Source organism: Oenanthe melanoleuca, chromosome 9, assembly GCF_029582105.1.
Source record: "Oenanthe melanoleuca isolate GR-GAL-2019-014 chromosome 9, OMel1.0, whole genome shotgun sequence".
Classification (NCBI taxonomy): Eukaryota; Metazoa; Chordata; class Aves; order Passeriformes; family Muscicapidae; genus Oenanthe; species Oenanthe melanoleuca.
Genome location: NC_079343.1, coordinates 9,870,781 through 10,000,241, shown reverse-complemented (window position 1 = coordinate 10,000,241; position 129,461 = coordinate 9,870,781). Strand labels below are relative to the sequence as shown.

The following is a 129,461-nucleotide window of genomic DNA, read 5'->3' as shown; positions in this document are numbered from 1 at the left end:
TAGTTAAATATTGTCTTCATTCAAAAGCAACTCAGCCTTGAGATTTCTGGGAATTCATTGTCTCTCTTTTTTGTTTGTGTTGTCTCTGACTTACATCCCTCTTCTTCAAACTCTAGTGTCAAGAGTGATTTATGAGTGCAATTTTCTGTGCAATATTATGTAGCAATAGTTGGCAAATCCCTTCCCTCAGCAAGGGGATGTATTCCTCTTTGTCAGACACCAAAGAGGCACACAACCCTTAAATTTCTTTAAAAATATAATTCTTTTTGAAAGAACAAATGAAAATCCCATGTCATAATAATTAATCTCATAATTACTTATAGCTATGTTACATGTACAAAAACTGCTCTGGCCACTGGCATTGGCATTTTCATGTGATGGATCCACTGGGAATCCCTCTGACTGTCTCAGGTCCAGTTCTGTGCCGAATCTCCTGCTTTTTGCTTGAAACAAGCTCTGCACAGTGCTGAGCAAAGCCTGGGAGTCCAGCTGCATTGCTGTGCTGGGCACTGTTTGGGACGGAATTTAAGCATTTAAATTAAGTTGCAAGACTTGGTAAAATCTTGTGTGAAATGTTGATGGCATCAGCCTTATATTTTCTGTGAGGGCCCTATATTCACTCTAGTTCCCAAAAAGTTAGAAAGGATTCAAGTCCACTAAATTATTGTACACAAGAGGGTGATTCTTGTGCTTTTCTAGATGATTTGTAAATCTCTATTTACAATCTTTATGGGCATTTGCCAGAAAATCAGTTCACATCCACCCAGTGATATGTTAAAATTCTTCCTGATAATGACTGCAGTGCCCAGGTTAGGGACAAATAAGATGGCCCTTTCCAGCTTACCTGTCTGCCTTTTCTTGGTTGGGACTGGGGTGAATTGAAGTATAGTTTAATCCTCGAACTCTGTTTCCTGTTTCACACATTTTACAGTCTATGACCACTGCAGAACAGGGGATATGTGTCCCTTGTCCTACAGTGGGTTTCTGCACCTTTGTGTGCTTGGCCATACTCAGCCATTAGGGTTTTACTGGTACCAGCTGTTGGCTGTGGGGGACAGTGAGTGCATTAAACAAATGACACCACTGCTCTTGCACACTCTGCCATGAGCATCTCAGCAGTGTAATTTGAAAATTACCTGTGTTTAGCTCTTACACAATGCTTGTGTGCACAGTCACTTCCAAGAGAATTTGGATTGTTACAGCAGGACTCTACGTTCCCTTGCTCAAGCAGGGGAAGGAGAAACATCTCCTGTATTGCCACACAGCTGACCAGTCTCCCTAAGCCTATGAATAACTGCTGGGATGTGTCACTGAAATAGGAAGTGTGGCTTCTAGTAACTTCCTATTTGAATGGGTTAAATTGGGTAGCTTGAATGGTGAAATCTAGATTACAGATTGCCAAATCTCCTTCTTGCTATAATGATGTTCTGCAAACAAAAAAAAACCTTTTGATTTGAGACAGTCAAAAGTGTCTTTTCTTGGTAAGTTTTCTTACTCTGAGGGAACATCCAGTGCATGCAAAATTGCACACAGTATTATTTATCATTTAGCATTCTTCATTCATTTTTATAATTTCAGTTTCTTCAGTGCTCACTTTAAAAACAGCTTATCTATATAGACATGATTATTCTCTCGCTTATTTTGTTAAAAATCAGAAGTAATTTGAATTAAATTCCAGAATCACATCTGTGCAACTCAGAAAAGTGTCATGACCAGGAACTATTCAGATGCCATGGATTTGACTTAGTGCAAAATTGGTGTAAGGGTCATCAGGATCTCTGTACAGATTTGTGAAGGTATGTATTTCTCTCCATCACAGACACATAAGTACTCATTAGGGGTAATTATCAAATAAAGACAACACAGTCAAAGGTGCACAAGGTTGACAGGGGTCTTAACAGGTCTTGTTTCAAGTTTTTCTGGACTAGGAGAGAACAAATGTGTAAGCATCTGGCATATGTCAACCCAAAGATTTTCTGGCATTCATTTTCTGCTGCTTACAAGATTAATTGGTGCATTAAGAGCTGGACTTGAGCTTCTTTAGATTGTTACTGCAAGATTTGCTGTTGTAGGCTGCCTGGGAAACATCAGCGCTCCTGCACGGAGGTGTCTGGCCAGCAGCTGTGCCAGCGGTGACGCGTGAGAGCATTCCCTGCGGAGGAATGACTAAATCCTCCTGTCCCGTGTCCCTCCTCTCCTCCGCCCTGCATGTCACCGCTGCCCCGCACCGCGGGTACTTGGCTTCTGCAGGCTCTGAGCCTCGGGGTTTTGCCCTTGTTCATCCTTCTGCCTCCCTGCTCGGGGCCCGCTCCTCTCTGGGGCCCTGCCCCGGTCCCGCTGTGCCCGCCGCGCTCCCCTCAGCCGGCCCCACGCTGCGCTGTGGGCACTGCCCGCCTTACTGCCCTGCCTCTCCCCATCCCACGGCTGCCCTGCCTCTCCTGGCTGTTCACATCCCGCTCCTGCTCTCTCCAGACGCTTTTCTCGCCGCCTGCGCGGCCCAGATTCGCTGGCCTCAATTCCCCCGGGCCGGCTCTCGCTGCCCGCTGGCGCGGGGCCGCCAGGCGCGGGGCCCAGAGGCCGCAGCCGGGCAGCGCGGCCGCTGCCAGCGCCCTCAGCCTCGGCCTTTCGTCCCCGAGCTGCCCGGGGAAAAACAGCCTTGGTGGTACCGACACGAGGGGCTCGGCATCCCCAGAGATCCGCCCTGTGTTTGCTGGGAGGCTGAGAGCCCTTCCTTCTTCCCTCCTCACCCGGGCTCCTGCAGGGATGGTAGAGGGGCTGCCTGGCAGAGGCAGAATAAAACTTCTTCCTCCTTTCAGTATCCTATATTTTCTCCTTTCAGAAGTGTTATGCCCTTTTAAATGTACACAAAGCCTTTGCAGCAACCTTCCTTCTGCACTTGCTGACCTGCTGTGGCTTTGGTGCTTTATTTTCAGTGCTGTGTGAGCAGGACCAGTACAGTGCCAACATGAAGGAAGAGCAAGACCAAATATCTGCCTTTCTAAAGACGAGACCTCTAGAGGTGAGAAGAAAAAGGGGATATCACATAAACATGGCCAAACACATCACTACTTATGCATTTCACACTTCTATTTAGTGCATCCACCTCCAAAATTTAACTTACTTTCAGAAGAGGAAAAAAAGCAGCTGTCCTGGTACTTGGGGAAGGTGGTGGGGTAGCTCCAGCTGAAGAGGGAATCAGAAACACAACCTCTTCTGGCAGCAGGACAGGTAATTAAAGACACCTGGTTGCTATGGGAACCCAGCAAGAGCTTCCCTGACAAACTGGAAATCAGGACCTCATTATCCCTGGCACACACAACGTGGATGGGTGGTAGAATATGGCTTACCCAAACCTGAATTATCACCCTTGACTTGAAAACTGACTGCTGCCCCAATTTCACAAATCATTAACACCACACTGCTTCAGGTTATAGCGTCTCCTGGTGCCATTTTAAAATACCTGTGAAGGGGATATGAGGCAGATGCATTGTGAGCAGAAGTTCCCTTGGCTGAGCTACCTTTGGTGGACCTGCACTCCCATGTCTGCATAATCATCTCCATGCACCTACACGATCAGGTGCTGAATTTCAGTACTGAAAAATACTGAAAACAAGTCAAGGGTCTGTACTTTCCCAGTACTTTAATGAAACATTCTTACTGTTGAGTTGCTGCTGGTTTAACAGTGACCACGCCTGAAGAGATCCCAGGCCAGACATTTATATGCTGCTGCTCCCAGCAAAGGGTGTGTATCTCTCACTATGTGTATATTGAAGTTGCTTCTCAATAGCCTCTGAACTCTGCAAATGATTGAGACCCCTCAAACCCCAGTTTTCTGCTGTCAGTGTTTGCAAACTGCCTGTGATCTGGTGCTGTCCCTAGCTACCCTTGCCCACATCCCATGGCTGGCTGTGGTGCTGGAGTCCCAGCCTGACTGTGCCCTCCCCAGGTGATGCCCTCATTGCAGCTCCCCCATGCCAGACTCCAAAGTGTGCACCCTGCCATGGGAACTGGAAATCTCCAACTTGGGTATTCCCTCTCTCATATTTATAAGACATAAAGTTGAGGTCATGCCATCCCAGCCAGCTTTGTCGTCTATATGAGATAACTTCTACATAAAAATACATTTATTGTTACTTTGAATGTTAAAATGTAATAGTTGTCAAAGAAAACAGTTTGGATTATTTGGATATTGTGTTTTGGGCTGCTTAGGCACTAAACATTTTTTTCAGAGAGATATTGGAAAGCTCAGATGATGTGTCTGGTGCCATCTATGCAGGGTAGCTGCATTTTCTTCGAGAGGTTTGACAAAATGTTTAAGAGTAACAAGCGTATTTAGGTTTTGGAAGTATGCTATTAGTTACAGCACTTTACAGAACATTAAATTTGTTAATTAGGCAAACTTACTCTACAAAAGCAAACACAAGGTAAACGGAATTAGTAATTAAAAAAGAGATGTATTTAAAGACTTCTGTGTGCTTTGTAAACTTGCATAATCAAAAAGAGGATCTTGGAAGCAGGACTTGTAAAGTCTGCAAAATATTTGGGGAAGCACCATTTAGATAACTGAATGACTCTTCTAGTTGTGTTTCAGTGAGAAATAATAGTGGTCCTAAAGCTAAATGGAGCTTTTGAAGCCAAATAATTCAAAGGGATCTGCAATTGGACAAGTTGAGTTAATTAAAAAGGCAATGCTACAGTTAAAACAAAAAACTATTTTCCTTTTCAAATGCAGAGAAGCCGTGTTGCTATAAAGACCTTAAATAAAATAATCCTCATTAGGGGATGAGATGGTTCAAAAGGAAGACAAACTCAATAACTAGAAGCCATTAAAATACACAAAATAACCTGGAATCACAGGAAATGCTTCAGATTTACTATCTGAATAAAAGTGCAATTGGTCCTATTGCATCCAATACTCCCTTTTGAAATGCAAGATCTCCCCTGGCTCCTGTATTTCTGTCCTGTGAGCACTGAAATTATGGAGACTGAGAGAAGTGGAACCAACCTGTGTAATGTATTGCAATCTTTGGAAAGAATTGTCTTAACTCATTCTAAGAAGAGAAACTCCACAATTTGGCACAGTAAAAGGAAAATCAGTAGGAAAAAAAATCTGTATCTTCTTACAGGCACAGGAACACAGTACATCCTGGAAATAGGAATTCACACTATTTATTTAAGTGAAAGATCTCTGACTGCCTTGGAGCAGGACCTTACCTAATGGAGAACAGCTTAAATACCAAATAAAAAATGATGCTTGGATTAAAATATTAGAAAGTCAAGGTAGAAATTACCTCATCTTAGTGAGATTGTGACATGAACTCACCCAAGTTTAATGAATAATTTCCTGAGCTGGGCTCTGGCTGGTGCCTGACCACCCCAGCAGCACCTGGCCCAGCTGAAAACCAAGTTTCCTGCAGATGTGCCATGGGGCACATCCAAAAAGGCAAACCAGCTGAATTTCCTGAGGCAGCCCATAGTACAGAGCATACCTGGAGACTAAACCAACATGAGTAGAAGGGCTCAGTAGCTCTCTCGTCCCCACAGAGCCACTTGCTGCCTTGGTGAAGTGTAAGGCTTGGGGAGCATGCTGGTGGGGCTTGGGCTCACTAATCAACCAGCTGGATTTCAAAAATTTGCAGCTGAGCTGCTCCTCCTCATGTGTGGGCATATTTCTACCTTCCTCTCACACAACTAAAGCCTGAAGCTTACAGCATTTTCTCTTGTTTTCATATCCTTTTTTAAAATTAAGTGATTCATTTGTCCTCATAACGTGCCACCCATTTCGTAGCAAATGCAGATTTCCCTCCCCAATTGTTTTAGTTTGTATAAAAGTCATGTAAACTAAGAGAGAAGTAGACTTCAGCCCCAGGGTTGGTCTCCTCCTGCTAATTGCAGATCCTGAACTTCCTTTGTGTGCCCTGCTGCTGACAGGCTGGGCTGTGCCAGCTCCTAGCTGGTTCAGGAAATAGTGGTGGGTGGATTTACCCATACGGGAAGGATCAATGAAACTGCTCCAGAGTTTGCTCGAGGAAGAAGGAGGCTTTTAGAAAAGGCCCTCATGCAGGAATAGGCACCTTTTGAAGAGGCAATGGGACATGGTGTTTGGAAAGAGCTCTAGTGGGCATCTCAGCCAAGAGCTGGTGCAGAATGGGTGCTTCCCTTCCTGGAGGGAGGTGGGTAATGCATCAGTAAATGGAACTGCAACAACTGAATTGCTTCAATTAGGCTATCACTGCCCAGGGACATACTGGTTGAGTCTTTCCAGAAACAATCTTAAAGTTCATGTTCATTGAGTCTTGTTCTGATCATATCCAGCCTGCAGTGTGTCTCAAGGTGTTGGTCATCAAGACGGATCTTGTGGCAGGGCTGCCCTACCAAAGGCCATGGTTTATCCATAGGTGAGCCTGATGCCTGTTTTCTAAAGAAGGTTCCCTTCAGTACTGCTTTTCCTTGCTGTTTAAAACACTGGCACTGAAGAGATACCCTGTGTCCCACAATACATTGGAGCCTGGCTTGCAGCCTGTGGGATGTAGTGGTCAATGCTTGCAACAAGTATTACACAGGCTCCTCTGGGTTTTTAACAAATCCTCCTGCATCCAAGCATGAGGCATTACCCAGGCAGCCTCAGGTGAGCAGGGAGAGCCAGAGGCAGCTTTTATGTCTGGAAAAAAACGTTCCTTGGCATAGCTTTGGAACCTGCAGAGACTTTGCTTTTCTGTGGCATTTCTTCCACAAGGAAGAGCAGTGCTTGCAGACCTCTACAGTGTTTGTGTCTTTTTGTGGGTGCTGGGGTGCTCCTGGCATGCTGGGCACAGCTGGGATGCCCAACGCTGTGAAACAGCTGAACGTGGCCTTGATGCTGGTTTGGTGCTGGCCCCTCGGGGAACCCTCCCGGCACTGACTGAGCCGGGAGATCCTGCCCCAGCTGGTGGCTCCTTACAGAGCCGTGACACGTCCTACGTGCTTGGCAGCGGCTTGAACCACCTGCAGAATCGAAGGAAAAAAGTTTCAGTTGCGGTGAGGCAAAAGTCCCTTGGGGAAAGCTGCTCTGCGGGGAGGGCCGACCCTCCCAGGCAGTGAACAGCGAACGCCAGTGGGGAGGAAGACCGGCACCGCTGCCCGAGAGCGCCATGCGGGACCGGGACACACTGGGCTGGGGAAAGGCGCTGTCCCGGTCACCGCAGGTGTCCAGGTGGGATGTTTGCCGTGCCCGGGGGATGGATGCCGTGCCCGGGGGGGCGGATGCTGTTCACGGAGGATGGATGCCGTACCCAGGTGGGATATTTGCCGTGCCCAGGTGGGACGGATGCTGTGCCCGGAGGATGGATGCTGTGCCTGGAGGATGGATGCCGTGCCTGGGGGATGGATGCTGTGCCCAGGTGGGGCGGATGCCGTGCCCGGGGGATGGATGCCGTGCCCGGGGGATGGTTGCCGAGCCCGGGGGATGGATGCTGTGCCCAGGTGGGGCGGATGCCGTGCCCGGGGGATGGATGCCGTGCCCGGGGGATGGATGCCGTGCCCGGGGGATGGTTGCCGAGCCCGGGGGATGGCTGCTGTGCCCAGGTGGGGCGGATGCCGCGCCCGGGGGATGGATGCCATGCCCGGGGGATGGTTGCCGAGCCCGGGGGATGGTTGCCGAGCCCGGGGGATGGATGCCGAGCCCGGGGGATGGATGCTGTGCCCAGGTGGGGCGGATGCCGCGCCCGGGGGATGGATGCCGTGCCCGGGGGATGGTTGCCGAGCCCGGGGGATGGATGCCGAGCCCGGGGGATGGATGCCGAGCCCGGGGGGTGCCGTGCCCGGGGACCCGCGCTGCCGGGCGGGTCCGCGCGTGGCCCCCCACGCGTGGGCGGGACGGGGCGGGGCGGGGCGGGGCGCGCGCCCGCAGAGAGCCGCGCGCGGCCCCGCTCGGCAGCGCCTCCCGCCGCCGCGGCACCATGTGGCAGCCGGCCACGGAGCGGCTGCAGGTAGGGGGGTGGCCGGGGTCCGAGCCGAGGGGGCGGCGGGGCCGCGCGGCTCTGGGGTGGCAGCGGGACCGGCGGAGCATCATCCCCGTACCGGGAGTTTGCGGCAACTTCTCCCTCCGGCGGCGCGGAGGGTGGGTGTGCAGGGATACGGGACACGCACACGCACACACGCACACACACGGTGCGGGGGCCGCTGCCCCGGCTGCGTCCCGAGTGTCGCTGCCCGGCGGCCCCGGCAGCATCCCGGGTGTCGCTGCCCGGCGGCCCCGGCGCTCCCGGCGGCGTTGGTGCCGGCCCTGGCGGCTCGGGGGGGACGCGCTGCTCGGGGGCTTCTCCAGCGCCCCTCGGGTGAGGGGCACCCCCGGCCGGCCCTGCCTGACCCGCGGCAGCTCCGGGAGTCCCTCGGGCGATGCGGAATCCCGTGGGAGCCCTTTGCCACCCGCACGCCCGGAGGTCGAGATGTGTCAGGTCACCGGGGTACCCCCTTGCCGCACCCTCCGGCGGCGCTCGGCTGTGCGCTGCCGGCTCCGCCGTTGTTCGTGTGGCTTGTGTGCATGGTCCGGGGAAATCCGAGACAGACAGAGAGCGAGATGAAATAAAACTCACTTTGTAGTTTCACTGCGTCGGTTTCTTGTAGTTTTCCAGAGCAAGTGTCGACTGAGAGAGAATTCGACATCTTAAATAAGAATCAATGGGCACAGCATTTGACAAGAAAAGGTTATTGCTACTTTTGCAATTCAAATTGAGAATTTGCTTTGATATCATCAAGCAGAAAATTCAGCAGTTTGATTGGAGTTGATAGTTGAGCCAAGCTGAGAGACCCATGAGCTTTAATTTTCACCAGCCAGTAATGGGAATAATTCCTGGTCTGAAAAAGCTGTACTTTTCTTTACAATAAAAAGCTTGATTTTTAGTGGATAGGAATGATGTACCACATACAAAGTTGATTCCGGGGTAAAACTATGTGAGCGTATTATTAGTTATTTCTTTCCCTGTGTTAGTTAGAAACCTCTCTGCTAAACACAAGTGGCTGGATGTCCTGAGTGAAGGAGTTAATGGGCTTGGGCGCTGTGGAGGCAGGGCTGCTCCCTGGGGAGATGCTGATGCAGGGGACAGACCTCAGGTGAGGCTGCACCCATCGCTGACAAAGGAGAAGGTGAGGGAAGGGAAGGAGAAAGGGAAAGCCGAGGTTAGTGGTGTTGTGCTGATCTGGATTGTGACTCTGTGTCCCCTTTGTGGAATTAGGGAGGTGTTAAAATAACAAGGTACTATTATGACAAATACCTAATACTGCCTACAAGAGCTTGCAAAGCTAAAGAGAACCAAATGCTTGTGTTTTGCAGAATAAGCTTGTGAGTGTAACCTTGTTTAGCCTTGTTTAGCTGTGTCCTGGGCACTGTTAGGGGTCTGGCCCTAGGGAGTGGGTGGGAATGGCTGTGTGCTGTGGGGAACCAGGGCTCTCTGGAGTGGGGATGATTGATTACTGGGCCTCTCACTTACCTGTTGCAGCAGAACCCAAACTTGGAGCAAGGGCAGCCTGTGTTCCTCCCTGTTCTTGACAGGAAGCCACAAGCACCAAAGTTCTCAGCAGTGGCCACTTTGTGCAAATCTACTTTAGTTGCCTCTGACTGGAGTGTTCAGGCGTCCTGAGCTGATCAAAATGCTGAGTGCCTGTAAATGCACTTTTTGCCAACAAAAGTTTTTGAGGAAGTACATGAATAACTGTAGGTGCTCTGAAAAATAAGAGAATCAGGGGGCTGAAAATTGCAGATTTAAAGGATACTTTGGACTTGTGCCAACTCCTGAAATGGGGAGAAAGCATTGGAAAAGTTATAGGAAACCCATAATAATTCTGTGTTCACACAAGGAGCTAAATAACAATGTAGTGAATTGTGGACAAAATGAATGCAGTGAGGGGAAGAATGCTGGGGTAACTAGGATGAGATCCTGTAACTGAAAGGTTAATCCTAATCCATATACATATGAGCTAGAGTTACAAGGGCAATAAACTATCTAATAATCCCAACCCCTCTGAATTTTTTTTTCTCCTAAAAAATTCTTGAATCCTGATTCTTTCAAGTAGTCTGATCTCTTCTTGACGTGTTGTGAATCATCAGCCTGGCTAGAACTGCTGGCAGTTCTGCCTGGCCCCCTGAGGAGAGCTTGTGCAAGGTATAAATGCATCTTTTTTCCCTTCTTCCTCCCCCTCAACATCTTAATTTAGTTTCAGGTGTCCCATGTTTCTCTCTTTGTCCCTGGCTCCCTCTCTCCTGGCATGTAACTGCTGTGAAACAAATGTTGGTGCAATGGGGGGGCCCATTGAAGGGGGGCCCTCTGCTTGTCCCTGGCATCACAAGCTCTCTCCCTGGCTGACAAGCAAGTGTTGTGAGGCTCTGGGTGTGGGATTTTGGTTGTAGCAGGGTGGTATGTGGTCACTGGGTAGAGTAGATGATGTCTTATGGTCTCTATTAATGTATTCTGGGATTACAGTTATGCCAAGTCACTACTGTAGGATATTTAGGGCATGTATAATGGCAGATACAGCCCTGTCTTTTACCTCAGGCTGATGTATGGGTGCAGGAAATGTGGAGCTGGCCCAGCTCTCTTGATGTTCTGATGTGTGCATGGTATGTGGCTTAGTTTTGACCCAGATGTATCTTGTGTCAATACCCAGCTGTGGGGAAGTGCAGGTCTGTTGTTAGTCTGTGGTGTAGCTCTGTACTAAGTAAAATGGCAAAGAAAATATTTTCATCTCTCAGAATATTTCTTTTGGCCTGGTTCAGTAAGGGAAAGTATGAACTGCCTTTGGAAGCAGATGCCTGTTGGTATGGGTCAGTCCTGCCCTCAGTGCTAAGGCAAGCTGCGGATGTTGAACTTAAATGGCAGCAGCTATCACAGTGTGAGGGCTCCTGCCATGTCCTGACAAACTGTGCCATGGCTCTCTCTTGCTCACGGGCCTCCTTTCCCAGTCCCACACAATGGGTAGCAGGACTGCACATTCCTGCGCTGTTGCCGTTCACGCAGAATCTGCTTCTGTTCCAAATGTGCTCAGTCCTGTCAAGTTTGATAGTTTGTGCTGAAGTTTCTGGCATGGAGTGGATGGGTACAATTCCAGTAGTGAGGTCAGCAGCAAGGCTCACGCACACGCAATAGGAATGAAGTGTCATCAGCAGCTGGGCTACAGAGCGCAGTGAGCTGGGGCATCAGCTGGGCTTGTCCCCACTGCTGTTGTGGCCATTTGCTGCTGAAAGCTTCATCTGCTGCTAAAATGTGCCCCTCTTCCCACAGCCTTGGATTCTGGCTTTGCTGGAATAAGCTGTGGCTGCTTGTTTTTTGATTTGGGTTTGTTTTTTGTTTTGTTTTTGTCAGTCTCTTCTCTACTTCCCTCTGATGGAAGCTTTTCCTATTATGCTGCTGTTTAATGAAGAAGCCTTTCTGTTTCTGGAAGATATGTAGAATTGAATTAAATGGATTAGAGGAATAAGCTAGAAAAATGTAGATATTGAGGTTTCTTGAAAACATAATACAGCGAAGCCTGTCTTTTCTTTTGCTGTTTCTTCCCTTTTACTTTTTATGATTCTTTCACCTATAGCAACATTGAAGTTTCTTCTGTTTTCTCCAAAGTTAGTGGGATAGGCAGTTACACGTGAAATCATACATCTGGGATGTTGCAGGAATATACCACACGATCAGCAAGTCTCTGATGTGGTAAGAAGATCATGATTTTGCAGGTAATACAGGATTATCGTTATTAACACTTACTGTAAGAGAGATGATCTGGGACTGTGTCTGTTTGGATGACTTGTTCACTTCTAATTTCTGTGGTGGCGTTCCTGGCTTGTGTTAAGTAAAGTGCAGGTGAGCATGTGGAACATGTGTGTACCTCCCAGTCATCTCTGGAGCAGCAGCCAAGGCTGCTTCAGGTATTTAAAGGTTGTTCCCCCCATTGGGAATGTGGAGACTCCAGTCAGGAGTCACTGTACCTGCCTGATCTGGTTTGCATTGCCATGTTTGCAGCAGACATTATCAATGATTATAAGCAGAGGGCACTGATTTGTGGCTTGACATTTGTGGCAGTGGCACTTGTTGAAATGATGCCAAAATATTGTGAAATCTTTCTTTAAAACTATTTCCAAATGTACCCTCTGTGCCTGGCTCAGCAGCCCTTGGCAGCACAGCTGGGATTTTGGAGCTGATGGTCTCAGTGATGCTCCTGTGAGGACTCTGAAGTGGTGTTTGAACACAAGCAGGGTGTTCTCACAGCCTGAGAGGTGGCTGCTATTTGCTTTGTAACCTAAATTTTCCTGGAAGCTTGATGCCAGACATTGTTTCTAGATAATAAATCCCAATGTGTGCATAGTTTCTGAGGTTGTGCTATTCATAGGCCCTGTTTGTAAGTTTCCCTGCTTCTCTTGACACATGTAGGTAATAGGGATCACCATGCCCAAAGAGCTTTTCCCCCAGAGCAGCAGAGCTGGTGCTGCCCAGCCTCGTGCTGTGTTGCTGGCATCCCTGAGCTGAGCCATGCTCATCAGCCCTCCTTTTGGAGAAGGTCTCACTCTGCTTCTGTGGGTGTACAGGGGGTGGGCTTACATGGGTGAGGGGAACAGAGGGGGTGCCATGTCATGGAGCTTTGTGCTGGACACTGCTTGGCTTCATACAGGCATGCAGATAGCCAAGTGTTCACAGTAGGACTTCAGTGCTCTCTGTCTGCTCATCTGGAAGTTCAGTATTCTTATTGAAACCTACAGTTTGGGGCCATTTTTGGGCAAGGATTTAATAATGGATGGCTGTAGTGTATTCTGATATTGTTAGAATTTATTTCTTTCATAAAGTAAAGTTCCACATCTCTCCTTGTGTGCTGTGAAATACTGTGCAGGACAGCTGCGGGTGGGCAAGATGAGATGAAGTGAAGCGGGTGATGAAGAGCAGGAAGCTTCAAGTCCTTTACTGGGGCAAGTTTGATTTCCTGAACCCCAGGGCTTAATTCTGCCATCATGTAACTTGTGCAGCTCTTCTGAAGTCCGTGAGAAATAAGATTGTGTAAGGTTGCTGTACCAGTCAGTTGTTGGTGTAATGTACTTCCACATCATTACCATACAGCAGTAAAACAGTGTAGCTATTAATGGAAGTGAAAAAAGTGAAAGCAGCAGTATTGGGGTGTTGCTGCTCACCTTCAGGCTGGGCTGTGAACAGTTTTCTAAGGCTTCATAAACATATTGCTTGTTTTACAGGAATTTGTTAATGTACCTCTAGCCTTGCATTTTTAATCTACTTTTATACTTTTAGATTTTGTGATTGTAGACTCTTGTTAAGTTCATGTATATTACATGCAGCCACTACCACTAGTATACACATCAAATGCCTTTCCCGTATCAGGAGCATTGGAAAGTTCTTTTACTAAAAAGAAGTTGGCTCTGGGTAGGCTTACATGTGTGATGGCTTTGAGGTGATCACAGCCACTGTGGTTTGGTGGCAAATGTTTGCATGTGTTCAGATGTAATGTGGTTTTAGGTGCTATTGGTGCTTTCAAAATGAGCTTCTAATCCTTTTCAGTGTTCACATGTATATGTGTGTTAAAAATACAGCATACAACATACATTTCAAGTCAGTTGAAGCAATAGCTTTCCAATTTTTAAGGCATATGGAAACCCTTTCTAAACCAAACAGGCGAGTTGTAAGGACACAAACAGCTGTCTAGGTAGAAAATGCTGCAAGGCATGTATTGCAGGAATGATTCTACTACTGAACTCTGGTTTCATTAAATATTATGTCAGGAGGAAAAAATGAAAAGTATTTGAAATTTAAGCCTTAGTCATGTGGCTGCAGATGTCTGAAGTCTTACAGCCCGGTGTTTTGGCACTGTATAAATTCGGGATATCTTTCAAGGCATCAGAGTTTTTGCACTCCCTTGCTGCTATGACTTTACAGCAGTCAGGAATCTTTAAAACAAAGCCCTGTGATTCCTGGAGGCTCATCTGGCACCACTTAGCTCAGGCAGTTCCTTTTTTTTTTCTATGCTGTTTATTCTTTGTAGAAAATGAATGGCTCTGGAAAAATGTTAATTTTGGGAAGCATTCTATGACCAAAAGAAAATCAAAATCAGTGAGCGCCTTGTGGAAAGCCCCCTGGGAAATGATCTTCAGGGTTCATTTATAGTATACTACTAGTTTCTGTTTATGAAACTGCCAGCCTGTTTGATGACCAAGAAAAAAGAAATTAAGCAGTGATTTCATTGAAGAAGGGCAAACTAAAGCATTCAGTCTAAGTAATTCAGAATTTTAAGTGCCTGTTTCAGATTCTGTGTGTTGCTGGTGTCATCCAGCAGGACAGGGCAGTCAGCAGTGCTGTGCCCAGATGTTACTCTTTCCTTCCAGGCATGGCTGCCTTCTCAGCAGACGTGCCTCGGGTTGGTGCTGAGGTGTTGGGCTGTGTCCTCACCCTTACAGCACTAGTGTGTTTTTGATGTGGCTCTGTGCAGGCAAGAGGAGAGGCTGATTACCCAGAGACAGGTAAATGTGTAGCTGAGAAGTACCTTTAAGCAATGTTTAGTCCTTACAATATTTTTTCCTCCATAGTGCTTTGATGTCTGGTAATTGAACTTATTTGCACTTCATATAATAGCTGGAAAAGTTACAGGTGACAGTGTTAAGTCTTCTGAGCTGTTTTTGTCATCTTTGATCAAAGATGTTAAGTGTGGGTGATTGTACAAGTGTCCTGAGAAGACCTAATATAACATTTCATGATTTGTTTTTCTTGCTGAAATACTGAAAATATGGAGTGGCAAATATAAATCTTTGGATAGAATCTGAAGGGAAAATAAAAAGTTGTGTATTGCCAGTATTTAATATTCTTTTAATGATATTGCTTGAACAAAATTACACATAGCCTCAGAATGACTAAGGTGGCCTCATTGCACTGACACCTTGGCAGTTTGGTGATGATTCCTGGAGCGTTGGTCTTTGAAAAACCTCCATAAGTGTTTTCACTGGGACCATTTAAATAAGCATCCCTTTCAAAGATTAATGGCTGGTTTTGCTTCCAGGCAATGTGAGCAGGGACATTTCTAACTGGGTTGCTGCTGGTGAGTTTTACTGATGGAGCTGTGCTGAGTACAGTGCTGCTGGGTTTGGGATCTCACCATGGCTGTCAGTCCTTGCACCAACCCCTTTTGTAGCCTTGGGTCTGGTTATGCTAGACAATTTTCAAATGTCTCTTCATATGAAAACATTTTCTCCACATACATTTGATGGGAGCTGCCAAGAAAACTGAGAGCAGATAGAAATCTAAGTGTCCTGGAGCTCAGATTTGTGGCCACCTCTTTCTTCCCATGCCAAGCTCCCTCTGGGTTTGAGAGATGGTTGTTCCATACATCTCATGAGAAGCTTGCAGAATGATGCTGGAGTAAGTTTACAGTATTCAGCTTTGTTCAGGGCCAGTTTTTTTCAGAGAGTGTTTTACCTGGTGGACTGTGCTCTTGTGAACACTCACCCACTCACTGTGTCTGGACAGGAGAACTGATGTTCAGTCTGGTCCCACTGGTGAAGAAGCTGCTCTGAAGATCTTGCATAGGATCTGATCCAGACTTCACTGGGTCAGTCTGATGACTCAAGAGCAGAGCAGGAAACCCATCCATTGGTCTGTTACAGGAGATCCAGAGGGTTTGTATAGTCTCATTTAAAATGAGCAGCTCTCTCTCCTGTGGAGCTTTCTGAGTAATTCTGCTGGCTGGAAGGCAAGATAAGGGGAGTTTGGGGTCTGTGTGGGGCCAAGGCATGCTGATGGTGGCAACATCAAATATATCATCTGAACCTGCAAATTTCTAGCTCTCCTTTCCCTCCCTGAGTCTGGGTGTTGAGCAACAGGAGGGAGGGTTGGGTGCAACATTCCTTCTCTGAATGGCTACAGGGAGAGGCTCTCCAGAGCGAGTCTCAGCTGCTCTGCAGCTTTCCTGTAGCTGGGGACCAGCTTTCCTGCTGTCAGGATTAATCTGTGCTTTCTGAACTGATCACAGTGACACTGACCTGAAAATGGTAGTTTCTTGGGCGGAGAAATCACCCTTCCCTCCTTCCCTGTCATTCTGCTTAAGGAAAAGAGGCATAACCAAATCCCTGTTATTATTCATCAAAACTGCCCCATCCAGCTTAGTATGCTGAACTTGGTTTCTAATGTAGTGTTAAGGAATTTTGTCCTTGGCTTTCTAGTATTCCCTTCTGCTGGGGAGAGGAGTACTGGGAGTTGTGCTATGGTGTGCTGGTTGTTCTGGCTTTGGCTCTGAGCTGGAGAGTGAAAAGACAAGCAGCAAAATTGTTAGAAAGAAAATACATCAGACTTCAAAAACAGGGTTTTAATCCTTTTTCCCCTCATTTGAGGCTATTTATTTAACCGAACCTTTTGCCCAATTTTAGCTTTTCCATATGTCATTTATTATATTTTTTCTGGTTTTTGACCAGAAAAGTATCTTTTGAAACTTAAGCAAACACCAGTTGGCAGCTCCCTGAGCTGCCTGCTTGTCAGGGCACAGTGTGGTCCTCTGTCCCAGCTCACTGCACAGTGTGTCAGCAGAAGATAGCAGTGAGTTTTTTCATCTTTCAGAAAATTGTCAGCTTAAGCATTTTTCTTTTTTTCCTGGTCCATGGGAATTTTCTGTGCCTGACTATAAATTTGAATCAGAAAATGTAGAAGCTTGAATCCTGTCCCAGTGCTTTTAAGAAGGAGCCTGTACAGAGCAGATCTGTACAGGCTTCAGTTTTCACAGCTGTGCTCTGTTGTTTGGATTAGAATTAGAAGGAAGGATATTTTGAAAATTTTATGTCTGCCCTCTTGATAGTGTGGCTGAAAGGGCCTATTGAGCTTGGTTCTGTGTGTTTGAGAAAATCCTGATAGTAAAGACAGCTTTGGTGCCTCCTGCTAGAATGAACTGCTGGAGGGATGTGCAGCGATGCTGAAGAGTGCTGGGTGCTTGTTTTTTTTGGTAGGTAACAAAGAAAAAAACCCATCAGTGATTTCTGAGACACCCAAAGCCCCTTGTCCAGCCAAGGACAAGGCATAGGGACTGAGCTGGGTTCAGGTTCATCCTTTGGAATCTGTGGATCTGTGGCCCTGGCTCCCCTCAGGCTGTGCTGTGCTGCCATGGGCGGTGCTGCTGTTGGGATACATGGGTGGGATGATGGGGGAGGTGGAACCCTCCCTGAACCATTCTTGTTGATGGAGCATCTGTGCTGAAGGCTGTAGAAGAGATGTTACTGTCTATGAGATTGGACAGTTCACTTTGATAAACGAGTGTTAAATCACTCAGATTTATGCATGCAGCCTTATCCTGGTGTGTAGAGATAGGCCTTTGAATCTGTTCACTTTTATCTTGCCATGGCTATGTAACTTTTCTGTGGTTTATAAGGAATGCTAGGAAGCATTTGTTTGTGACTGACTTTTGTTTTGATCTGGTGTTTAGAGGCTCTTTTTTCATTAAAGAGCCTGAAGCTTGGTGCTGGGACATGTAACATTTTCAAAGGGCAATTTTTTAATCTTGTTCCTCTACAATACAGAGCTGCTGTGGAAGGAGGAGTTGAACAATTTGAAAGGTTACAGAAGAACAGGTAGGTTCTGCCTTTTCCCACAGATGGGTGTTGCAATAGTCAGTTTTTTTCTCACATCTTTTGAGGTCATGTGTGACTCCTTGCACCTGCCCTTCACAGTCCTGCAGCTTCTGGCTTGGGACACAGAGTTCCCAGGATTTAACCTGCTGTGAAGACTTGAGGTTTTTTCCTCAATGACCATCATGCACAGAGTTCAGATCATTTCCTTGGGGGTGTCCAGTGGGAAGTGGGACTGCCAGGTGTGGGAAGTAGCCCTGTCAGAAATACCAGCCTTGCTGCAGGGTCTGCCAAGGCACAGGGGAGCCTGTCTGGGCATTATGGCCAGCCTGAAACCCATCTCTAAATGAATGAGATGACTGCCTTTTGTAACCAAGGGTAGTGAAAAGCCCTGGAACTTGAAGACAGTGAAAAATATTCACTTATTCTAGTCATAAATTCTAGATAGTGCTTAATAATTCCTTTGCTGAAGCCATTCTCCCCCATCCTGCTCACATTTAAGATGCTGACAAAGTTTCAGGCTGTAGAAGTGATGGAGCTCGTCTCCCCTAAGGAAAAGTCACATTTGGAGAGATGCTGAGCTGCAAGCATGAACTGAAATGAGTCATGGACAGATCTTCAACTGGAAAGAGACATTCAGAGCTGCAGCTCAGGGTTTTCACCCCTGTGTCTGAACAAGCTTGAGAGTTTTTCTGAGCCTAGGGCTTGTGCTCCAGCAGGGCAGAGCAGGGTCCAGCCATGTGGAGCACTGTGGTCTGTATAGATTAAGGTATCTACATGGGTTTGTCAGAAAGACAGAATCTAAGGAGGCTTTGGATGAGGTGCTATATAGAGCTGTAGGAAGTAAGTGGTGTGGAGCTTCTGAGTGCAGGAGGAGCAGGTCATCAGCTGGGGACTTGAGAGGCTCATGAGTAACCTGGCATGGCCCAGGAGCCATGTCTGCAGAAACCTTGCACTGAAGTAACTCATTTCTGGTTGGTTTAAAATACTTCCAGAGTGTATTTATATTGCTTTTTTCAAGCTGAGTTTTTATTTCTCTGGATCAGAAGTTATTCATGTTGTTTACATGATATTTGATGAATAGCCAGCTGCAGTGGGTGGCATTGAGCAGGGAAATGCCCATACCTTGTTCAAGTTTACAAGTTTACTGCACTGGTTCTGAAAGCAGCAGCCTGACCTTTCATTCCTCTGTTATGGTCTGAGGGTGTTCTTACATGGATGTGGAGCTTCCCAAGACAAACAGAGCGAATGTGGTTTGGCATTTAAATCACTAATGTCATATCAAGCTAGAGAGTTTCAGAAGCCATTAATGTCTGCAAGAGATGTTCTTTTGTTCACTTGGGGATAAACTTCGCCCCTGTCTATATGTGGGTTTTGGTTTTGGTCCAAATTCAGGTTTGGAGAGTGTTGGTATAAATCTAAGTGCCAATACTAATGCCAGTGGAGTTACCCTATGTTTCTTTTATTATGACTGAGAAGAAACTTCATTTGTTTTTTTAGAAGTCCAAATTTTACTTGCCTTTTTTTTGTTTTTTTGGGAGTAGCTATATGAGACAAGACTTAATGTCTAAGAGAGCTGAATTAAATGTTTCTGTATGTCTCTTTTTGGAAAGTGTGTGCTGTTGAGGTCATCCTGGCCCAGGCCCTAATGCTGTTTGGATCAGGGGCTGCTCTGTATCTGCCAGAGGAACGTCTGTCACGCAGCGAGTGCACCGCCCACTCACTTGGGGCTGGGGGAAAACTGCTTTACAGAATACTTATGGAGGTGTTAATAAGCCTCACAGTCACCCAGTTCCTCCTCTCTGTGGGGGGAAAAAGGGAGTGTGGGTCCCTCAGAAGGGAGGGAGCAGAGCACTGCCTGGCAGTGGGCTCAGAGCATCACCAGCCCTGGTGCTCCATGGTCAGCCAGAGCCTGACACACCTCCAGAGCCTCAGGAGATATTTTGTGTTTTCAGCCAAAACCTGTATTTCTTATTTGTGAATCCTGTCTGTTTCTGAGATCTTTTCTTACTTTCACATTTTCTTGTGAAAACGTAATGTATTTGTTTCTTCAAAGGGTGAAAAATGTCCACTTCGCTTTTTAATTTTTCCAGCATTTCTCAGGAACAAGCAAATGTTTCTTATCCAGCAGCCATCATTACAAAACTGAAGTTAAAGAGCAGTCTTTCTCATCCTGGGAAAAGGAAAAATTGTTTCCAACATGTTCTTACTCTCAAATCCATACATGTGCAGTCATATTCTTCCTCACTTCCCAAAAATCTGTCCGTTTTAATTTTTTTATTTCTTAATTTTTAAACACTTGTCTGGGAGGTTTTTAAATCTGGTCTCCACTGAGCTCTGTAACTTGGTTTTTGCTTTTAAATGACCTTATACTGCCATGCCGGTGCCATTTGTGACTTCCCATGCTGGATGTAAAGTGATGTAAATTTGAGGAGTTCTAGATAACAGTGTGAGTCACTGCTCACGATTGCAGCTGTGCTGCAGAGCCTCAGTTCAGGGTGGTTTTGGCTGTGCAACAGTTTCCACAAAAGTTAGTCTTTGTAGTATCCAGTTAGTAGGTCTCATCAGGCAGCGGTAGTTTTATTTAAGATAGAGTTTTATTAAAGCTCTTGAATTGGATGGACTGGCTGAGGGGGAACAGAGCTGTTGGGAGCTCTCCAGGGGAACTGGGGACTATTTTGTAACAGGAACAAACTGACGCAGCACAATTTGTCTGTCTATTGGAGGTGGGGAGAAATGACTTTCAAGCATATCATCACCTCCTAAATGTAATCTGTTTTTCCACTGGGAAGAAGATGGTTTCAGTGCCAGCAATGCCAAGGTGACTGGATCCTGTGTTCTGTATGGGGACATTGCCCTGGGGAACAGAGCTGCCTGCACTACAGTAACACCTCTTGTTTTGCCTGCGTGGTTCACAATACCTGACATTGTTGCACTCTTTGGCCCTTCTAATTCTTCCAGAGTATGGGTGTGAGCTGGGAACAGAGATGGTAAAAGTCCAGATCTCCAGTGGAACAGGGAGTTGAGCTGGCAGTGCACACCACTCTACAGAAATCTGCTGTAATCTTGTAAATTCTCAGGTATGCAGCAGTTTGTACTGAGTCTGGAGGCAGGTATCTGTCTGACACTGCCATGGCTCTCAGAGCCTGCCTTGATAGATCTGACCAGGAGCTAATAGGGCTCCATGGTGAGAGTTTGTGCCATAAACACTGTGTGGTGACTTGCTGCTGCAGCTGCTTGAAGCCCTACTGCACACTGCCTAAAGATCCAGGGTTTGCTTTAGGAAATACTTAATTCCGCTTTGTACACCTGGAGGTCAAAAGGGAATGTGGTTTTTCTAGATAATCATCGTCTCTTGCCAGCTAATTGTAAGTAAAATAAAAAGAGAAAGCATGGAGTCTGGCCAGTGCTTAGTAATATCTGAACCAACAAGTCTAAGGTGGTGTTACTTTTCTGACTCGACTTTATTGAACTTCTGTGGCAGTTTGAAGTTTTACTCTGGGAAGCTTATCTTCACTTTTACTGTGTAGTTGTGGTTCTTGATGGTTTATTTTCATTTTTTTGTTTTTCTTTTTCTAAAAACTAGTGCGTCAGTAGAAAGAATTACTTTGAACAGTGGGTGTGAGATGGCTAAAAAGAATAATGGCTGTTGCTACCAGCACTTATATACTCCATGTAAGTTAGCAGTAAAGGGCCTAGTGGGTAGGGTGTCCTCATTTGGACCTGATCCAGGACCAGAAGAGCACTTTGGATGTTGGGGAGGCTGCCCACTCCTGCTGTGAAAGTGAGCAGTTTCTTGATTTTCTCCCTTGATTGTTTTGCCCTCTTCTCCTAGAGCAGCCAGGCCTTGGATGCTGTGTCCATTTGCTGAGATGCTGTATGTACAAAGGCTGGGTCCTTGCCTGAGGAGCTGAAGAGTTACAAGGGGAGCAAAATTATTTCAGTTTCCAATGTCCATGATTCCATTAATATCTTCTTAACCCTGTGTTAATACCTTACAGCATGTGGTGACTAGTATAAATATTTATTCTTGGTATATCTAGCTAGCAGATATGTAGGATTAATGCTGAATTGTTAGTACCCAGTTTTAGTAAAATCAGTTTTGAGATTTCTTCCTTTTGTGTTTTGTTTTGTTTTGTTTTTTTTAATTGGCAAGAAAATCCATGAACAGGGTTCAGATGGCCAGAGCCTCTAGAATCTCATTATCTTAATTGAAAACTGTCACCCTTTGACATTCATAAATGATTTAGCTAGTACATGATTTAGTCACTGGGGAGAAATGGAATTGACTGTTATAACCATCCTTCACTTCTAGATGCTAATGATAAACTACAGCCCACAGCTCTAAAGAATTAATAGCTCTTGGTTTAGAACAATACTTTTGTATACTGGAACAACTCAATTCCATTATATTTGGTAACATTTCATTCTGGAATACCTTCACTTGGAAAAAACTGGAAGGTGCTCAAAGGACATCCTCTAATGTTGTTCTTCAGCTTTTTACACCCTGCAGATGTGTTGCCAATGCTCTGCATCTTCCCCTTTAGAAAAAATCAAACTGTTTTGTTTATGTTGACCTTTCCTCACTCACTGGAGGAAATAAGTTGTTTAGACAATGTGTGGGGATTACTTGTGTAATGAACTACCACGGTAAACAAGTAATTAATTCTCATCAAAACATATACTGTGCTCTGTGCCTGGGTTTTATGGTGTCTTCTGGAAAAGAAAATATTTTTCTGTCTAAAAAGCATTTCCTACCCAGTGACTAGCTTAAAAGAAACAGTTTGAAAATGTTTCCTGGCTGGAGAAAAGGACTGGTACATTCAGTTCACCATAGTGGTTAACATCACTGTGCTTTTCTAGCACTTCTTTTCCTCAGTTTTATGTACCTAGTGTTAATAAATATGGGTGCAGAAATTACAGTCTGTGTCAGCCATCTGATTTGACCTTTTAATTTGCTAATGCTGATGCTGGGGTTTTGCAAAGGATAATCTGAGGATCCAGGCTTGGCTTTGCTCCTTTTTGAAATCACTGTTAAAATACTAAAAACTTTGCTGCTGGATCAGGGGCCAGGGGATCATGCCTTTTTTTTTTTTTTTTTTTTGCCTCCCCTTTTCCAGGAACTAGATCAGTGTGCAAAATGCAGCACTAGTGTATTGAAGGAGACAAGTGCTTGGTCAGTGTGTGTATTGGAGCCCTGTGAGTGGGGTGTGCTTAGTGCAATTGCAAGCTGGGCTTTTAGAGATGTGTTTCGGAGCACAGCCAGTGACAGATGGGTTTGGATGACCAACTTTTGCCTTTAGAAACAAAAGTGTAGTGTTTATTTCAGCTTCTAAACCAGGTTAGTGAAGAGCTGTTAGCAGTACCAGGTGCTGTGCAGCTGTTCATTTGGAGAACTTAATGGTTTTTATGCTCTTACTGGTCAGCAAAGGAAAGGTGGGGTTGGAGCTACTGATATTTCCAGAAAATGGGTTATCAAGGCTGGCAAACAGTTATGTCCTCAGGATTTCTTCTCAGCCTCCCTGTTAATTCAGATTTTTTCGCTGTTGACTCCTAGCTGTTCCTGTTGCAGTTCTCCACGGGCCAGCACAGAAGCTTTTGACACTCTGCAGGTGGCATTTCACGGGCATCACTCCCTCTTTGCAAGCTGCCCTGTAAGATCTCTGATGTACCAGTAACTCAGGAGAATAAAATTATTTCAGATCATGAGCATCTTCTGAGTCTTTCTGTACCAGTTAGTTATTTCCAGTCCTGCAGTTTCCCAGCAGTGCTCAGCAAGCTCGTGTGGTCTGTGTTTCCTAAGCAGGGGCTTCCCGGGCTGCTCTGTCCATGGACATTTCCTTGGGTGACTTGACACTGAGGTTTCAGTGTCATTTGGCTGTTGTGTCATTCTGCAAAGGAGTGATTAACTTGTCTGGTTTCCCTGCTGATTCCCGGCAGAGCTGTTTGCCTTCTTTCAAATAATGTATCACTTTAGTCTGGCCTCCTCCATAGTCTGGCACTTCTGTAGTACTTCATTTACTATAGATGTGTGATTACATGTGATTTTCTGTCTTAAACTGTTGTTTTTTTAAAGTTAGGTTTTATCTGTTACTGTTGTAGACAACATCTAAAACTGTGATTGAGGTGTTCAGAAAACTTGGGAGGCAAATGAGAAGATTCCTAAATTTATTCATCCCTTGAACTCCTTCAGCTGTGATGGTTTCCGAACTAACAGATATGTTACAATTTCAGGCAATCATGGGTGAAAGCAAGAACTTTAGGGATGGTGGGCTCTGTGATACCAAAAGCCAGATTAGACAACCCCAGTGGTTTTTTGGTAGCTGTGTTCTCTGGCAAAAGTAGATCTGAAATGTTTTCAAAGGCTGGGTACAGAGTGAGACCCATAAATAGATCCTGTAGACCTGCTCTCTGAATTGCAGAATCAGTCCTCAGTAGTTGCAGCTAAAAATGGTGAGCCATTCATGCTGCATGTATTCACATGTGACTGTACTGCCATGAAATTATCACAGAACTGGAACTAAAGCAAGCTGAAATGGAAAAGCCATGCCAATGGAAATAATAAAGAGGAGTCATGCCCCTAAAAATCTGCAATGTAATTGCTATGAAAATCTGAATGTATTTACAATAACAAAGGTCTAATTTTGGCAAAACTTTGCCATATGCATATTTTTATGTTCTCTGAGCAGCCCCTGGCGCCCACAGGCCTGTGCACTGTGAGTAAGGGGCTGAGGCCTTGCTGAGTGTTCAGTGTTTCAATGCACAGGGATCTTTTCCGGAATTGAAAACATCTTTTATTCCCTGGGCTGAGCTGGCAGCCGGCACAGAAGGCAGTCTGCTTTATGTTTATCAGTCCAGGGAGAAGTCAGCTCTGTGAGCACATCTCTCATCTGCCAAGAACATCAATAGTAACTTAACTATCTTCCACCCTTTATTTTAGTTTTTTTTTTTTAATTACTTAAATATGGCCATTCAGGGAAGCATTTAATTCTTTAAATATGGCAAGGAAGGTATCAGTGAATTGAGGGTGGAGGGTTTAATCTTGTGATATCCAAAGCTTTGCTGGTGGCTGGTCATTGCCAATGGCTGGATGCTGTGTGATTTGTCCTGGGAAGTGCTGTCCCATGCTTCTGTGGACCAGCTCTGAGCAGGGAATCCCTTCTTGCCATGCCCTCCGTGCCCCTTGGTACAGGGGGATGCTACTTGCATGACTGAGTAGTTTTGGGGTACCTGCAGAGAATTCACCTGGGGCTGTGTTTTTTGGGAAGTATTGCCCTGTGCTGTCATCTATGTGGAATATATTCAGAGAGAACAAGGAGCCTGGTCCTGCTGCATTCATTAAGCTATTCTGTTCCTTTTAATTAGTCTAATTTAAGTTGTGATGTAGGTATGTAAAAATGGCCTTGATCATTTTGGGATTGGCTGAAACCCTGATCCAAGGCTGTAAATAAACCCCAGGCAGTGAGCGAAAGCTGAAGGGTTTTTGAAGGGTCTTCTCAAATGATTCTTGTGCCCATGTGTGAAAAAATAAAAAAAAGGTATGAAAGGTTTCTTGGGTAGCTGAGGAAAATATGAAAGCCTGTAATGGTGTGTTTTACCTTCAAAGTTTCTTAGTTACTAGAGTTCTAGGAAGAAAATTTCTTGCATAAATTTTGGCAGCCCTTTTCTCTAACTGAATACCAGGTTTATTGCTGTATGAACTTGATAATTAGTTTGTAATCCGTGCATAGGCATTTCATCCTGGTGGTTTTCTTGCAGAGAATAATTTGCCTTTTATTTGTTGAGAGTGGTTTTTTAAGTGAAAACAGACCTCCCATTCATGATGGGCACAGCAAATGTAGTAAAACACTATCATAGCTGGGATTTGTTGTACACTATGGATTTATGTCAAGAATGTTAATGATTTGTTTATGAATAAGTGAGCCTGTAGTATTGTGAAACAGTATCTGGCAGTGTTGCTGAATGGACATTTTGAGAGCAGAGGATTCTTCAACTGAATAATCTGTAGATATTTGTGTGTCTCAAACTACTCATAAGTAAACTTATGTATTTTAAGCAGAAGTGTTTATTTAATGCATTATCATCAATGGGGCTCATCTGACAGATATGTATGGGCCACTTGATAACAAGCAAAGAGGTAGTTAAGTACTTTTTAAGAGCAGTTAATCTTCTTTTAGTGGGCCTTAGTTTAAAAATAAGGGTTTCTTCCAGAAAGCAACACAAATCCTTAAGCAGAGCAGCGTGATGTTTGCAGAATCAGAGTGGACCAGGAAGGTACTCTGGTTTTGCAGTGTCTCACTTGGGTGTAACACCTAGTTCAACAGAGCCTCTTGAATTTGAAGTCAACACTTTTTTTCCAGTATGTTGTATAGTCCCAAATACACACCTTCCTGACAGGGCTTGGGATGGGTTTACTGCTTTCTTCTAATGCCCATTTCCTTAAAAGAATACCTTCTGATAGGCAGAGGATGTGTTTCATTATCATCTTATATGAGTCCAAAGATTGATAATTATCTCCTGTGTGTCGGGAGTACTTGAGACAATAGAAACACAGTCCCTCAAAAGAATAATTTGGGGGCTAAATTGAACCTCATGATTCCTTGCATTGCCAGTTACAATTTGCAAAGTCCAGGTGTTGGATCTAATCACTGATATGACAAATCTACTGACCAAAAACCAGTGTCTAACAGGACAAAGTGAGAGCTCTGTCACTGTTTTGGACTCCTTAGTCAACCTAATGTGGGACTTTCCATGCTGAAGTTTAAAAAGAAATGATTGCAATGTTTATCTTCTCTCCAGCCATCCTTCCTGTAATGAGTTTTACAGCTGGTTAAATGGGTTGTCACTCAAGTGAGATTCATGCATTTTTAAATGTTGCTAAGCCTCTTGAAAAAGATGACACTGTGGCAGGAAGCTTTGCTTTGCTGTGTGACTTCATGCAACATGGGCAGCTGAGCCCAAAGCAGAGGGGCTCCAGAGCTGGATTCAGAAAGTGTCAGAGCAGTTGGTGTTGTGCATCGAGGCTGCCATGTGCAGCGTGACTTAACTCTGCCTGATACATTATGACATTTCTTGAAATAGTGCCCTGTACTTTTTAATGAGCTGGGCTATCAGCTCTGCATCAGTGGATGGTTAAAATGAAGCAAGAATTGCTTTAACATTAAAACTGTGCCTGGAGGGCTTCTCTGAGAAATTGCTTATGATTATTAAATGAATATAATACAGTAAGACAACCTTGCTTCTTTGCTGTTCTTTTTTTCGTACCAAGTGCAGTTTTGGAAGTTGAAAAATGTACAGATGGAAAGTAATGTTTAAAAGAGAATGGCTTTGAAAGCTGTGCTGTGCTCTCTCCCTTTGAATGGGGATAGGGAAAAGAAGTAAGTCACAATATATTGAGATGCAGCTTTTATAGATGAATTGGATTTCCTCTAAATATGATTTGATTGTGTGCCAAACAGAAAAGAGGCTGAAGGCAGAGCACTTCATGTGACAAACTGGAGAAGAATATCTTCCACACTAAATGGGCTGGGCCAAAATGGACCTTGCATTGCTCATTCCTTCTGCTGTGCATGCACTTAGAGCTAAAGGAATGGAAAGGCAGCCATCCTCTGTGAGCCCTGATGAGGAAGCAGCTGTGGGGTTGGTTGGGCTGGCTGCAGCCTGAGCTGCCACAGGGCAGCAGCTCCCTGCCAGGCAGGTCGGGGGTCTTGCAATAGGCAGCTCTGCCAAGTCATCACTGAGATCTACCCCTTTGTCCTGCCTACATTATTTCTTCAATGGTGCACATGTTGCTGCCTCTATTTTCAGAATTACCTCCTGTTTTTTCCCTAGAATAATCTCTGAGGTGGTGTTTCAGCAAATAAATAGCCCCCCTACTCCTACCCAGCAGCACACATTCAGGGATGAAGGCAAAGAGGGAAACTCAGTGGAAGCTGATGAACTAATTTGTTTTCTAGATAGACACTTGCACCATTTTTCCACTCAGATACCTCACCATTAAACACTATTAAATATTGGCAACTTCACAGTAAACTACATTTGTGATTTCTCTACTGTGTAAGCAGAAAAGGCAATCCCAAATCTCCTTCAGGAATGGCTTTACTCTGCCAGGCTGGGAACATCAGTGATAGCCACCAGAGTCTTTTAATTTCTGACTACAATGGTGATAAAACATGAAAGTGGAAGTGCTCATGTTGTTGAGCATGAGTTGGAACTAATCAGCTTTCTACAGATGCTACAGGGAAAATAGATCATAACATGTAGCTCTGTTTCATTGCTGCTTGAAGCTATTCCTCTTTTAATCTTTATAAAAGTGAAGGAGCACCTTGTGTAATATCATGGTTTTCAAATTATTTCTAACCTGTGTCTTCAGCCTCAGATTTTCTCTGTTGTGGATGACACTGAGATGCACATGATATCCATTGTGTGCTTCAGGACAGGGAAACAGCAAAACTTGGAACCCTTGAATTGTGGTGGTTGCTGGATTGTACCCAGGAGGGATCTGGCTTTGTTGAATGATCAAAGGTCCCCTTCGCTCATCAGCTGCTGGGAATGGAGCAGCCAGATGTTTATGTAGCCGATTGTCTTGTAAAACCCTAGAATTGGCTTGTGCAAATAGCTGTGCATGCAAAACTTGAATGGTGTTATTTCAGAGGCTTTTCTAATGTCATCTGAAAATCTGTTCCAGTCAGACAACCTGGGATCCAAAATTGAAAAAAATCAAACAAGGATGCCTTCTGTTCCTCAAGCCATCTCACACTAAAAATAATGTAGTTGGCTTAAAGGTTGGCCTGTAGGAGGGGAACTAGTGGTGATTAATTGATGTGGAGTTAAAGTCCCCTCTGAAAATCTGTGACTTCAGTTAACAACTTACTGAAGACTTTCCACTTTTGAGGTTCTGTTTCAAGCTTTGCTTCTGAACTGAAATGACATGCTTTCTTTTAAAATAAAAATATTTTACTTGTGGTGGTCTCCCAAGAAACTTACCAACAGTACAAACATTTTTGCAGACTTTCCTCTAAATAATGGTAATACTTGGAAAGCAGGAAAACAGCCATCTGTCATCGAGCTCAGAATTACCCCTCAGCAAGCAAAATGTTCATTTTGAGTGTTCAGCTCTGACTGCCTTTTGACTTCCCAAGTGGAGACCTAGAGGCAAAGCCTTATTTTGTGCCCACGTGGAATGTTTTGTGCTGAGTGTTCCTGGCTAGGGTGTAGGCAGAGCAGCTTTGCAGTGGGCAGTGTTTGGGATCTCAGCAGCTGCAATGAAGCTCTGAGGGAGGTGTGTGGTGGCAAGGCACAAGTCTTATGGAGCTGTCACATTGTGCCCTGGCTGCTGGGTAGCTCTGCTGATAAAGGCTCTCCACAGTGGTTCCCTTCTGAGGATGGTGTTCCGTCAGACTGGTTAGTCTTGATCATCCCAGCCATGGACTGCTATTCACTTTAATTGCTTTCTAAGTGATTCTTGCTTTCCAAACATAAGAAACTGCATTAAACACTTGGAGCTAGACAGTTACTTTTCCTGAAAGTATTCATGGAAGAAGGAAACTTCAAGGATTCCCTTGAAAAGTCTTCTGTAAATTTTTCATTGCAAAATTGGGGCTGACCAATTTTAATTCGTTTTGAATCCCTGTGTACGGTCATCCATCATCCTCATGTTTGCAGTTTACCTCTAAATGTTTGGGTTCCTTTTTTTCTTTTTGCTAAACTGCTGTTCTTGACAACACTGAGTATGGCTTGGAGATCTTTCAAAGAACTGTATGGCCATTCAAATGCAAATACCTTAGATAAGCAGATGTGAGAAGCCATCAGCAAGGCTGCAGCATGAAGAAGTTAATGAAAAAAATGAATAATAACATTGATGACCCTTGTGCTTAGTGGTCAGAATGCAAGTAACAAGAGCTTCAAATCTGGGCAGAAAGACATGCTATAAAAAACATTATCTCAAGATTAAGCTGGAAAGGACATATTTTTGCATGATAATCTACTAACACTTATTTATGTGTGGTGATGGTTATGAAAGTGGAATTTTTAGCAGTCTCAGTGTAATTATAGAGGACTGAATTTGTAAAGCTGTTCAAACATTTTGAGCATTGAGTTGAGTATTTTCTTTCAGCCAAATATATGCCTTTTCTTTATTAAAAGAAATATTTGTCTTGATACTTTTTCCCCCAGAGGAATGACTAATAGGTATTCACAGGATTCAATACTTTAATATTTTACCAGAGGCCCTTAAATTCTTTTATTCCCTTCTCTTTCAGGGTAAATAATTTAGAATTCAGCTGGATCAAGTTTGATAAAAGCCACCTTGTTAACATCTCCTGCAGAATTACAGCTCTGTGTGCTTTGAGGGTTGCTGGAATAACTGCATCACTAATGCTGCAAAGTTAAATTGAATAAGGCAAAGGAGGAAGACAGTGGGGAAATGCTGGGCAGGCACTTAATTTATTTTAATTTTGTTGGTTCTTTCACATCTGTTCAACTAGCTGCCTGACACAGGCAGACAGGGGTCTGTAAATGTAGTGGGTATTCAGTGTATTTCCATCTTGTATTACAGGAATGTATTTTAGATCTGCATCCAGAGAAGCCCAGGACTTTAACATTTCAGTTCCCCTTCCTTGGACCTTGATGTTCTATATTACTTCATTTGCTCTAAGCTTAGGACATATTAAAACACTGCTTGCAATAATTGACAGGGTTTGCATGAACAAACAACCCTCTCATCTACATTCCTGTTTCTTGTGCAACTTCATTTCTCAAAGTTGAGCCCAAACTTGAAAACACAGGTCTTTTTCAATGCAAAATTATATAATTTGTAAAGTGGGTGAGAATGGATGGTGTTTGTGGTGATGAGCCATCAATAGAGGGGGAGGAAAGTTGAGACTACTGAGAATAAGGATGTTCCTTTGTTGCTGTTGTAGATCTTTTGTGTGTAGAAACTTGTAAGTCATTGCTGTGTTGAAAAAAGTTTGGAGCAGATTGGACAGAAGTAAGAGTATAATTACTGGAAACAGAGGAAGTAGCTTTCACAATGTAAAGAGGTTGAATGATGATCCTGGTGCATGCCTGAAGTCTTCCAATTTTGCTGGTCTTGCTGGAAGGGAGCATTTGGATAGTTTTGAACTTTTCTGTTTCCTTTAGTTAAACAATTAATTATTTCCATCATTCAGTACACTTGATTTCATTAGTAGTGTTGGAGTGTAAGACCAAGACTTCTTTAAGAAGTGGTAGTAATTCTTCATGTAGGTGCAGGTAGCAGCACATGTAAAGCAGCAGTAAAGGTGAGGGTGGTTCTCTTCCTGTTGAACTTCAGATTGTTTTGCCAGTGATTTCTGTGGAAGCAGGGTTTTGTTTCTTTCATGGCATATGAGATTCCTAAAGGCTGGGATTTGGTTGTGAATGAGCACGTGCTTCCAGAGTGGAATTACTTGGAATGAGTTTGTTTAATGGATTGTGGTTCCTCCAGAGTGACGCTGCAGCGCCTGTGTGAGGAGTTAGCTATTTTTAATTGGTCCCATATGTCCTGGCAGATAGTATATTAACCATGCCTTGAGGGGATAAGGGCATCTGGTGGATTCTCATGGTGCATATTTTATTTCTTTTCTGGAGGGATTTGCTTTTTATTCCTTGTTTTTTCTCCCCACTCTTTGTTCTTACAACTGTAGATATGTATATGTATGTATAACCACTAGTGTTTTGAAACTTAATACTCAGCTAAGGGATTAGTTAGGCTTCTGCAAAATTATCTGAACTCTGCTGACAAGTAAAGAGGAAGAAACTGAGGTTTTATAGAGAAGCTGGAGTTTCTGACTATCTCCAAGTTTGAACAATTAAATTGCAAGAAGTCAGAAGCTTAATCTCTGCCTTGTCAAGTGCTAAGGAATTGTTCTTTGTAAACGAGAAAAATGGAAGAAAAGATTAATTACTTTTGGAAAAACCTTGAAAACACTATGCAGATTTAACCTTTATATCTGGAGGATGTGGATATTGGAGGGCAGTCCTGCCCATGGGCCCTGCTGGCCTTAACGAAGGGGAGCACCATCCTCAGCTGTTTTATTTGCCTCATTCTGAAATGGATAAAGCAGAGTCATTTTGCATCTGGCTGTTTTGCCTCAGCTTAACAAGTAAGGTAGTTGTAGAAGAAACAGGAATGTAAATGAGTTGGAGTATTTTTTCTTTTGTAAGGGTTTCTTGGTGCAAATCCTGTCAATTATCCAACTCTAAAGTTTTGCTGAATTAATGAGACACTTTGTAGAAAGGTATTTTTGATCACTTTCTGTAGAATCCCTTATTTCCGATGTAGGCTCTCTAATGTACTATTTTTATTCATGGCTTAAAGAAGTGGAAAGACCTACTATGTGAAGTTGCCCTGGGGTAGTGGCTGTGTATCTGCACTGCAGTGGGACCCAATTTTCATCTATATTCTGCATTGTCTGCTCAGAGGTTTGTATAGCTATAAATCCTGTCAGAGCTTCCCATGATGAATAATTTGCTGTTGGAGGTGGGAAAGGAGGTGTTGCAGGAGGTGAAATACCTGTGAGTTCCTTGAGGGGAAGTTCCCTGTGATGGAGCAGTAGTGGTGGCCAGACACAGCTCCCTGGGGATGCTCTGGGCAGGGACTGATGGTGCTCATGGGGATGAATGTGTGGCAGGAGGGAAGGCTAAAATCACCAGGCTGCTTCTTCATCCCTTGCAAGAGCTGAGGGCTTCTCAAAAAGGCTGACTTGCTAAGATGCAGGTCCATTCCCTTGGTGTGTGTCTGTGGGAAATAGGAGGACTCCTCAGAGACCCTCAAAATGCCAGGTTTAAATCTTGGGAGTGGTTCTGACCTGGAAAAGGCAGTGCTGTACATCAGCATCAAAGGACTCCATGATTCTCATTCTTTTGCAGCTGTAAATACAACAGTTCATTAGACCAGAAATCAATTTCATTTATATTTAAGCAACACATAGCATTTTTTGTCAAGAATTTGTACACTTTGTTTCTCCACAGTATTAAACAGTGTTACTTGTAGCAAATAATCGGGGCAGATTCCTTGTTTGTAGCAGGTGCCTTTGTCACCCAGTCTGTATCCCTGTCTCAGAAAATAAGTCTTAGCAAGGCAAGAAAGGTGTCACTGAACTATATAACTGCTTGCCAAGTTCTTGATTTATTGCAAAAAAATGAAGAAGAGTGGCAGAGCGAAACACTGGTTTAGAAAGGGCTGCATTGGAGAATACAGTGTCTGTCTGGCAGGTATTGTCTGAGATGGGATTGTTGTGCCAGGCACAGAGTGAAGAGAAAAAACTTTTTAAAGCATCCTCTGACACAGAAATTATTGGAAAGCCTCCAAGGGCAAATTGAAAAAGCAACAGCTGCCTTCATGCTGCAGGATTCCATTGTTTTAATATTGGGCCAACTATACCAAATAATACATGTACTGGAAACTCATGTTAGGAGAAAAATATGTTGGAAAGCAGCTTAGGGGTCAGCTCAGAATCAAAGTGAATGAACTTGACATATTTATGCTGCTGTGTGTTCTATTTTGTTCCTTCTTTTCTTGTCAGCTCCTATTTCTTAATTTATTTCTACTTTTCCTTTTTTATTTTAAACCATTTGTCTTGTCTTGGACTTGTTATTTTGCCATTTGTCCTGAAAAATGCTGGAGCTGATAAATTCTTCTGTTTGCACTGAGAAATTCTGGTATCTTTGAAACTGTAATCTATTTTAAAATTCCAGAACTAGTTCAGTTGTGACAAAGTTATTAGAATTTGAGAGGTAGCAGTAATTTCTAGGGCATATTTATTTATGAGAGCAGCTCTGTTAATATACTGGTAAAGTTTTTTATGCTTTATTTCTATTGATGCTAAAAAAATGTTGTTATAAAATATATATGCAATGAACACCAGGCATTGGAAAATACAGCTTATTTCAAAATATATTTAACAGTCATCAGTAGGTAAAAGACTGTAAAAGCAGATATATGTAGATGTTTGTGTTCTATCCAACATGCCTAATTTTCACTGAAGTATTAACCTGGGAATTTAGGCAGTGTCAAGTACAGACTAATGAAGGAATATTTTACTATGATACTGTGACTTTTTTTTCCTCCTCCATTTATGTCTTAGGGAGGTCTTATTTTATTTTCATGATTTTGAGTGTCCTGAAATATTGGCTTCTTTCTTCCTACTCTGATATGAATCTCTGTAGTGAGGCTTTAGGTTCTGGGCAGTTGTGTCTAAACTGGGAACTGAATACCCTGTATACTTAGATTTGTTTAGGTTGGGGTTTAGTTTGACTGATGGTAGAGAGATGTTAGAGGATCAGTCATGAAATTCTCCTCTGGCTCTGAAGTTCCCTGCAGTTTGGAGGGTGTTTGTATCTGGGACTGGGTTTTGTTTGGGCAGCAATCCTGCTGATCGGAATCGCATGAGCTTGGCAACGGAACAGGGACATCCAGCCAGAGCAAACTCCAAGTACACAGGCTCTGAGAACAAAACGTTTCACATGAATTAGATTGGGAGGAAACAAATTCTTTAAACTTGTAAGAAAACAAGGCAATGTGAGCACTATCACACAGGCAGCTGTGTGATCACAGCTATTGATAGGGAGTGGCTGTTCTATTTATGAAATCTTGATAATTATGTGTTTTTAAGAGATATGTTTTGCCACCACTGGAAAATGAATATTCCCAAGAAGGTGGTGTCAGAGTGAGATGGAATAATTCTTGGTACTTGCATGCGAAGATCCAGTAGCATCTTTGCTGGAAGGCTTTTTGACACTCTGCTGATTTTGGTTTCCTATGTACTTTGCCTTCCTTTTCTGTCTGCAGTCTTATGTCCCTTTCCTTTCATGTATCTATTGTTTCTGTATACTGCAGGTTTCTCCATCAGAGCTTTATCCTTGACTCCCTTACTGCACTCAGTAATGGCAGGAGAAGTCCAGGAGGGGCCCTGCCTGGCAGCATTGCTTGTAGTGCTGCCTCTCCTGGTGCTTTCCTTTCCCCGGTCTCATGCCCTGCCTGCTTTGATGGCATCTTCTTGCTGTCCTGTCATAAAGATTAGAGCTTATCCTGTCAAATACAGATTACTCCTTTCTGTGCCCAAACTCTCTCTGCCACCCCATCTCTCTCCTGTGCTGTTTCTGGGTGGAAGGAGCATGGGGACATGAGTGGTGGCAGGCACTGGTTTCTTTTGTGCAACCATGCATAGTCATTGGACATGTGGAGAGGGGGCATAGGTTTGCTTGCTTGGTTGGTTTTTTTGTTTTGTTCTGTGGAACACTTCCCAGATGCTTTGTCCCGAGATTCTTGGGGGTGCCTTGCCCTCAGTCCACTGAGTCATGCCAAGTTGTGCCATGGCCTGCCCAAGCTCCTCTATTTACAAAATGTATCACAGGGTGCCTGCAGGCAAGCCTGTTTTACCAATTCCACATGTTGCCCCTTCTTTGTGATTGAAATATGAAAATTCAGACATAATTTTATGATTTTTCACATAAATAGCATCTGCTACCTGAAAGAGATTGAATGGATTTGTTTTGATGGGCTGGCAAAATATAGGTCTTGGGATGCTAGATGAAATAAACTTTTAATAACTAAATTTCTGGAGTTGGATTGGTTTCAGGAAAGTTGCTTGGCATGGATCTGCTTGAGTATAGTTGTGATGTGTTCTTGGGTTTGTGCATGCCAGTCAGTTTTGTGTTACAGAGCAGGCTGCTGATGGGATGATTTCTGACTTTATCATGATAAATTGCTTCCATCCCTTCTGTAGAGGGTTTTATTGCAGTGTTCAGTACAATGTTTATATGAACTGCTACTAAAGGATAAATAAATAAAGCATATTATAGTTTAATGTGGGGGAGGGAAAGTGTTTAAACTGTATTAGCAGTATTTGTTTAACAAGAAATGGATCAGAGATGGCATTTATCTGTACTGGACAGATTGGCTTTAAACAAAACAAAGCCTTAAAATGGATCAGTTTTCATATAGATCAGAATTCTTTCCTTGCTGAAAGGCTGGAGCCTTGGGGTTGGGTGGTCCTCATCTCACAGCTGTGCTCATGTAACTCATGGGGTAACCATAGTATTAAAGATCTATTGTGTTGTCATCTCCTCTTGTACCAATAGACTGGATATGCTGTAGTCAAATTCCACTGGGAACAGGTGAAAAGGAACATTTATACTTTCTAAAATTCTGTTGCAGTTCATTTGGTTGTGTCTTTTCTCTCCTAGGCTGCTTTGTCTTGCTGTTGGATGCTGTTGAAAAGTTCTGGGTTAATTCCAGAACTAAATAGGTTTCAGAGGTAGAGAGGTACTTGTGCTGAAATAGTAAATTATAGAGATTATTTCTGAATTTCCCTTCATCTTTTGCTGATGCACTGGCATGGATTTCATCTGGGAATTCCTTTGTAGGTGCTGTAGAAGGATGAATTGCCCAGAGGACTGCTTCTTCTTCTGGCACATCGCTCTTTCAGTGTCTTTGAACTTTTAGAATAACTCTTTTTCATAAGTTAACATCCTATCATTTTTGGGTTCAAAGCACATCTTTGGCAGAATTGGCCAAGTACAGGTTATCTGGAAATGTGATGGCAGTTTACACAGTCATGTGTTGATTGTAATGCTGATGTTGAGAGAGAATGGGGGATGAGGGCTAAGGTGCTGGAGACTTTTCTTTCAATCATCATGTTGCAACCAAATCAACCTGTAAAATGTATTTATTTTGCTTAACTCCTGTTGCTGGATTACAGGTTACAATGAGTTACAGTCCCCTCTTTCTTGATGCTTATTTTTATACTCCTATCCAATATATAACCCTTTCTTAGATTTTTGAATTTGGGCCTTTATTTCCATCAGGAAAATTAAAAGATCCACTAGGCTTGTCTGCTGAATACTCAATATTGTGAACAGCAGTGACTGCTTTGTCAAGACCTGAAGATGAAGAGCATTATTATTACAAATGTCAGTACATAATTTTCTCCTCCAAGTCATGTTTCCTTGCATGGAATCATAGTTATTTTCTCCAAGATGTTTGGCCTGAGTTCTGGAAGTGATTGTATTTTTGCTGACAAACTAAACCAAAACCCAAGTGCTGTTAATTTTTAGTTTTAAGTGCAACGGAAATGTGCCTGAATATGCAGCACATAAAATTTGCAAGTTGAATGTTCTGAACTAGTTAGTCTAGAGCTAATGAGTGACTGTTGAGCTGATAACAAAATATGTGTTGAACAACATATAAGTTCTTCATTCTTATGTTCAATTAACTGGTAGCTGAGAGTGTTAGTGATGGCAGGGTTTTCATTGAAATAGGGAGGGTCACCAAGGAGGCAAGAGGCAGTACCTCTGCAGTGACAGTCTTAGCCAGTTATGGGTTTGGGCTGCCTGTTATGCAACATTTGGTTTTCTTCTGCAGGGGGAAAGGATGCCATTAAGATGGGTAAACTAAGCAAAATAGACTGATGGAACCTGAATCCTTGAACAAGTAAAACTATGGTTTTGAATTAAGATGATTGTCCAGTGTTATTGGCAGCATTACCTAAATTTTGCTCTGAATGATATAATGTTCTAGGAAACAGCTATTCTAGCAACTAGGAAAATACAATACTAATTACAGGTCTGATGCTTTCTTTGGCATTTAAGGTATTTTCATTTGCTGAAGATATTTTTAAACTTACTGCCAAATTCATACTGTTCTGTTACTCCTTGCATTTTTTTCAAATATAAAGTCATATCAATAGCACCATCTAAATGGATAAAGAATGAGTGATGTGTAGTTTTGAGCTGTTGGTATACTCATGCCATCATCTTCTGATGATGGATTGCAGTATAAAAGCCACCAAATGAACCTAGTGGTTCTGGCACATGAAATGTGAATGGTATAATGTTCCCTGAAACTTTATGCACTGGATTGCCAAAGTCATGCTTTTCAAGAACTTTGTGAACTTAAAGCACTTTAAAGAAATATTTCGAGTTCACAGCAGTGGAGAGTGAATGCCTCTTCTCAAAAAATATGTTGGCTGCTGTTATAGGTCAGCTTTTGCCAACAGTTTCTGCAGGAGATGCCAGTTTGGAGTGGAAACCCAAGAAATGGGTTCAGCGAAGCACTTTATCCTGTTCTTGGCTTAAAGCACATGAATAATCCCATTGACTACCCACGTGTGCTTTACTGTGGCTGCTCACATAGTGAAAGTGAGGCATGTGTTTAAATAGTGTGCTTATTTGGGGGCTCCCTGCATGATGTCTGCTGGCAGAGATTTGATTTTCTTATGGCAGCCATCACATGAGTGTGCAGGCAGTCAGCGTGGTCTGCATTAGCCCAAAGCAAAGGCTATTTCTGCCTCCACCCCCAATCCTTCCTGCTCTTCTCTGGCAACTCATCAGCTGTTTGCTGCCAATTGTGCTCTCGTGTTTTTGGCACCCAACCACTCCAACTTGCTGCTCATACAAGTATTGAATTGCCTTTGTAAGGCACAGAGTAGGCTTTTCCTTGTTTAAGATTGTATATGTGGTTGTTATGACATGAAAAAAAGATCATTGCTGAAGTTTTCTTCATTTTGGTCAAACTGTGCCCTTTCTGACAGTGGTCTCATTAAAGTTTACAGAGATGTCAGCAGAGGAGAACAACCATTTTGCAGGTCCAAGCTCACTGTTCAGGAGGGCTAAATGGAGTTTTTTTACTTTGGTTGTCTAATGGAAGCACCATTCTTTATTGGAGAAGCCCAGTAAACAGATCATTTATGGAAACAGAGCTCTTTCAGCACTCAAAAGAGGGAAAAGTTAAATGCTAGGACAGGTTCTTCAACCTGATTATTTCACAACCATTATCTCTGTTGATCCAAAATTGGCTCACTTGGAAAATAGTACAACTTCAGGTTAATAGTACATTTTTTGCATCTCTGCCTTCCTCTCCCATCCCCTGCATGCACAAGACAGCAGCAGAAAGCTCTGGGAGCAGCATATCCCCAGGCTTTGAAAGGGATTGTTTGTAGGGGAAATTGCTGTGACCTGTGCATGGCTGGGCCTGAGCTCCAGCACCCTTTGCCTTCTGCACATTTTCTCCTCCAGAAATACAAACTCAGCAGCAGGTTAGCACACCTAGAGCCTACAGATAAAAGCAAGTCTGCTGTAGTAGACAGCAGTTAGTCAGTGGGGCCAGCAAGCCCAGCACTGCAGCTGGTAGTCAATGATGCTCCTTCAAAAACAGCACCTCAAACCTGCTTGCTTTGTACTCCTCACAGCTTTTTACCTGCTCTTCAGCCTTTGCTAACAACTCCACTGGAGAGACCTAGGAAACTCCAAACAAAAGGCTGTAAATTGCAACCTAAAAGTAAAATGAAGTAGGTTTTCTCAGTTTAGTTATCCTAGCTGTCAAAGAGCACTGTTATCTTCAGAAACATATCAGATAATGTTCTTTAATGTATAATCATCTTAAATTGAGTACTTTTCTGCTGGAGCTGTTTGGGAGAGTGATTGGGGTAATGTGTAATATGAGCAGATGAAAAATAGTATGAGTAGAGCGCTTCACTGGGATGAAAACTTGAATGCCTGCACAAACACCAGAGAGGCCCTAAAGTATTGCTGTTAACAGGCTGTAACTTCATGTGTGAAACAGGTAAACAAGTACTATTTTCACAGACTGTAAGTGTATATGCCTTGAATGTATTTCTAAGAATCTTTGAAGGGCTGTACTTCCAGTAGCATAACAATTATTAGACTTAAAAACTGAGAAACTAAGGACTAAACTGTTACAAAGGTGTATCAACAGCCTTTCAGTTGGCACATGATAAAGTACTTATGATCTGGTAGCAAGTTTATTTTCAAAGGAATATTCATATCCACAAAAATCCATAGAAAATTGGAATGGTATCTAAATAGTTGATTTATCCCCTGTGTATAAGTAAAATATTGAATAGACACTCTCTTCATATAAAATACAGGACTGAACAACAAGGACTTGTGTTGATTTTCTAAGCTCCAATAGAGACTTCTTGCATGGTTCTGGGAAGTCACTTAGCATCTCTTTTACTGCAAGCCAAGCCCTACAATGCTTGTCTGCATTGCAGAGGTAAAGAGGAGACTGAGAAAAGGGGTGGCTGCAAAGCAGGTTAAGAATCTCCTGTCAAAAGTCAGAACAAATGGTTTAATTTTGATGAAAAGTCATTGCATGTATGTCTAATAACTGCTGCTTGGTAAGAGTCAATTTTTGAAGTTTTGATAAAGTCATACATCATTAGACAGTGCTGTGACATGTTACTACCTTGATTTAGTTCATATCTGCATTTTTTCTCCCTTAGGTAAGTAGTAGCATGTGAAAATGTTCAGTTTTTCAAATGAAGGTCAGTTCAAAGAAACATCTAAATGTTAAAAAATTTCTCTTGGCTCCCCTGATTCCACAAAATTGATTTGGAAGTATTTCAAGGATTGACTTTACTCACTAAGCAATTGCTAAGAAACTTTTAATTTGATGACTTTACTGTTCACCAGATAGTTCTTCACCTAAGCCTGGGGAGTCTGTTTAAGAAACTGACAAGTTTTGAGTGACATCTAGTCACTGGTACCAAGGGTGACATTTGCATTGGAGACTACAGGAAGTATTTCTTGCAAAGAGAATATAAAATTCACATGACAAAGACAAACCAATGGGGGATCCAGCTCAGTGGGAATGGTAACATCTACAAAGGTCTCTGGGATGAGATTTAAGTACAGAGGACGGCGAACAAGGATGGATGAATCCATAGTTCTTTTAATGATCTTTGATCCCCTGTTCTTCTTCCCTGTGGACATTAGCAGAGGAGGGTCCATGAACACTTTATTATATACTTGCAAATGATCAGAGGTTGAATTTAGACCCTTTGTGGAACATATGTGAATTGTAATGGATCCTTCCACTTTGTGTGTGTATATCTTCTAAAATTAAAAATATCTCCACATTGCTGATAGTAATGAATGCTCTCAAGTCCCAGAACTTGTTAAGTCTCCCCAGGAAAGCTTGCAAAGCATTGAACAAGCAAGCGAAACATGCAGACACTTCCAATTATTAACTCTCATTTTTCTGCACTAGAACTGGAGGTAATTTCTTTTCTTTTTCTGTTTAGCACTTTCAGACCATGTTAAAGACCAAGTTGAATGTCCTAACTCTTCGTAAAGAGCCTCTTCCAACCGTGATCTTCCACGAGCCAGAAGCCATTGAGCTGTGCACCACAACCCCCCTCATGAAGACCCGGACTCACACTGGATGCAAGGTACTCAGAAGTGTAAACTGGGAGTGAGACCACTGGGAAGGTGTCCCATGGTTGTGTGAGTTCTAAAGAGCCCAAAGTAACCAGCACAGTTCTGGAAATTCCATTAACTGCTACTATTACTATAAAGTTTCTGAATCAAAAAAGTCATTGAGCATTTCTGACCAAAAGTTTTGGGCTTCAGGAGGAAAAGGTTTGGGTTACATGTCATGATGCAAATTGTGGAGGATTTCTAACAGCCTGTAATGAACTGCTGCTTGTAAACACTGACATTATTTCTGTAAGGGCTAGTGTTGCAGATTAAAACTCGAGGTTAGTTTGGCTGGGTTTTTTTCCTTTGTTTGTTTGGGTTTTTTAAGGTAAAAAAGGGAAAAGGGGGGCAGGAGACTTATGTCTTTATTTGGTTAAGCAACAAGATCAATTTGCCCAGTTACATCAAAGCAGAGCTTCTGCAAAGGCTATTCCTCTTTTTAAAAGTTTAATGACTTAAGAGCCTCGAGTGTGTTCTTCTGTGGTAAGAAACCATATAAAAATAGGAAACAAGTCTGCTCTGTTTGCATCTTTTCTTGGAGTCATTTTCCTTGGTCACAGAGCTCGCCTGGCTTTGCAGAGCCATGGGCAGCCTTGCAGGCTGAGCTGGGCACCAGTCTGGCCTGTGCTCACAGCTGGGGCTTGGCAGCCAATTCCCCTTGCCTGGCTGCCAGTTGTAGGGGGTGTCCACCTGCCCTCGAGGGTCTCAGTGAAAATGGAGAGAACTGGGCTTCAGACTGCCCTGCTCTGTAAAGTGTTAACTCCTGGAGAGCTGTTGCTTGATGCTATGTGTGCTGGATAAAATCCAAAGTGCAATTAAATGTCCTAAACCCCTTCCCTGCCATGGTATGTACACAAATGTGCACACACACTCTTCCCTGCTGGGGGATCTGATGTGAGCGAGGTGGGGTTGGAAGAAATGGATTTCTTCTGCTTCTCTTGGCATACTGTACTTGGGCACCTCCAGGCCTGGCACTTCCTCAGCAAAGTTTCTTCTTGGGAAGTGTCACTTCCCATGCATTTGACTCTTTGCCTCCACAATAGCCAGGAACAGGACTCTGCTGCTGGGTGTTGGAGCAGAGCTGCCCTGTGCTGATGCAGAGGAATGCTGGGGAAGCAACTCTAATATGCTTTGTATGGTAGCTTGCAGTATCTGCTCTTCCATGGTGATACTTTTTGTCCTTTATGTTGGCATCTAATGAATTTTTAGGGAATATTAGCTATGATCAAAATGGTTCACAAAGTATCTGGCTTTCACCTCCAGTTAGAAAGGTCAGGCATAATAATCCTTTCTGAAATCAGTTTATCTTTGTGAATGTGTATAAAATTTAAATGAAGCTTTTTATTCAACTTACAGTCCTTCAATTGGAAAAGAATTGCAGAGAGATGTTGAACTCCTCAGAAGAGAATTTCATTCTATATTTAGATCTCTTTTATTTATTCATTTATTTTTCCTGCAGTATAGCATAGTAGTGCTGACTAGGGAACATCTGCTCCTACAACACTCCCATTTTCCTTCTTGCACTGTTTCTCCTTCTCCTATAGCTATTTTACCTCCTGTCAGTTCTGGAGTCTTATGATGGTGGTTTTGGGGTGGTGGCTAGGCCGTCTTCAGGTGATTCAGCTGTTGTGATTTTCAATACCTGCTTTGGGAAGGTGATTCCATGTGTATGTTGTTCCTGTGGCTAAGAAATCCTCTCCTGTTAATAACTGAAAGGCTTCAATTTTACCCAGTCTCTGTAGTCACCACCTCTTTCTTTTCCCCCTCTTTTTTCCCTGACTAAATGTGTTCTTCCTGCCAGCTGCTAATAGATAATTGACTTTCCTGTCCTCTTTCCCCTCTGATTATTAGCTTTTTGCTGACTGATACAATAGTAGTGTTGCCATAAAAAAATAGAATTTTATAATATGACTTTTTGCTCTGGTGGGTCAGATGTATTCCTGTTATTCTGGGAGTAAGGTAGGAGATGCTGTGGTGTTGCTGGTACCAGGCCTGTCTGGTTCTGAGACTTGGGCTTTTCAGGCAAGAGCACAGCATCCAGTCTGTACTTGTTTTCATGAGTCACACTTTTTTGATCCTTAATCATTTTATTCCTCTTGACTGAAATCCCTCCAATTTTTCTATGTAATCCCATTAATGAGATAGCATCATTCGTCTGACAGAGGCTCCAGACATCTAATTTTATTGCACAGTTTTAACATAAGCCTCAGCTGGCACCATTTTGTTATGGGAGCTTGACACATGCAATTGCTTTGCTGTTTAGAGGTCTGGGCTTTGGTTTTCTGATGTGATTGCTCTTTTACTTGTCGTTTCATCACAACACAGACTTCTCTTTTTGCTTTCATTTGAAGTTAGCTGCTGAATCTTGAAGAAAAAGCCTTTTTCCCTGAGATCTATTCTCATTTAGTAATTCAATGGGATGGTTTTAAGAATAGCAGAGAAATGTCTAGTTTGAAGTAAGCTAGGGGAACCCCCACCAAATCTGGAAAGCCCAGCCCAAGGGGCTGCAGCTTCTTGTCCTCCTGCAGTGAGGATGCCAAGGCAGGGACTGGGATGCAGTGCCAGAGAGCTGCCATTTCTCTGGGACACAGCTGGAGACCTGTGTGCATCCTCCCTCTTCCCTGCAATGGCTGTGGCATTTATGAATGCTGGATCACCAAGGGCTAAGGTTGGTAGCTGCTCCAAAGAAGGAAAAAACCCAGCTGGTTTATTGTATAGCTGTAAATGGCAAGTCTCAGCTTAAGCTAAACCACTCATTCCTGAGGAATGACCAAAAAAAGTGAGAATATATCTTTTGCTAGTAGCTGAACCACACTTTCAGTCCAAGGTTCTGATTTGATTTTATTTTAGTAGAGCATGTTTTCCATTCAGGGATGAGTGTGATTTAGATGTGTGTATATAAAAACCCATCCATTCTTCTTCAGATCCTAAGGATTTCAATTAGACTGTGGCTGTCCTGCTTGTGGGTATTTCATGTCAAATGGGCACTCCTGTATTTCAGCTGGAAACCTCCTTGTTACTTATCCCAGCACTAAGTACCACCAGATGGAAACACAAAATCTGGAGTCTCTCCAGAAAACAAGTTACTCTACTCAAAAATGCCTGTTTTTTCCATGCCTTTTAACTGATTTTGTTTTAAGTTCTGTGTGGTTTATTCTTCTTTAATGTCCTAATTGTCTTATATTGATTCTAATGTTTCTTGATTTCTGTCCCTTTGAGCCATGGTGGTGGCATGAAAGGAGTTGCCTAAATGACTTCCTCTCTCCTGCTATAGCTTTTCCAGGCACTGGTGCAGTAATGCAAAAGGACAGAGGTTAAAAATGCTGTCTGCAATTTTTAAAGTGGTGTAGTAAGTTTAATTTTTTTTCCTTTTTATTGGAAGACTCTTCAACGTGAAGTCAGTGCTGAATAATCAGCACTGGGTCAGGCAATCTTATTCTTCCAGTTCCCACCAGTGGATGAGCTTTTCTCAGAAGCCTGGGAGGCTGAGAGGAGCATAAACAGTGCAAATGATTGTATTCTTTAGAGGATGCTTTAATGAAATGGGAAAATATATTTTAGTGATATGATATTTACAGGAATGATACTTGTTGCTTGCCTGTCTTATTTGGATTGATTTGGTGAGCATATTAATTCAGGCTTTGTGGAAGGTATGATGTGGAAACTTCTGTGATTGTGTATCTTAAGACTTTTCATCCATCTTAAATTAGCAATTTGTGTAAATGGCATATGTAGGGTAATAGTGTTTTAAGTCTTGCACATACTGATAGAGATTTAAAAGTAGACAAGAAGTAACATAAATAAATGGAGTTTGGTTTTTCACAATAGCTTAATAGCTACACTCCCAAAGCAAAAAGAAAGTGATTCTTCTCCTAAGCTGGCTGCAGGTTGGTGATGACAGTGGGGCCAAGAGCTTCTGTGGCACCAGTGGAGTGTCAGCAGCTGGACACCAAACTTGACTGGTGTAACTCTGGGGCACACCTGATGCTATATGTGTTTGTCAACCTATGAACTGCATTTGGGGTGTTTTCTGGGACACATGGGCTGTGCCTGAGATGCTCTGATGTGTGCCTGCCCTCCAGCAGCAGCTCTGACCCCTTGTTGTCCTTGTTCCTGCTCTTCTCCTGGCTTTGCTGACTGCTGCCAACAGTTTTAATTTTCGCTTTGTCTCTCTTTTTATCTCACATTTTTCTTCATTTCTTAAAAGTAGTTTTCACCATTAGAGACAATTCCATCACCTGTGGGCCCTACTTAACAATTTCCATGCAGGTGAAATTGTCTCACGTGCTTTGAGCAACAGGATATACAGCAGAGACTGGGAGTTTGGTCTGCAAGGGCTAAACAGATGAATGGGGATACATTTCAGCATCATTAAGTCACCCTAGGACATTGGGGAAAGCTCATAATAAGCTTATAGGATGCATAGAGAATAAGATTGATTGAAATTTAATTGTTATCTTTACAATTACAATGTTTCTCATTGGGATACATTAAAAAAAAACAGACCTGAAACATTGTCTTAAAATTGCCCTCCTCTGATTCTAATTCCTTGTGTAAGGCAGTTGTTTAGGAATAATGTCTTCTCAGATATTACTGCCTGGTTTTGGTTTTCTGCCTTGTTGATTTTGATTGCAAAGGCCTTGCAGCAGGACTCTCTCTTAGCACATACTTGCAAAATATCCCCCATTTCTACTCTAACCTACATGCCTCTATAGCAAATTTAGTAATGCTGTGTTGCTTTTATTGGTCATTGCATTTTTAAAACTTACAATGTTGTTACTTTTTCCCCTGTAGAGCAGACTTTCCCCAGCTGTTTTCTCCAGCATTTCTGTCCTATGCAACCTCTTCCACTGGTGTCCCAGCCTAATAAGCTCAGCCTGTGGTGGCCAAATCTGTTACTGCTTGAGCATTCAGGGGTACAGCATCTGCTGGGCATGGGGGCCCTTCAGCATCCAAAAAGTGTTTAAACTGATGAGCTATCCTCCCAGTTTCTAACAGCCCATACAGCATGGTTTGGGTGGTGGCAATTTCAGAGTCATTGTTCTTCCCCTTCACTGGTCCCCAGTGCCTGAGTTTTATCTCTGGGTCGCTGAAGCGTGGGTGAATGGCTTCCCTCTGCTGCCTGTAACTGTGCTACTGTTATGGGTTGGTTTTGTGTCTTCATACTGAATCAGACAATGCAACAAGAGCACTGTCCCTCATGTCAGTACCCAGAGACCAAAGTACTCTTTACTGGTTTTATGTCCTGTTGACTCAAAATGGCTGAAAATGCATCCAGAGTCTCTCTGGGATGGTAAAATCCAGATGATTTAAATGGGTAGTAAAAAATCTTGTGTTTTACTTACATTTCCACAAATAATTTAAAAAGGCTATTCCTGTTAAATGTTTATTGCTCTTTTGGCTACTGAAACCATAGCTGATTGGAAGCTGCACATGTTCTTAAAACCACCTCACTTTATCCTTATAAAACTTAATAAAAGTTCTCTCTTTGCATCTACAGAATGGCTAAGGATGATTGTTTTGTGTGCAGCTGTAAATACAAGTCCCACTAGTTGCCTGGTCTTCATTACCATTTTGTAGGCCTGTAACATTAAGATGACCATTAACTTTAATAAAGAAACAAATTGAACAAGTGAGAAAAGCTAACTGTACCATCACTCCCCAGCCTGTTCTTTTCCATTGTGTTTCATCTGGGTCAGAAGCACAGAGCATTTTTTTCTTCATGCTTTATTAAAGGCCTTCTACTGATATCTTTAAGTATTATTTATTTTGTATTGTGAACTGAAAGATTTTTCTGCTTTTTCTCCCCTCGTAAAATGAACCAAAAGGACACACAAATTCTTGCATGGGGCAAAACTTAGTAACTTCACTGTATTTAGATATAGAGATAGTGCTGGCTGGTGAGAGATGCAGAGGCTGTAATGATGTGTTTTCCAAAGGTGAAGTTCATCAAGTAAACTAACAACCCAACAAGCATGCTATATAAAGATGGAGTATGTTTTTTTTACTTTTTATTTGTTTAGTGTTATAGAAATAAAAGAAAAAAAGAAAAAAGATGAATTCTGAAGTTGTGGAAGAGTAAACTGTTTGCAGAAACCTTGAAACATTACTTTATTGGCTGAATCTTGTTCTAACATTGAAAATGAGAGTTGCATGTGCTCATTTCTTTTTCAAAACATGCAAGGTCCTGCCTTGTACCTATGAAGCTGCTGAGTTTCACTGTGGGCCCTGCTGTGAGCAGGGTGGGATGAGCTGTGCAGGATGGCAGCAGCCCCCAGGCAGCACTCACTGCAGGGTGTTTGATACTGGCTGCTCTCAGCTTAGGAAAGAGTCTCTCTTGCATATGATTTTTTTAATTACATGCATGGAAAACCCATTTATGTCAGTGAGAATTTATACTTTAAATGAGTGCAGAGGATCCAATAGAAACAAGAAGGGTAGATGCAAGTGCAGAAGGTTGTTAAAGCATCGTAATGCTTCATTTCCTGATGTCCAGGAGTCTTAGGTAGAGAATATAAATTGGTAAAGCAATTGAATTAATCTTTAACTGAGCCTGCTTTAAATAGTATCTTCTGCAGTGTTCAGTTTTGCTGTCTTAGCTGTATTTTGGTATAACTTTATTTGCTTACTGCTAAAGTGGCATTGTAAAAATAATGTATACTGAGAGCAGTGGAAGTTATGTTTTATGTCCTGTCAGATATGTTGGTGGTATTTGTTTTTTCCTTAGCATTTGCACTGGTGATGTTTTTCAAGCCATGGTTCAAGTAAAGGGCACCTTGTTATTCAGAAAGTTCTTACATCCCATCTAAAAATGGTCATATATTGCAGTTAGCTTCATATTTCTGCTTTAACTACCTTCATAGAAGAAAGTATATGTCTGTTTTCTCTGCATGGTGGAGCAACCTTGCTCTGAATATATGTATATTAATTAAAGGAAATCAGTTTTGCCTATTTTTGTTTCCTTTTGGATTTTCCCTGAGAAAGTGTATCTCAAATAATTTTTAAGAGCTCCACGAAAAGAATAAAACCACCACCTTGGGAGGAGAGCACTGGTGACAGGGAGGATTTCTGGGAGCTGCCTGCATGTTCCAGCAAAGGCTGGAAATACCCTGGGTGCAGGGCTTTCTCCATGTGGCTCCCCTTGGGTTTGCTTCCAGAGGGAGGGAGCTCAAAGCTGGGCACATTATCAGGAAGATCAGGGTGTGAGTTGTTTCATAGAGATGTGTGAAAATATGCTGAAAATGTTGTGTGCAGACTCCCAGGAGGACTGGAGGACTCATGCTTGTTGGGCTGCTTGGGAAGGCTTCCAGTTGCTGTGGCCCATGCAGGCAGACCAGGCACCTGGGAAGGGAGGTGTCCCTGCCCAGTGCTGTCAGTCTGTGTTGAGGGGTCTCCTCAGTTCCTCTGAGCAAGGCTCAGGATCCCAGACTTTGTCTGTGGACAGACCTGTTCCCAGCACTGCTTTGTCTTGCATGAGTAAATAAGAGCAGAAAGGTTGGACCAGCTAAGCCAGACTTTGCTGTGATATGTGTGTCTGAGCCTGTTTCTTTGGCAGTAGAAAACAACCCCTAAACAATAAAATCCCCTTGAAAAAGCAAGGCTATAAAAACTCACAGCATCTATTGGCATGTTGTGCTTTGCTCCTCTCCTTGGTGCATGTATTTCATCACTTGCACAACAATTGTGTACATTACATTTCTTCTTACTGCTGTAGTTCTGCCCTTGTGGTGGATGCATTGGGTCCCAGTGAAGAATGTGGGTGACAATGCATGACATGGAGCCTGGGAAAACTGTTTTTAACTTAAACAGAAATGCCTTTGGTTGGAATCTAGCACTTCCTTTGGCTTCAGAGCTTTGACATTATTAGTTGCCTTCAGTTCAACAAAAGCTTGAATTGGAAGTCATCAGCTCTTGACTTTGTTAGCAAATGGTATTTATCAGCAGAAGTCATCTAAATCAAACTTTTTAGTGTAAAACTAGGCACTAAACAGTTTATTTCATTCAGCTATGGAAGAGATAGTGATTGGCATTCAAAGAGCACTGAAATGAGCAGTGTAAATGCCAACATATAGGAATTAAAAATGCTATCTGTGACTTAGTTAGGAACAAGCACTGTCCATTCCTGAATTTCTACCCTTGCTTGTAAAAGCAAAGGGAAACTTGTGAGGTACTGAGGAGCCCAGACACTGTGTGCAGGTGAATGCTCAGTCACTCTTTACTAAGAGGTGATTTCTGAACCAGAAAGATCCCCAAGCCCCTTCTGAAACATCTTTGTTGTTCCCTGCTGTTCAGCTGCTGCTCTCTGCCAGCAGCCCTGTTTGCAGAGGTCAGACCAGCTCTCCAGGGCTCAGGGGAAAGCTGTGTGGGCACACTGAACTGTGCATAAAACACACAAGGGGAAAACTGAAAAAGATGATGAGAATTAAAATGCATGCTTCAATTAAGTAGTAATGCACTGAATGAAGGTACTAAAAAGCAATATATATTAATGAAATTCTTTTGGTGCACAAAGCTCCACCGAATACTTCTGTATCTTGAAACACAAATGTAAGTTGTCTTGTCAGTTTTAGAAATACCACTTTTCAGGGTATTAAGAGCTGTTGTTTAATTATAGCTGTCTTTGTTGGGGATAACATACCAAAATAGTTTTCTCTGAAAGAATATTTAAATTTCAAAAGAGTTTAATCTCTCTACAGCAGGAAATATTTAAATTTTGAAATTCTAAATTTACAGAATACCTTAGGAGATAATCTTCAATTACACATATATACAATGTCATATAGCTTATGCCAGTAAGTTCCAGCTTTTGCAGTCTGGCACAAAGCCAGGACACCAGTGTGAACCACAGTGGCAATTGCAAGGTCCTAGATAGCTACAGATGTGTCAGAGTTTTTTTTTTTTTTAAATGATGTAGAAAATATTGTGCTCATTGCAGTTGTTCAGGCAAAGCCTTCTGGTCATAGGAGCTAATTGCTTCCATAATAATTACAGTTCAAATATCTAAGACCTAATAGCTTTAGACATATAAAAATTAAAATGAGATTGAAATTTATTACGTTGGCTACGCTGAGCAGATGCTGCAGTCACTGTCAATTGTTTTGTTCTGGTGCGTCCTTGAGAAATGTTTCCATCTCCGTGTGGCTGTTGAGAGGTAAGGATGGAGCTGGGTTGTGTTGCTGGAGAGCACAGGAGCTGCTGCTTCTCCATGGCCCTCAGGGCATTAGGGACCGGCAGTGAGCTGGCTCTGGGAGGCAGAGGCACCCTTCCTTCATAGCACATGAAGTGATTTTCTAACAGAATCAGAAACTTCTGCCTCTGCGGTTCTTGCTCCCCCGTATTTTTGCAATGGGCACCCCCCCACTCACCAGCATGAAATGTGCTGGGAGAGGTGTTGGCAGATCTTTTCAGATGTGCTTTTCCACAACAAAGGCATGTGTGCTTATTCTGTGAAGGTATTCTGTGTGGCTCTTCCCCTGAAGCCATGGATATTGTTTCTTTGATTTCCATTAGAATACTGCACAATTTGCATTTGGCACTGGGTACCCACTGCTCACACTAGTTTGAGCCAACATGAGCCTTCTTGGGAATTTGTAATCTCTGGTTGCAGCTGTACTGTGCCCAAACCCAGCAGTACTTATTTTGGGGCCAGTCCTGAGTGCTGAAAGCTTCTCACTGGAGCAAATGACACTGGCAAGCAGGCACTGAAATTGGATTACAGATCCATTCTCCTGCAGATGAGGTACCCGTGGCCATGTCTGTAGGTGCCCAGGCTGCTGGAATGTAGATTAGCATTGCAATCCAAAATGCTTCATGTCATAAGAGAAAGGAAGGCCCTTTGTGACACCTCTGTTTCTGTTAGTTCCAGAAGTAATCCTGTTCTCCTTGTACTATTGCAATATATTCTGCAATGCAGTGTGATGTATAAATATATTAGCTCAGAAAAGAAAGAAACTTTTCCATTCCAGGATTTGGAAATCAGTGTCTTGAGACTAATAACTTCTTTTATTTGTTTCATTAAAAGAATATTTTCTTTGCATAGTTAATTAAGAGTTCATAACAATAACCATCACAATGTTTCTGGGCAACTTTAAGGCCTGATGCATTTTTTCTATTGCTGACCAATTTCCTTTATTGTAAACTATTGTGAATATTTGACTTGAGGCTGGTGGAAATTCAGTCAGCTTTCTTCTCTGGGACTCAAGGTTGTATAGGGATAGCAGGTTCAAGAAAAGTATGAGGGTGTTTGTTTATTTTTTCTCTAAGAAAGAAGACAGATCAAGTTTAAAATTTACAGTCTGGTTTGGAAAATGAGTAAGTACTGCTAAGTTAAGAGCTTCCCTTGTATTGCTAACTCAAGAATCTCTGTTATTCACCTATAGTATTTTCACAGCAAGATCCTATTGAATGATATGTATTGCTGTTCATCGTGTTTTATCAGTGGATGAAAAGCTAATGTTGAATTGGTAGTACCCTGATAACTTTGATGAAACAGAACACCCACTGAGGCTGTGGTTTATCCCTTTTGGGAGCTGATGTTTATTTGCCTGTTAGATATTAGGGTTGCTTTCTGAGTGCCAGAGCATAGCACACTGAGGAAAAAGAATTACTGAATTAATCAGCTAGGGCATGATGACATGATCTTTTGATTAAAGTGCTCTCAAGATTTAAATGGCATGGCAGTGACCTGCACTTTATAATCTCAAACTTGAAATGTGGATAACCTTACATTTAATAGTTGTCCATACACAAACATTTGAAGCAGAAGGAAAGTAGCTTCAATGAGCAAATTTTGCAAGGTGAACAAGTTGAAAGAATCTTTATAAGTGTACTTTATAAAGTTCACTGAAGATTCTTTGGACTGTTTGCTGAGAGGGATTTGTCAATGAGTAGTTATTTGATGGGATTCTATTCATCCTTGGGGACTTGTTTTATTTCAGTGTTTGTTGTGGGTCACCCCATCACCCAACTTATTTTTCAAAAGGGGGAAGGCAAGTTTCAAGTCAGAGACAGATTTAAATTAATATCTCCAAGATTAGAGAAAGATCATCCTAAAGACTGATACAGTTGAGTGGTAAATTGGGAGAGATGATAAGGAAAATAGAAAATGAAATAAGGTAATATATGTGTGTTGTGATTATTTTGAGAATATCATTGAAATTGATTCTGAGTGTTCTCTGGAACAGGATAAGCAGAAAACTGATTTTAGTTCTTTATGAAAGCTGCTTTTTTGACTGAATTGTCTGTAGGCTGGGAGTAATTCCCCTGTGCTGATGTCTGACTCATTTTTACAAATAGTGCAGTAATACACTTCAGCTTTGTCAGCTGTTTGTAACCACAGTGGCCAGAATCCCCAGGGAATTATCATTAATGGGATGCAGTTTTTGGGTTGGCTTTGCTATGGTATGAAATTGCCATACTTCCTTTGACTGAACTGCCATGCTAAGTTATATCATTTCAGAATCTGGCGTTCCAGTTTGACATGTGGCTTGGAGTTCCTATTGATTGAAAGCAGTCTGTTCATAAAATCAGAGTAATTGAATACAGCCTATGGGAACCAGTGCTGTTTGTCATTTGTTATTAGGCAGAAATGTTAAAAATATTAAGTAATTCTTGAAATGGTTTTTATGAAACAGTGTAGTAGTAATTTAAAGAAAGGTGTTTTCAACCCAGAGCTTTGCCTTAAGTTACATTTGCAGGCCTTCATACAAGGCCAAATAAATTGTGTCACTCTACATTCTCAAATGGGAAAAATGATATACTTCTAAGAAATATACTGTATATGTAATTTAAGTTTGGAACTGTTTGCAGCACTTCCTTATAGTGAGGATAAATTGAATGACTTTAATTGCCAGTGCCTTACTGATGAGCTGCTCTAAGGTTTTTATTCTGCAAGACTTTCCTTATCTGCGTCTCTAGGGTTTTGTTCAGTGTCATCAGTTTTATGCAGACAGTGTGTGTCTTCAGAGTGGCACTTGTCCCAGAGCAAGGGGCTGGTGAGGCTGTTGCTGTAGCTGTGCCCTGAAGGGGTTTCACTCGGGGTGTTGGCTGCAGCGGGAGGCACATCTCTAGAGGCAGCAGTGCCTGTGCATGTCTGCACATCCCAGCTCCCAGCCCTGCCACCAATGGCCTTGAGGGGCCTGGATGGCACCCCAGAGCCACTGAGCATTATTTGGCAGCATGATGCCTCTCATGGAGATTCTCTGAATGGTTGCAGCCCCTGAGGAACTCGCTGGCCTGACCACCTGCCCAGCCCCGACTCCCTGGGCACAGCTGCCTCATGCTGCTGTGGTGCTCCAGTCAATGCTCTTGGGCATGTTTACCTAATGTGGCCTTTTTAAAAATTGGTTTTTTTTTTTGTGGGGCACTAAATAAAAGATGGACAGGAAGACACATGGTGAGTTTTCTGCGTCCTGCTCCAGCTGCAGTTACATCAACTTTTCAGGTTCTGTGTATGGTACTGTCACAAGCAAATGAGCCTGGGTTAAATAGGTAAATAAATAAATAGGAATTGATCAGGCCACAGGTTTGGAATATCTGTGTAGCTCCTTGGCATGCTGACTACACCTGTTGGTCCCAGGGCTGCCCCAGGCCAGCGTGGCTGTCACCTCCCGGAGCCATTCCCTGCTTCAGGGCTGTAGTGAGGGTGTCTGCTGTTCCTTCTGAGTGGAGTAGGGATGCTGTTTGTGTATCCTCTACCTCAGGTGACTCCATCCTTTAGGGCCAGGTGTCCCCTGCTGCTGAGAGTGAGGACATGTGTGGCTTTGTTCTGGCCCTCGAGGGCCTTTCCTGGGCACTGCTCCTTTTCTGATCCTGGTGGTGTCCCCAGCCAGGGCCCAGGGCCCCATGGGACAAGTCCTAAGGTTCCTGTGTTTGCTCCCATCCCTGAAATGGGCAGCTGCCTCTGCCTGTGGGCTACAGGGTGAGCTACCTGCAGCTTTTTGGAGCCTTTGTCATGTTGGTAACCCGAGCCAAGATACGCTCTTCCTACTCCAAAGAGAAACAAAAGAAAGCAAAGGGTGTGGCTTTGGGTGGAGGGTTGGCCATCCCAGCCATCCCATTCCTTAGATCCCCCTTCCTGTCTCTTTTAAGGACACTTGCATGTGACAATAGTCCTGAATCAGACATTGGTGATTTGTGGCCCTTTGAAATATTCTCAATGAGAGTTTATGCAGTGGGAATTAAATTCCTATTGTTTTGGACAGAAGGGGTGCAATTTGAGTCCTTCACTGTGGCACTGGAGGACTCTCAGGGAGTCCAGCGTGCAGCCAGAGATGTTGAGGTAATTTATCCCCTGGATCTGGGAGCCTGAGCCCTGTGAAGCATCACGAGGCATTGCTGCTGTCTCTTTAGATTTGTTAGTGTGCCCTCATTCTGCAGAGTCCTCATGTGCTGCCTGGTGGGGGCCTTGCTGGGGATGGTGAGAGCAGGGAGGGGGGGGCAGGCTTGGGGTGGTCAAGAGCCCTGCTTGATGATTGCTCTGCCAGGCCAATGGCCAAACGAGGGGCATCTTCCAATTAAATGTGATAATATGCAACACAGTTCATAGGATTGTTTTTATTCAGGTAGCTCCTCAGTAAGGTAGTGAATTTCATTTTGAAGTGAGACATGGAGACAATGACTGCAGAGATCTTTGCCTAATTTTTCCCACTCTTTGAATTAGATTGCATGTTTGTTGTCTGCTGGCTATTACTTTCATGTCAGTATAAGTACAAGAGGTTATAGAAGTTCATGATGTTTCTCACATTGTAGCAGCTTTCTGCATACCAACCCCTTTGCCCTTTCGACTACATGAAAAACTATAAATGTGTCAAGCAGGAAGATTTAAATAAGTGCTGTTAAGGTCCCAGACACTCATTCCAGAGCTTCATTTCTTAAGAGCTGTCTGAAATTTACTTTACGTGCAGCCATACAGTCATGCCGACTAAAATCCTGCTAATTATTTTGGAGACATTTTTGTGTGATGTCTTGAGAAAAGAGTCTGAGCATCTGTGAAACAGATGAAGTGAAAATTCCTCTGGCGTCTATCAGCAAACATAAGCAGGTGGAGCATTTCCAAGTTTCTGCAGCTGAGGGAGGGGCTCCAGAAAACACGGCTGTTTGCAGCACAGAGGGGAAATGAAATTAAAAATAATTACTTATGTATCTTCATCTGATGCTGCCTTGTCAGATAAGGCCAGTTCAGGAACAGTGGCTTTCTGCTTCATTTCAAGGGCCATTGTAAATGATCAGGTTTTTCTAGGAAATGAACAGGGCCCTGCAGACTCTAAGACGCAAATTGCTCAATCTGGAATTGTGCACTGCAAATAGAGCTCATTTCTCAGTTTGAAAGGTGTTAAAATGTTTACACTTATTGCCTTTGCAAGGTTAATCAAGGTAATTTCTGAAATACATTGCTGTATCGATCTCCTAATGGAGAATTCCTGAAATTTAAGTGGTTTGTATGTTTTAAGGCAAACCCCAGGAATTTAGGAATGCTGCTGGTGCCCACTAAAGGAAGTGTGTGTGGTAAGAAGCTGTTTTTGCTGCCCAGTATGAAAGGCCAGCTGGCATCAATTAGCACTTTATGCACATGCACTTTTATAGAAATAATTTTTACTGGGCAGATCTCAAAGCCTTTCAGTGCCTTAGTTAATCCTCCTAACAATCCTGGCCAGAGCTGCCCCATTATACACATGGGCAGACTGGAAATTGAGGAGGTTTAAGTGACTAATCTGTAGCTGCAGAGTCAATCAGTTCTGTCCCATCTTATCTGTCTTTGCAAGGCAGCACTACCTTTTCTCAGAAGGGAAACCAAAAAATAACGTACAAGTTACAGCAATGGTTATGTGGTACATTTTAGAATATTCTTTCTAAAGCATTGCCTTTAAACAGTGTCTAGGATAGAAATTAAATTTATTGCATGAAGGACAACTACAAAAGATTACGTCATTTGTACAATAATTGACTTCTCTGCTTCAAGTTCATTGTTTATTGTTTATGTTTTTGTATAACTGCGTAGACAAAGAATGACATTTCCCTGTACACGAGAGAAAGCCTTGCTGTCTTTTCAAGAGAGAGACACTAGATTTTAAAAAAATAAATCCTTTCTTCTGAGAGTATGAGTATGCAAAAATGCAGGCATGCTAAATTCAACCCAGGGTGTGAAATGAGCAAACGTCCTTCACTACTTTCTCTGAATTTTGCACCCACTTAAAACAAGCTGCTGCCTGTTTTCCATTGTAGTCTTTCAAGGCCAAGAAAGTGCAATTAAAGCACGCAAATATGTGGCAAACTCAGTAGTTCCTAGTGACATGATTGGACCCTTGGATGAGAGGTTGGTACCTTTCTTTGACTATTGTGTGTGGGTTGTTGGCCCTTGTCACATGTGGAGTGGGGAGGAAGTGTGAGACTCCAGGCTGTAGTTGAGAGGAAGGTGTCACAAATGTCACCCCTAAAGCACTGGCTCCTTTTCTATGAAATTCCAGGGTGATGAGGAGTTTTAATTTTTTTCCCCTACCCCAGGAAGGTTGTTAAAAAGGAAGCAGGCAATAAATAGAAAAAAGCTGCCTGGTTCCCTAGTATCTCATGCTGCTGTGGAAATAAGACAGTAAATAGACAAATTATCCTGTAGTCATGCCTGACTGTAGCTTCAAGATATGAAGTGTTTCTTTATTTCCAGCTGACAGAAGGTATAAATGAGACTCATCATTGTGAATGAGCCAGAGATGCCCTGTGGTTTAACCCTGCATTTGGTTAAGCTGGTGTGTTGGTTCACATCTCAGGGCTATCTTTTCAATTAATTCTTCCAGCGCTGATGAGCTGAATAACATGAAATGTATTAGGGGGCATGTGCCAGGTGATGGTGAAAGTACTGCCTGATTATAGAGATATTAAAATATATTTTTAATAGAGTGCTGTATATTCATAAGCATATTCCCTATTCATTTTAGAGAGGTATAACTCCACAGCAACTGCACTAAACATGCAGAATTTCTCTGATATTCCCCCACTGCAATATAAAGTACAGTTGTAAGTTCCTCCAAGATGAGAGGAGTGTTGCACGTAAAGCCAACTACATTTTGTGTAATATAGAAAACATATTGTTCATATTCTACCATGTGAAATCTGTTTTGGATTTCTTTTACTGAGGGTCCAGATTATATAAGTGATTGTGGCCTTTGCTGTATAGCACAAAGCAAGCCATGGTCTTTTCATGTCTGAAACAGTTCGACATAATCAAAATGTATATAAGATATTTAAGATGCTTGTTCAGCATATAAAAAAAAAGCTGTAGCTCAGGCTGCTATTCCCAACTGTAAAATTCAGAGATCTTAGTAGGAAATGAAACCCCCCAAAACAGCATGCATTCCTCACAGTTAATATATATTAACTTTATCCAGTGTTTCATTCTCTCCCTTCTAAACATAAAAGAAAGGTAAGATGGTGTTGGCCACTGTTGTTCTGATCCTTTCATAAAATGTGAATAATGCCTATATCCTTGACTTTTCCCTGGCTCCAGTTACCTTACATGTTCATCAATAGTTTGGGCAGGAGATGGGTGTGAAGGTGGTTGAAGGTTTCACAATGTTAAAAGTGTGTCCCTACAAATCTTAGTATTTAGACTTGAGATTTTGGATTGAGGACACAGACCCTGGCCATTTCTGAATTATTTTGTAGAAACTGTACAAAAACTAGGAGAGTGATTATGCTTGGCTCTACTGGATAGGTAGCAGAACATGCTGGCATCAATATCATTAGTAAACCCTCATGGTTTCCTTTCTCCTGTGGTGAGAAATGAAGTTATTTTATTTTACCAAAGTTTTGGTGAATCAGAATGGATTTATGTGGTAACATGTGGGGGTGACAAAAGTGGGCATTGTCCATTCCTCCCACCCCTTCTTTATTTTTTTGGTAAGACAGACAAAATTATACTTAGCCTTACCTACATTTAAGCACAAAGTTTAATCAGGTTTTATGTTTTTTTTTCTGAGGGTCAGATATAAGGTTGTATGTACAGAAAAACAAGTCCAGTTTGCTAGGTGATATTTTTAGCATCCTTTAAGACAACTCAAAGCAAATCCAGAGTGTTTTTGCAGGGATGTGAGCAACATGCAATGCAAGTAGCATTGGCTGGAAATGTTACTTTCAAGTCCTTTAACAAGTTCTCTAAAAGATTGGCTCAAACAAACAATTTTCCAAATTATTTTGTATTAAAAAAACCCAAAATAAATTCCAAACCTTATAAGGATTTTTTTTTTAAGCCCACAGAATTAATATTATATTGGGGCCCTTTTGTTCCTCTTTGCAGAATACCATGAAGAAAATCCATTATTGCCTTTATTTCACTGTCATTTACTTTAGATTGAACGGAGATTGATTGCTGCTCTGTGATACTCTGTGCTAGCAGCAGTGGACAGTATGAAGCAATCAGTTTAGTCCTGATCTTGGTTGTCAATGAATGTAGATTCAATTAAGTCAATTTTTTTTTTTTTCCTGTTCATATAGTCAGTTCTCCTACTTTCTCATTATCTGAAAGCTGCTTTTTAAATCATAGTTTTAGATACAATTTTTAGTCCTGTTTGAAGTTCATGATGACAATTCCTTTGATACTGGTAGCAGTTGGATTTGGCTGAAGGGTAGTATTGCATATTATGACTTGTTTGCTTTTTTCCTTTTTTATCCTTTAAATACATACCTTTGGCAAGTAGATTGCTGGCCTTGGCATTTTTTTAATATTGAAAGAAACAAACATAAATAGCTCATTAAAGCTGTTAAAAGAAGAAGGTGCAGAGAAAGGCAGTTTGAAAATTCACAATGAGTGGATACTTCTTGTGATACTTGTTTATTTTTTGAGATTTGTGTGTGCAGAGAGGCTTGACAGGCACAGTAGTTGTTTACTGGTGGAAATATTCCCTTGCAATCACAGCTGGGCTAATGGCATGTACAGGCAGAGCTAATTGATGTTTGTGTATTGCATGTCCTGAGTAGGCTGTGGAACAGAAGTTATAAAAATGGCTCTTAGGTATTCATTTTCAATGGCTTTTCTCACTCAAAGGCAATGTTTTTGTTCTTCTGTCATATATTTTTATACTTATTTGCTTCTTGGCACTCAGTTCCCCATAAAATCAACATCTATGTTTAAAAAGACAATCTATGTTTTCAAGAGAGGTTGTCATAAAATGCATATGGTTGTGATGGTATTAATTTAAAATTACATGTTCCAAAAGATCCCACAGAGGTGAAATCATTCGAGAAATAGTCCATCTCTGTACAATAGAACATATGTTTACCTCAAGAATGTTGCTAACTCTGTCTGGGGATATTACCAATGAGAGAGGCAGCAAAAGTGAATCACTCACATGTTTGGAGGAGTGCTTTTGGTTTTGTGTAAGCCTGTGGTATGTGTTTGAGATATGTGGAGAAGCATTTTGGCTAGATCAGGCTTGCCTCCCCATTACTTGTGTGTGCTGAGATATTTGTGTCTCATCTGCACTTTGCTTACATGGCGTAAAACAAATGGACCTTGATCATCATCCTGTTCTCTATTTGACCTCCAGCAGCAGATGCCTTGAAGAAGGAGAAACTGAAAAGTAGACAAAAAGACATTTGCACCTGGCTGATTGCTCAGTGTCTAAGGGGTGTGGGATAAATCCTGATCTCAGCTGGTGATCATCTTGTGAATCCTCTTATCCTTCAAGCATGAGATTTGATTACCTCAGGTCTTTCTGTTCATGCTCACATAGCTGTAAATATAACACCTACTGTGTTACCTAACTTAGTAAAATTGCCCATTTTATAATCCTTTGACCAAGGAAGTACACTTAGTTAAAAGAGGGAGCCTCTTTGTCTCAGCCCATAACGTCAGGCCAGACAAAGTAAAAGTGATTTTTCCTGCTGTGACCTCTGCAAAAACTTAGAGACTACATCTGCTATGCACTCTTCCTGAGGCAGAGGTGTTTTGCTCTGTTTGTGCTGTTCCCAGTATAATATAGGATGCATCCATGGCAATAAAAATACATACCAAAATGACTGCAGCTTCTGGTGATCTTGTAAATTGTTCATTCATACAGTCTGGAGGGCGAGTCTGAATGAGTGATGCACTCAAATCAGCACTGAGATATTTGAAATACCTCTGAATCCTCCGTGATTAACAGCACATGTAGAAGGATGCTCTTGACCATAGGAAATACCTCCTTGTTCTTACTGAGGGCTTAGATTATGGGTTACAAAATAAACTTTAAATCCTCTTTAAAACCTGGTTCTCTGTATCACTCCTTGAATGTTAATACCTATAGAAAATGTCATTTGAAATGCAAGGTCAATTACAAAGTGTTGCTTGCAGAAGGGAACATTGTAAATTATTGATAAATGGTGTAGGCATATAGGCTATAGACACAGAAATCCTTAGTGCCAGTTCTGAAATACAGCAGTACAGTTCAATTGCATTGTGCAGTAAATTTATGCAAATTAATTGTCTTTCATACTGATGAAAGCTGTTTTCACTCTGGGCAGGATGACACGACTCTGACGTCTCATCCTGTTTTCCTCCCCTTTTCCCTCCACCCTGATCTCTGGGCGCACTCTCTCATTGTTTTTTTCCTTTTTCCCCTCCAGTCCCTCTCTGTATTCCAGACAAAGAACCTGTTTTTAATTTTCATGTGTCATGTCTGTCTCATAAAACACACACACTGGATCATATGACTGTTGTGCAATATTAGAGAGCTGTTGAAATGAATATCAAATAGAAGGCCTTGTAAAGTCATCTTGAAATAAAATGTACCAAGTTTCAATTTTGAAAGGGACAATAATTCCATGCAGATGAGAGAAGTAAAGATACACTGAGCACGAATAACAAGTACATTTAAAAACAGTCCTTGTAGCTTTTACCCCAGTCACTGTCACATGAGCAAGTGTGTTAGGGGTGCTGTCTCAGCCCCTCAAAGGGAACATGGTGGGGTGGTTCTGCTCTGCCATGGGCTGTGTTCAGCATTGTGGTGTCCCCTATGCTGTGCATGGAAGAACTTGGCCAATCCAGCACTGGCCCAAAGTGTCATCTTTGGATTGCAGGCAGGGTCCAACTATGAAACAGCTACAAATAAGTTATGTTGTTCTCCCATGTCCTAAGGCTCTGTGTGACTAAAGATTTAATAAGATTTTATTTTTCACATGCAGGCATAGCTTTTTTTGTCCAGTGTATGAGTTCAGTAATGCAGTTTCAGGAAATCTGTGGGATCAGGCAAGGGAAGATCCTTCATGGGTGTCAGCTGTGGACTTCACTGTGTAAGGCTTGTGAATGAGGGACACCACTGTGTAATTCATTCACTTTTGCAGTCAGTGCTGTGTGTTCTTTGAGTGGGCTGCAGCATGAATAAGTGCAGGAGTTTTTAATAAGTAGTCCAGATGAGAGCATGTTTTTACTCCCAGTCTCTCATGCAGTAATACACTTCCCAACATGAGATCCCAGGGGCCACGTTACAGGTACACACATCTCTACTGAGTGGAAGGCTCTGGGGATTTTAATGATGGGAGTTGCTGCTAAGTTGCCACGCTGATCTGGAAAGAACTTGTTTTCCAAGAGTCCTGCAACTTCAGCTACACAGCACCTATTGCAGCAGGACCCAAAGCATTTTCAGGCTCTTTTCTCTGGAAAAGGTGAATTGGAGCCAAATCCACTCTCTTCTCCACTCTCTTCCCTGCCCCTTAGCTGAAGCAGCACAGGAAGAAATCAAGCTGATGATGAAGGGTGAAAAAACAACAGAAACTGTAAAACATGTAGGATTTATAGAAGCAAACCCCAATCTTTTCTACATAAGTATGAACCAGTTGTGCAAGGGGTTAGATGCCATGCAGAACAGGAGTGTAGCTATTGAGTGCCCATATGGAGGGAAAGGGCTCTGCAGCTATGTGACAACTGACAGGACATCATCATTTTGAGATGACTGTTTCCTTCAGGATAATTTCATATTCCTGTCTTACAAAATATAAATAGTGCCAGGAAGGAGTTCACACAGAAGTCTGTTAACCTGGAGCACATATACACAGTCTCTTCTTGTTACTGCTATTATTACACACATCTGTCTCATTTGAGAAAATGTCCTTTGCTTTTCTCTTGTGCTTTGTTTCTTGATTTGCTGTCTTCTGGGTGTGTTGAATTATAGATGGCTTTCATGAATGGAATAACAAGGGATGGATGGCAAGGGCACCCATGCTGTCACATTGCTTCATTTTTTTTCCTGAGTTGGCTTTCATGGCATTGGGTTGGGTCAGGACTGGAGGGGCTGGAAGTGAGCAAAGTATGCCCCTCACATCTGACATGCCTCCTGAGTTTTGGCTGGCTCCTGTATTCTAACAACCTCCTGCTTGATTAATGTGGCTACAGGTCATTCCTTCCACCTCTCCTTTGGAGATTGTCTATTTTACTTTCAGATTGAGAGCAAAGGTGTGTAAAAGTGCCCTTTGCTGCTTCTGGACATGGATATCAGAAGCAAGAGAAACATCTTGACCTTCGAAATTTGTTTTAAAGGTTACTCATTTGGTGCAGAACTGCAGTCCTGTGGTACCAGGGGTGAGAGCATCTTGCAGTGACACAGCTTGGACAGCTGGGGCTGCCTGCCCAGTCCATAGCTGAGAGTGGCAATTGGTGTGGGCTTTACAGAGAACTTTATGGGATTTCTTCCTGCCTTGCACCAGCCAGGAAGAAACTGTTTGTCTCCATGCCTGTCCCTGCTGAATACTGCATTTGCCAAGGTTGGCATCCAGACAGACTGGAGGCAGAAACAGGAGATTTTTAAGATCGTATCTCATGGTCCTGAAAACTTCTTTTTAAAACACTAAATTTTTGGTAGTTCTTGCTGGGGAGTCTTTTAGAGGAGAGAAGTGCTCAGTAAAAAATACTGTCTGGGTAGGAAATGTTAATTAAAATACAGCTTTCTTTATGGAGCTACCTCAGTAAGGAGGAGGGAGTCTTTGTGCCACACATTGGAAGCAATTGTTTGACAAGAATAAGAGGTTTTGGTTCTTAACACGCAGCTTTTTTTTGTTTTTTGTTTTTTTTTTTTTTTTTGCTTTTTTTTTTTTTAAATGAAAGGCTTGTATACTGTGCTCTGAAAACCAAAAGCAAACAGAAGGGTCATGACTCTTCTCCCTGCTCTCCAGGTTCAGGAGAGGAGGAGGGAATGCAGCACACAGGTTTCCAACTGTTCAGAGCACAGCATGGCAGCTGCAAACACTTTGCTGTCGGGTGGAAAGGTAATTTCAGCACTTCTGTGTGCTGATGTTTTGCAAACTGCCGTTGTTTCAGAGGCACTTTTTCCACATGTGCATACTTGGAAAAAGCAAAATATTTTTACTTAGGATTCTTGGACTCCCCTTTGAACCTCTTGTGTTGTACTGAGATTCTTGGATATTTTCTGGTTTTTGTAGAGCTTCTTTGCACTGACTCAGAGGAAGATTTCATATATGTGGTAGCAAATTATAGCCTTAGAGGATGGTAGGAACCTGGAGTTGTTCCAGCACAGTAACTGAATCAAAATCTGAAATGCTATTACACTGCTATTTCTAGATCCTTTTCATGATTCTGTTCTAATTTGCTTTATCTTCCACTGTGTTATGTTTCTAGCAATGCCCAGAATACAACAGATTTGTTTTTATAGTGAGTATTTTAAGAAAAATTATGACTTTGACTAACTATTTTTACATCTGAGTCTGTGTTACATGTGTTTCTCCATACTACACTTGTGTATAGCCAAGGACATGAGTATGGACATGGCACCATGCCAGAGCATCTCTGGCTATTCTTGGGCATTTTCTTCCATTTTCCCTTGCTCTGGATTTTTGCTTTGCAGGGTAAGTGGCCATCATATACTCAGAAGAGGTAGTGTTTGCAGGCTGTGGGAGTCTGAGGTGAAACAAGCCTGCAGGACAGCTTCTTTTAGAGTACCTTGTACTATTTCTATTTCAACATGTTCTGGCTGCTGGGAGGTGCAGGTTGCAAACGTGAGCTGTCAGTTCTCTATGTTCTTTGGCATTTAGTTTTGGATCATGGTCACTAACCAATTGCAACCACATTTAGAATTCTCCTTTTTGTATTTTTTCCCCTTTTCTTTCCTTTCTTGTTGTATTTCCCCAAGTTGTGGCTTAAGCATGGCCATGGATCACAATGGTGTAATTGCTTCATCCCAAATCACTGGGATGATGCCATTGGGTTATCATAAAGAACAAACTCTGGTTGGCTTGACTGTCTCAGAAATATTAAAACCCCTCTAGAGCTCCAAAACTACTGTAACTACAATGGCAAAAATCTCTTCACTCTCAGTGCAGGCTGAGATGAGCCCTTCTTCCTGGAGCCCTTTGCAGTGGTGGGAAGGCACTTAGGTCCCTTCTTTGGGTCACCCTTTTGCTAAGGTGACAAGTAACCCTGCTCAGCCCACTGGCTGCTGCTGCCAGCACTGCTGGAGGGGGGCCTGTTAGTCTGAGGAGGTGTCCTGCAGTAAACAGTAAGGGTGTGAAACTTCTATTTTTGTTGTTGTATTTCAAGGTGAAGAGGAATATGGTTTCTGATATCAGGATAGGTGTTGCCACATATGCCACACATATGGCTGGCTCACTGGGTTAGAAAGGAGGTAGGCTATTTTTTTTTCATAAGATTTAGGAAAAAAAAATAATATTTAACAGATGAGCTGAATTCTGGAAGAAGTCTTTAAGTAATTTAAAAAATATACTTATTTTGTATTTCTAGAAAATTATTTTTTCTTTTGATTACAGTTCAGGAAACCCTTTCCAGTTCTCATGATTGAGAAAATTTGTTATAATGCCCGATTTTTAAGATATTTTAGAAAAGCTGTGTGTTTGTGTATATGTCTGTATATAATATAGACATTTAAAACCTGTTTCAATGACATGAAATAATCTTTTGGTTAGTGATTCTTCCGTACAAAAGTCTCCTGCTGAAGATGATAGAAATTCTGTGCACAGACCCACTGGGGGCCTGGGCTGCAGTGGCCTCAAGGAAAAAATCCTAAATTCTTTCAAGATTACGTGTTTTGACTATAATGTTTCAGTGTTGTCTTTGTAATTTAGCCATTCTTACAGTAAGTTAACAATGGGTTTTCTGCTTGGATCTCTGTAACGATTTTTGCAAAGCTCAGTGAATTTGCTTTCCTATGCGGTTGTGTCCCATGTGGAGTTTTTAATTTTGCCCCAAGCTCAGCCTAAATGACTTCATTTAAATGCATTTCACATCAAAGTTCTAGCAAACACAAATGTTTTCCTTGGTTTTTAATGACATTACAAAACTGGCAAAACCTTATTTAACCTTGGACCAGGGTTCCCCCACCTAATAAGAGTTGCTACCAATTACCTGAATTTGCAGAACCTGGTGGATAAAATAATATTATTTATGGAGATGGAAATGAAAAAAGATGGAGATTTGGGAGAAGAAATTCATCTGGGGAAAGCTTTAAGGCCTTCTTGAGGCACCTCCTGGTTTTCTAATCCCTTCTACCAACAGAGGTTCTTTTGATGCACAGTAAATGATGCTTATCAATTGAAATGGAAATCCATTATTTACCTTTGGGGCTGGCAGTTATCAAATAGGCATCCGTGATGAAAGACCTGCACTTCAAGGAGCTCATTTCCAGCAGCTTAGCTGGGAAGCATTGATGGTTTTGTCCCTGGAGCTAGAGAGGACCACGGGTGTTCCTGAGGGCACTGGCTCTGCTGTATTAACTGCAGGCTGGTGTGTCCCTGGATTTTCCACCTTTGCCAGCGTGGAATCAATTGCTCTTTCTGTCAGTGCAAATCCAACGCTGTTTGAAGGGTGCTTGGAAGATTTGTGAGGCATTCTGATAATTGCAAGGATAAATTGCTTTCTTGCTTAGCTGAGGAATCCTTTAATTATGCTGTTGGAAGCTTTGCATGGGTAGAGCTTTAGCTGGCTGCTTAGGGCAGACAGCATCAGCTGGTGCTTGGAGGAGGGAGGGATGCTCTTTCTTCTCTGTCCATACCTAGGCAGGCACTGCTCCGGATAGGGAGTCACAGTGGATGGGAGTAGGTACCTATAATCAAACCAAGCTGGATTTTAAAATGTGGGGTAGTAGACTGTAGGAAAACTCTTGATGCTGACAGGTTTCTGTGCTGCCTTCTATGCTGCACAGGGAGTAGGTTATGAATGGAGCATCAGGAATGCAGAGCATGTGGTCTGTGGTCCTTGCATGCTGACTCTTCCCAGCAAGAAGAGGGGGGAAGCCTGGGGCTCAACTCTGCAATGCATTTCCTATGGCAGCTCATTGAGCCTCAATATGAGCTGCTGCAGCCCCAGCCCAGCAGAATATATTCCTATTTCCCTGCAGTTCTTTCTAAAGGTATTATCTACTGAGCACAGTTAGTTTTTCTCAGTAGGAGCCAGAGGTTTTTGTGTGTGACTTCTGCAGTCTCCTGAGGATAGAAAACATGGAAAATATTTTCTGCTTTTTGCAGAGTTTCTTTCATTGTGCAATTGCTGGTAGGTAGCTCTCTTTCCAGTTTTCCTGCAGGCTGCTATCTGGCAATCCCCCCCATGCCCTGTGGCACAGGGTTAGAGGATTGAGGATGTCCCCACTGTGACCCCCAGTGAGTGCCTTGCAGCCAGCTCATGGCTGTGCAGCCAGTGCAGGTGGATGCACGGGTGGGAGGACAGCAGGGCTGAGGGCACGAGAGAAGGATGTCACCTGGTCATAGCAGTGTTTATGGCTGGGTGTCAAAAACTGTGCAAGGCTGGTGCAGGCTCGTTTAAAAAAAAATACAAACAAAAACAAAACAAGCTTTCTATTTTTGCTTAACTTCAGCATATGTTTTACTAAGTCATAGCAATGTTATGGTCTAAATTAAGTCATCTGCCCACTTGGAAAACACTCTAGTATTGGTTTTACAATATCCTCAGTTTTCTTAGCTATGATTCTCCAGGGATATCCCTGAAGAATCTCTGCAAGCCTAGCTGTGAAATCATGTGGGGTTTATTGATTTTCACAGGATAGATCTCTGATTTCCCATTATGTGAGATATAAAATATCTTCACTTACCTGTGCTGTCAGGGATATTGGCCAGCAATGAGATAATACACACTTGTGAACAGATTTATTACTTAAAATTTTGAGAGCAGGAGGTGACTATATTCATTGCTATGATATAAACCAATCCATATCAAAATGTTTAGGACTGCTGTGCATTCTTTAGGGAATATATGGAAAGGAAGATCTGGGTTAACAACTTTGTTCAGTAATTGCAGTATGGTTCATATTTAGCCAAGGTGAATCAAATCACCTGTAACAATGAAATAGGCACAGCACCATTGGTGACAGTTGCAGCTTTAGTTTAGCAGGTTATTGTGCATGAAATTAGTAACCAATGGGTTTGTATGCAACAATGTACTGTGATAACATCTGGTTTATGTTTTTCCACTTAGTGTTCTTGGCTTTATCCCAAAAAAAGATGCACCTTCTCTATGACAATCAGTTGGATTTTCCAGCTGCCAAGTCACAGAGCAAACTCATTTCAGACCTTAAATTTCTGGCTGTGAATCAAAAGTAACTCAGCTGATTTCAAAGAAGCTATTTCATATATGTCTGCATATATATCTGATGGAAAGATTCATCCTATCATTCCATGTAAAGAGATCTGTCCATCTCCCCATATATTGTACCATATGAACTAATCTTGGCAATGGAAGCTTTATCTGTTTCAATGCAGACATAGGAAATGATGACTCCCGCGATTTTTTTGCAGTTATCTTTCTTTCTGACTTTCCCTCAGGCATTCAGGTATTATCTTTCTAGAAGAGACTTCAGCAGCAGACATTAGGAATGAGGAAAGAGTTGCATGATATGAGTCATTAAATAGCAATAAAGAAAAAAAGTGATAAACTAGGGCTGTCTCAGAACAGGAACCACCTATTGTGAATTTTCAGGATTTTTGTTTGCTTATGCTAAATGTCTGCCTCTCTGTCTTAATGAAAAGCTGAAAAATGGGTGAATGGACATAGCAGTTTTGCAATTAGTAAAAGCTTTGGTCATGTCACAGAAATTACTCAAATGTCCCTATCTCGTTCCTTCCATATTTTCATTTCATTTGTCTGAGGTTTCTTGCTTACCAAGATAGGAATTGCATTTGGGAGGGGTGTAAGGGCTATATTAGCAGCTTCTTTTGACTGCCATCTTTAGCTCCTGGAGGGAAAAAACAACAACAAAACCCTGCTTAAGAGCTGTCTGTTGCAGTGAGTTATTTCTGCTGCTTCCAGAAGGCTGGGGCGTGGAGGGCAGAGTTGCACCCTCTGGGGGGGCTGCTCAGAGACATTTGAGATGATGGCTGAGCTGTATCCTGGAAGGGAAGAATATAGGCAGCTTATTTGCAAATGAACTTGGGGGCAGATTAGGCAGCAGTTTGACTGTGGCATCCTGTTTTGTCAAGCTGAGCAGCTGCTGCTGTGACAGATGTGGCACTGCCATGTGCTGTGGGCATGTGGCATGCATGTGGACAGTGAACAGTCCTTACTGTACATCAGCCCTCAGAATGTAAATATTGAAGGGATTCTGTTGGAGAGTAAAGCCCTTTCAAGAGCCTTCTATTTATAATCATTCACAAAAATCAATGTTTCCTGTTACACAGAGAGTGTGGAGTAGATTCCTGTGCTTAAGCACTTCACTGAAGTTGTATGAGAAGTGTAAGGAGCTGGTGAGCTCAGCTTGGTGCTCCTCACTGGGCTCTTGACCAGCCCAGAACTGCTTCTTTTTCCCATGGCAAAGAGCTCTGTGGGATCATCCCAGCCCAGCACTGGCCTCCTCCAGTTTGAAAAGGATGGGTGTCAGCCTCCCTGAAATGTAGCTGTGGCACGTCTCAGGTGTGTAGTTCCCATCTCAGGTGTGTTAGCTCACCTGCTCTCAGCAAATCACATCCCTATTTTTCATTTGCAAGTGCTGAATAATGCAGAATGCATCTGCCTGCAGATGTTGACTGGTTGGACCACATTTTTTATTAGAACACAGGGATTTAAAGGTATTTGGAATATACTAGTTTTGATAACTTTGAGGGAAAAATCAGATGATGGCTGATTTGATGGAAATGTTAGCATCCTTTAGGACCCTGCTAGCACCTCCTCTTTGTAAGGATGAACTGGTTTCAGCACACTGTCACTGTTTGTCACCTTCTGGTTTGAGAAATTGGTGCTACAAAGAACCTTCTGCATGCCAGGGCTGCTTCTCACAGCACCTCTTGCAATGAAATCATAGGGAACAGTGAGCTCACAGATTTCATACAAAAATCATGTTGGGTTTTTCTTTTCTTGTTATGACTTCACGTTATTATTTTTCCTTTTTCCTCTTTTGAAAGAAAGACATTTTTGGTACTGCAGGACAGGCACAGTTGTGATGACCTTACCTTGTATTCCTGTGTTTCCTGAATCCCAGGCTCTGCTGAAGTGAGCAGTGTGAGCACACCTTCCACAGGCCCTGAGCCTGAGTTTGCCCACATGGGTACAAGTCTCCCATGCAGCAACTTTTGGCTTTACAGGCAGTTTGTTGTTCCCATAGACTGATGCCCATGCATGAGTCATGTCCCAGCAGGAGCCTTGCCCAGTGGTGTGGATTGATGCAGGATGAGTTAATGTCTTGTTGAATTAAGAATGCATTGTCTTTTCCTGCCTTGTGTTGTGTTTGACAGTTGTCTCTGGTCTGATATCAAGTTATAACCAGATAGTATTTTTTTCTCTCTTTAAACCAGTGTGGACGGGTTATTGAAGAACACAGAACACGAATTTGATCTAACTGAGATTTATTCAGATAGCAATGTAAAAGTGGACCATGATTAAAGTTCTTAAATGCAGTATGTGCCATTTACCCTTGAGAGAAAACAAGAGGCAAAAAAAAAATGTTCTGGGAAGTTGGCTAACAATTTGGAAAGTTTACAGTAAAAGTATTAATAATGAAGAATTATATTTTTTATATAATGAAATCCCATTTCTATAGTTAAGATTCTTCATGCAAGATAATCACTTCTTCTCTCTCTTCCTATATACTGTACTATCCAACAGGAAAAGGAACAGTGCAACTAACTCAGCTGATTGTGAGGAACTTCTTAAATTTAGGAGTGAATTTTTTCTTCTTCTCTGAATGATGAAAGATGCTAGTCATGCATAAACTAATTTTCTCCATCTTTTCTTAACCACCAGCTGCCTGTGTGGTTTTTATGCTGAATGTGAGTGCTGTTGCTGGCTGCTGTTGCAGTTGTAATAAAAACAAATAGGAACACAAAAATCCCTGTTGCATCTCAGTGTCTGGGAGGCAGCTGAGTAATAGGAAGTGGAGATTTTCTGATGGTACAGGAAGTGCTTTGGCCTTGAAATTGGCTAGGTCAGAGTGATGCAAATCAGCACTAGCCTGGAGTTATGATATATTGCTAATAAATAAATAGTAATTTATTCTCCTGTGATGGTAGTGTGCAAGTGGTACAGATTCTCCCACCTTTGCGAAGTTCTGTTTGCCTGCCCCGCCCTAGTTTCTGATTCCTTTTTTTCTTAGAATAGGCATATTTGTTTATGTAAATAAACTTAATTGTTTAGTTTTAAAAATTAAATAAACATAAGCTGAACAGTGCTAAGGATTCAAAGTTATCCACTGGTAAGGATGGGCTGCAGGTCTCTCTGTGTGTCGTGCACAGGGGACATGGTTGTTACAGCTGGATTCTTTCTGAAGTGAGAGCTGAGAGTTCAGCTTGTTGAGTTGGAGGTTCTCTGCCTCACTGAGGATGTGTTGACTGTCACCAGGGTTTCATGGCCCCAGTTGACAGGAGGAGTAAAAATGTTCCTCATTGTGTTAGGCTATCACGTAAGTAAAGGCAGAATGACTGTTTCCAAATCCAGTATACCCCAAACTTAGACTCTACCCCATGGCCTGACTGGTGTTAGGGAGGTGTCTGCTGCCAGAAAAGTGTTTGTGTTTGGCCACCGAGTGGCACTCCAGACCCAGCAATCTAAGAGGGGAAGGATTTATTTCTGCCATCACGGTCCAGGGCTCTAAAATACATTTGCAAGCATGTAGGCACCATTGAATCAAACTGGATTGCTGAAGGTTAAATTACTATCTTCAGAAATGTTGTTATAATATCCATCTTGACATTTCATTATTCCAGTACAATATAAATGTCAAACTTGATTAGCTGTCAAGTAGCAAGAAAAATAAACCAAAATATTTTCATCAATTTTACTCCAGAACAACAGTAGGGGGAATCATTAAAAATATTTGGATGCCAAAGGCAGATTAAAGTTTAAAAATATTCATTGAAAGTGGTATTTGGTTGGGTAGCTAGAATATTTTTGTCTCCAGAAGATGTCATTATGAAGAGTGTTGGTCATGAAGACAGATGTTCAAGCTGCTGCATCCATTGCTGGATATAACCTAGTTTGGTTTGGGAAGTGATAGATTTTTCATCCAGCTTTAGTGATGCTTCCAAAAGTCATTTCAAGACTGACAGGACCAAAATCTCTCAGTAGTTTGATTGAGATTTGTTTTTTAATAATGCAGAATTCAAATAAAACATTCTGTTGACCTTCTTGGCAAAACCATTCGTGGACAACTAGCTGTACCCATATTTCTAAATTGAGATGCTATAGGTCAAACCTTTGGTGTGAATCAACTTTGAGTCACCCTAAATTTGAATATGGTACTTTGTACTGGAATTTAAGCAGTGCAGTATTTAAAACATTATTCAGTGTCATAACAAGTCATCCATCATACTCTGTGGATCTAGAACTGTTTATAACAAGTTTTATTACTGTGAACAGTTTTTAGTTCATGCTATAATTGCTATTCAAACTATGTGACATTAACCTAATTCTCTCTTGTTCAATTAATGGGTAATTCCAGCCTACTGTTTTGCCTATGTTACTGTGAAGGCAGCTGTTGGAACTTTAGCAATATTTCTGAATAAATGCACTTGATAGAGCCCAATTCCTAGTGAAGATGAGATATCTCTGCAGCTAAGAAAGAATTACGATTCCCTCTGGAGCTCTGTGTGTCACAGAGCATTGTTAAATTTAATGACTGTGTTTGAAAAAGTGGGAAAAGTTGGTCCCATGCACTGCTGATTGTTTCCTTGTTTCACATGGTGTCTGGTAGAGATCACGCAGCCCCAGGAAGGATAAATGACTGTGGCTTCAGTGACATTGTGTGGCTACAGATTGGCATTGGGCACAGACATCATCCAACTTTCTCTAAACTTTAAAACTCTTGTAAATGTCAGCTTCCTGTGATGGGAAGCCACGTCAGACCAGGACTGAAATTTCAGAGTTTCAGCTTTCTTATGTTTTTTTTTTTTAATTTTTTTTTTTTTTTTTTTTTTTTTTTTTTTTTTTTTTTTTTTCTTTGCCTGTCAATTGTATTTTCTGTTGACTTGATATTTTCAGCAGTCTTTGATTCTTTTTAAGTTATGGAAGTTCACCTCGCATGTGACTGTGTCTGTATATGGATACCCATGGAGTGATATTAAATACTTCTGGGATTACTATGCAAAGACTTCAAGAACAAAATCTTTATATGCTTTCTGGTTTGTACTTGAGTTGCAAAGAAGGCCAATACTTTCTAGTCTGTTACTTAATAGAGAAAAAATTAAACATCAGCTGAAGTTGTAACATTTTATAAGGGATTTCTTCTACATTATAAGCATCATCCTTAATGACTGATAATTGCAATAACTTTGTAACTGTGATGTTCCTTTTTCTTAGTAGCAGAACAATAAGACAGGTTTAACAGCAGTGCATCACAAAGGACAGACACCAATGCCCAGGAGACTGTGCTGGCCACTATATTTCTGCTTCTTGTGTTCTGTGCCAGAGGTTAAAATCATGTTTGTTTCTTCCACATCAGAAATGCTGGTGACCAAGTGCAGAGTGGGTCAAATTTGAAACAGCTTTCCTCTTAGGCAGTGGCTAGGAATAACTTGGGGCAGGATGAAATCCCTCAGATACACATCCATATAATTACTTGGCATTTGAGTAATGAACTGGAACCCAGGTTTTGCAGTTGCTTCAAGTCATTTTAGTGGCTGGCTTATATGGGTTATGATAGATCTAATAAGACCATATCACAGGACTCAAAGTTTTTGGAAAGGTATTGCTACTGCTGTTGCTGAGAAGAGTTTTTGTTTCCCTCTGTCATTTGCTGTATTTTATCTCATGAGAGTTACAAGGGCCAGCCCCCAGCTCTGCCCTTGGTTTTCTTCTGATCAGCTTTTACATTATCTCTTGTTCAAGGGTGTCAGAATTCTATACTCCTTAAGCAGTTGCTGTTTTGCATTAAATCACTCAGAGGGAGCAGGAAGACCAGTGCTGTGCTCTGCTGCCAAAGTGCCCAGTAAATAAATTCACGTGGGTTGGCATGGAGCACTGGGAGCCCCAAGGTCAGTTCTGCTCAGTGATCCTGCTGAATTCCTGTTCCCTGTTGCTTTGCTGTTAAAGAGTTGGATACCAGTCTATCTTTATTAGTTAAAAAAACCCACCACAAACCCCACTATTTTCTTAGTAACTTCAAGATGATCATCTGTTGGAAAAAAACAAGAGCTATAGCTCCTTTCAACTGGGAATTCACTGTGATTTCAGAATAGGAGGTGTTAGGTGTTTTGGCAGTGCTGTGCATGTGATAATGTCCTTCAGGAGTGATTAGGGCTTTGTTCATCTGAGAATCATCTGCTGAGAAGTGCATATATAAGTGGAAGGAACTGTGATTCCAAGAGTTTGCATTCCTTATCAGGTTAGGTAGTGATAAAGGAGAATGACTGTACATGTACCTAAGTCAAGGTCTTTGAGTGTTATGCAAGCTGCTCCATGTGTCTTTAGCCATTTATGTGGAAGGATTTGTGTTAGTCTTTTGTTGATTATTTCAGAATTTTTCCAGGCTTTAGATGATTGTGCCATTTGGCAAAGTCCAGAGCTTTATCTCCTTTTCCACACTTGCTGAACACTCTTGGATAAAATTTTGTCTTCTGTTCTTTTACAGTGTGTGCTTACTTAACTTTCTTTTCAGAAAAACAGTAGGTTCCTGAAGGTGGCAGCTTAGTCGCTGGAATTGGAGAAAAATGCAGGCAAGATGAAGCCTGCTCTTGCCATTGCATCCTTGATTTAATTAGATTTTGGTTATACCTGACAGTGCTGTGTAAGAGTTTGAAGTGTTAGCTGGAAAGTGTGAAGGACATTATGTCTCCTTCGCCTAAAGCATAAAAGCAAAAGAAGGTTTTCATTTTAAAAAGAAACTGCAGAGCAGTTTGGACTCTACATCAAAGAGCAATGTTTGGTTTCATGATGTCTTCCAGACAGCTCTTAATACAAGTCCAGACCCAATCTATAAGTAGTAGCCAAAGTGATTTTTGCCTTCTCTAAAGTTCTTTCTAGCTAAACCTAGCTGTGCTGGTTATGTATTTTTCCAAAGGGCAACAGCCTGATATAATGGAGAGTAGATTTTGCTTTGGCCTGTGGTACTGTGCCGTCATCCTCTTGGATCACCTCCAGGAGAGCACAGGTGGCAGTTCTGCTGGGATCTCACAGCTTCTCTGTTTTTATTAACCTTTCTGGCTGGTATCCTCAACTGTATGACCCACCCTTGAGATGCACTTTTTGGACAACTCCATGGAATTTCTTCTGTTCACCTTCTAAAATTTCATCCCAGTATCTTAAATTAAAAATGTCTGGGTAAACCTTACAGTGCTCATTCTCGTCATTGGTTCATGATCACATGAACTATATTTGACTGACTGTAAGGAGCACATGAGTACCTTAATGGATTATCCAGGGACATCCATGCACTTCCCTGTGATGGGTGTGCTCTGGTTTGCAGTCTGCCCTTGAAACAGCTGCATATCCCTCAAGAGCTTTCTCCACGTCATGTTGTGGCTCTTTCTGTGTTCTACACATTTCCAGTCTTCCCTAGATAAAGTTCCCACTTGCTGCAGTTTCCATAGGTTCCACACTCTGCCTGGGCTATGTCCCAAGCAGGTGATGCTCACACCTACCTCCATCCCTCAGCCAGGGCAGGCAGTGCTGGGGGGCCCTTGTTCATTGTCAGGATTGCACTTTTCTGGGAGCAAAGGATGGAAGCAGAGCAAAGGCAGGCAGGAAATAAGGCATATGCAAGGAGGTAGTGGAGTTATCTTGTTTCATATGTGCCTGTCCTGTGTTTATTCTTGGGCGTTTTTGTAGCCAGAACCTGCTCTGCCAGGAGTCTGGGTGTGGAGGTGGTGCAAAGCCACTGCTCCCCCGTCCCTGCCGTGCTGGAGACACCTCTCTAGTGACACTGTGCTGTCAATGAGGCAGTGTCCCAAGTTCTGCAGTTGTTGGAAAGCTGTGTGTCTCTTTGCAGGAGTAACACTCTGAGCGTGGCTCCTGGAGCCCAATTTCTGTTCTGTTAATTGCACTGCTCCCTCATAAATTGCCCTTGCAGTTTCCCTCAGTAATGCTATTCATCACCTCCTCTTTTAAACTCTGAATTTGGCATGTACACGGCCATGTAGGCAGCTGCTGGTTATATTTTAATGATACAGCTTGCTAAATGCTTCTTTAAGAAGAAAAGTGTTATAAATAATTCAGTAGAGTTATTTTGTAGTACATCTATATGTCTGTCATAGCCTGTCAGAATAGCACAGTGTCACTTTAAGCATGCAGGTAGGAAGCTGTCTGCACGGCTGAACAATTTGGGGCCACAGGAACCTAAGGCTGTGACAGGCATTACGATGTGATGCATTAATGCCATTTCTGGGTGTTCATCCCCAGAGGGGCTGTGCTGCAGTTGCATGATCTTGCTGCCATGGGAGGGGCTGCCTTGTTTTTGCTGTAGTTGATTTTAATGTGGAGATTTTTATAATCTCTCTGGTGCTTTTGTGAGAAGGGGAGAGGCTATTGTTTCATAACTACTTTAAAAAAATTAAATATCTGACCTTGCTAATGGCAAAACATGAAGAAAAACTACATCTATATTGTCTGCCACAGTACTTGGTTTTTCAGGGGGGAACTGACCTTTATTTCAGCTTTTTCTCCTTGGAAAACAAAAGGAAAACAAGATCTTACAAAGAAACATCATGAGCTGGCTGCCCTTGCCTGGAGTAAGAAAGAGTGCAGGGGTTTTTTTTGTTGGTGTTATGTCATCGTCCCCCCCCCACCCATGAATTTGTTGTAGATGCAGTATCCTTTCTTGTAAATAAGATTTCTTCTCAGGAATAGCTAGGTCTGTCTCTTCAGATTTGATTTTTGTATACTGGGCTTTAACTTTTATGCTGTTTGTGGGTTTGCACTGTAATTAAAGGATCTTCTGCTTGGTTTTGGCCCAACAAGAGATAGCAATTTGTTTTGATGAGGAGGCAGCAGAGGAAAAGAGTGGAAGGCTAGAGGCAGAAAATAGGAAACAATTTAGTGTGTGCTTGTACTGTAAATATCTGTACTTTCAGTGTAAAGTAAATTCTTTCTTACCCAAAATGCTGTTTGGTTTCTATTGTGCTGTCATATTTAAGCTCATGCATAACTAACCTAAAATATATGTAATTTTCTATTTAAAACCATTTAGCCAAAATAATAGCAGCTTTGGTAGGAAATGAGAGTGTTAGGAGAAGCTTAGCAAAGGCTCTAATCCTTGTGTAAAAATACAGCCGTGCCTCATACCAGTGCTGGATAGGGCTCCCTGGGAGAAGGAGCACTTTGCTTCTGCTTGCTTTGGACTGCATAGGGAAAGCTACAGAACTTTAAAGGATGAGTAATTCTTTATTTTTTAATGTACACACCAATTTCTCTTGCCAGATTTCTGCCTGCATTTTTAGATACTGAGAGAATGGTCAGCTTTTCTTAAAATGCTTGACACGTGCTGCTGTCCAGGCTCTTTTGAAAAATCTCTCTGTCAATATCTCAAAGCAAAGGGGAGAGCACTTAAAACCCATGATCTTTCTTGAAATGCCTGAAAATATTTGGTTTCTGCTCTCTGGGGAAGAGAAACCTTCCTCTGTGAGCAGTTATTCCTGTCTTGGCCACTACTTTGTCAGTTCGGGCACTGCTTCTTTATTCTTCCTTTCTGTCTGATCCTGGAAAGTGCTGGAGAAAGTATTATGCACTAGTTGTACTCTAAGTTTGATTAAGCTCTTAAAAGATTTGCTTGTTTCTATTAAATAATTTTAAAAACTTTATGGAAAATTGTAACTCTAGGATGATGATAAATGAGACTGAGTTTTTGTTTGTTACAGAGCTGGGAAACACTTGTCAATGGAAAATGTTGGAGTTATAGTTTATATAGAAAACAATAATAAGAGTTCAGAGATTTTTACCATCTGTATATTGCAATCATAGCCATATTTGATTTTTTGGGTGGTGAGACCTCCTGAAGTTATTTTGCTACAGAATGGCCTGTGCTTCATATCATGCATTTTGCCTCAAGAGAATGTCACAGGCATCCTGTAATTTTAATTTCTTTGGGAAGCTGTGTTCTGTTGTCGTGCTGATGAGCCATTTCAGAGTCAGTGTAGCTTTATTCTGGCCCTGTGTCCCTGGCTGGGCCAAGCAGCAGCTGGGTTAAGGTGTCTGAGTGTCAGTGACAAAGCCCCTGGTGGGCTCCCTGCTCCCTACGGCTCGGCCATGGCCCGGTGGCTGCAAACTGGAAGGTAGAAAATAGAATTATGATGTTTTTAGCTGCTGTTATTCATTACTGCATAAAGATGGTAAATGTGAAGAAAACCAACGAAGGATTTCTTTTATCTTCATAAGTAGTTCCTTTTTTCCTTAGAGCTCTAAAATTTGCACCAGTTGGTCCTTTACCAAACAGATCAATAGCAAGGCTACTTGCTATATATTTTGTCTTTGCAAAGTCAACTTCAGGGCCAGTGGAAACTATGAAAATGAATTTTCTGCCCGTTGTAAAAGCCACGACCTCTGCAATACAGAGAGATGAACTGCTCCTAGGAGCTTGCTGTACAACTGGTGTGAATAGTGATCAGTCTGACCTGCAGCCATCTGAATGGTACTGGGGGCAAGCTGCTGTAATAGATGACATAAATTGCAGCAGTGATAAGTAGAGCTGTCCCCAGAGAAGAGGACCTTTGCCCCCATCCCCTTCTTTCCTCCAGATTGTCCTTCACTTTGGAGTGCTGCTTTCCTGGCTCTCCCATCCTAGGTTTAGTGTTTCCTTTCATCTTGGCTGAAATGAGCACTATAGAAATCTCCATGTCTCAGTATTTGCTGCAGGTGGTTAAGGGTTGTATTTCTGGCTGCCGTGTAGGCTCGTCACTTTAGAGGTGAAATACTGCCAAGAGAATGGGCTGGTGGCAGTGTAGCTTTTCTGGGAGAGGTGCTTGGGTGGTACTGTGATTAAATCAATCAGGAAAGGAAGGAGGCTCCCCTGTGACACTGTGAAAAGCCTCCTGATGCAGAGAGAAATTCCCAGGAGATGAGCATCTCTGAAGTCCAGAGAGCCTGATGAATACCCAATTCACTCACAGGGCCTGAGGATCACTTTCAGGTCCTTCTGTGCTGGTTGGAAAAGCATTATCTAAATGCAGAATGACTATATTGAAGACACAGGCAAGCACTAAATCCATTGTGAGAACAGGACCTTGGAGGCACTGTGAACCATGGCTTTGGAAATGAATTAAAAACTGTATGGCACTATTGTCTTCTTTGATTATAGTCTTTGGGACATATTTATTCCTTTAAAGTTTTTTGTTTAGTCTGCTAACATACTGTTGCATTGTTAGTGGGAAACTTCTGGTTTAATTGTAATACAGTGTCATAAACCATAGAGGCAGTGAGATTGTATTCTTTCTTCTCTATGTAGAGCCTGTGTTGCTATGGCCTGGATCCAGAATTTGATAACACAAACAAATGATAAATCAGGCATATTTATCTAAGGACTCATTTAGCAATAACAACAGTTGTTTAGCTATATTTTCTTCTTCATAATGTGTTTAGTGCTTTTTATTAAGTTGAAATATGCAAGGTCTGTTTTTCATTGCTGCAGTGTAAGTGCTCCATCTCAGTGTAGGCACTGGATTTCTTCTCCAGCCTTCAAATAAGACTTTTCCTAGAGATGCTAAAACTTGTGAGAGCTGGAAAAATCTCAAAGGGTTTGTTAAGTCATGGAACTTATTCCACATAATGATTCATGAAGGAGATGTAAAAGTAATGACAGAGAGAATATTTTATTTGGAGACTTTGTGGGATGTGGGTACAATTACACTGTAATTGTATGGGGTTGATATTTCTGTGTTCCCCTGTGCTCTTCAGGGAATGTGTTTCATTTGCAGTGTGTGAGTGATAGGAGAAGGAGCAAGTACTGCTGTTTCTGGGAGTCTCTGTGGTTTGTTTTGAAATTTTTTCTCATTTTTTGAATAATACTGATCTTATAGCACTTGGAGGAGGAAGAATTGAAATCATTTAATGAGCACTAGTTCTGTTCTTCCTGTGATGTAGACCTGACACTTCCTTTGATATACAATCCAAATTTCTAGTCATATTCAGTAGTTCCCGAAGTTGGCTCCCTTCCCTTTTGTTCTTAATTTCAGGTGTTGCCAATTATGCCAGGAATCAAGTGCAGTTGACATTTTTGGTCTCCAGAACTGAATGTCTTAATAACACAGGTTTTGTTCAATTTTATTACTTGGCATCTTTTTTTGAAAGGAAGAACTAAAGGAGAAACACAAGGATCTCCTGGGGAGTGCACAAGGAAGGGAACCTTGAGGACAGATCTCTTACCCATAAAAGATAGTGAAAAACATGCATTCTGCATGGCTTTCTGGGGGTGCTTCAGTGCCCAAAGTCTTGGAGGCTATGTAAAATACAGGTGCCTCAGTGCAAAAGGTGGCTGAAGTATGTAATTATTCCTGTACTCCCTCTTTGTGTGCTCCATGAGGTACAGCCAAAGTTTTTGTAGGACTGGTGCCAAAGTGAATTTTCTGTGGGTTGGAAAGGAATGGGAACAACGTAAAAGTGAACAGTCTGCTCCCCTCTGTGTCCATGGGCTCCTTCCCTCTACTACAACAGCTGTGAGGAGCTCAGGACTAAAAAGCTTTCAGAAACATGATGAGGTGCTTAATCAGATTTCCATGCTCAGTTTCAACCTCATGTGAGTAAAGAATGTGTAGTGAAAAAGGTTTGTGTGCACTTTGAACGTAAACATGAAGGTAGGTGTCTATTTGCAGAGAGATCATGCTTATGCAAACTTATGCCACATTGTCCTGGCAGAAGGGATGCTCTCAGTGAGAAGGTTTTCAGGTGGCAGAGGAAAGGTTTTGGAAGGACTATGTGTGAAGGAAATGTCAAGAAATTGCAATAGTAACTACAGAGTGGGTTAGTTTTCTCACTTTGCTGGCTGCCTCCACCTCTCTCCTTGCCTGTGAAGATTCCTGAAGGACAGTGGGAAATGAACTGGCTTATCCAAGTATTAATTTCAACCCAGTGGTAACTGAGTACAGAGAGAGGAAGTTACATGAGGCAATGAAAGGAGATGAAGGAAGAAAGTGATCTAAAGAGCAACATAAAGAAAATATTTGGGAATAAAAGTAATCATTGACTTTTACAATGGGGTGTCCAGCAGCCCTGCTGAGGCTGTGTGTGATGCATGTATTTGTTCATTCAGTTATGTCTTGCACAACAACATTTTAAAATTGCTGCTCGAATGAAATTGATTTCTTGAGTTTTAAATAGTGCAGTGTAAATCTTCCTCTCACACCAGGACTGAAGATTCTCTGACTGCAAGCTCACTGCAGTTTGCCAGTTCCACTTGATTTCATTTCAGATTCATCCCCGCAAGCCAAACCACAAAAAGAGCTTCCTGTCCAGTGGAGAATGAAATGCAAGAGGCAATCCTTTTGTTGCTAATGGAAGGCTGCAGGGAGCAGAGCTGGCTCTTGCTGATGTGTTTGGGCTTGGTTAACTATTTTGCCAGTGAGGCAGAGACTCCTGGTCACTGGATATAAGTTAGATGCTCTTAGGTCTAACTGAGAGCAGGAGTTTAATACCTGGGGTAGTTTATAAAGAGACTTGCTGAGCAGCAGCCTGATGTAATGAAAGGTGAAAAGCTTGGATTGTTGTGTTTCTCAGGACTGTCTTCCAGAAGGACAATTTGGCTTGCTGCTTTATTTACCCCATACTGACTCTTTGGCCAGGGGACACAGTGGACTTTTTCTTGTTGGCTTTTTTCCTCTCAGAGCTTATAAATTAAGCCATCAAGGGTAATTTTTTTCTATTCCAGTACATTTATTTACTAAATCTTAAACTTGCCAAATGTGGCTGTGTCATCCTCAAGCAGTGTGGGGTAGTATTGGTGATGGGGCTGATCACACACTCCTGTGGGCATTCTGCAGAGGTTTTTTTTCTTCTGCTTCCCTCCCCAAGTGCCATCAGTGGGACACCTGGCAGAGCTCTGTTCTGTGAGGATGAGAGGTTTATTTGGCCATGAAGAGGGGCTCTGAGATGTCTGTGTGCTTTTGGGCATCTTACTTAAAGCTGGGACAGGAGATGTGCCCTGCACTTTGATGCCAAACATCTGCAGTTCCCAGAGTGTTTGTCCTGCATGGTGTTTGAGAAGTGAGGAGTTCTTCATGGGTGAACTCTGCCCTCAGAAAAGCCCCATTCCCAAAATGCTGCCCTGGACTGGATGTTGGGACACCCATCCTGGATCACAGTAACTCACCTGTTCTACCAGCTGCCATGTTAAAGAGCTTTCCTAGGCAACCTCAGAAGCACTGAGTATTATTATTGGTTTTTCTTTCTATTGGAGCAGAGCATTTTTCAAGAAAAGGTATTTTCTTTAAAATACTCAGCTCTTCCTACTCCTTTCTGTGCTACAGCTACTGAGAAGCATGGAGGCTGTAAAACCTGAAAGAACAATGATGGACTAAAAGTAATGAGAGCTCTTCTGTCCTTCAAAGGCATTTAGTTGGGGAATTATATCCCAAGTGACTATTCTGTGCTATCACTTTATGCCTTACTTGTGTGGTGACCCCTTCCTGGGGGCAGCTAAGGCAGGGTGCATGGTCACAGCTGAGAAGCACATGGGGAAATAAAGGCACCTGCAAAGGGCTGCTGTGAGCATGGCTGTGGGGACAGATGGACAGCTGGAGCAGCTGCTGCCCAGCAGTTGTTTTTCCTTAGGAGTTCTGAAGATGTAAAGAATCAGATGCATTTCTAGCTAGGTTTGTTTATTATTTTTGTTTTCAAGGGGGAATTGTAGCATTGTTTTAAGACTGAAGTTCAGCTTTGGTCCCACAAAAAGAGTCAGATGCTGGCTGTTGACTTAACTGGTGAAGAGGGGCTGATGCTTCCAGCTTTTTCTGCAGCTATCCTATGATTCCTTGGAATAAATCAGATGTTAACAACTGATGTCTTTTTTTTTCCCCCTTCTAATCCAGTGGGCAGCCCTCAGAGTTGATGGTTATTTTCCATTTAATAGTTGCCTAGCTCAGTCTGTTCTCCCTCTGAATTTTGTCTCAAAAATAAAACAGTTCTTCACATATTTCTGTAAGCCACATTACTGCATCTACTGTGTATTTCTGTGTGCTGAGGAGACCTGCTGTTCCCACAAAGGCTCTCATGTTCATGCTGCAAGGCTTTGGCTGGACACAGCAGTGTGGGTGAGGAAGCAGTGACAGGCAGAGGGAAACTGTGCAGCCTTTCTACTTGACTGAGTTATTTTTTGGGTCTTAAGCAAACGTTGCTTGAATGCAGTTCATGGTATTTGCTCAGTGATCCAGTGGAATGTCTGGGATATTTTTGTTTTTCCTTCAGAGCCAAAAAGCAGCTTTTGGCTCTAAATCCCAAGCTGCCAGCCTGAGGCTGAGTCACTGCTTTAGGGTGAGGAGAGCTGGGCTGGTGTGGTGAGACGGGTACCCGTCCAGCACAGAGTGCTCCTGCTGTGCCTGGAGCTGGATGTGTTAATTAAGGATGTTGAAAATTACTCTACAGCTAAATCTGCTTTTATTGACGTGAAAGCTGTGCCAGGACTTACCAAGCAGCTGGGCAGCATGCTGCAAGCCTGTCTCACTCGTATCCCAGCTCCAGTGGGGATAAAAGAAAAACTAGTTTCAGCCATCAAATCTGTGACCCTTTGGTAACTCTCCCCAGCCACTCAGCTTGGAGGTGCCACTGGGGGCTTTGTGCATACTGTCATTGCAGTGAAGTTGAGCACAGGTTTCCTGAGTAGCAACTTCTTGCAGAGGTTTTCAGACCTTGTAATGATGTGGAGATGAAGCTTGCTGTGTCCTGGCCTCAACAATATGTGCCTGGAGTCTAGGTGAATCTTGAACTTTGTGATCCTGCATCTGCTTTTGTGCTGCAAACTCAGGGAACATCTTGCAGCAATTTTAAACAAGACATGAATACATCCTCCTAAACCTGCTTTTGGCTGCTCCTCTTCAAATCTCCTCTGTATTCTTTAAAACTTCTGCAAGTTTGCTCAGCCTTTAGGCTGGTGGTTCTTGCTTGGCTGGGACAAACTGACAAACTTCAGCCACTGGAACAGGTTTTTCCAGGGAGGTGGTGGAGTTGCCATCCCTGGAGGTGTTTAAGAGGTGTCTGGATCTGGTGCTGGGTGATGTTTTGGTAGCCCAGGGGTTGCAGTGGTGCTGCTGAGTGGATGGTTGGTCTGTGTGATCTTAAAGGTCTCTTCCAATCCTGATGTTTCCATGATTCTGTGATGGTTTACTTACTGACTGGAGGGTCTGTGCATCTTAACACAGACCCTTACAGTCACTTTTTTTCCTGAAGGTGACACAGGAACAATTTTGTTTTCAGGAAGAAAATGTCTCATTACCTCTGCCTCATGTTTAAGTGAGGAATATCTACTGTCTTGATCAAACATAATCAGTTGCAACTAGACCAAATTTGAGGCTAAGTGAATGTTTATTGTGAAACACTGATCAACAAAGGAGACAATCATCTGCTACTAAGATTTGCCCAAGATTCAAGATCCTTTAGGGCATCCTCTGATGACTGCAAATATGCAGAGTAAATACCTGCTGGCTCAAGATCAGTCCTCCATTTTAATTTTTTTTTTCCATTTTCTGTGTTGAATTTGCTGACAAAACCCCTCCTTATCTGGTATGGAAGAAATACTTATATTAAATAAATAACCAAGGAGTTAATCTTACATATGGTCTTTTGATCATGGTCTTGAATAGTGAGAGAGCCCAGAGTCCTGTGAGGTATGTGTTCCTGTGCCAAGCTCCTGTGCCAAGAGAGCATCTGTCCTCCTGTAATGCAGTAATTATGGGTCTTTACAGCTTGGATCTGCTTTCTTGGAGCACTGATAGTCTATGGGCTGGGGATAGGGAACAGGAGAAAAAGTCATTTGACTGTCTAACTTTAGGTGCCTGAGTGATGCTCATGAGATGGGAGCAATATGGACATATGATCCATCAGATCTGAGGTCAGATCCACACATGCAGGAGCTGAGCTGCTCTTTATCTCCTTTGAATTGCAAGTGAAAAATGTGAGATCAGTGATGAAAGAGGAAAAGGAAAGTATGAAAAGGAAAAACCCCTTATTACTTCTGACAAATCATACTGTGCTAGAAGTGCAAATGTCTATGGCAGCTGCTCTACTGGTCTTTTCAAAGTTGTAAGTTCTTGAACATAATTATTAAAAGACATATTCACTATACATTTTTGGACTGAAGGGGCTGAAAACAGCAATGTCAAAATACTCAGATATTTCTGTGTTTCCAGGAGAGTGCATGAAAAATGACATCAATTATTCTTCATGTCCTTTGACATGAGATGTCTCTATGTGTCACATGGGTGTAGCTGCATTACAAAAGGGCAAAGGCACAGCATTTTTCAGTTGAGGACAGTTTTGCCAGATACTGACACTGGTATTGGCAATTCTCTAGGGTGAAATAAGAAGCTCTTCAGAACATCTTGGGTTTTAGAAAAGGTTTGAATGCTGGCAAGCATAGAAGTGCTGAAGCCTCAAGTGTATTTTATGTCATGGTTGGTGACAGTAGCTTGCCAGAGGATGAAATTTGCCATAGAAAGGCTGGAAAGAATGTGGATAATTTTTAATATGCACAAGAAATTTTTGTGAGGTATATGTATCTTCCAGAAATTTGTGGAACAGATGGAACACACAAACCAAAGGACTAAAAGGGTCATGAAGAAATATACTCTTATCCCTGGTAGAAGATATGATAGGAAATGCCTTCACTGCTTAAGGTTAACACAGTGGCATCAAGCTGAATTTGATTTGTTTTCTTACTTAAAATACAATGTCCAAAAAACAAGTAAAGGCTGCAACATGCTGATCATAATTTACTTGTTACAACCTGTAGCTACTCTACCTTGCACTGAGGCTGGAATCATAGAATCATGGAATCATTAAGATTGGAAAATACCTCAGAGATCATCAAATCCAACCTTTGACCAAATCCCACCTTGTCAAATAAACCATGGCATTATGTGCCATGACCAGTTGTTTCTTGGAAACTTTCAGGGGTGGTGACTCCACCACTTCCCCATGCAGCTCTTTCCAGTGCTTAACAGCACTGGAGGGGAGGGGATGAAGCTCCTGGCCTCACTGTGTGCAATATGACATTTGCTATAGGACATGCTACACTTGCACAAATAAGTAATTTTCCTGGACTGATGTTTGCTGCCAAGTGACTCACAGAGTTTCAGAGGAAGAAAAGGCATTATTCAGTCCTGGTGAACTTTTGCTGATGTTCAGAGCTGTATTATCACAGATGTGGCTTTCAGCCTGCACTGTGGCTCTGCCTGCCTTTGTCTATGATCACTCTCTGGTCAGTAAAGCTGTGGAGTTGATGCTGTTCAGGCACTTCAGTGTGTTTTTGTACCTGCAATGAGAACTGTAACATCACTACTGCTGCTGCTGCTGTCTTTCTGTGCCTTTCACATCTGGTTCTTATGAGTATTAAAGATGAAATTGTTGTGTTTTGTGGTCTTTTTTTTTATAATACCTGCTGGCTTCACACTGATGAGATATCAATTATTTTGATGGGAAAGACCACCAGTGGAAATTTTTGCCTCAAAATAGCTTTCTTTTCCATCTGATAATGAAAGGGATGATGTGTTCTTTGACCTTTGGTTGGCAGACTTGGAAATTGAAAAGGAAGACAGTTGTACTGTAATAGCTTCAGTGTAGTGGTGTGGTCAGTGGTTTCTGAGCATTTAAACAAAGGTGGGTATGCTGTGAGATGTGTCGAGGCAGGAGCCAAAATACAGGGAGCACTGCTTGTGGAATAACCTTGTAACTCCAAGCTCAGGGAGAAGGACCTTTTCGTGGGTCAAGGAGTGGAGGTGTCTCACCAGCCTTGTATCCCTGTTCTGTTTTAGCAGGGGACCATGATGTGATAAATGTTAGACACCTGTTCCCCAAGAGCTTCAGTGATGCTACTCTTGCCAAATGCTTACATCTCAACTAGGAAAAAAAAAGATCATTCATTTACAAAACTAAAAAGTAGCAGCTTTAGTAGGTGTAGATGTTTCTATATAAGACACAATGCAGGAGAAACTCTAAAGTTGAGGCTTTGTTTATTTTTTCCTGTGAACTCCTTATTGTAATGTCGAAGCACCTTATAAATATTTATGGTGTGGCCTCAAAGGAAAATGAGGTTCATATAATGGAGGTTCAAAGTGATGTTACAAGAAGCAACTTTCCAAAGGTTCCTACACGGTTATACTGTGGCAGAACTGGGACAGTAAATCAGACCAGTACATCCCATTTTGGTAAACAAGCCAGAACTCTGTCCTTATTATTAGTTACTTTTGTATTGGGTGCTTACAGAATAATTCACTGGGTTTTTTTTTTTGTTTTGTTTTGTTTTGTTTTTGTTTTTGTTTTTTTCTTAAAATACAACTACTACTTTATTTTAGGGAAATCCATTATTTTTCATAACTTTACTCTTAAGCAGGCCACACACGGATTGATGGTCAACAGGGGGTTGCAGTTAGCTGCTGCAGAGGAACAGAGGAGAACATTAAATTCAATTTATGCTGCTGTGTAACAGCTTATTCTGATCTTGCTCCTTGGCTGCTGAAGGTGTCTGAGCATCACTTGTGAGCTGCCCATGCTCAGAAGCTGGTGCTGTGTGCTGGGGTGAATTTGCAGCACAGAGCTCAGCAATGCTGACTGCCTGGGACAGAGCTGCCTTTGCTTTCCTCCCCTCTCCCCAGCTGCTCAGGGCAGCAAGCCAGTGGTGGAGCCATTCCCTGCATCCCCTCTTGTGCTGATTGCTGTGGTCTCCAGGTGATGCTGGGGGGACAGAAGGCTGCAGTGGGGGCAGCTCTCTCCTGCAGCCAGGGATTCCAGGCTGTATTTGGGCAGTGACAAAGTGCATGAGCAAGAGGCTATTTCACTGCTCCTCGGGGTTTAAAGCCTTTGTGCAAATCTCTTTGAAGTTAGGGAAGGACTTCTGATGCTGCAATGGGCTTTGAATTTGACCCCAAGTGTCAGTTTACAGTGTTTGTCTTTTGTTAGCTGGCTTGTGAGTATGAAACAGTGCTGAGCAAAGCTTTGGAGAATATATTGAATGTGCAAATTTGCACAATGATCTTGCTCTATTCAAAGCAATCTGACTTTGGATATATGTTGAAATACCCCCCAGTATGCTGCAGACACATTTCTCTTTGGTCCTGTATGTGCTGTTTGTATGTGTTTAGTTGGCACTGTGAACTCTGAGGTTTTCTTTAAAGTTTTTCTACAGCACTTTAGGGAACTCAACTCTCATCACCAATAAAATAAAATAAGGCAAAAACACTGGTAGGTCTTGCCTTGTTAACTGTTCTAGCTGTTGTGTTTCCCACTGTTCAAAAAAAATAAAAAATAAAAAGCTTTATAAGATTCAACATATTCCCAGTGCAAATAATGAATATTTATAGGCAAAGAATAAGACTTCCCATTTTGAAATTGCTTTTTTGGCAAGCATGGTTAAGCCACACAGACTTCCAATAAAGTTTTGTAAGTTTTTTCCTTAATTATGGCTTAATTTAGGCCTCTGAGTTTAACAAAAACGTATGAAGCTTGCAGCAAAATATTTTTCTTGTGGAAAATTTTGTTTGCATGGATTACAAATCCTGTATCTCTTGTGGTTATGATTTTTTAAATGTGCTTAAATTTGGAAATTCTGTGTTTTTTCTGTGCATTTCTTAACACATTTACTACATAAAAATAACCTACACTATGTGTCTAATGCATAATTTTAAAGAAATTAGTTTGGAAAGTGAATGTGGTTAGTTTTTTCCTCCAAATGCCTTGAGTAAAATGTAGAGGAGGTTATAAGACATCAAGCAAGAGGTAAAAGATTCTGTCTCAAGCAGTTATTGCTGCAAGAGATAAATGAGGAACAATTTTGCTTTCATATAGCTGTTCCTAAATGCACCATCCTGACAACAGCAATAAATAGAATGATCTGCATAATTGCATTTATGTGGCATTGACCTGTCTTTCCTAGAGAAAATCCCTTTTCCCAGATAAAATAATCTTCCATTCAGCTGTAAGTGGAAGGAAGCCTCATTAGTAGCTGCACAGATTTAGGGGAATGTTTCTGTACAGCTGTATTCTGTCTGAATACAGAATTTTGATGTGGACCTCCTAGTGAATTTGATATTTGGTGAACAAATTACTGTAGGGGCACTAAAACCACCTTGCTTTCCTGTGCTTATTGGCTAACAGGATATTTACTCAAAAGGACTAGACAGGAAAGCAGAGAGATGATGTGATTAAACCTAGGTAAATTTATTACTAGATTTTTTAGCAGCATATTTTCTTAAATTGATGTAATAAATATCTCAGCCCTGCTCATATATAAAGTTTTGAACAGCTTTGAGCTATTCCTGGCTTAATACATAAGGAGGAGTAGCAAAGATGGTGGAAAAACAGGATCATTTTGGAAAAGAAACATTCAAACTGTTTAAAATCCTCTGCTGTGATCATGCTTTTCTGACCCCTGCAGCCTTGCAGTATCTAACTGAGAACAGAGTATGAAGAAAAAAAAAAAAGGTGGTTTGCATTTACAACTACCTGGGACCTGCTCCAGTGGCACTTGCACTTGCTAAGATGAGCTTGGGGTAGTCATGGGCTCTAAAGCTGGGCTTTCTAGGGGAGGTGAAGAAAGTGGAATGCCTTGAAACTCAGACACTTGGGCATTTTTAATCTCTGGGTTTGAATGGTGAAGTCAGCATCTGCAAAAGCAAATATTTGGAAAGCAGTTTAAAAACTGTTTTGCTGAAAATGATGCGGAAATCAGGGAGTTTGTGGCGGGAGGTGTGTGGTTTTATTTTCCCAGTGAAACTCCCTGGGATGGCAGAAAGTACCAGAGTCTGCTGTCTGTGTTTTCACCTATCTTTGCTCTTCTTTGCAGGTTACATATTTGGGTAAGGTTTCCACAACTGGGATGCAATTTTTGTCAGGCTGCACAGAAAAGCCAGTCATTGAATTGTGGAAGAAGCACACTCTCACCAGGGAGGATGTTTACCCAGCTAATGCCCTTCTGGAAATCCGCCCTTTCCAGGTCTGGCTGCACCATCTGGACCTCAAAGGTGAGGCCACAGTGCACATGGATACCTTCCAGGTAGCACGTATAGCCTACTGCACTGCTGACCACAACGTCAGCCCCAACATCTTCGCCTGGGTCTATCGGGAGATCAACGACGACCTCTCCTACCAGATGGACTGCCATGCTGTGGAGTGTGAGAGCAAGCTGGAGGCCAAGAAGCTGGCCCATGCCATGATGGAGGCCTTTAAGAAGACTTTTCACAGCATGAAAAGCGATGGCCGGATCCACAGGAACAGCTCATCGGAGGAAGTGTCTCACGAATTTGAATCTGACGATGGCTGACTGAGCTCATTCACGGTTCAGCAAAGGCAGAAATGGCTTAGGGAATGAGAGCTGATAGATGAATAAGCAACAATTGAAACTGGGTAATGAAAGGACTGCCAAACACTTGTCTGACCAGCTTTTTAAATCAAAAGAGCAATTTGGTACCTACAGATATGCATCATTAAAGTAATTACGTTGCATTGCAATCTGCTGCTGTTGTAGAAGTGAGAAAAAAATCTCCCTCCCCCCCTCTGTCACCCACCCATCACTGTCCCTTTTCTGTCTCTGTAGTTCAGGTGCACACCATGAAGTGCAGTCATTCCTGTTTGTCTTACAAGACTGGTCAGGCAATTTTATTAGTTGCTTCTCTGACATTCCTAGCTGCAGGCTGATGCTGATGCACAAGAGCAAGTAGGCCTGGATAGCCCTAATGGTTCCTGAAGAATCTTTCCCCATGGTACATCACACAAATCCTTTGACTGTAGGTGGGCTAAGACAGCCATACATAGCCTTTTAGACTAATGGCCTGGCATTCTGCAGTTAATTCACATTTCACAGATAAAAAATGAAAGATGCTTGTATGTACACATTTTATCATATGCTATCCTTTATTTTATTCATTGTACCTATTTTCTTAATGTACCTGCTGCCACTTCTTTCACCCAACACCAGTAGTTGCAGTTTCAGACTGTACTGCAGGATACCAAAAAGGGGTGGGCAGAGACACTCCCTGGTGGCTGGGGGTTCAGCAATCAGCCCTGCTGTCTGTGCATTATCCCACCCTGATGTGCTCTGCAGGAGGGAGGCCTGCTGGGAAGAGTTGAGGGACATTGGGTGTTGTCAGGGTTTGAGCTGTGGCTTCTCATCAACCTCAGGTCTGATGAGATCTGAGCACGGTGGGCACAGCTCTGTGTCCCCACTCCCACTGCTGGTGAGTGACCCTGGTGGATGGAGCTGGGAGTCCCATCACACAGGGCTGCCTCACTGCAAAGATCAAAGGAAATGGTCCCTTAGGAGTCAGGGTTGAACATCTGTTCTGGTTGAGAACCTCATGTTAAGATTCCCGTGTCTTTCCTTGTTCACAGATATACAGTCATGCCTTTCTTAAATGCAGATGTTTAATAAAACTCAAATAAAGGAAAAACTTGTTTCACTTGATATTTTTTAAGGCTGAGAGCAGATCAATAGTTTGCAAGTGATGCTGCTCCTTTGTACAATTTTGTTTGTAATTATGGTAATGTTAGGGGCACTAGGGCACCTTACAGAAGCCTTAAAAGAAAGCTAATCCTAGCAGATAGCTCTGTCTGTGTTTTGTGTCTCTGTGTTTGTATGTGAGAGTGTATGTGTGAGTCCAGTGGTAAAGCATGTAGATTGAGCATGGAGATGTATTGAGGAGGGCCCACACCTCTTGAAAATATGCTTGTTGCTTTACAATGTATGTAAACTGTTCTCCAGCATAAATGCATTCATACTTTAATAAAAAAAAAAAAAAGTTTTGAGTTAAACATTTTTAGCTTTAAGCTGTCTTTCCAATGTAAGCTCTGTGGCTTTATGTGTGTGGATTCTGTTTTTATTTCATTTAGTGGAATGAAAAATGTTATTTTATTGCCATTTAATTATTGCATCAGTCTTCATGAGAATTGCTGTTAACATTTTAAAATTATTTTCTTTTCAATATTTAGGTTAATTATTGCTGTGAGGTTTTGTTTTGGTTTTTGGGAGTGGTTGTATGTTTTGGTTGGTTTTTGGGTTTTTTGGTGGGTTTTTTTGATTGGTTTTGTTGGTTATTTTGGGCTTTTTGTTTCATCGGTTGGGGGTTGTCTTTTTTTAGTTGTTTTTGTTTATTTTTTTAAATTTATGGAGTGTGGACATGATTTATAATTTTTGCTTAGCAGGAGGTGGCAGAGATACCCCCCTCCCAACCTGACCAGTTGAAATGAGCTCTGCTGAGTGGGAGCAGTATTGCCTTGCTTGCAGAAATCACAGAATGGTTCAGGTAGGGCATTTGCTGGCAGGATGGGGAATACACCACCAAGGCTGACAGCTTCCAGTGTTTCCAAATACAGATCTAAAAAATGTTTTATCTTTTTCTTCTCACAATGTGTACTTGGAAGTGGGGAGTCATATATGGGCTATATGTTGGTCCAAAAAAAAAACAACTAAAAAACCTGAATCCTGAATGTGTATAGTTGCCTTTTTGATCAAAGGCAGAATTACGCAAAATTTTCTTCAATTTTTAACAAATTCTTTTCTTTTGCCCAGAGCTGTAGTCATACGTTAGTTTCCTGAGTTGTTTGGATGCTCTGCCACCAAAGCTGCTATGAATGTGTGTGTGTAATCCCTCATTCCATCCTCTCAGCCAGGTGTCCCTGCTGACAGCAGAGGGGTTTGTCTGTGAGCCCCAGCTCTTCTTAGCCAAGGGCTGCAGGAGATTCCCAGCCCACCTCTCACAGGAGCTGAGGTGCCTCCTGCCAGCCCTATGCAGAGCTGCAGTGGTGGTTTGGGATTTCCATTTCTGGAGCAAATACTTAGAGTGGGATGTCTCTCTGACGTGGGGTGGGTGTGATCTTTCTGGCTGACACAGTCTGCTCTTCTCACTCTCCAGTCCACGCCAGAGCACAGCTACACAGAAATGTTGTCAGCAGTGGTGTGGCAGCAGCACCAGGGCTGGACCCGGCTGAGGCTGCACCTCGAGAGTGTTGTGTCTGATTTTGGGTCCCTCACTACATGACACTGAAGTGCTGGAGTGTGTCCAGAGGGAGGCAGTGGAGCTGGGAAAGGTCTGGAACACAAGTCTGCTGAGGAGCAGCTGAGGGAACTGGAGAAAGGAGGCTCAGGGGGACCTTACTGTTTTCTATAACTCACTGACAGGAGGTTGTAGCAGAGTGGGGATTGGACTCTCCTCCCAGATCACAAGTGACAGGACAAGAGAGGACAAGTTTTGCTGGGGATGTTTAGATTGGATATTAGGGAAAGTTTCTTCCCCAGAAGGGTTGTCAAGCCCTGGAACAGGCTGCCCAGGGAAGTGGTGGAGTCACCATCCCTGGAGGTATTTAAAAGCCTTGTAGATGTGGGGCTTAAGGACATGTAGTGGTGGGCTTGGCAGTGCTGGATTAATGGTTGGGCTCAATGATCTTAAAGATCTTTTCCAGCCTAAAAAATTGAATGATTCTATGATCATTTGATTTTTAATTATGATCTTTCCTTAATATGCTGGGACCTGCTGAAAATACACTGTCTTGCTAAGTCATCTGCCAGTGTGGGTTGAGTGAATAATGCCTTCGTTGGGGTTTTTACTGTTGTCTTGTCATTTTTATTTTCTTTTACAGGACAGTCTACATTTTTGCTTTACAGATGTACTGATTTACAGTGGGTTGGGGAGTTCTCCCAAAGATATTTGATACTGTGGCATCTGTGATAATTCCTTAGCAATTGGAGGCTGTGGATTAGATGAGAATTTTTCACGATAAAAGTAAAATATGAAGGAGACAATTCTAGTCCTTTTATTAGAAAATCAGACCCTTTGAAACATGAACCAGCTATTTTCTAATAGCTCAAACATGCAAGGGAACATGAGGGAATGTGAACTGCAGTTTGTCTATGAAAACATGAGATTTGAAAAATAATCAGTATCATGAGTTTGGATCCTTAGATAATTTGGAATTCAGGCCAAATCTCTCTCTGCATTATCAATTCCAAATGTGTGATGCTATTTGCAAGAAGGAGAAATGCTTTCAATCCTGAATTGCTAGCATAGCAGTTATCACTGATTATCTGTTGCCAGTAGATACTGGAATGAAATATCAAGTTAAACTTTTCCTTCAATTAATCTGCTGGAAAAGAAAAATCATAAAATTTCCATCAGGAGTAACTTCCAGTTGGCTAAAGTCATTCCTGCTCAACTACAAAGAGTCCAGTTTTGGATCTCACTGCATCCCGCTGTGGGTTGATGAGTTCCTTCAGTGTCAGCCAGGAAAACATGTAAAGGATTTCTTTCCCTCTTGTGCTTCTAGGGGAGAGTGGAAAGGGTCAGAGTATCTGTGTATTATTAGGAGTGTGGAAAAAGTAGAGAGCATTTAGGTCACTATGCCTCAGCACCACTACTTAGCATCACCTCTGTTATGTCAAGGTGATTTTCACAACTTTTCTAACTACCTTAAGAAAGAAAAACTGTTACTCTGTATAGAGTAAATTTGTTTGGTTTTCAGGCTGTGAAGTCTAAACATCTTCTGTTCCTACCAAGTCTTCTGTGGAGCTGTGAGTGAATGGTGGTTGTGCCCTGGGGAGGGCAACACTCTGCACTAGTGAGCATGGATTGCATGAGAATTGCTTAGATCTGCATGGGGGTTCTACCCCAGGGGGATGGAGAAAAGCAGAGAGTAATTTCTTTCATGTTTAAACTCAAAGGCCCCTAAGAGCAGCTGAATGTTTTATTTTGTTTAAAAAAGAAGAAATAACCAAAAACACAACAACCCCCCCTCAAACAAAACCCTATGCAGCTGGTTCCACTCCTTAGCTTTCCTGCAGTGAATTACTTCAGTTTTACATGAAAAAGCAGTTGGATTTTGCCAAAGACTATAATTTAATTTTCCTAAAACTTACAAATAAATGGTGACTGAGAAGCCTTTGATACAGTGGCAACCCCTTATCAGTCTCTTAGAAAACTTTAGATATGTTATTCTCAGAAGTTTTGAGACCTTTATACAAGTGAATTCACAGTGAATTTTGTTTTAAGGTTCTCTGTGTACACATGTATGGATATAGCTATTCATACATACCTGCACACACACATGATGCTTGTTAAATATTCTCTGTATGATGGACATATGTAACAGTAGGTGGATGTGTGAAGGCAGTCTTGCATGTTAGTCTTGGTATTAATGGTTTACTTATTAAAAAGTTCTCCCTTTTTCAGTAGGAAGCAAATTAAGTTGCCTATCTACATGCAAAATTTGATGTACCATATGCATTATTTACCACCAGATCTATCCTGCTCCATACCCAATTAGCTGCTCATGATACATGGTTGAGCTCATTTTTCCCTGTGGCAGTGAATTATTAACTTGCATGTAATTGGGAAGTGATAACTTAAACGTATGGTTGTTGTCCTGTAGACCAGACTTTACAATAAGAGAACATATCCTTTAGGAAAAGTAGAGACACTTTTTTATGCCTTTCCTCTAATATAACTTTAAACAGATACAGGGTGTTTTTTAAAGTTCCTTTTTTGTTAAACTCCATTAAAATGCTTCCTCTCTCTCAATGTGCCATTGATCATCATTGGCTGGGGAAAGGCAGGGTTGTCCAGGGGGATTGTCCCTCCCATCCCAGCAGGACACAGACACTGATGCTGTGCCCCTGGGCAGCAGGGCAGTGTCTGTTTTGATTTGCTTCAAGTTTGGGATCTCTCTCCCTCTCTTGTGGCTGTGGTTCAGTGTGAGTGCTGCAAGAATTTCTGCAGTTAGGATTGCAATTAATTTTGCTCAGGGCTGTTAAAGCAGATAGAATGATTTACTGAAAGCAGTTGTATGTTTGGAGAGGTGTTACCGTGTCTGCTGCCATGCCTTCTCAGAAAAGGGTTGTGAGATGAGCTGGAAGCACAGGTGTGATGCACATGCTGAGTATGCTGCAAATGGGATGAACTGGTAATGGGCTGGTAATCCTGGGGGAGAGGGTGGGAGGGCACAGCAAGGTCCCAGCTCTGATGGCAAAGGAGTCACTCTAAATTACTGCACCTGTCACAGGGTGCAGAATCAGTGTCCCTTCTCCAGGAGGCTGTTACTGTGCAAACAGGAGCATCTCTCTCCTTCCCAGCTTGTACCATTGGAGTGGGAAGATAGCACTAGGTGGTAACTTTTGCCTGTTAGGCTTCGATTTGCATTGTTCTTTGTATTCTCTGTTATATTCCTGCAAATCTTATTGCTCTTGGAATCAGAGGAAACATTATAATCCCATGAATAATGCATCATGTGGCTGGTATGTTTTCCTGCAGGCAATATAGATTTTCTGAGAATGATGGACAGGAGTGGATTTCATTCTGTGAATTGTAATTTTATACAGTTGATACAGGTCATGTGAATGTGAAGAAGTACGTTATTCCTATTTCAAATTTGTTATTTCAATTTAGTTACCTCTCATTTAGAGAGTAGAAACAGGTTTAGATGTAATTACTGAGGATATAATTAATCAAGGTTTCCTTGCACTGTTGGGTTAAATTGTTGTGGCTGAGTGCTCAGTACCATGCCAGTGCTCCCTGACGCAGACTCATCTTTAATGGATTCCAGATCTCATGGTTTCAAGTAACAACAGCTTTTCCAGATCCCAAGACAATAATGAAATACACAGAGGAACTTCAAAGGAAACTCTTCTAGAAAGGAAAAATGAGGTTAAATGATGATAGTCAACTGTGGGATATTTTTGAGTCCAGTGCAGGAACAGGTGAAATCTGAAACTGTGCTTGACTAATAGACCAGGCTTTGCATCTGCCCAGGCTCTCCTGGATGGGTTGGGACCTGATTTTCTCTGGGATTTCCAGGTATGTTTCCTTGTGTCTTTTCAAGTCAGCTCTGGACACACAGAACAGCATTTGTGCCTCCCTTCCGTGTTTCTCACATCCTGTTGGGTGGCAAAGGAATGACCTGGGTGAGCTGGAGCAGGTCAGTGTGAGAGGAGCTGTGGGATCCCTGCACCACTGCTCTGCCAGGCATGGCTGTCCTGCTCTGCCTGTCCCTCTGTCCCTGTGTCCCTGTGAGGAGCTGGCTGTCACTTCCAATGAGCCCTCTCTGCTCCCTGGCCAGTGCAGTGGCTGCTGCAGGTAATGCTCTGAGTAGATTTGCGTGGCCTGTCAGAAAAATACATTGTTCTCCAGTGCTGTGCAGTGTGTGCATGGTGCTGCACTGGGCTGGGCTCAGCAGAGGGAAAGGCTCCTTCCTGCAGGCTGCAGGAGTTCACTGGCAGTACCTGCCTAGAGTTTGGGAATTGACTCATTACAGGTCTGCTGGGGTGCATCCACCTCCTTCCTGTCTCAGGCTATTAATGCCTTGGGGCCAGGGTGATGGTGCCAGAGGGCTCCTGTGTGTCTGGGGCACTGGGAGCACACCTGGGGCCAGCACAGCCCTGTCACTGCTGGGGTGCCATGGTCCCACAGGACAGCCCTGTCACTGCTGGGGTGCCCTGCTCCCACAGGACAGCCCTGTCACTGCTGGGGTGCCATGGTCCCACAGGACAGCCCTGTCACTGCTGGCTGTGGGTGCTCCCATAGCACAGCCCTGTCACTGCTGGGGTGCCATGGTCCCACAGGACAGCCCTGTCACTGCTGGCTGTGCCATGGTCCCACAGGACAGCCCTGTCACTGCTGGGGGGCCATGGTCCCACAGGACAGCCCTGTCACTGCTGGCTGTGGGTGATCCCACAGGACAGCCCTGTCACCCAGCTGTGGGATGCCTGGCAGGGCAGTGGCACTGCAGCTGGTTGCAGGGGGAAGTGATGCTGAGCAGTGCTGAGCCCAGTTTTGTGCAGCAGATCTCATCATTCCCTGTGCCTTACTTACAGGAATCCTAATTTATGCCATTATAAAGGTTAAGAGCAGAGCATTTCAGCATGGTTCACATTCTGCCTGCACACTGCAGTGGGTCTCAGCTAATTCAGCAGCAGTGGTTTGTTCTGCTTGAAATCCTGGAGAATGGCTCCTCTCCTGAGGTATTTCTTCTGACTTAATTGCCAAGTTATAGTGAAATATGAGGTTCGTTGTTGTCTGCTGGAGCGCTGGGGATTCTGTTTTGTTGGCACATTTTTCATGACCTTGTGTCAGCAGCATAACTAGGCTATGAGATAATTTGTGTGCTTTAGATGAGCAGCTGTGTGCATCTTAGCCAGAGAGAGAAGCAAGTGTGATCAGTTCAGTGGAGCTCATCAGGTAAAACAGAGAATTAGCTCTCATCTTGCAGATTAAGTGATGTCAGACCATGCAATATGTGTGTAATTTTCATGCAGGTGGAAACCAAAAGGATCTGAAGTACTATACACCCAGATTTAATAGAAAGGAGAAAACAATAGCTGCAATTGTGGGAAAAATTTCTACAGCCACTTAACAGCTGAAAAGAAAGAAGTGTTGTACCCTTATTTCCCTGTGATGCTCTGGTTCAGCAATGGCTTTCCACTCATTTCCAAATAAAACAGTTTTGAGGTTGTAAAGAAGGAGGATTGCTCTGCCCATCCCTGTGCTGCTGCAGGTGCCCCACAGTTATCACAGGGTTTAGGAAGCTATTGAATTTACCAACATTTTGTTGGCAGCAGGCTGAGGGTTGTTAGTATAGGAAAACCAGAAGGAGCAGACTTGCAATGGTGTCTGGTAACCCTTAAACTGCATTTCCTGTGGGAAGTGTGTGAGTAGCTTCAGGAAGCAGTGGAAGACAGAGTCTGCACTGGCCTTTGCCCTGCAGAAAATGCCCTGCATGGGAGACAACTGATGCTTTGACATGAGGTCTGGAGACCTCTGAGATGCCATCCTGAGGAGACAGTGATCGGCATGAGCTTTGATAATCACAGCAGTTTTCTTACATATTTGTGATAAAAATAAATTATTGTGTTTTCAATATGTAATATTTGGGTGGGGAGGTGTGGTTTCTCTCTTTTTTTTTGAAAACTGGGAATTACCTTGAGAAAAAGATATAGGGCTATTTAGCATTTGAAATTAGGAAAGGCAGCAAAAGCATTCTATTAAACCTGCATTTACTGAGTTTTAATGAGTCACATGTCATCCTCAGTATCCTTGGCAGTTCACATGGTTTGGGTGCTTCCGTGGAGGAGTAGGAAAAATACAAGGGGAAAAAAAAGCCCCTGTAGGAATTATAACAATGCAATTATTGTAACTTAGAGTGCCTGGTGAGGTGTCACCTGCCTCCCCTTTCTGTCTCATGCTCCCAGAGGAGAGAAATGTAAGGATTGGCCAGCTCCCCATCCCCTTCCCAAAGAGGGTGTGAGCAGAGGTGGCTCCACTTCCCAAACTAAGCCATGGTACAAATCTTCTTCACCATCAACTCATAAATTACTTGGTGTAAGAGACCTTGAATATCATCTAATTCCAACTCCCTGCTGTGGGCAGGGACACTTTCCACCAGCCCAGGTTGCTCAGGGCCATCCCAACTGGCCTTGGACACTTCCAGGGATGCAGCATCCACAGCTTCTCCAAGGGATCTGCCAGTGCTCACCACCCTCCCAGAGAAGAATTTCTTCATAACATCAAATCTAAATTGCTCCTCTTTTAGTTTAAAGCCATTCCCAGCACTCTCTGCCTGTATAAAAACCTTCTCCACGTTTTTATAAGCTCCTTTCAAGTACTGGAAGGCTGCAGTGAGGTCTCCCAGAAGCATCCTCCAGGCTCATCTTAAGGAAGAAGGAGGGTGGTCATTGCATTAGCATGTTGTACTTGAAAATTTACATGGGATTGTCACATCATGAACACTTTTAAACCAAGTAGGGATTGCAAGATTTTGTCCAACACAGTAATAAATAAGCATTTATTCGTGTTCCAGTGAGCAGTAGCAGAGAGCATGTCTCAGGAGAAAAACCAGCAGGAGCTAAAGGCTCCATTCATCAAAAATCTCATTACCCTGTTCTTTTTTGTTGATACCTGTTTCTAATCCAAGGAGTCCCACAGCAAGGTGTTGGGATATGAAATCTCATGATGCAAGCAAAAGAAAAGGAGTTTAATGACTGCTGCATGTTCTTCATCTCATAATTTTATCAGCAAGCTCTCAGACTTCTAGAAATTGCTCTGAAATTGGCAGCCTGAACTTGATATCTTCTTCCATTTTGCCATCACATGCAATTTTAGTTCTCAAGTGACTCCAATTTTAAACTACCAGTGATTTAAACAGCTGCATTGTGCAAAGGCTGAAGTGAGAACATGCTTTTGTAATCAAGCAGCCCAACTCTAAATTTTATGGTGTGATGGTTACTGTGCCCCATTCAAACTATGCCCCATAACACATAAGTGCATTCCTTTGATTTTACCAAAGAGACCATAAATATGACAAAAAGCATAGCTGGAAAACATGATTTCATGCCTGGATTTTTCAGCTACTGCAAGGAATAAATGAAGTGGTCTCTGAAAGGGGCATCTTTTTGCAGTGAATTATGTTTGTATTATTTGTATGGCTAGCAGAGCTCATCAGTGAGTTTACCAGAAAATATATGCCTGCTACAACATTTAGAGTAACAGGGAACTCAGATTTCAAATTAAAATAATAAGAATGTAATTTCTTATTTTGGTGGTTTAGTACTTGGAGACTCAGGGTGTGGGGGGAGGAGAATATTATGCTGGATATAAGAATGTAAAAGATGTTCCATAAGTACATAAATGAAATTAATTGTCAGCAGTCATATACTTGGCAAACTATAAGGCTTATTTGCCTAAAGATTTCTTATTGTATCCTTTCCCTTTTCCCCCAAGGTGATGTAATGTTTTCATCTATGAAAACCTGGTTTTGAGAAAGATTTGGCTTCAAAATGAAAATCTGCTTTTGATTCAACATTAGGACCTAGCAGACAGTCCCATTTGTTTGATCACTGCTGTGTGTCTCCCAAAAACTCCCAGGGTTTGTTGCCAGCCACGACTGGCAGTACAGAGCCTGTGTGGTTGCTGTCAGTAATACTAAAGCTTAACCAGGTTCTATCATTAGTTCACTACCAGCTTGAAATACCTGAATGAATGCAATCAAAATTTCAAAATGCAATCAAACCACTACACTGTCTGGCATTACTAAAGCAAATAATAAAATAGCATGCACAGGTACAATAATTGAGAATTTAATTTGGGTAATTAAGTTTAATGTATAATAAAATTTTATAGTAAACGCTTAAAATGCTCCTAAAAATATGGAGGCTTATTTTTATAGAAAGGTAGTTATTACAGACATTTCTATTGGGTAATTTTGATCTGTGAGTTTTTATGTAAAGTATTAACTTACATGGAAGTCCAAGTGCAAGTCCATGGTCAAGTTATTTCAGCTGGTGTTAGATTAGATCCTGTGGGACAAAGGGCAGGCTTCGTACCAGATTTAAAAATATAATTGCTCACTTGCAAACCTCAAATCAAGTATTTTTTCTTGCCAACATTAGTGATATTAAAAATATTTTCTTATCATGTCCAAAAATAAATGTTTCTTTCCCTTTCCCTTCTCTTCTTTGCACTTTCATCCTACTTGGTGCTTCCCTGAGTGGTGAAACTGGTGGCCAGACATGTTCCAACAGTATTTGGAACAGCCAAAGGCAAAACTGTGCTGAGCTGGCTCCTGCCCTGCCTGCCTTTGGATGGGCTGGTGGCCACACAAGTGTCAAAGGAGTTCAGGAGAGAGGTTTCATTTAGTGAGTCCCACCCCTGATTTTCAGTTCTCAGGCTGACAGCCCGTGGGCCCCACTGAAAGCCTGTGAGAGAAATGGGCTTCAAGGCACTGGATTTTGGATGTTTCCAGAGATAAGGTAATAGTAATAATGCTGGGCTCAAGATTAATGCCATCTGAAATGCTGAGAGAGTGACAGCAATTTCCTAAACTGTTTTGTGTTCACACAGCATCAAGGCTCAGTGTGCTGTGCTTCACCATCAGCTCACTGCAGTGAATCAGGAATGCTGGTCTGGAAGCAGCTCAGAGGTGCCAGGCAAGGAGAAAACCCTACATTTATGTGGATATGCAGCTAAAAATTCTTGTGTGCACTTTAAGGATAGTAAGTACTATTTTTTCTCAGCTGTAAATGCACTGTGTAAGAGGACACAGTAAAATGTAGTACGAGGCTCTTCAGGAACTGAGAATTACCATAGCAGGCAGAGCAGTGCTCCATTCTGTGCATTGTTGTGTCTTTGGAAGTGGCTCCAAGGAAATCTGAGTATTTACATCTTTTAAACCTGTTGCCTCATTAGAGCCATCTGATATTCTCATTTTCCTCTGCCTAATTCGAATGTGAACCCTATCAAACAATTGAATGCAAAGATAATATGTGGCAAAGCTAATAGGTTATGCACATGCTGTGCAGCTTTTTTAAAATCAGTAGTAAATCTTTAAAAGCTGTTTAAAATCTGTTTACTCCCCTGTACAAAATTCTTCACTCTACTACAGTGATAATGGATAAAATCCCCCTGTTCTTTCCTGTTCTGGCAGTATTATTGAGCTGAATATGTATCCTTGTGCTTACGTCTGCTCCAAATGGCAAACTTAGCATATCATGGCTGAGACACACCACAAAAATGTGCCAGTGCTCCTCCACCAGAAAGAATTCCTCCATTTGAACTGTGTGAAGCTGCCCTGGGGGTGTCATGTAATGGTGACAACAAATCTGTGGTACCACACGCTGTTCAGGGGAGTGCTGCATGTAGTGCTGTTCTAATGAATGTTTAAAAAACCCCCAAACCCCAAAAACTTCAAAATGGTCTCACAAACAGTGTGCAAGCCTCTGACTTCGGCAGAACACGAGAATCACTCCTGAAACAAAACAGTGACACCAAAGGCTGCTGGACATAAGACTGTTTGTGGAGGGAAATGAGAGCAGTCTGCTTTTTAGAACAGTAAAGAATATGGGGGAAAAAAATAGGGACACTGAAAGCTGTGGGAGAGCAGCACTTCTGAGAAGCAGCTGGTTTATACAGTTTGGGTTATTACATTAATATTCAGCCCCAAGGCCTACATTTTGTCAGCCTATAAATAAATCATGTCTGTTGAAAGTGCTTTCCCCCAGTGGTGATGTTCTGCATCAGGGGATGTCTGTGGGATGTGCCCAGCACAGCCACTAAGGAGCACTGGCCTCATGCTCAGACAGAAACTCACCACCAGGTTTTCAAATTGCTCTTCACAGGCATCAAAGAATCCAGGGCTGGCTCAGCTGCCCTGACCATCAGGCAGGGAGAAGGCTCATGGCCCAGGAGGCACAGGCTGCTCCAGCCCTGAGCGTGGCTGTGCCTCGCTGGCATCACGGCTCCCACTTCCAAAGGGTGAGCAGCACCATCATCACACACAGGCAGCCAGATCTCACCACCCAGGGAAGTGGCAGGCAGGAGAAGAATGGCAAAATACTGCCTGCCATTAAATAGATTAATATTATGTCACTCCAGCTTTTCTAGAAGTTTAAATGTTTAATAGAATTCTGCTTTTGCTTCCCCCACTTGCTTTTTGTTTCACTGTATAACAGTTGTAAACTGTACAATTGCCTTACAAGATGTTCATTACTATGTGATAAAATATTCATCAAAGGAGAGCAGTAAAACAGCAGATCTTCAGAAAAATGTGCCTTGAAAAGACTTGAAAACAAAGAAAGGAAAAGCAGAGTTATTAATTAACAATAATAGAATTCTTGAGATAATAGAAACCAGGCTTTTAATCTGAAATCCTATTTGCTCTGTGTCCTATATCTCAGATTTTAAAAGGAATTTTTCCACAACAAACTTAAAGAGTGTTTTACATTTACGAGGCATAAAAATTAACAGACTTTTTAATGTGCACCTTTGCATGCTCAGACACAAGAATTTTTGTATCATCTTATTGTGAAATGGAAACAATGAAGTGGTGGGACATTTGTGACATTTCCTGAGTCTCACTGAGGACAGGGCTGTGACAGAAACCCCCTACTTGGATCCCTAGGATCAGCACTTGGAGCCAGGCATGCCTTGCACTGAAGGTGGCTTTCACCAGAGGTAAAGTGGCTTTACCTGCCCATGGGGACCTCTCATGGAGCAGCTCCATGGCTGTGCAAGGCACTGGCCAAGGAACCACCTCAGTTTTCCAAGGGTAGGATCTGGCACTGCTGCATTAATGGTGATGTTAAGGAAGTGCAGAGATAGGAAGAAGACAGGAAAAAACCAAATTACCAGGATTTGCTGCTGCTTTGGGATGAAAGGAAACAATAAATAGTAAAGGATGCAGCCTCTAATTGCATAAACCCTAAGAATTGATTATATCTCCATGAGGCTGTAAACTATTCCTATTACTAATACCATGGCCAAGTGACAAAGAATGAAATGGTAGAGGTTAAACAACTCACATGAGGAAGAGGAGTCAAGAGATCTGCATTTTAAATGCCTTGAGTAACTTGTCACACATAGCACCTGCATTCTTCAATAAAGGCCTGGACATCAACCCTGTTTCTCATAATTCTTTCCTACAGCAGCAGCATTCCTGTAACAGGGGACCAGTCTTGGTTTGTTTGGTTTAGGTTTGGGGTTTTTAGGTTGGTTTTGTAAGTCTATCTGTACTATGTAAAGGTACAGCAAATCTTACTGTACTGCTGCTTAGAAGGAGCCCCAAATCACCTGCTGCAATTAGCAACCATGTTGCTTCATTCCTAACTTGAATAACACCACTCTTGCTTTTAAGAGCTGTAAGGTAACTCTTTTGAGCCTTGATGAACAATGTTCACTGAAGCTGAAATCTAAACTACCTGTTTTCGGAACAACATATTGTAATTTCATTTCAATAGGTGTTGCTTTCTGTTGTTTGGGTTGATTTGGTTTTGCTTTTTTTTTTTTTTTATTGCACATTTATGAAATAACAGTATTTTCATTATCTAGCACTTAAGAATGAAAAACAGCAATTTGAGCTATGATGGACCAAGAGCAACAGGGAAAATGGAAAGCCAAAGGAAAGACCTTTACCCAAACTTATTGTGCAATTTAGTGAGTCCTAATGAAAATCTAGTGAATGGCAGCTTTATAGAGGTGAAGTAAAATCAGCATGCATGTGTGTAAAACAAAGCCACCAGCCACTGCAATGGTAACAGCCCATAATATTTCCTGACACTGCTTCCATTAATGACATTTATAAATTGGTCCCATTGTGTCTCTGTAGGAAGTGGGGTGGGCAGATGTGCTCTGATGTGTCTGTTACCTCTGCTGGGGGAATAGTGGAGGAAGGCAATAGACACAGCAGTAATTTTTCTTCCCTTTTTCAACAAAAAATAGCCATTTTTAGCATTTCACCTGTGCTTTTCTGAGGAATTGTTTTAAAGCTCATGATTTTTCTACTAATTTTGATACATTGCCAGTGCTTCACAGGAATAGTGGTAGTGCTCCAGTCATCAGTCTCTATTCACAGAAGTACCCCTGGACTCTTTGAATGTGTTTGTTTTCTTCCCAAGTAGGATATAATTTTGTTTTCATCATTAATTATCCAGCCGGGGTTTTGTTTTCCTCTTTCTGCCCTGCATCAAGTATCTTCAATTTTCCTTAATTTGCTGATCCTGGTAGTCTTTCTAATAATCCCAGGAGAGGTCCTTTATTAATTGTTCTCAGTACATGGACTTTGAAGCCCTTCTGCAAACTTGTTTTAAATAAGCTTGCTCCTGCATCCTCTTGCTAAGCAATATAAATCAAATATATATATTAATTATTCCAAATATAATTTTCCCAGTTTTACATCTGGTTATATACACAAGCCATCTGAATTCCTTTTGACACTAACCCAGATGCAACCACAGCAAGAAGAGTTTTTGACTGTGGGTGGAATGAAAGATGCACAGGATCAGCATTTTTTCAAGATTTGGTCCAAAACCTCCAAATAAAACCAAGACAAGGAAACAAGAAAGCCCTCCCTGAGAAGTTTCACCAGTGCCATGAAGCAGAAGCTCAGATGCCCAGTGTGGGAGCTTCCCCTGGGGCAGTGCCTCAGCTTTGCCCTGCTCCCACAGGCTGCCACAGTGAGGGGCTCACTCAGGGAACCCCACACCTATTTTAGCTGCCAAGGGTCAGAACAGCAGCCACTTCATGACCTGCTTCCAGAGCCTGGGAAGCCCTGGGGAGCCAGCCAGTGATCCTGGCTCCTGGACCTACGTGGCCCAGACTCACCCACCAGTTAAGGGAGGCTTGGAGGGAGGCACAGGGTGCTCTGTGACACAGCAGTGCCATATCCTTTTGTTCCTCTCCAGCCACCCTGCTGGGGCAGGAGAGAAGGGAGGAGAGCAGGACTCAGCCTCTGGTTTTGCCAGCTAGTGCTAGTCAGCAGGCTGTATGTTTGCATATACCCTGCTCTGTGAAAATCTGCTTGCATCTGGACCCTGCTGTTCAGGCAGAGCTTTTTTATTATCAGCTGTTCAGGGTAATCCAGCTGATTTCTGAGCAGTCCCTGGGCTGAGGGACACTGAGGGACACTGCTGGTGGCTGTGACCCTGCCTGGGTGGGGAGTGAGCAGGGAGACTCTGAGCACCAGGGGAGGTGACGTGGGGCCACCAAAGGGGACAGAGCAGCCCAAACGTGGGTGATTCTCCTGCCCCATCACAGAGGACACAGCTCCTTGCTTTGGGATCTGTGACTTGGCAAGGCAATGAACTCCATGGGAAAAGTGATTTCTTACAGAATTATTGCCCAATGGCAACAACTTTCTGTGCCCTGCAGCCAAGGGCAAGCGTGCCCATGTGGAGCTGGTCTGGGCAGGCAAGGGAGGACACCTGGAGGGATTTAACCCTTCCTTCAGGGTGGACAGCCACTGCCACCACCAGGGACCTGCCCTCCAGCTTCTCTGCAGCTCTTGCAGACACTCCTGGCTGGCAGGCTGAGAGAGTACGTGTCCAGCCACTGCTGGTATCTATTCCAGGACTGCAAAAGGTACAGATTTGCTTCAGTAACAGTGATCTTGGCAGACAGCACAGGCAGCTCCAGCACTCTTTTTCATACATACATATTTTGGACTCCCACTGAGAGTTATTAGTTATTAAAAAGCAATCAAATGAGGCTGGCTTTGGAGCACATTTGTTAGCCATATGATATCAATTAAGCCCCAGTCTCCTGACTGGAGGGAATTGATGTTACCTCATACACAAGCAGGATCAAATTCCTTCTCTCCCTTTCCCCCTCTTTGAAGCTGGTAATGTCAAATATCTCCTACATTCCTGGGGAAGATGTTGCAGCTATCCTGAGTATGTGTGTGCTTTCAGTTTGTGATTAGTAGATCTGCACACAAATGCTTGTGCTGGGGCAGCAGCAGCAGTGAAGGGGTCCCTTGGCTGTGAGTGCTCAACACCCTGGTGGTCAGTGCCCTGTCTGGCTGAGCAGCTGCTCACCAAGGATGTCATACCTTTGTTAACTCCCAGAGAAAGGAAGGGCTTTCCTCACTCCCAAATGGGGGCCTGCCACTGACAGCCAACCTGCTCTTTCTCAATGCTGTGCACAGCCCAAGACAGGGCTAAGAAAGGAGTGGAAAGTTTCCACCCTCTCACACAGGAGTTCATATCCCAAATACCCCATTTGACATCGACTGGAAACCCCAGCAGAAGGTTAATGCTTGTATTGGCACTATTGCTACTCCTGTGTCAGGTTTTGTAATCTCCCAGACAAGTCTCATTTGGATTTCACTGCTAATCTATTTGTTTGCTTAGCAGGTATGACATGGCAGTGCTCCTGTGAACCAGGATCTTCCTCTCTGGTACCTCTGTGCTTTTCAAACTCCCCTGCACACACCAGCAACCCAACCTGACAAAGTGACACAAGACCCTGAGTGTTCTTGACGCAAAGAAACTGCTTAAGTGAATTCCATATTTCCTTTCCAAGGCAATTTTATCTCTTCATGGCTTGTTTTTATCAAGCTTGTCCCTTTTAATGCAAATGCTGCAATTTAGAATTTAAAAAGAGAGAATACTTTTGTCAGCCAAGCTGACAGAGGTTTAGTATTTATTTATGCAAATTACTTATTCTGTCAGAGTGCAAATTCACAAACAATTGCCAAACCAATTAAATTAAAGTATTTCAGATAAACAGCTCTTCCCAATTAGTGAAAAAATGCCCATTTTTCAATTGCAATGGAAGAAAATATTTTTCATAGGTGTTTTAAACATACAGATAGTTTTATAAGTGAGAAAACTGCCATATAAAAAAACCTGCTATAAACATTCCAGTTCCAAACATGGATATTCAAGGTTATGAACTGTGGTTTTAAGAGCAGACTTGCTAAAAGCAACAAATCACTGTGTAACATTTTTGTAGTTAGGTAGCATGTGTACTCTACACATAAACCTGCATGCCTGGCATATCCTGTAATGACATTTTATATAAAGATATATTTTATATGTATTTTTATATGCACTATGCATATGTAATTTTATAAAATTAATACTTGCTGGGAATTAGTTTCTTCTCTGCATTTCAGTGACAGCATCTTCAGTGCTTTGTCCTGTTTCTATGACTTGACAGAATTTATTGCCAAATAGTTCACTGCATGGGAACTCCTACAAAAATTTGGACAGATTTACTGCACCATAGACAAGATTTATCAGTATATCACATATTCATTATTTCCATCAGCTAGGAACAGGGCTCAAGTATTGCTTTTGGGATGAGTTTCTCAGGTGTACCCAGGTTTGTTGGTGGTAAATGGGGCTTTTTCCACAGTCCTACAGAAAAGACCTATTTATAAATCCTAACTTCCTGAGGGTGGAGGGGTTTTCACTTCCTTTTCACATCCAGTTCAGGGGCTGAGGTAATACTGATGGCTTTGATGAGGTTCCACAGAACTGGATGGAAGCCAAAGATGAGACATTTCTGTCTGAAAGGATGCAGCTGGTGAAGAAAACACCAAGACCAGAAAACCAGGAGTCCAGCTGTTCTTATATTCTCCTGGAAGGCCTTTTGCTTTAAAAAGTCTTTTCCATCGTGACCTGACATGATGGAAAGATGATAAAGCTCATCTGCACCCTCTCCACAACATATTCTTGGAGCAGGTCACACCATCCTCAGAGCTGGGCACAGCCAAAGCTCCATGGCCTCAGCTGTACTTGCACTGTGACAAAAGCTGCCACCACAGAGGACTCCACATGGAGGATAAAAGGCTCCCCATTTCCCACTGTCATAGGGATTTTAATGAGATGTTTTCTCTTGAAGCACTGAGGTGATGTTCAAACACATTTGGTGCTAGTATCACCAAACATGTCTTTAATCAGTATGTCTGCCATTCAGGGGTATAAGTTGTCCAAATAGCCTTAGGTTTCACATTCTTGAACTTTGGACTGCTTGGTTTTTCTAAAAGCAATGTAAAAAACCTGAAGGACAGCAATGTTTGTCACCAAGGGGAAGTTTATAGGAAGAATTCTCAGTGTCTATATTTTTTAATGGCTATTTTCTTGTCTATTTCTACAACACAAAGTAGGAGGAGCTGCATCAAACTTCTCATGGGAGCAAATCCTATTCAAGATCACTAAACCAACTTCCAAAAGCTTTAGCCCAAGTTTATGTACTTTTTAAAGTTGAATTTTTAAAAATAAAAATGCCAGAGCCAATATACAGCTCAGAGCAGAGAGAGGGTCTATCATATTCTTATTTTATGATCCTGTTGCCCGAGGGAACCTTTTATCATAACTGTGCTGTCATTGTTGCATTCATTAAAGAAGAAAAAAGGAGGGAAATTATGTTGGTCAGGCAGTGCTTCATTTCTGATGATGGATCCCACACAGGCTGGGAGCTCAGAGTCAGGCAGGGACATGAAAACCTCGGAGCTGCCCATGGCACTGGGTGGGCTCAGCAGCACAAGGTGATGCTCCCACTTAACCTCTGCATGTGTTTGAATGGCAAAGCTGGGGGGTGGGTCTGGGCTGCTTCCTGATGGGATTTCAGACTGCAAATAGGCAGCAGCAGGAGTGGAGCCTGACTCCCTGCCCAGAGCCCCAGCTCGTGCCCAGAGTATAGCTGTGGATGCTGAGCACCCAGTGTGAGCATGGGGGGACGAAAATCTGACACAGAAAATACAATGTCTTTTTCTCAGAATGAAAAAAAACCCTTTTCTTCCTCAGATGGACTGTGTGAAGAGAGGAGCTGCTCACCTGAGCAACAAATTGCTCAGTGGTTGTTTTTGTTCCAGTGAAAGAGCCAAAACTGAGGATTCTTTCAGCTGAGCATCTCCTCACCTGTGTCTGCTGTCACCTGCTTTGGGCATCACTGGCTGGGCCAGCAGGAGCTGCAGCAAACCTTCCAAGCTGTGTCCTGCTGGCATTTACAGGAGGTAAGGGGGATTTAAGGTAAAATCACAGCATGAGGAAAGCATCCAGCCTGTATGTGAGTCTCCATCAGATTGCACAGTTTCCAAAGGAATGCAGGATCCATCCTTGCACCTTCTGGGACAGGGATTGAGAGCAGACTGAGTGTGCTCCTCCTTCAGAATCTGGCACCACAGGGGCTGGAGGGCTGGGGAAACCTGGGAGCACATGGGGATGGCAGGATGTGCACATGGACACTAGAGCACTGAGACATTCTTTGGGAGGGGAAGCTTTATAGAAAGAGGAAAGATACTTGTATTTTTTTAAGTTGGAAAGATGACTGAAGAATTTCAGAAATGTTTCATTTAAATGTTGAGCTCTCAAGAAGCTGCAGCCAGCCTCCTGCCCACTCTGTGTGTGCACTTACACTCTACAGGCATCAGACAGCTAGGAAGAAATGTGGGTGGAAAGAATCTCGTGGAGTAGATTGGCTTTTACTAAAACAAACTCTTTCTGGGGTAATCTCAAATCATTTATGTGTCCTCAGGATGATCAGGAACCAGCTTTTTATGTATTGCTAAATATTTGGAACACTGTATTACTACTTCCTGCAGTTGAGGCCAAATTTTCAAAAAGTTTAGATATCTCATTCTCCCTAAAACCAGTTTTTGGTAATTAGCATGTATTTATCTTCACACATATATACATAATTTGGATTTTTTTAATGTCCTGCACAAACAGAGGCCTTGGTCTCCAGACATTATTTAGAAACTAGAGCAGTTGAGGAGGTACCTGCCTGCAAATCAATTAGCATCCCAAATTAGTGCTGTTGGGTACCAGTTGTTATAGGGCCAGACACAGCTGGGCTTTCCCTTGTGGAAGTTTGACCCTGCAGTAAGGTGAGTAGGTGACCTGTCTCTGCCTTCACCCTCTTCAGATTTAATCTGTAGAGTGCTGAAGATAAGTTCATGGGACTGGGGAAATTGAGAGTGTTTTTTTAACTGGAAATTGTTGTGGTCATTAAGGGGAAAAGGCATCAGAATTAGGATAAAACTAATGCAAACATCACCTTCAAAAATGTGTAAGACTAAGAAGAAAGATCTGAGCTTTGCCCTTTTTTTTCTTCATTGCACATGTCAGATTAAATCCAGGACTGGTCTTATCTTTGGAAGTTCCTAGGTCTGAGATTTCAATGTATTTCCAGCAAGGTAAGCTGCTTTTTATGTGCTAGGAAAGGGGATGGAAGATGAAAACAGCCAGATTTTCTCCTTTCCTTCAGGATCATGTCGATAAAGTGTGACTCCTCTGAGGCTGGTGCAGGACCAGCACCAGAGGACATGGGTAGTGCAAGAAAGGGCTGATTCTCCTTCTGTGTTTTATATCTGAGCCACCACTTTGGACTCTCAGAGAAGAACTGGGGAGTGTGGGGTTTTGGAAAGAGGAACAAAGAGACAATTCTATCTCAGCTGTTAGGGAGTGGCAGGATGCTCAGAAGCTGCTTGCTGGGCACTTTGCTGGGCTGATCCACTGAGCAGCTTTCCCTGAGCCTGAGGTTTTGTGTGTGCACAGCTCAGTGTTTGCCAGCTGACCCCACAGAGTGCTGGGCATTGACCAGGGCTGCTCTGAGCTCTTATGGCTGCTTGCCAGGACAGAGCCTTTTCCTGTTGCTTGTCAGCAAACCCTGGCACTGCTGATGGGTGGCCTGGCCCAAAAGCACAAGTAAGGACCCTCTTGGATTGCCCATGTGACCCAGAGCTGCACCACAGGGATGGAGAACTGTTCTCTGTGATTTTTTTCCTGCTGACATTGTGCTCTGTGAGTTATGAGATGTAAAAAAAAAAATACTTTGGGAAGTTTTAGGGCCAATTAAAGGACTGTGTTAAATTTATGCACCCATTTCCCAGTAACAGCAGCAATACAGGACAGCAGGACTGGATCCTTGTATGTGTGTATCTGCATATTTCCACCAAAAGCACTCATTTGTCATTTTAAGCTTGAGTGGCTTTTTGCCCTAAAGATCCTATAAAACATCTCTTTTTAGAGTGATTTTTGGTGTTTTTTTTTTTTTTGTTTTTTTTCTGTTGAAAGTTGGATTGCTCCTAAAGATGGTTATGCTTGTGGCAGCTGGAAAGAATTTGGGGTAATTGCCTACCCTTACTGATTTTATGAACAAAGCATAAAACAGAGCAGTGATGTGGGGCACAGCTTGGGTCTCTGTTTCAGAAAGGCCATGTTTTCTGTTGCTTACAGCCCTGAAGGACATGCACAGTACACAGAAGTACATGAAATGCCACCAAAACAGTGACCCCTCAGCAGCCTCCCAGAACACAGTCCTGCTGGTGAGGCACCCTGAGAGCTCACATGCTTCACCTCGTGCTAAAATGTGACTGATGTTGTCCTAAAGCCAGCTCAATAAACAAAGGCTTTGTAAATAATATGTCAGTGGGCTGTGGCCATGCCAGGCTGTAGCCAGGGCTGGTGTGTGTTTCATGGCTCTGACTGAGTGCCCAGAGCTGACTGCCATCACTTTCATGACTGACACCCAGAGATGCTGTCCCAGTCAGGTCTTGCATCTGTATGAAGTATTAAATAGCCCTCATCCATCTCACCATGGAAGACCAAGAGAGTGTTTGCTCTTCTAATCCAGATGGTACTAAAACCAGGTTTTCTTACAAGGTTACTGGATAATCTTCTTCTTGTACAGAAACCCCTTTCATCTTTGTTTTCAGAACAGGAGATGGCCAGGGACGGGAAGGACCATACTGTGCCCTTAGGAAGAAAAAAGAGGCAAATGATAGGTCTGTGATTTCAGTCCCATGAATATCACTTACTGTCAAGGTGGGAGTTTGGAGTCAGAGAGCAGTGTAGGCAGCAAGGTGCCAGCCAGCCTGCTTGAACTTCAGTCCCTTTGAGCCAAGAAATACTCTAGTTATTTTATGCAACATGTGGCCCTTTGATTCTGACAAGCTGAAGCAGAGAGAAGGTTGCTATGCAACCAGGCAAGCAGCTGCTGAGCCAAGGAGTCCAAGAACTGGAACTTTTACAAACACGAATTGTCTTGAAAAATACAAACAGGCAGAACTTTATGGTTGCTTCCAATTTTTGTGTTTGTCATCATCTTCCTTCTGAATTTATTTAGTCAGTGTTGGTGAAGGCTCATGGAAATGCTGCCTCAGGTGCAGGCTGGCAGCCTGTTTGGGGAGCTGTAAACTATGGGAATTTGGCTTTGGTGACAGTGACATTCTGTCCAGGCAGCTGACAAAGGACTTTAATTGTTTTAGTCTAGGCTTGCACTGGGCCCAGAGCAGTCCCCTGTGGGTGCAGAGCTGGCTGGGGCACGGTGTCTCTGGCAGCAGTGCTGGTCAGGGGGTTGTGCCCAAGACCACGGCTGGCAGGGATGAGCTGTGCAGAGGGACATCCCACACTGCCTTTGTTCCTAAACCAAAGTCAGCTCCAGGGTCCCTTCAGGGACCATCACCCTGGGGTGAATGTTTGTTCAGATGAATGGCTGAATTTTGCTCTTGTTTTCTGCAAAAATAAATATGGCTGTCTTCTCAAAGACTGGGCAACCAGCAAACTGCTGCTGCTGCTCTGCTCAGATGTAGTTCTAGTGCTAGCAGGGAGGCCTGTCTGGAGTTAGCTTTTTATTAAATAAATAACTGAATAAACAATAGTGAAGAACAAGTTCCCTTTTCTTCCCTCAAATATACACAATGAACTAGCAAAGGCTGCTGACAATCTTTTTAGTGGAGTTACAACTGAATTACAACTGGACACAAAACACAAGCTCTGACTACCACTCAGGCTATTTACCTACTTAATAAATTCCAAGAGAAGTGTGCATTCAGGGCTGTCAACAAGTCCTTTATAACCATCCCTACCCATGCAGACTGTAGACACTGTTTAGACACTCCGACCTGGAGATAATATACTGGAATAATCACTTCTCCCCCTGCACCAGAACCTAATTCACTGCATGGCAGACGGGGGCATTAGGCAAAGTCCCTGCAGAGGAAGATCGATGGTTAAAGAACTGCCAAGTAGAGCCACAAATCCTTCATCAAATTACAGCCAGGGTGTTCAGGCTGCTTCCTCTGGCTCTTATTGATAAAATCCAGACAGCAAATTATCATATCAAAGTATAAATTCAAAGCAGCAGAGCGATAATCAACTCCAATTCCTGGTGGATAAGCAACTAATGAGAGATTTGATGAACTACAAATGCAGGAGATAACAAAATAATTACAAAATGGCAAACTGTTGGAGACTTTTAGGAAGAAAGATAAGGAGAAATTTTTTAAGAGGTGCTTTTTAAAAGGAAAACATAGATCAACACTGCATCTTTGACCAGAAATTAGGAAAATTACACCGAAGCATGTGGGGAAGTGTTCAAGGCCAGGTTGGAGGGAGCTCTGAGCAATCTGTTCTAGTGGAAGGTGTCCTTGCCCATGGCAGGGGAGTTGGAACTAGATGATTTTTAAGGTGCCATCTAACCCAAATAAATTTATGATTCTATGTTCACTTGGTGCTTTTCTTTGTTCTGAATGTTTCTTAAATTTTATTCCACCAGGAGATCATTGTAATTTTTTAATAGTAAAGCTCATTTTCCAGTTGCAGTAATTAAGAGTCTAATTTGTCTATTGATGGTTTTGGATGCTGACTGTGAATGGATAATGGTGCAGGCACCCGGGAAGCCTTTCAGTCCAAAAGGCTCTTAAAATTATCTGTTATAAGATGTTAAATCAACAAAGGAGATGAAGGGGAAAAACCACGGAGGTTTCTGCCTGTGAAGCTCCAAAATTTCTGGCTGGATCTGGGAATGATGAGTGGAGTGACCTGGCAGTGGGTTTGCTGGTAGGTGTCATCAGACATCCACTGAAGGTGTCTGAAAGGGGATGGGCTACAGGGTTGAGTTTTTGAGGTAAGATTGTATCAGATGGGAGATGTAGTGCTGGTGACATTTTTTTGATGGCTTAATATATAAGAAAATTGCATCTTACAGATACAATGCAGCAGGAATCTGGAAATGAAGCCGTGCCCTGATCCTGGGGACGGGAGGTGGAGGCTGTGCTCAGGTCCTGGCTCTGTCTGCCCCAGGGACCATGCTGGCTGCAGCTGAGACTGAGCCTGCCCAGGGGCTTTGGACAGAGGGCTTGGGCTGTGCATGGCAGGGCTCTGCACCGAGGAGAGGCACCAGGAACTGCCTGAGCGCTGAGAGCTGAGTTTGGGCAGAAGCACAGCAGCTGAACGCAGGTGGGAGCTGCTCTGGGAATGAATCCCACTGCCAGGCTGCAGGGTGAGGAATCCCTCATTCTCCCTGTGACCTTACTCTGGGTGACAGAAACCACTCCCTGGGGAGGGGAAAGTGCTGCTCCATGTGCCTGTGAACCCAGCACTGCTGCTGCTGTGTGCAGCTCTGGTGGCTGCTCTCGGGAGACTCCAGCCTTTCTCCAAGCACTGCAAGGTGCTGGAGATCCTTGTTCCAAAGAGCTTGCAGGCAGAATCAAAAGAAGACAGAGGCAGTTCAAAAGAAATAAGGACAAGATAAATTTAGGCTTGTGCGATATTCAAGATGTCATTAATTGTAAATAATGGTTTGCCTGACCCTGGCACTGCTCCCAGGAAGTCACACCAGGCTCAAGGATGCAATGATGACGCATGACTTGAAAATATTGTGTGGAACCCCACCTGGTTCCTGTTAGCTGAAGGTCTTGTTGACATTGCTCATTTGTTCTTCATTCCACTGAAAACTCATGGACTCATTGAAGGATTTAGCTTCAAGGAACTGCTTGCCAAACCATAATAGTTTTAAAGGGTTTAATAAATTACTAATTAAAGGAGGAAAAGAAACAGAGTTCAGAAATGTCTGCAAACATCTGCATTTTTTTCCAACATTTCATAAATTAAGTAATTTTAAATGATTGATGAAAATGGTTTCCTTTTTTTATTTTTTATTTTATTTATTTTTTTTTTCAGTGTGGGATGTTTATGGAAAATTCTTTGATAGGCTCCAAATACTGACAGTGCCCCTTGTCTCTTCCTCAAGGACCTCGTCATAGTGTGTGCAGGTAGGATTGCTCTGAAACCTGCAAGTGAATCACACCAACCTGCTTTTTGAACCAGAGCTTCATGGGGGTGCCCTCTGAAAACCAGCTGACAGCAGATAGAGTGTTCATGAAGTACTGAATATCCATATTGGTTTATTTGAGGGGTATGTGTTGAATTTCTTTTCATACCTCTTCCACAAATATGGAGAAGTATTTTATCTGCTGTCATCCCTCTTAACCTCCTTCAGACCATTTGGCCCATCAGCTTTGTTTGCTATTGCTGCAAAAATTTTGTGAATGAACTTTGAGGTGAGCTGAGGGAAGATCCCCAAGTGGAAGACATCACAGATTCATGTGCTGCTTTTTCCCCTTTTAAAAACGGTAAAATTTTCTTAAATAATAGTAGGCTGATGTTTGCTCTTATTTCCTTTCCCTGTGGGGAGACATTTTGGACTTCTATAATATCTTGTGTGTTGGGGAAGCAAGTCATGCACATGTGGATATTTGTGCCTACATATCTGCCTTTCTGTCCCAGATTGCTATGGTAGCTACATATTCCTGATGGAGAAAGCAGGGCTAAAATGCAGTTTGAAAGGATACAGGAAGCTGGAGAGCCTGTTGGTAATAATTAGCTTCTCTTGAGGAGTGACTCCATGTTCCTGAGCTGACACCCAAGGTAAACAGAACCCACTTTGCAAGAGATCCTCTTAGTCAAGCTTCTCTCCTCTGGTCATGCAAATGAACTTTGATAATGAAACAGTTGTGGCTTTCAAGTTTGACATATCTAATGAATATCTTCAAATTCATACTGAACATCCTCTCTGTGTAACCAGTGAGTGAGTGGAACACAGTTCAAGAAAGTTGGATACTGCCCTGAGTGCCTGTGATGCTTCTGCTCATCCCCAGACCAGGGGGACTGTCAGGGCTTAGCAGGGAGGTGGGCTGAAGGAACGGTGAATGACTGTCAACATCCCAACTTCTGCAGCTTCATGTGAAGGTACCAAAACCAGGGTGGATACAGGACCACAAAAAAACCCTGCTTCTAAAGACTTTACAGAAGAACCTGATTTTAAGGCAACACTGGCCCTGCAAATAACTTATTACACTTATTTATAAGATGCTCATGAATAATTTATACTACATTAACTTGTAAATGTGATAGCTTTTGAAATCATTAGGCTCCAGTAGCTTGCTTTGTAAGTCCATGGGCTGGATCTCATTATTAAAAGCTAATTAGTTCATTCAACTGGAACACATTCTGTCAAATAGCTATGCCACTACTTTTTATTACAGCAGATTATATTGATTCTAAAAATATTCTAGAAATAACATAATGGAAATATTTAATAATAAAGATATAACATTCTATACAAGTAGATAATTTCATTACAACTTTAAAAAGTTTTTCAAGACTAGGTAAATGAGGTTTCAGGATTATGATTATTTTTATGAATATATGGTATTAGAAATCTCTGATATATACACAATTTATTTAAATAGTAAAGACTGTGGCTTATACATGGGAGGGATGTTTTCAAAGGGTTTATTTGGAAGTGTGAGAAGCTTGGATCTTTGTTTAAAAAGTTATGCTGCTAAAGTTAGATTTCTAAACCATGTTTGGCACTAGAAAGGATGAAGATCACAAGTAAGTGTGAGCAACATGCCCACAACAGCAGAGTCAAGGAGTGGGGCAGTGCCTGAGGCTGTTGCAAAGTCTATTTTTTCCATGAAAAGTGTCATTTAATTGCAGTTGAATTTTAATACTGAGAAAACACTGCATTTTCCTTCTTTCTATGGGTGTCATTCCAGCCACTGTAAAGAGAAATTTGAGGAGGAGAGGAAAAATAGGCACAAACTGAGCATTTCCCACCTCCAGCACTGGATCAGGAGTCACAGCCTGCACAGCTCCACCACTGCCAAACCCAGGTGGGAGAAACAGCCCAAGAACCACCTGGGCAGTACCATGGGGAAGATTATGTTTGCACAAATGATTTTTTCCCCAGTCCTCCTGATGAAAATAATCACAGTGTACCTGTCCAGCACAATATCAGAGGAGATGTTCTGTAAAATGTGTCCTTTTTCAGAATAAAGCAAAATGTCATTTAGGTCCATTTCTGCTAAAACCCTGGCTTTGGGAGAAGAACCTCTGTAGGAAAAACAACTGCCACTGAGTATATAAAAAAAAAAAAAAACAGCTAGTTTGATAGCAATTATCTGTTGTTGGATTTGTAAAGTATTTGCTATATAAATTATCCAAACATTTCCCTCCCAATATTTTGAGTTTATATTTGTCTTTCCTTCAAATTTAAACATTTTTAAACTTCAGTTCTTTTAAATTCCTATTTAAAGCTTTTAAAGGGATTAGGGCAAATGGATTTTATTCTGCAGTCACAATACTATTGCTTTCAAATACATGTTCTTGGATTTCCTGTTCAGAAGAAAAAAAAAAAAAGAAGGAATTTAAATAATTCACAGCAAAGCTACAACGTCTGCTTCTGCCCTGATGAATGTTTCCCTATAGGAAAGGCAGTTCTCTTATTAATATAACATCTGGCTTTCATCTTGAATAAATACAGCAACTCAAAAGCAGGAGAAAAAGTGTAGAAAATTGTGAGTTTTCTGGCCTATCAAGCAGCCAAAAGGCTTAATTAACAGAAATAATACCTTGCAAGCAATGCTGCTTGAGAAACTGCCATAAATGAATCTTCTGGTGTCTCAGAGGGTGCACTTGGTCACCCGGAGAGTTGAGAGGAGAGGGATGGCAGGAGGAGCAGCAAATTTGGGATTTGTGACTCTGCATGTCCCAGCAGCTGCTGCTGGAGGGCCCTGCAGGAGCCTTCCCTGTAGGAAATACAGCAGGAAAGCTGTGCAGTCCTGTAGGAAATACAGCAGGAAAGCTGTGCAGTCCTGTAGGAAATACAGCAGGAAAGCTGTGCAGTCCTGTAGGAAATACAGCAGGAAAGCTGTGCAGTCCCTGTAATGGGCAGCAGGAAAGCTGTGCAGTCCCTGTAGGAAATACAGCAGGAAAGCTGTGCAGTCCCTGTAGGAAATACAGCAGGAAAGCTGTGCAGTCCCTGTAGGAAATGCAGCAGGAAAGCTGTGCAGTCCCTGTAGGAAGGGCAGCAGGAAAGCTGTGCAGTCCCTGTAGGAAGGGCAGCAGGGAAGCTGTGCAGCCCCACTTGTCATTGCTGCCCTTGGTTGCCCTCTGCCCCGTCAGACAATGTCCCACTCCTGCAGGACCCACCTCTAGAACCTCTTGCCTTCTAAAATGCAGTTTTGAGAACTAGACTTGGTGTGTAGAGAGAAAGTAAAGAAGTTATTTAATAGTTTTAGATTTTAATAAATTAAATTAAAAAAAAAAAAAAAAAAAAAAAACGACAAATAAAACCTAGAAAAAACAAATCCTCCAGAAAACCAGTGCAGAGGGCAGGGATTTGACAGATGTCCCAGAGTCATTTTGTTTCCCTGCAGAGTGGGGGAGTGGACATGTGCCCATGCTCCTGATGGAGGAACGGACCCAAATCAGCAGCTGCCATGAGCAGGGGCTCTCTGGATTGAACCCAGTTTGCATTTCTTGCTCTCTCCTTTCCTGTGGGGAGTGCATTGATCTGCCCTTGTCCAGCAGTGAGCAGACAGCCCGGGCCAGCCAGAGCAGTGCAGCTGGGTTTTTGTGTGCTGGCAGTCCCCAGTGCTATCCCTGCTGGCTGTGAGGGCTCTGCAGGGGCTGCAGCTCTGCTGGGCTGGCAGCTGCAGCTTGGGGGTGACAGCACAGGGACCCTCAGCTGCTGGGAGCTCCTGAGCAGAGTTTATTGCAGCTTGGAAAATCATTGTGTTCACTGCAGCTGCTGACTGAAGCTGAGCCCAGCATGCACAGGAGTGGTTGGCAGGAGGGCAGCTGGATATAAATGCCTTTTATTTCTGTTCCATTTCAGCTACTGTGTAGCACTTTGATCTGAAATCTCTAGTAATTTAGAAGTTTTAAATTTAATGTTATGACTTTGAGAGGCAGCTAATCTCATGCTTAATTTTCATGAAGGCTTATCTATTGTTTTTATTGTTTTTTGTGGGTTTTTTTTTAATAAATCCTTTTGGCCTTGCACTGTACGGGCAATGTCCTGGGAAATGAAACCAAGAGCTGGATCTGTCTCAGGGTCTTGTATCTTCTCCCTTTATTAGGTCTGCTCCTGTCTCCCTGAAAGCTCTGCAGCTTCACAGCATGCCCCTATAAGGTAAAATTCAATTCCTCCTTTCCGTAGAAGGAAAAACTGATGCACAGAGCAGATAAATTACCTGCCCAAGGTCAGTGTGTGACTGAGAGAGCACTGATGAAACCATTTCTATCCCATTTTGATAAGCCTGAAAGTGGCTCAGGGAGCACTGGAATGGAATATCTGTAGCAATGGGAAAATAGCTTTTTACCCCTTTTTCACTTGTAACTTTAATTTTTTACAGTAAACCTTTACATAAGCCTTAGTGGTAAATTTTAGCTACTAGTGGGTAAGTGTGAAAGAACAAAAGTAAATTTATAGGGAGCAGGCAAAATGTTGCAAATAAATTTGCAAGTATACAATGTCTTTTATCCTGTGAGACACCAGAGGGACCAAACCTGCACAGCCTGCCATAGGCTGTGAATTCCCACTCACACAGATTGGTGTCTTTCATCAGTTTCTGAGGTGAGTGACACCAGGAGGATACAGTCAAGTTTTCTCATGATGGCCTGTTTCCATTAACTGAAAGTGAAGATCTCACATGTCAAGATCTTACATTTCAAGAAACTCTTATTTGTTGACTTGACTTTTGCTTGACAAGTACAATATTGTTAATGAAAAGAGAGGACTCACTTTGTCACTATGATGAAAATACAGAGAAAGATTTCTGTTGTGGGTTAGACTTGTTTCCTCCTGTGAAAAAACAATAGCTAATCTCTTGTGACTCTTCTCTTCCTAAACATATAAACATCAGTTGCTCAGGAAAGTGACATCAAAATGAAAGGAGACATTTCATTCATCCTCATCCACATGTCAAGGCAGTGCTATTTTCAGTGCATTCTTTTATTCCCCAAGCACCTGATTTCTTATGGTTTCACCTCTGACCCCTGAGAGTCAGGCAAGTCACTCACTCACCTGCATCTTCACTTTCCTTCCCTGTCAGATCTCAAAGCAACTGAGTGGGCTGGTTCTTGCACTTCAGAGCATTTTGCTGATAATTCTCATCTGGTGATATGTTTCAGAGCACTAGATTGCTACAAAGAACTCTTGGTGAAATATCACATTTGAAACAGTGATTATTTGAAAACTCTGTGGAGAAGGAAGTTAGCTTAACAGAGATCACAACTCCTTGAGAGCCTGTCCCAGCTCCCCCCAGCATCTGGGGGATGCTACCACTGAGCCCAGACAGAACCTGGTGAGGTGCTCAGTGTACTGTGAATGCTGCTGAATCTTTAGGTGGGACCAAGAAAACAAACATTGCAGGAGTAATTGCAGCTCTGGAGATCTTGTGCAATTAGGAGGAAAATGCATTCCTGGGTTCAGATACTGATACTCTGAGGTTTATTTTTTCATCTTGAGAGGCATAAAGACCACAACAGTGGTTTTAACTGGAACATGCACAAGTTGATTTTTCCCACTGTCCCTGCATGTCTGCAGGAAATTACAACCGGGAGAGAGCCAAGCTGTGATAACTCCATCACTGCAAGGGTTTGTCTCTTGCTGGCTCTAGGCCTGATTCTGCTGTGTTTGTGTTAATCCTGCCCTCCCCCCAGTGACAGTGCTGTCCCTGGGCACTACCCGCCTGCGAGCGCCGCCAGGCTAGCGAACAGCCCCGATGATGATGGGGAAAGCAGCAGCAGGAGATGGGAGGAATTTTTCCTAGTCATGGGACTTTCTCAGCAGCGTCTACTATTCAGTCTTTCCACTTGTAATCATCACAGAGTGAGTCTTTCCTTGCAAGAAAGAGAGACACAGTCCTGCTGACATTGAACGCTCTGGCAGAGGGCTGCAGACATCATTGGGAAAAGACTATTTTAATGTGTTGTGTCTCTTAAGTGAAGCCTCAAAATGAATTATTTTCTTCTTGTGTATAATTGTCTCAGTAATATAAAAACATTGATTTCTGTCACCAACATAATAATTCTTCCCTTTGACAAGGAGAGCAGCAAGTTTCCCAGTCTGTAGAGGTACCATTCTTTTTGGGAGAAGGAAGTCTCAAGGGCACTTTTCTAAGTGATTACAGGAACTCCTGGGTAGCCCAACTGCACTCAGGTGTCAGGGGCTGCCCCACTACTGTGGTCATTAAAAAACAGCTCAGCATTTACATAAGGCTGGGTTAAAACTCATCTTTGTGAATGACTGCATTATTTAAAAAAACCCTCACAGCCCAGCATCATTTTTGAAATCAGTTACCTAATGGATTTTTTTATTTTTAATTATTATTATTTTTGACTGTGTCATTTACTGTACCTAAATATGAAGATGGTGATCTCTTTTGCTAAGCTTCTTTGTTGCAGTAGCGGAAATCAGCTTGTATAATAGCCTTTTGTTTGATTACTTGCTCTGTTTTCACATTGAAAACCATTTAAAAAAACTTCTTGTAAAACCACATTGCAATAGTTTTAATATTATTGCCAAATTAATTATGACACTATTGGTAGTCTCTTGATCTTTGCAAAAATATTCTCTTCAGCCATCTCAGGAAGGTATGGAGCAAATTCAAGAGCTGAACATTTCCAAGTAAAGATCATCTGAATATCCAAACCCCCAAGGCAGAGAATGGCTGCAGCCATGGGCCATGGGACCACCACTGTCTCAGCTGTTTTCTTCAGCTCTGGAGGCATCCTGTGTGTAAATTCTCTTGCTCTTGCTTTACTCGTGGCTTGGAATGCCATATAATCACTATCAGTGCTTGTGCCTTCACTGGAACTCATTTTGTGTCAGGTCTCTTTAAACGGGAGTGCAAATGATATTGGTGGAACCCATCAATGCAATGGAACAGTTTTACTGAGCAGGCAGACACTGAACATTTAGTATTTTCCCAAATCTACTTAATAACAATCCCTTGTATAACATTGTCCACTCCTGCCATTTATTAAAATCTGTGATTTGGGGAAAAAAAAAAAAAAGCAATATGTTTGAGCCTCAAAGGGTTTCAGCAGGGTTCAGTTTGTTTACATTGTCAAATGTTTATTAATTTCTTCAAGAAGAAAATCCTTATGCTTTGTTGCAGAAGGATATTTTATTAAGTTCAGACAAACTGAGTTGGCTTTCAGCAAATAGCATTTGGCTCTTGAACCAGGAGGAAATAGCTTGGTATGGTGTCATCATATTACAAAAGTGATATTGTGGCTAGAGGTCAGTAATCCTGGTGTTTTTTCATTTGTATTGAATATATTGAATTTGTGATGCATTATCTGAGTTCCTGTCAGTGCTTTTCTCAATCAGAATTTCACTCCAGTCCAGAAGGAAATGCTGTCAATGTGTGGTCTGTGCTCCTAGGAACAAAGGGCTTCTGAAAATGTTGATGTCCTCGTGGGTGGGTCCAGGACACTGGGGCAGCTCTGGGTGTGCTGGACCTGTGGCCAGCCCTGCCCTGGACCCTGCTTTGAGTCTCATCAGGGCAGGCAGCTGCTGCTCTCCCCAAAAGGGTGAGAGACACGACCTGGAGGGACTGCAGATGTGTTCCTCACTTTGGGATAGCCTTTTGCACAGCCACCCACAAAAGGCTGTTTCTCCCTATGCTTAGAATTTGGCTATAAACCTCCTGTAGCTACAATGGTTAATGTCTAAGTTAACTTTTCCTCATCTTGGGCTGCTGATTTTCTTGGTGCCTTCACTGCATGTCCCACTGAGGCCATTTTGCTGCTGCTTGCCTTAAACCCTCTTAGCTGTATGTGCAATAATCAATGGCTTCTCTGCCAATTATTCCTTCCAGGCCAAGGGGAGCATGGCTTGCACTTGCTTCCTGTAAAATAATCTCTCTAGTTCATCCCAGGAAGAGTTCAAGGCCAGGCTGGATGGGGCTCTGAAGAACCTGGGATAGTGGAAGGTGTCCCTGCCCATGGCAGGGGGGTTGAAACTGGGTGATCTCTAAGGTCCCTTCCAACCCAGGCCATTCTGTGATTCTGTGAAATTCAAATCAACTGCTCATCTTCATAAGCCACCCAAAGTTGTTTCACCTCCTGTGGTGGAAAGGTCCCTGTGTCATGTCTCCCTGTGGATTTGCTGGCAGGGTGAGAACATCTGCTTCTGCTTTCTGTTCCTGAACACCAGTGAACACCAGACTCAGCTGGTGCTGTTTCCATACATTTATGGTTATCCCTTTATTAATGATAGAACGATCTCATGGGCAGGGATGAAGTGAGGGGAGGGAGGAGAGAACAGCATAATTTTGGCTGGTTATGTTCTATTTTCTTGTATAAATATTAATTATTTCACCAAGCATTGCAACTGATTTATCCACAGTTGTCCATAGTTTATTAGATTTAATATTTTTTAGACCATGTTAGCAAAAGCACAAATGAGGGAAACTCTGTAACAACTGACCAGCAGAAAATTAATTAGGATTCTGAATCTCTAATGCTGGTATCTTAGGGCTCTTTGCTTCTCTAGATTAAATTGCATTAAACTCTTTATTGAAGAGAGCAGGGATCTTGGCACTGGAATCAAGCCCACATCTGCACCTGGATTTTCCTATTAAAAGTGGATAGAATGAAAAGAATTTTAAATCTTTTTATCCAAGATTCAAGACATGCTGGACAGGACATAGAAAAGATGTTTTCTTTTTTAGGGTTTATAATTTTGAGTGTTTACCTACCATGGAATTACAGTGGGGTTTTTTTCCTGTTTGTTTTGGAGAGTTTTGTGTGTTTTTTGATGCTTAGAACACATCCTTTATTACCAGTTGCCTGTCTGGGATCCCAGGATGAATGTTTGTCTTGTATTTTTAATGAGGCTGAAGTTAACATGGGCATGTTTGTTTAGCAACAACATACCCAACCCTTTGCATGTCAAGGCGCCTTTGTTTGTGTCCCACCATCATCAGCTCTTTCAGCAGGATCAGGGAATAAAGCTGGTAGTTAACTTCTGATGTGGATGGAAAATGAAGCATTGAACCTGAATCTCCTCTCATTCATGTTGCTGTAGAGTGTGAGTAACTCTAAGTCAGCTGAATTGTATCAGAAAGAGGGAATTTGGCCAATGTAATTCTGTCTTGCACAAACAAGATATTTGAGTCTGGTCTAAGGATCAGCTCTTGGTTTTTGAACATTTAGCAGTAAATTTTCAAGGAGCTACAATGACAGCGTAATTAAAAAAAAAAAAAAAATAGAAAAGAAAAGAAAAAAGGAAGTGTTTTCCAGATTCCAGAAGGTATTGGAGGGAATGTCATCCTTTCTTTTTATTCAACAGCTAATTTCTTCCTAGAATATTCAGTTTCTGAAAATAAATGAAGTGTTGTATCAAACCAATTGGCAGCACTGAACGAGAGCAGTGCTGTCTGTCCCTGTGTGCATGTGTGATAGTCAGACCTTGTGGCTGTCTGCTTCAGAATCAGGATGGAGAGTCCAGAGATGGGGTGGCAATTCTGAGCTCTTTTCCAGATATCTCCCCTGGAAGCCTCAGTAACTCATTCTGTTTTGATTTTGCACATAGGAAAATAGAGTTTGCCATCCCCTTCTTCCTGCCGTGGTTCTTTGGGGACTGGTCAAGGACAGTGATGCTTCCACTGCTCCCTGATCTGGCAGCATCCAGGGTAGGAACTACCTAGCCCTTGTCTTGCATTGTCTTGGTTCTTGATCTCACCTGGGGCTTTGGAGCACTTGACCTGGTGAATGTAATGTGTTGTATGCAACTCAGCAGAGCCTGAGCACCCTCCAGCCCTGGCCAGCAGCACTGGGGACCCCCTTTGTGTGTTCCAGTGCACGTTTCTGGATGCTGTGTGCTTCTGAAACATGTTGTTTCTGTGACAGAAAGACCTTCAGCTTTTCTTTTAAAACATTGCTATTAAACCAGTATTTCCAAGACATGCCTGAGTAGTGGTTATGTGGTGGTTGCTAATATTTGGATGTTCCAGCATTCGTCTGAGAGCTGTCTTCATTCTTCTGCAAAAGTAGCTGGATGAATGTCCTGCTTTCTCACTGCACAGCTATGTGTCTGTCCTTACATAATACAGAAAGGGAAAGAGCCCTGGCAGCTCCATATCTGCTGATGCCTTGCAGCTGCTGAAGGCTGTTTTCCTCTAGTGCTGCCACAGGATCAGGACAGCCTGGGAGACGTGAGGTGCAAGAACAGAGAGCTGAAGCTGCTGCACTCCCATGGTGTTCAGTAATGTCTCTTTTCTCTATATTTATGTCTTTGAAGCACAGCCCGTGTCTGTGCTGCCGTGCAGGGCAGTGTCAGGAAGCTGTGTGGCACTGAGGGCACTGAGTGACCTGAGCAGCAGAGAGCAGGGCCCGGGCCTCCAGCTGGCGCTGCCAAATATTGAGGGGAATAATAGGTGAGTGTGCTGCACTTGAGGGAGTTTGTAGCCCCTTTTGTGGACAAAGGTTATACAGAGACTTTCAAAACTTGTAGAATCATTTCAGCTCAAGCAGGGACAGATATGAGATGAAAGCCTCCAACGTGTTCATAGCCCAGGAGCCTCTTGGAGCCTGGAGGGAGCTCTGGGGAGCCAGGCCCTCACCTGGCAGCAGCCCCCACACTGTGCCTGTGCCAGTGCTCACAGCGGCCTCTGCAGGACTCACAGGATTTAAAGAATGGTTTTACCATCAGAAAGCACCAAAGTTTTTGTGTTGCATTGGTGAGCTTTGCCTTCTCTTGGAGCAGGGCTTTGCTCACAGTGCAGTGAAAGGACAGGAGCAAGGCCCAGTGTTCCCAGCTGCTTCTGCCCCCGTGCATCATTCCCTGCTGCTGCTCATTCCTGCACAGAGGCTGCTGGCTCCTTGTCCCCTGCTGGGAGGTGTCCCCTCCATCCTGAGCCTGTCCCACAGCAGGGACAGCAGTGGGAGGCTGGCTCTGCATCCTGCTTCTGCCAGGCCTTGCCAGCAAAGCACAGAGACTGTGCAAGGGCTGAGCACCTTGGGCAGGATAAGGGGGAATGGATTTCCACTGAAACAGAGGAGGTCTAGGTTAGATATTAGGGACTAATTCTTGACTGTGAGGTGGTGAAGCAGGCTGCTCAGAGAAGCCATGGCTGTCCCGTCCCTGGGAATGTTCAAGGCCAGGCTGGAGGCTCTGAGCAGCCTGGGGTAGTGGAAGGGGGCAGGGAGCCCACTGACATCCAAGGTCCCTTCAAACCCAAACCATCCTGTGATTCCATGATTCTGTCACCACATATTCACACTTGCTAACAGAGCAGGTGAAGGAACAAACACATTTGAATTTGGGGCCACTTTACCGTCTCCCTGAAAATACGTCTCAAAGGTGTGAATAACTCTGTAAGCACACAGCAGTGGAAAGCCTGCATTTAGATTTAAGCCACTCAGATTTCAACATCACAGTGAATTAAAGCCAAAATAACCATGCTCTGCATTTAATCAAACAAGGTCTATTTCAAGGAAAGCTTTGATTTTTTTCTCTATGGCTTTTTCTGCATTTTGTTTAAATACACTCTGGCCATATTCTGCCTCTGCCTGCTACAGTCTGATGCTCTCTTTGGAAAGACTTTTGATAGTTTTGGAAGAATTTGTGTATTTCTACTTCTAATTCTACAACTCAATAAATATTTTAATTTCTGATTCAATTAGGTCTGGCTCTAACCCAACCTGAATGTCTCTAGGCCTCAGGAATGACATTTAAATTTGAAAGTTTTTCCAGGCTTGGCAAGGTAAGAAAAATGAAGCTCTCATTAAACATAGGAAGACAACATGTTGGTTTGCAGTTTAATATTATTGTTTCCAAACAGCTTCTCAAAGGAGTGGCTTTGGTCTTGTACAACAAAAGCATTCCTTCTTCTAGGCATAGTAAAGCCTTGCAGGAATAAACCAAGAAATGCTTCTTACAGTGAACAGGAAATTCCCAGACTCTATACAGAATATATGTCCATAATTTGTTGAAATAATGGGAGTTTTTCAGGTTGGTCACTTTTCACACTCTCACCAGTCCATCAAGAGCAGAAAGGCTCAAAAAAAAACCCAACAAAATGGAAAAAGAAAAAAAAAAGAAAAAAAAAAGAAAAAAAAAACCTAAAAATGACTGAAAGGTGAAGAAAAATTATATAAGGGAGAAATGAAACACTGCATTCATTATCTTGGAATGCCCTGTTAACCCCTGTGCCTGGTTTGTTGGGTACCTGCCCAGTGGAGTTACCTCCATTCATCACCAGTGGCATTTGGCTGGTCATGGGAATTCTGGCTTTTCCTCCATCACTGTAATAAAATAGACACTTTACTTTGTCTCCTGCTGCTCGTTACCTGATTTGATGGGGTCATTTATGATCACTTCTCTCATTTTTTCTTTTCTTTGGAGATAAAGTATAATGCTTGTCAATGTGGCAGCTAGAACAGTAAGCACACAATTATGCAATTTTATGTCTTTAGGGGACACCATTCTGAGGAATGTAGCTACATAGCACAGCCAGTGTTACAGTCCTTGATAACTTAATGTTTAAATGATCTGTAGAATGAATAAACTGCTGAAGCCCAGCTCAGGAAGGTTCCTTCCCAGCCTGCAGAACTCATCCTTCTCATTGCTGGTGCTGCACCACTCTGGGTTAATATAAATAATTTTCTCATGCTAAAAACAAGGTTGTGTCAGCTCTCTGATTGGATGTGGTGCACATTTCCCAAGTATGTACCCAAAAATTAGTTGATGGAGGATTTTATTCTGAAAGAGTAGAGAACAGGCTGTTGAAATATTGTTAAAGGCTTAAACAGGGAGATTCTCTGGGGGATTTTTGAGCATTTCCTGGGATCTGTGATAACATGGTCCAACACCTTCAGAGGTCTGGTTGTGTTGTTGTTTTCCCTGAGTCTCAGAGAGCACCTTGGGAGGAGCACAGAAATAATTCTTTGTCTCACTGGGAGTTTTCTGCTACCTGCCAGAAAAGCAAGTCAGCTTTGGGCAGAAGTCACTGTCTGCTGGGTTGGAGGAGCCTGAGATTGTTACACAGGGAGAAGTTTGTGTCATTATTGAGTATTTTGCTGACAACATAAACCCAGAAACATGATTTCATGAACTTCATTTCACAAAGTAGCCAATGCAAATGGTATAAAAAATAATACTGCCAAACTTGCAGATGGGAGCCTGTGGAAGTCCATGGGGTTCATATGGCCAGAAATCCTGGACAAAAGCTCTTCCAGGGAGAGGGAAGCCCACTGCAGACATGGATGACTCTTCTCCCATGCTTAGCTATGTTTTCAGGCCATCACTGTGACCAAGAAGGGCTTTGAGAGTCACCTAGGGTGCTTTGCTAAAATGTGCTGAAGACCACCACAAGGAACTGCAGTGGCATCTGATCTTTCCTGGTGACACAGATCACAGGCAGAGCTGAGTCCTGTGTGCCAGTGCCATTCCCTCTGTTTCCCCATTCACCACCATCACAGCTTGTGCTGACAAGCTTTCCTCTTGGGGTGCTTCAGCACTTGTCAGTGAAGTGGCATTTCATTAACTCCACTCCTTTTCATAGCACTCTGCTCAGTGACACTGACATGCTGTAGAGCTACTGCAGAACTGTTCTAACTGCATTACTTTAGGTAATTTACTCTGCTAATCATCTTCAGGTACTTTCTATTATTTAAATGTGTATAGTTTAATGGATGACAGCAGGCAATAAATTTTGCCTTGCTGCTGGTACCAAAACAGCCACCTAAGAATTCATTCTATCCTTCAGCTGCCACTGCAGAGCTGAAATGCACACAGAGAAATCAGATCACTGTAACAGCCTGTTGCC

General features: G+C 42.5%; 1 protein-coding gene across 3 annotated transcripts; it reads left to right on the top strand.

The window, feature by feature from the left end:
* Positions 1-7,870: 7,870 nt before the first annotated feature.
* PID1 (phosphotyrosine interaction domain containing 1) lies at positions 7,871-91,115 on the top strand. 3 transcript variants are annotated; one of them, XM_056499224.1, is made up of 3 exons: positions 7,871-7,967; positions 40,627-40,773; positions 89,137-91,115. In XM_056499224.1, exons 1-3 carry the CDS (start codon positions 7,938-7,940, stop codon positions 89,611-89,613), a joined length of 654 nt encoding a protein of 217 aa, XP_056355199.1. In that variant the 5' UTR covers positions 7,871-7,937; the 3' UTR covers positions 89,614-91,115. The 3 variants fall into 3 exon arrangements, with proteins under 3 accessions (XP_056355199.1, XP_056355201.1, XP_056355200.1); XM_056499226.1 differs by lacking the exon at positions 7,871-7,967 and adding an exon at positions 8,001-8,098; XM_056499225.1 differs by lacking the exon at positions 7,871-7,967 and adding an exon at positions 11,597-11,698.
* The last annotated feature ends 38,346 nt before the right edge of the window (positions 91,116-129,461 follow it).

What these genes read in the sequence shown, in the direction of transcription:
- PID1 (XM_056499224.1), top strand. Translation starts at nt 7,938, where the DNA reads ATGTGGCAGCCGGCCACGGAGCGGCTGCAG. An exon ending in CGGCCACGGAGCGGCTGCAG is followed by an intron (nt 7,968 to 40,626) that starts GTAGGGGGGTGG and finishes TTTTCTGTTTAG; the next exon opens with CACTTTCAGACCATGTTAAA. An exon ending in GGACTCACACTGGATGCAAG is followed by an intron (nt 40,774 to 89,136) that starts GTACTCAGAAGT and finishes TCTTCTTTGCAG; the next exon opens with GTTACATATTTGGGTAAGGT.